Source organism: Canis lupus, chromosome 27, assembly GCF_048164855.1.
Source record: "Canis lupus baileyi chromosome 27, mCanLup2.hap1, whole genome shotgun sequence".
Lineage (NCBI taxonomy): Eukaryota > Metazoa > Chordata > Mammalia > Carnivora > Canidae > Canis > Canis lupus.
Genome location: NC_132864.1, coordinates 27,557,814 through 27,700,208, shown reverse-complemented (window position 1 = coordinate 27,700,208; position 142,395 = coordinate 27,557,814). Strand labels below are relative to the sequence as shown.

The 142,395-nt window shown below is 53.8% G+C and overlaps 1 long non-coding RNA gene across 1 annotated transcript; it reads left to right on the top strand.

Annotated features, from left to right (window-relative positions):
• The first annotated feature begins 64,274 nt into the window (after positions 1-64,274).
• On the top strand, positions 64,275-124,343 carry LOC140619001 (uncharacterized). The gene is made up of 5 exons (XR_012018975.1): positions 64,275-64,375; positions 87,376-87,499; positions 99,295-99,575; positions 100,894-101,054; positions 123,116-124,343. It is a non-coding gene; the product is annotated as an uncharacterized lncRNA (long non-coding RNA).
• The last annotated feature ends 18,052 nt before the right edge of the window (positions 124,344-142,395 follow it).

Here is a 142,395-nt window from a genome sequence, read left to right as displayed (position 1 = left end):
CTCAGCACATATTTGCTGAATCAAAGAAAAGAAAGCCTCTGGGAAAATTTACCTAAATTACAACTAATTTCACATTTATGTGTGTACTTGTAGACTGTGGAGGTTAAGCAGAGCCCTGCCTAAGAACTAGGCCCGTCTGAAGCTTCACGTGGCCCCGGGGAAGCAAGTTCCACTGCTATCTCCACTTAGCAGATGGAGAAACTGAGGCACACCCCCACCGGTCCTAGTGCATCAGGCCAGCCTGATTCCTTGTCCCTTGCCCCATCTATTGCCTGCTGCTGTCTCCAGGTTGTCCAGGTCCTACAGAGCCAGGAGCAGACAGGGAGTGGGCCGGCCCACTGGCCGAGACCGTATGACCACCGGGAGAACCTTCCTCGCTTGGGCAGCCCAAGCTTCCTTGGCCCTCGGCCCGAGTCACAAGGAGCTGAAAAGAGACCTTTGGGCGTCTATAATTAGGCCTTGTCTGGCGTCAGGGGTGACGGATTTTCTGTCTTGGCTAATGCTGGCTGAGTACTCACTACGTGGCAGGCACTGTGCTAAGCCTTTGACACCCTCGCTCTGACCCTCTGCTACGAGCCCCTGGCAGAAGCACTGGCCTCTGTGTTCTTCGGTGAGGAACTGAGGCCCAGGACGGCCCTTGCCTGAGGTCGTGCAGCTGAGCAGGGATTGCGGTAGGATTTGAACCCACACTTCTGCACCTGCAGTCCCCCAGAGGGTGACCACCAGGCATTGCCAGAGGAGGACAGAGCAAGCAGGAAAGAAGCATCCAGAGTGCTATTGGGCATTGACTGTTCTCGCAGGCTTTTCCCTCGGCCTGGAATACCCCTTGCCCAGACATGCAGTGCGTCTGGTTCCTTCCCCTTCATCAGGTTTCTGTGTATCTGTCACCTTCTCCAGGGTGCCTTCCCTGACCACGCCTGCTCCCAGTCTGTCCAGTTATTTTCTTCTTTGAACTGATTTCCAAATACAAAGGTCTTTTTTTTTTTTTAAGATTATTTATTCTTGAGAGCCACAGAGAGAGAGGCAGAGACACAGGCAGAGGGAGAAGCAGGCTCCCTGCGGGAAGCCCGATGCAGGACTCGATCCCAGGACCCCGGGATCACCCCTGAGCCGAGGGCAGAGGCTCAACCACTGAGCCACCCAGGCGACCAAGTGCAATGTCTTTACTCGCTTATTGGATGTCTACCTAGAAACGAAGTCCATGAGAGCAGACTGTTTCTCTTCTTCCCTGTGCTCTCAGGGGACCCATCCTGTCACATAGTAGGTGTCTTAGAGGTAGTCGTCAAGTGAGTGACTGAGGGTGTGGGCTCCTCAGGGATGAGAGGCCACCAGGAGGGATGGGCAGGTGAATGTCTGTGGGGACAGAGCCTTGGGCTGCCTGTGTGCCCAGAGTGGAGCCTCCTTCAGCTGTGGGGTGACAGGGAGCAGGATCTTGGGAGAGGGAGTCTGGGCCATGTGTAGCGGGATCCGAGGGCAGCCAGGTCCAGCTTGGGGACAGAGTGGCCTCTTGGTGCCCAGCTCACTCTGGCAACATTGGACACTGGGAGCTGCTAGCGAAAAGCAGTTTCCTGGGCCGAGGCCTGGGTGTCCTGATGAGGGGACTGGCTGTGGGGACCTGGAGGTGGGGCAGCTTGAGTGGTCCCCTAGGGGTAAGGAAAGGGGGGCGTTCGCTGTGCCTTAGCCAGTCTGTACCTTTTCCCAAGGCCTGGCAGCTCCATCTGTAGAGATTGCTGGAGGAATGAATGAGGGGGTGTCCTAGGCAGACTCTAAAGTCCGGGACACGAGATGGTGAGCATGTGCTTTTCAAGCATGAATGCATTTTATTCATATAACCTGTGAGTGTGGTCCTATCCTCAACCCCACTTCAACAGAGAAGGAAACTGAGGCACAGAGAGGCAAAGTGACTTCCCCAGAGTCACACAGCTAAAACTAGGATCTGAAGTGTGCCTGCTGGCTCTCTAGTGCATGCTTTTAACTCTCCACTCTGCTGCTTGCTTTGGGCTAAAATGCTCTGACTCCAGCCCTAAAGGGCAGGGGTTGGAGCTGTTTTCCACAGACGAATTCTTAACTTGGAAACTCAATATGCAAAATATGGAAGATGGGAGTTGTCTTGGTCAGAGTGGGAACTGGAGCCTCGGAGACCTCCAGGCTCAGCCCCAATCCACGCCCCCCCAACCCTTGCTAGGGTTCCAGCTCCAAATCCTGCCTTGTATCTGCTTCTCTTAAGGCTTCCCACGATCCTAAAAGCCACAGACACACCGAGGGGACCTTCAGATGCTATTACGTTGTTAGTGGTTTTCTTAGCCCCCAGAATCCTTACAAATAAAGCAGGTCTGGGTGAAGGGGGCTGTCCATGGGAGGCCCCCAGACACCTTCCCCTGCTTGGAGGTCTCTGAAGCCACAGTGGGCTCCCTTGAAGGTAAGACTGCTCAGAAATCCTACAGGATTCTGACATTCTAAGACACTCTAGCTCCCTAAGACAGTCTAACATTCCAAAGATTTATTTTTATTTATTTTTATATATTTTTAAAGATTTTATTTATTTATTCACAAGAGACCCTGGCATCGATCTCACTTAACAGACAGTGGTGTGGAGACCGGAGAGACCTGACAGCTTTCCCAAGGCCACCCAGCCAGAATGCAACCCTCTGAGCATAACTGCTGCCCTGCCCTGCTGCTCTCTCTTCCTCTGTCACCTGTCCCTCCTCTATCACATCCCTCAAATACCCCCAGCTTGGTCATAACTCTGAGCATTCGCACCAGCTATTCCCTTCTGCCGAGAATGCTCTTCCAGCCTCATGTCCCATGCTGCCTCTCAAGAGCCTTCTGGGATCCTTTATTCTTTTTCCTTCCCAGCACGCACTACATGTATAATTAACTAGTCCTCTGGGTCATGGTTTAGGTGTGTGAGTTCCACTGGGCAGAGCCTTGATTTTCATCTCTATGTCCTTATTCTTTTTTCAAAAAATATTTTTATTTATATATTCATGAGAGACACAGAGAGAGAGAGAGACAGAGACACAGGCAGAGGGAGAAGCAGGCTCCATGCAGGAAGCCCGATGTGGGACTCGATCCCGGGACTGCAGGATCAGGCCCTGAGTCAAAGGCAGATGCTCAACCACTGAGCCACCCAGGCATCCCTGTCCTTATTCTTTTTTAAAGATTTTATTTACTTGCTCATGATAGACACAGAGAGAGAGGCAGAGACACAGGCAGAGGGAGAAGCAGACTCACCACGGGGAGCCCGATGTGGAACTCAATCCCAGGACCCCGGGATTATGCCCTGAGCCGAAGGCAGATGCTCAACCATTGAGCCACTAAGGCGTCCCAAGATTTTTTTTTTAAATTGTGAGACAATTTATATAGTGTAAAATGCAAATATTGCATTGCCCCTCTAACCATCACTGGAACCAAGGTATGAAATGTTTGCAGCCCCTGATAGCTCCACAGGGTTCTTCTCGTGTCCTAACACTAATATTTCTAACCTTCCGAGATCCTTACTTTTTCTGAAGAAGCTGCTAAAGCAGGAGTTAGCAGATCGAGGCCTGTGGGCCAAATGCAACCCACTGCCTGTTTTTGTAAATCAAGCTTTAGTGAAATGCCCTTTTGTTGACATATTGTCCTTGGCTGCCACTTTATTTTTTCTAAAGCAGAACTTTCTTTGATGACAGACTACAGGAGGACGAGCCACATGTGGCTACTGAGCCCTTGAATTGTGGCCTGTTTGACAGAGTAACCGAGTTTTTAATTTTATCTAATGAAAATTAATTCACATTTAAACAGCCTCATGCAGTCCCTGTGCTAAAGGGTCCTAACACAGGGATTCTAAAAATTCCGGAGAGAGACTAACATTCTTAGGAGGGACTCAAATGTGTCCCCAGGTTGGGTCTCCCAGAAGTGACCCCACAATCTCAGGCCAGCAGCTTTAGGGTTAATTAAGAAGTAGCCTGGTATTTTCTCCAAAGATGTTTGTATTGATAGATTTTTGGATGATGCTCTAGCATTAAAAAAGAGAGAGAGAGAAAGAAAAAAAAAAGAAAAAGAAAAAAAATCAATGCTTGGCTGATTGTACCAGGAAGGGCAGTCGATTGGTAAAAAAGCTGGAGCTGCGTATTGGGAAATAGATTTTTCTGCCCTCCAGACATTAGCTTGAAATTCTTTGAAATGAGGGACCACAATCTGTGTCAGAAATGAAAGATTAAAGAGGTTAATATGCTGGGCCTCCCCTCCTCCTTTTTAATTTCCACGTCCCGGGTGCCCTTGGCCTCCTGAGGAAGGCACACGGGCTCCTGCCTCACTCCCCCTGTCTATGTCCCCTTCCCCCATTTCTCCAGCTACCGGGACTGGATGCACACAAGAGGGAGAGGTTGGCTGCCCTTTGTTCCTGGTGGTGGGGGCGGGGGGCGCTCAGGACCTCCAGATCTGGGGGCCTTCTCCCTCGGGGTGCTTTTCCACCACCTGGTGGCCAGGCCCTGGTCCCAATTCAGGCTCCTCACAGACCCGCGGGGTGTCTGGGCTGCAGGCAGCCCCAGTTGCAAGCTGTGGTGGTGGCCTGTGCTGAGGACAGCGCTCCCCCCTCTCCCCCGAATTCATGTCTTACGTATCTGTGTGCGTGATGTGCATATCTGCAAATGCGTGAACGTGGAGCCATAAGCTCGTATGTTCTAAAGAGGTATGTTATCCCCAGAAATCTACATTATATTCTTAAATCCTCGAGTGGGCTGTGTTTAGGCAAAGTCATTGATGATCTTTTCCTAGAATTTTGTACCAGTCCACTTAACGGGCTCTTTCCTTTCACAGTTGAGCATATAGCCGGCTGACTTTCCATCCAATAAGCAGTTAATGGGGTGAAAGATGTGGGGCGGGGGGCCGCAGAGCACTTCCTTTGGTGACCACTTCACTTTGCCATCCAGAGACAGGCAGCGCCAGCTCCGGCCGTCACCCTTCCGCTCTACTCGTCACCTGCCGCCGCAGAACCTCCCCGGGGGCTGAGTTCTCCCCAATCAACCAGTGGCTCCCCCATTTCACAGTGGCTGCATCAGCATCAGGTTGGTGGGGAAGGATCAGGCTGTGGGTGCCCGTAGAACCTTGGTCTCCTGGCTTCTGGCCGGTTGTGGGCTCCTGCCAGGAGGAAGCGTCTGTCCAGGGGATTGTCCCCACCGCAGGTGTCCCTCCTGAGCGTGTGGGTGTGAGATGAGAGAGGGGGAGATGAGCACCCCTCCGCGGGCTGGGCCAGGGCTCCTGGGGCTCCCTCGTGGTCCTGGTACCTTCTTCTTGGCAGTTTTCCTCCCACCGGTGCCTTTGCTGAATGCCGCGGTCTCCCTCCGGACTAGAAGCTCTGCGAAGGGCGGCCTGGCGCCTACTATAACTCTCTCGTGCCCCGTCTTGCTTGTTCATTGCCATTTCCCAAGCACGCAGTGAAGGGCAGGAGCGGGCCCTAGCTGTCATGCACGCAGTTACCCCAAAGGGTGAGAAGCACAAACTCAGCACTCATGGTGTGCCAGGCGCTGCTCTGAGCACTTCCCTGTACTAACCCCAGGAGGAAGTCAGTAGTGCAAGGAAGGCACCCTACACGGACCTCCTGTACCTCCCGAAGCCTCTGGAGGTGAGCTAAGCTCCCTGGAGAGCTGCCCTTGCTAAGCTCCCCGGGCCTGCTGTATCCCCAGGTGGAGCCAGTATGAAGTCATCCTGAGCAAATGGATGCAATTCTCCCTTGCTCTGCAGGGGTGAGAGCTGCCCCGCAGGCACCTCTCAGGAAAGCCCAGATCTCTGGGCTGCTTTTACCTGGAGCCAGCAGCCTGGAAGCTCTGTCTGTCTGTTCCCTAGGCTGCACATTTGGGTCCTGGAGCCCTTGCTTTGTGTCATTCCGGCAGCGTGGATGAAACAGGACAGGGAGCAGCTGACATCAGGTTTCCTGGACCAGCAGGACTTGGAATTTTATCAGGGACCTTCAAATGCAAGACATGTAAAAGATTGTTTTATTCATTCACTCCTTCCTTCCTTCATTCATTCACCCTTGTGGTGGAGACTGACCAGCTCTTCATTCAACCCATTTCCCTTTCTTCCAAGGCACACAAATAGACCGTATTCCTAGCCTCCTTGGCACTTCGGTGCACCTTATGTGACTGAATTCTGGCTAACAGGATGTGGGCAGAAGCAACATGAGCCATATTTAGGCCTGGCCCATAACCTCCTGGACCCCCAGTCCCTCGCTTTCTCTCTTTCTCCATCTACCAATTGAATGCAGGAGACTCTGGCATCCTAGAGGAGGGGAGAGCCATAAAATGGAAGGAGCCCGGGCCCTTGCAGGGGGCTGCCTACCGCTCAAGAACACCATGTGGCCTTTAGAAGAAGAGAACATAATCGCTGTGTCAGCCTCTGCACCAGGGGCTTGCCTGTTACAGCATCTAGTGCTATCCCAAAAAACATATCTTGGGGTGCCTGGGTGGCTCAGTCTGTTAAGCGTCTGCCTTCGGCTCAGGTCACGATCCCGGGTCCTGGGATCCAGCTCCGTATCAGGCTCCCTGCTCAGCGAGGAGTCTGCTTCTCCCTCTCCCTCCTCGTGTTCTCTCTCACTCTCTGAAATAAATAAAATCTTAAAAAATATATAAAATATAAAACACACATTTCATTCTGTAATGCTTACTGAGCATCTACTATATGCTGGGCACTGGGTTAAGCTCTGAGATTTAGCAGTGAACAAGCTTCCATTCAAGTTGGAGAGACAGAGGATAAACAAATGAGATTATTGTAACTGGTGGCAAGGACAATAAAAACAAATAGGTTAATGGTGGGGAGAGGGCTGGGGAGGGGAGACGAGTTCTTAAATGAGGTACTTAGGGAAAGTTTCCTAGAGAAGGGAATATAGCATCTGTCCTCAGACCCGAAGGCTGGCCATGCTAAGATCTGCAGAAGGGGCATTTCGGGCAGGGAGGGCAGCATGAGCAAAGGCCCTGAGGTGGGAAGAGAAACGAGGCCAGAGTGGCCTCAGGCAAGTGAGGAGTGGGAGGAGAGGGGTTTGGAGAGGAAGACTGGAGTCAGATCAACTGAACCTGGAGAGCACAGAAAGGAATTTGGTTGCTCACCAAGAGTATTTTAAATTCTTAAGAGCCGTGCATTGTGTTAAACACGGACCCTAGGGCAGCCTGGGTGGCCCAGCGGTTTAGCGCCGCCTTCGGCCCAGGGCATGATCTGGAGACCTGGGATCGAGTCCCATGTCGGGCTCCCTGCATGGAGCCTGCTTCTCCCTCTGCCTGTGTCTCTACCTCTCTGTCTCTCTGTTTCTCATGAATAAATAAATAAAATATTTTTAAAAAAGGACACTAAAATGATACCGTCCAATTCTCCTGCTGCTGAGATTCCAGGTAACTGACCGCCTGTCTCTGCCAAGCTGCCTTTGCTTGTCTGCCTCCAGTGACGGGGAGCTCATTACCCAACAAGGTAGGCCATTGTGTCTGTGCATAGCTCTGACAGTTCGATGCCCTTCCTTAAATTGCCTTCTGGGGACTTTCGCTTTCGCTCAGTGGCTCAGAGAGGAGATAAGGGAGTCACCCCCTTCTGTCTACTGTGTGCCAGGCATTGGGACCATAAAGAAGCATAAAACAGCCCTTCACTGGCAAATAGCTTATGGTCTTTTAGGAGAGGGGAGATGCTCAGATCTCCTAGAGCATATTATCCTATGCCGTAATATTAATCCACAACGCCAGGTTGCCCAAAGCATGGGGAAGGAAGGGAAAGTGGGAGGCATTCTCACTGGATAAACCAAGGAGGGCTCTGTGGAGGAAGGGTATTCTGGTCAGCGGAAGGGCAGAGAGACCCGGACGAGGGGTGGGCTGGGGTCTTCTCCCTCTGAGCAGCTGGGGGGCCTATGGCGTGGCGCAGGGTGAGCCCCAACTGTGTGTGGGAAGTGTGCTCTGAGGGTGGCGGAATGACACTTTGGGCTGTGAAGCGATGTCCCCTGCTTCCCCCATCCTTCCTCCACCTTAGGTGCCAGAGGGGGCTGTTCTGAATTTCTGCCTTAGGAGTGGTTGTCACAGCAAAAGAGGAATAAGCAGGCGTCAAGCTCGTGGGTTTTGGATCTCAAAGGTTTGTTTTATGGCACTTGGATCTGGCTTTTGAGCCTCAAAAGTTGAAGTCTCGAACGGCCCAGGGCACAACACTTGGACTATGATGGGCATCACGGGATACTGTACCAGCTGCAGATGTTGCTGCCCTGGAAGAGATGGCACAGGAAGAGGGGGTGAGAGGACAGTATCCCATGGGGGGTAGTGGGAACCCTGCCCAGCAGTGGGGAGGCTATTGGTGAGCAAAGACGGAGCTGGGTGATAAAAGCAGTGCCTAGCATCTCATAACTATCCTGTTACACGAGTCTGTGCGTCTGTTCCGACCCCCTGCTATCCTTGTGGCTGGCCAGAGTTTTCTCAGGTGAGTCCAGGGCCTCCTGGAGAACTCTCTCTTCCGCTGGCTTTGCTCAGTCACTCCCAGGGGAGAGGCTGCCTGAGAACAAAGTCAATCAAGTGGAAAGTTGACTGAAAGGCACGGGCAGCTTCTTGTTGACATTGTTAAGCTCCTGGATCCAGCCGTACCTGAAGTTGTCATTTCAAGAATTTTTTAAGTATGCGAGAGACCAGATGATGGTTCTATTTTGCCTGTTGCTTGAGCTGCTATGAGTTGGGGTTGTGTCACTCACAACCAGGGGTCCTGGTAACGCCACAGAGGGATTATCATGCATTGAGTCGGGCAGGATGTTTTCCCATTCGTTTCTCTTCAACCCTGTGAGCCAGGGAGCTCTCTGATTTTACAGACGAGGCAGCTGAAACTCAGAGGAGGCGCGGGATGAGCCCAGGCCTCATGGCACAGCAGTGGTGCGGTCACGGTTTGAACGTGGCTCCGTTCTATAACCCAGCTCGCCTCCCTGCCCGGGTGTGCTCCTCCTGTAGGCTGCCCTGCTGCTGATGCTGCAGCCACAAGATAGGGAAGGGGGGTGTCCGGGGTGTGCACAGAGTCACAGAAGCGAACCGTTAGGCAGGAGAGAGCCGCTGAGCGCATCTGGATGGGGGAGAGAAGCAGATGGCCCATCTGACGCCACCACGTCGTGTAAGTTTATGGCGGCGGCAGGTTCTCCTCCCTGCTGCGTTTATAGGGATGTCTTCAGGATTTCCTTTTTGATATATGAGAGAGGCTCGTTGGCTGGGGCCCCCTCCGTCAGAGTAAATCATGGCAAACCAGCGGCAAGTGTTTGCATGGGGCCCGCACCCCGTGCGTGCTTTGGGATAAATCTTCTAAGTAACGTGCTTACACGTGTGACCCCGGGGACCAAACAGCGTGAAAAGGTCAAGTACGGAGGGCACGGAGAAGCTTGTCCTTTGCTCCTGCTCTGGACCAGAGCACAGAGCGGGGAGAGGGTAGGAGGGCATACTGGTTTCTCAGGGCTGCTGTAACACACCAGTACCTCGAAGCCCGAGGCATAAAACAACAGAGATTTATTCTCTCGTCGTTCTGGAGGCTAGAAATCTGAAATCGAGGTGTCAGCCGGGCTATGCTCCTTCTGAAGGCTCTAGGGGAGAATCCTTCCTTGCTTCTTCCAGCTTCTGGTGGCTGCCAGCAATTCTTGGCGTTCCTTGGCTTGTAGACACATCCCTCCAAATCTGCCTCTGTGGTTACGAGGCAGGCATTCCCCTGGCGAGTCTCTGCCGTGGATCTCCCCTCCATTCCCTTCTAAAGACACCGGCCACCAAATAAGACACTGGCCCCCACTCTAACCAGAATCACCCCAACTTAACTGGGTGGCATCTGCAAAGACCTCATTTCCAGACAGAGTCACATGCCTAGATTCTTGATGGATATGAATTTGTGGGGGGGAGATACTCTTTAACCAACTATAGAGGGTGACAGGGCACTTCCTGTGTGAGGGAGGAGCTTGTCTAGAGTTGGGAGGGGCTTCAGAATGTGCACATGCCCCTTTGGGGGATTTCCTTAAGATAACAAATATCCTAGAAGCCTAGCTTCATCCTGACAAATAGTTAGGTCCCTCTGGGGCCCATGTAGGCTGAATGAAAGCATTCTTTATAACCCAGCGACTCCACTCCGGGGAACATCCTCAGTAGAAATGAGTCCTGTGGTCACTGGAAGATATGCACTAGAATGTTCACAGCAGAATTATTCATCTTGGCTGAAACTGGAAATTACCAAATGTCTGTCCTGATAGATTAAGAAAACAGCCACAATGCTTTGCAGTCTACCCCACGAAGAAGCAGAGTCTATTTTTTTTCCCCTTGAATCTGGGCAGCTCTTTAATTGGTGTGGCCAATCGAACATGGCCGAAGCGATGTATGCTAGATCTAAGACTTCCAGAGGTCTTGCACACTGCCCCCTGGCCCTCTTGGAAGTCTGCGGTCACCATGTGAAGAGCCCAGGCTGGCTGGCTGGAGGATGCGAGATAGGTGGGCTTTCCCAGCTGCTGTCTTCCTAGACCAGCCAGCCCCAGCCACAGATGCAGACACATGAGTGAGCCCAGCTGAGATTAGCCTAGCCCAGCCCAGAAGTACCACCTTGCAGATCCCAGCCCAAATCCACCAGCAGAAGCACGTGCTGAATAAATGGCTGTTGTTTTAAGGCACCAAGCTTCGGGGAGCTTTGTTACCCAGTGATAGCTCATTGATACATCATCAAGAGTAAAATGGTTACATGGGTACAGTCATGCATGGAATAATACCCAACAAGGGAGAAACCAATGGATTACCATAATACACAATGCGGATGAATCGTGGATGTCGGGTAAGCCTAGCACAGCAGAACATGTACTATGTGATTCCATTTCACGAAAAGTACAGAAGCAGGTGAAAGGGATCTATGGTGAGGTAAGTCAGGATAGTAGTTCCGCCTGGGGGACAGTGATTAGGAGGAGGTAGGAGAGGGGACTGCTGGGTGCTGGTTATACAGGTATGTCCACTTGGTGAACCTCTTTTGAGCTGTAGACTTACAATGTGTGCATTTGTGTGTGTGTGGGTTCTACTTTGGGAGAGAGGAGAAAAATGCCAGGTCTCTTGTTTCTTTTTTAAATGCCAGAGAGCCGATGGGATTGCATCTTATTGGAGGACACGTGCGCCGGGGGGAAAGCATGTATAGTCAAAACACACTTGAAAATTCCTTGGGAGGGGAGCCGGGGTGGCTCAGCAGTTTAGCGCCGTCTTCAGCCCAGGGCCTGATCCTGGAGACCTGGGATCAAGTCCCTCATCAGGCTCCCTGCATGGAGCCTGCTTCTCCCTCTGCCTGTGTCTCTGTGTCTCTGTCTCTCTCATGAATAATAAATAAATAATCAATAATAATAAATAAATAAATAAATAAATAAATAAATAAATAAATAAATAGAATTTCAAAAAAAGAAAGAAAATTCCTTGGGAAGCTGTCGGGTTGGGGCCAACTGCTATCTCAATAAACCCAGCACAGCCAGTTTTTCCTCCTGTGCTGGGACAGATCGCTATTTCTCCTGTCAGACTGCAGAAGAAGTAGGGATTTATGTTTAGGGGTCACACGCTATGACTCTCACAGGGAACCAGAGAGGGTGGGTGCTCACACCCAGGCAGATGTGTGGGACCAGAAGTGAGGTGCTCCGCTTGGGGCAGGCACCCATCGAAGCCGAAGGAGCTGGGGAATGTGCTCATGCCACGTAACCTCTCTTGTTTTGGTGGGGCAGGCGATGTGTTTAGTTAGGTTGACCTTGACCAATTTTAACTAAGTTCAGTTAAATTCACATATGATGGGAGGCCAGAATGCTAAGGGCTTAACTCTTGATTGACCAGTTGTTCTTCATCTGTGACTCCCCAACACCTCCTGAGCCGGCTGGGATGTCAGGGTTGTGTCATAAAACGTGAACTGTGATCCTAATGTGGTCCCAGACAGGTCACTTAATCTTTCTGGGCCTCAGTGTCCTCAGCTATAAATACATGATGAGAAGGGGGCAGTGGATTTGGACAAAACAGGTACCCCCTGCTAGCCTGGGGTTGTAAGCTGCCCTGTGGGAGAAAAAAAACACCCCAAGTCCCATCCTAAGGGCTGCCATAGACTTTCTGGGTGACCCCGGGCAGTGCTGGCTTCCCTGCTTTATCTCCCCATCTGTGCATTGACTGGCTTAGCTCCATGGTTTTCTATTTGCAGCCACTGGGCATAGGCAGGTGCTGGGGCTGTAGATTAGGCCTGTGGTCACCAGGTCCAGGAAGGAGGGATTGCTTGGAATAAAAGAGAGCAGCCATGCACAGTAGGATGGAAGCCGGAGGAACAGGCCATGTGCTTATGGCTTTAGGGTGGGGCTGGGATGGGGCAGCTTCTCCAGCAGGTTGGCTTTCTCCTTAGCCTCGACTCCTTTCTGAACTCGTAGAGTGTCCTGAACTGGGCTGGGGAGTGGGTGGTTCTGGCTGCTGCAGGTGGACCTGGAGGGTTGAGGGGTAGGGGTGGCGTGGGGCAGGGTAGGGAGTGATATACAGAGACACTGAGAAGCAAGAATGGAAGGGCCAGACGGAATGAGAGGGCCAGACAGGCACAGGGGCAAGAGCAAAAGCCACGAAAGGACGTCACGCACACTTCTAGGCATGCTACAGATATTTACTGAGCATCTACTAGGCGCCCGATGCTGTGCTTGAGGCAGAGAGAGGGGTGGAGAGAGGGGGGAACAGAAACAGAGATGAGAAGAGGTAGAAAGATAGAAAAAAACAAAGACAGAAAAAAACGAAGATAAGTTCCTTCACTCATTTCACGGGTGTTTATTGAGCACCTGCTGTGTCCGAGGCCGACTCGGGCAGAGAGGAGAGGCTGGTGGACTGAGTTTGTAGCTGGGCGATGCCTCCTGGGTGAGAGCAGGATGGGGGGAAGGTGTGCTGCCGGCAAAGCCCCCCAGCTCCTCCCGCAGATTGAGCCCCCAGCCTTCCCCGTCCCCCAGACCCTGTAGGGGCCCGAGCCTGGCGGCTCTCCAGAAGCGTCTGGGGCCCCTCAGAGAGACTGCAGAGTCCCGGACCCCGACTCGGGCCATCTGGCCGCGGGCCGGGGCCGGGGCCGGGGATTCAGCAGGCGCGGGAGCCCAGGTGGTGGACACGTGTCCCCGGGGGGCCTCCGCTGGGGCTCCCGCCGCTGTCACAGCCACACACGCCCTTCTGCAAACACACTCGGCCCGTGATTGATTCTCCGCCGTCCCCCCACAGCCCGGCGGGTCCGACTGAATGGCCGACGTGCTGCCCAAACACCCTGCTGGAACCACTTCCCTGCCCTCTGCCCCGGAAGTCGTTTGTTTGTTTTTAGACGCAGCCTTTATGTCCGGCTGAATGGCCAGCGGCCTCCTCGGGCCGCCCAGCCGAGCTGGAGGCAGGCGCTGGGGCTGCCGGGGCCGCGGTCCCTCTGGGAACCCCGGGGACGCCCCCGGGCCTCCTGCGGCAGGGACCGAGACGCACCTGGGCAGGTGTCCCCTGGGAAGACACGCGGGGGCAGCTCTGCAGAGGCCGTCTCGCCCTTCCCTTAACCCCTTGCTAAGCCCCTGAGCCAAGCTCCTGCAGTTCCAGCACCTTCGGGCCTGGTCCCTGTGAATGAATCCAAGGCAGCCTCTGTTGTGAAGAGGCCAGGCTCTCCAGTGCAACGTGGGCTCGAAACCCAGGCCTGCCCCCCCCCCCCCCCGAAGCCTCAGCTCCCTTATCTACTCAGTCGGGTGACTGGGAGGGCTCCCCACATCCTGGATGAGAGCGACAAGCCTGGCACCCGCCTGGCACGCACTAGGTGCTCAGAACCTCTTCCTCTCTCTGTCCCCCTGACTCCCATTTCTCTTGGTCTCGGCCACGTGGCCTCCCTCCCCACCTGGATCTGCCCTGTAGACAAGGGAGCACCCTGGACCCGGAGTCCAGAACCCTGGGTCCGGATTCTCACCTTGCCCTACTCTGCAAACACCTGCACCTCTCTGGTCCAGCCAGGTCACCTCAAAAGTTCCCTCTCATATTGGGTGTCCAGGCTGTGAGTTCCTGGGGACACTAGAACTTTCTGTGTGCTTTCTGTCTTGCTTGGGACACATAGTAGGTGCTCTGGGAACGAACAGGGAAATGAGGTAAGTGGTTCATTGGCGATATCTGGGCACCAGATTGTGCAGAATTGGTCGGAGGGCCCTGGTTGTCAGAAGGGGCTCATTCTCCTGGGCCAGCCCGGCCAGGCTGAGCTGGGGAGGAGAGGTTCTTGTACTTCTATTCATGGAAACCCCATCAGCCTCAGCCTTCTCACTTCTAGTGAGGCAAAAATGGGGATAGGGTGGGATTAGGGGGCCAGCTCTAGCTTCAGAGACCCCCAACCCTCTGTTGGGCTGGAGAGACACCTGGCCCTGCCCTTCCCTCCTTCCCCTCCCCTCCCCAGGGCCTCAGCCTGCTTTTTTCCTTCCTTCCTTTCCGCGTTTAGCAGTGTCCAGGAAGCAGGGCCCTGTACTCATCTGTTACTTCACCCACCCACCCACCCACCCACTTATCGCACAAGCACATCTGTGGACATGCCCTTAGGGTTTCTGAACCTGGTGAGGGTGACAGGAGGTCAGGTAGCAGGGATAATTCAGGGCATTGGGGGCTGTGATGGGGACTCACAGGGCCTGTGGGAGCCCACGGGAGGCTCCTAAATCAGCCTGGGGTATTGGCTGCCGGGGCAGGCTGCCTGGAGGAGGGGATGTTGAACAAAACACCTGCAGGAGTTAATGGGGAGGTGGTGAGGGGTGGAAGCGTTTTGAGTCAACAGAACGCACAGCATGTGCGAAGTTCTGAGAATGGCCCTGGAAGGAAACAAAGGCAGCTCGAAATGGCTGGAAATGGGGAGCCAGTAATAGTAAGGACGGCAGTAATCATCACCTTCCCCAGAGGTGTTTCTCACTGAGCCCTCCTAGCCATCCATCCCCATTTTACAGACAAGGGAACTGAGGCCCAGACAGGTGCAGACTGGCCCCAGGCCCCAGGCTGCCTGAGCGAGGCCTCCTCGCCAGGCCTGGGAGCCCGGCTCCAAAGGGGCAGGAGAGGCAGGGTTGACGGGCTTCCTCCCAGAGCTCCCCTGGGCTGGGCTGGGCTGGGCTGGAGGCCCCGGGAGGCCCCTCGGGTGGGGGCGGGGCGTGGGAAGGCTGTAAACTGGTTTGGGGCGGCAGGGCTTTCCTGTCGCTGCCGGTGGCCCCCGCCTTTGTCCTCATGTGTCACTGAGGAATGTGGCTAAGGTCTGGATAAAGGCATCTTTGTTTGAAGGCCTGGGGGGGAAGGGGGAGAGGGAGGCTGGAGAGAGGGAGGAACGTGGCCAGGAAAGGGTTACAGTCCCTCCCTCCTGGCTGGCCCCGCCTCAGGTCTGGGCAGGCAGCACCCTGGCCCTGTGGACACCCATGTCCTCTGCTTGGTTGGCTCTTAATGCACCTCCTGACCTTAGGTCCCTAGCTTCCCTTTCTGTGAGCCTCAGTCTCCACATCTGGGTAATGGGAATTATCTTCCAACCTCCATGGATAGTCTGGAGGCTCCAGCCAAAGAAGCCACGCGGTTGACTACATGGGTCAGGTCTATTGATGAATGAGAAAAAGGCAGTCCAGAGAGGTAAACGGACTTCCCCAAGGTCATGCGGCTTGACCTTGAAGGGGGCCGATGAAGTCAGGGGCCTGCCGAGGCTGGGTGAGCAGGGAGATGGGGACCTGTGTGCCTCTTGGAGGTGGCTGGGCTCCAGGTGGGGCCTTTGGCCTTGGTGAGGAGGAGTTACAGGGATCACTGGCATGAGCGCACTTGCTCAGGGAAGCCTCTTGAGGGTGGGCCCTGGATTTACCCTTGGCTGCCCCCACCCCTCCCCCACCCCCAGTGCCTGCACGAGGTGGGCAGTAAAGACCAGCGGTTCCAGCCACCGCCTCTGTGTGATCCCCCCCGCTGGTCCCGAGCTTCTCTGCGTCCTGGCTTCCTTCTCTGTGAAAGGGATCTAAGAGGAGCACGCACGTCCCAGGGTTGTGGGGAAAGTTGAAGGAAATAACGGGTACGGAATCGGCCCAGAACCTGGCACTGGTTAGGAGGATTAGCGGGACAATGGACATCTGCTTGATGGCTGCACAAAAGATTTTCCCAAGGTCACAGCGAGGGGAGCTTGGGGCAGCCCAGGGCTCCTCCTGGCTCTTCCTGCCCAGGAAGGAAGGGTGTGAGTCCTGGAGGAGCTGCCGTCCTGGGTGGGACAGTTGAATAGAGAAGTAGGTAGCCTGGGCGGCCAGCTCTGCCCTTTTGGGAGGAGGTGTCATGTGGGGCTGGAGCTCAGGGCCGTGGCTCCCCACCCCCTCCCCACGGTGACAGACTTGGACAGACAGATGGGACAGGGCTCAGCACGCTTAGTCATGGCCCAGATATAATCTTGTCCCCAGGGGCGGCTACCTCTGTCTTGCTCCCTCCCAGCAGCTGCAGCCGATCCCAGTAAATCCGAGAGCCTCTCTTTGCTCAGTGAGTGGGGCTGGGCTCACTCCCTTTGGATGCAAGAGGAAATGGAAGCCCAGAGAGGGGGAGTGGTTTACCCAAAGTCACACAGCAAGCAAGGGACACAATTAGCCCCTCACTCATCACTTGGTAAATATTTTTGGAGTGCTAAGGGCAGGGTAAGTCCTTTAAGGAGGGTGTTCCTGGAGGGAGGGCTGACTTGTTGCAAAGGTCTGGAGAGGTCCTGAGATGGTCGAGGGGGTGGGAGCTGGAACTGGTGTGTAGGGTCAAATCCAGGCTCTGCCACTTGCTGTGTGACCTGCTCTGTGCCTCCGTTTCTTCACCTGTAAATTGAAGATATTCATAGTGCTTATGTCATGGGGTGAATGTGAAGATGACCCCGAGATAAGCCATGTAGGATGCTATGCCTGGTGCATAGCAGGTGCTCACTAAACGGGAGCTGGTGAGAGGGTACAGAGAATGAAGGGCATCTGGACCTGGAGGAGCACGAGTCAGAGATGGGTAGGGAACATCTGGATCCCAGAGGGGGAGGTCTTCGGGGACCACAGAAGGAGTCACGTGGTCTGAGTTGCCATTGTGGGGGTGGGGTGGGGGGTAGCCTAGAGGCCTGTGGGTCGCAGAGGAGATGAGCCAGAGGAACAGTAAGTGGGGTGGGGTGGGGGGTGATGCCCGGTGCTGGGCCTCAGCAAGGAAGAGAAGGAGGTGGAAGGGAAGGACCCGGTGGGGCTTGTCTGGACATGGCAGGAGGAGGAGCCTCAGGTTCTGATGGAGGCCAGGAACGGTGGAGGGAAAGGGCGAATGGAGCCCTTGACCAGAGTGAGAAGCCCCTCCTGGGAGCCTCCTGGGCACCGGGAAGGGCTCCGTACAAAATAAAACCACACGCTTCCTTGTTCAAAAAGCAGGAATAGTGCCCATAAAGGTACACAAATATGAAACTTTTCTTTCCTTCTGCCCGTCTTGTCTGCTCACGTGATGCGTGCTATGCTCCAATGTCCCATCGGACCTCGCTTACATAACACGGGCTCAAAGATAAAAATTATTAATAATTTTAAAGGGCAAATAAAATAAAATAAAATAAAATAAAATAAAATAAGAATTTTAAGGGGCGCCTGGGTGGCTCAGTGGTTGAGTGTCGGCCTTCGGCTCAGGGTATGATCATGGGGTTTTGGATCGAGTCCCACGTTGGCCTCCCTGCATGGAGCCTGCTTCTCCCTCTGCCTATGTCTCTGCTTCTCTCTCTGTGTCTCTCATGAATAAATAAATAAATAAAATCTTTTTAAAAAAGTATTTTAAGACAGTAACAGAGAAATGTTAAAACCTATGTGGGGCCCAGCAGTCAGGAGCACTCCCCACAGGGCCCGTGTGACCATAGAGATCACTTATCCATAAATTGACCGGGACTGTGCCCATTTCTCAGATGGGAAAACAGAGGCTTCAAGGAATTAAATGCAGGGGACGAGCGCCCCAGAATTCTCACCTGTTCCCGAGCACCCTATATTTTCCCCCACCTGTGCCTTCTCACCTCTAATTTCTACTGACTGAACGAACTCCAGAGGAGTTCAACTTCATCGAGGCAACTTCACCGTAAAACACAGGAGCTGTTAACAGGGGTGCAAAGGGAGAGGCAGGCTGCCCTGGAGGAAGACCCAGCCTAGACCCTGCGGCATGACCCTGAACAGGCCACTCTGGGCCACGGTCTCGCTGCAGAGACTCTGCTGCCCACCTCTGTCCCTTCCTTTCCAAGGCTTGCCTACCTCCACCCACGTCCCTCTCAGTGTCTGAGGCTTGAGGCCCTCATAAAAAATAAAACCACAGTCCCCCCAATGTGCTTGCCGGCTTCTCAGACCTTATTTTTTTTGGCTGCTAAGGAGACTAATAAATGGCTTGCCACTTGACGTAATCATTAAGGGCTCCACTGAGCTGTGGGCAGTGTTTCCTCCCCTCCTTGGCCGGGCCTGGGGCGCCCAGCCATCGAGGGTGGCAGTGATGGATGGTGTCATCACGGGGCTTGCCCAGGGGGAGTGCGGGCGGTGGGCGGGCATGGCTCTCTCTCCTGCGGGCTCCTGAGCTATTCATTATGGGAAGGGGGAGTTGATGTGTGGGGCTGACGGCTGGCTTCCAGAAGGGGCACGAGCAGGACTTCCAAGGGGAGTGTGGACCAGGATGGATGTGGAAACCAGTGTTTGGGTGCAAGGAGTCCACTGACCAATGGCCGATAAACAGATGGAACACGAAGAGGGTAACCTCAGGAGTGTGTGATCCATAAACACACACTACGATGTCTTTTTTTGAAAGTTCAAGAATTATAACAAATTTTAAAAATATCCTTAAAAAATATAGCACAGGGATGGCAAAAATTTTCTCGATCTCTGAGACTGAGTCTCTCAGTCTCGTCCCTGTATCTATACCCCTGCAACGTGGCTTCTCAGTTCTTCCCATCAAAAGAGCGTCTGGTTCCCACTCCTTGAATCTGGGCTCAGTCACAGGACTGGTTTTGGCCAATAGGATGCAGCAGAGGTGCCGCGGTGCCGGTTGTGAGCCTGGGTCTCAAGGGGCCTCGTGGTGTCTGCTTGTGCTCTGAGAACTGTGCCGCCACCACGTGAACAAGCCTGGGCCGGTCCCCTGGGGGATGAGAGACCGCGTGGAGCAGAGACCAGCCCCAGACATACCATGGCACCCCATCAAGATCAGTAAAGCCACCCAAACGTTCATACTTGAGCCTGGCAGGAGACCTGCCCAGCTGACCTGGAGATGCAGGAGTGATCATAAGTGCTTGCTGTCTTAAGCCAGTGAGTTCTGGGGTGACTTGTCACACAGCTCTAACTAGCTGATGCAGATCATGAGACTCAATGTTGGTGACGGTGTGGGCAAATAGACTCCCCTCCCTCCTGTAGGACCAGCAGGAGGGCAGCTTGCTAAAATTGTGCATATCTGTGCAAGTCACTAAAAGATGAAAAGTGGTGTAAATGCAGTTTTGTGGGCCTGTTTCCTTATCTGGAAAATGGGGGTAGTCGTGCCCATCTCACAGAGGTATTGCAGAGATGCAGGGATGGCGTTATGGCACGACACTTAGCACTTTAATAATGCCCCCAAGATGACTGTCCTTCTTTTTTTTTAAATTTTTTTAAAATTTTTATTTATTTATGATAGTCACAGAGAGAGAGAGAGGCGCAGAGACACAGGCAGAGGGAGAAGCAGGCTCCATGCACCGGGAGCCCGATGTGGGATTCGATCCCGGGTCTCCAGGATCGCGCCCTGGGCCAAAGGCAGGCGCCAAACCGCTGCGCCACCCAGGGATCCCGACTGTCCCCCTTCTTATGAGCAGGGGGCAACGACACTCTGGGAAGCTTATTTGTGCTCTCGGCTTTGGGGGGATTAATTCCCTGAGAAATCCTAAAGCATTTGTTTCTTGTGGACAAAGATTTATCAACGAGGATGTCCGTGGCAGCCTTGTTACAGCAAGCAAATAACAACAAACAAAATGACCAACATTACAGCAACCAGTGTTGCTTATTTTGCTGCCTTTTTTAAAGATTGCTCATTGTTCACCAATTTTTCTTAATATCGCCCAAATAAGTTATGGCTATAGGCTGTTCTGTTACAGTTCAGCTGCAAAAATCAAGGTTTCGAGGGAACTTTACTGATATTAACATTTTCAGGCTGTTCCACGAAAGTAAAAATCAAGTCACAAAAATAGAATTCTAATGCGATCCCAATTCTTGCAAAAAAAAAATTCTTTTATCTCTCTTTCTAAAATCTGTGCAGAGAGAAACCTCTGGAGGAAATGAACCTCAAATATTGTCTTGGTCTCCTTCCCGGCCCCCCACCCCCTGCAGTGGGGCTAGGTGTCTCTCTCCCTCTCTCTCTTTGCCTTCTTCATATTAATGAATTTATTTTTTTTAAATTTTATTTATTCATGAGAGACACACACACACACACACACACAGAGAGAGAGAGAGAGAGAGAGAGAGAGAGGCAGAGACACAGGCAGAGGGAGAAGCAGGCTCCATGCAGGGAGCCCGACGTGGGACTGGATCCCGGATCTGGGGACCACGCCCTGAGCCAAAGGCAGACGCTCAACCACTGAGCCACCCAGGTGTCCCTAATGCATTGATTTTGAACCTATCTGATGCCAGGTGCCTTAGGAAATGCCTCTGTTTATTTGGGCATCTGTGAGTTCTCACAGTGAATCTTAGAGGTGGAGCCTAGAACTGTCCCTACTTCACAGATGCCACCAATAAGTGGGAGGGATGCCACGCGATTGTGAGTTTGGTGAGAGAATGAGTGAGCGAGACCGGAAGCTTGTGGCCAAGATGAGGAAAAGTCTGGAGGCCTCAAATAAGAAAGAGCGAAGGCCGGGTGTTAGTGTCCCCGTCCTGACCGGTCGCCATTCCCTCCGAGACTCCCCCACATGTCCCTCCTCCTTCCTCCACTTAGGACCGGAGTCCTTCCTGTCATCTGCTTGAGCTCCTCGCTGCGTTTTCCAGACCTGGAGGGACCCTGAGAAGTTATCTTCCCCTCCATTCTCAGGATTTTTTTTTAAAAGCAATCTTTTCACTCTGGCGAACAAAGAACTATTCATCGTGGAAAATTTGAAAAATGATAAAGGTATGAAACAGCAGAACAGCCCCCGCTCCTGCCCCACATTTCCACCATCAGCACAGTCAAGGTTGACACCTGGCTGTGGTTCCTGGTGGAGACTTGCCCTCGGTTTTCCCTATACGTGGTTGGCATCACACTGGCTATATAATCTTATAACCTGCTCGTTCTCTGTCATGTCAGTAAAGATCCTTGTAGACATAAACACGGCAGGTGGAATATTCCAAGTGTGGGCATCCCCAGTCGACGTAACCGGTCCCTGGGGTCTGAGGAATCCCACAATTTTGTAGGAAGCTACTCACTCTGACCCCAAATAGCTCTGTGATTAACTGCTTTATTTTTTAAAATTAATTAATTAATTTAAGAGAGAGAGAGAGAGCACGAGCAAGGACGAGGGGCAGAGGGAGAGGGAGAAGCAGACTCCCCGCTGAGCAGGGAGCCCAGTTCAGGGCTCGATCCCAGGACCCTGAGATCATGACTGCCTGAGCCACCCAGCTGCCCAATTAGTTGCTTTAGATATTGGGGCCCACCTACAATTTTGATCAAGAACAATCCTCTAAGAAGGTTCAGCGTATCATCTAGAGAGGAGGTGTGATCTGCTCAACGGCTGCCAGCAAATCAGGGAGGGGCAGACCCGGGACTGGGCCCCGGGCTGCCTGCCTTGTGCATTTATCGGACAGTCATTAGTGGGCACCATCTGTATGCCAGGAACTGTGCTCAGCCCCGAGGAATCAACGCCGAATCAGACAGACTTGGCCTCTGCTCTCTCGAAGCTTCCATTCTACGAGCGAGGCTGTAAAATCCTGGTCATCCAGTCAGGTGATCAGTTTGACTGGAGCGTTGGGAGCTGAAGGCAGGGTGGGGTGGGGAAGAGCCGAGCAGAGGGAGAGGTGGGGCCTAGGGTGGGCTGACCTCTGAGCTGAAGCTTAAGGATGGGAGAGATGAGAAGGCCAGAGGGGAGGCTGGCTTGGCATGAGCGAGGACAAGAGCAGGAGACGGGGCCAGAGAGTGGGCAGGGCCAGGGCACACAGTCTCAAAGCCCGTGGTAGGAGGCGAGCAGAGGGTTTTAAGCAGGGGAAGGACGTGACCGGATCCGTGTTCTAAAAGGTCACTGGCTGCCGTAGGGCTGTGGCTGGCGGTCTGCTGAGGCCCTGCAGGTCCGGCCTCCAGGTGCACGGCTCTGATGGGACCCTCTCCCACCCCTACCCCTCGGCATCCCTCCCAGGGGCCTGCACACTGGGTGGGTCCATCCGCCTGGCCACAGGCCAAGGCCCCCTTGCACCCATGGGGATCGGGGACCCCCTTCTCCCACTGCCGGGAGAAGGGAACAGCAAATCTCTTCCCTGGCCTGGCTAAAAGCCTGCCTGCCCTGCAGGGCCCGAGTGTCACCCCTGTTCTGGGCATCACGCGGGACTGGGCTGGCTGTATCCTGCTTCGCTCAGCCTCCCTGCAACCCTCTGACCTCAGTGTCATGACAGGAGGTGGCCTGATGACCGCAGCTCACTGGGCACCCTGTTGAGGTCAGAGCCTGAATTAAGAGTCCTCCTCTCAGCTCCATCAGCTTATACCTACCCCACATGCCTGGTCTCAACAGTCAGGCAGGGCCACAAAGTCGCCTGCCCAGGATCATAACAGCCAGCCCATCAGGGGCGCAGCGGGCCTGTAGGACAGCTCTCTGTAGACCCCACATGTCCCACCCTAGGCTCTGCTTCTCAGCCCCTGGGGGGATGCTTGCCATTGTTCAGAGGAAGGAGGGCGAGGAACAGTGTTCCCTCCAGCGGGAGCAACATATGCCAAGTCCTAGATGGGACAGTGTGTAAATATGTGGGTGGTTTTCGGTAACTGCTTTATTGAGGTATAATTCACGTACCATATCATTCACCCATCTGAAGTGTACAGTTCAGTGGTTTTTTTGGTATATTCAAGAATCGTGCAACCATGGCCATATTGAATTTTAGAACGTTTTCATCACCTCAAAAAAAGAAACGCTGTACACTTAGCACTTAGCCCCCAAACCCTTTGTCCCCCTACCCAGCCTCTTGGAACTTCCAAACGATAGATTTGCAAATTCTGGACATCTCATATAAATGAAGCCATACGATATGTGGGTCCTGTGACTGGCTTCTTTCATGTAACATAGTGTGTGAGATGCTTCCAAGCGGTGATGCGGATCAGTGCACTACGGCTTTTTATGGCTGAAAAATATTCCCTTGTATGGATAGACAACACTTTACTTACCATTCATTAGTTGATGGACATTTGGGTTGTTTTCACCTTTTGACTATCACGAATAACGCTGCCCTGAGCATTTTTGTATGTCCGTGTGTTCTCATTGCCTGTGGATATATCCCTAGGAGAGGAATTACTAGATCATATGGTAACTCTAGGTCTGACTTTTTATTATTTATTTATTTTTAAAGATTTTACTTATTTATTCATGAGAGAGAGAGAGAGAGAGGCAGAGACACAGGCAGAGGGAGAAGCAGGCTCCATGCAGGGAGCCTGATGTGGGACTTGATCCCAGAACCTCAGATTCATGCCCTTGGGCCAAAGGCAGGCGCTAAACCACTGAGCCACCCAGGCGTCTCTTGGTCTAACTTTCTAAGCAACTACCAGGTTATTTTCTGAAATAATTCAAAAGTTGTATGTGTGTGTGTGTGTGTGTGTGTGTGTGTGTGAGAGAGAGAGAGAGAGATTGAGAGAGAATCAGTGCATGGACACCTGCATTTGTACATGCGTGTTAGGTATGTGAGCACTTTTGTTAGGTCTCTGAGTTAAATTGCCCTGAAGTAGGAGCTATTTGTGATAGTTTTTGTTCTACTTATAGAGGTAGGTAGGTGGGCATTCCTGGCAGGGGGCTGGGTACAGGCAACAGCTGGGAGGTAGAAGCGAGAGAGGGGAGTTCTCTCTCCAGATAGTGCTGGAAAATGGCTAGGTCCCCTCCACTTCCACATTTGAGCCCACATGTCTTCCTTCCACCCTCCCAGCCAGGGCCACCAAACCCACAGCATCTCATGCAAATTGCATGCAAATCTCCTGCCTCCCATCAGCCCCGCGGCCCCCAGAGGAGTGGGAAATATTCTCGTTTGGGTCCTTCCCTTCATTAATTTCCGAGCCGTAGTACATTACTCATGGATAATTAAGAGTGAGCTATTAATACAACATTTAATATTCAAGTGCAGCGAAGAGGAGAGAACTGTAAGTCACAGAATCCTATTCGACAAGACATTGCAGTTTAGCAATGAGATTTTTTTTTTTCCTCCTTCCAGATGCTTAGGACTGCTTGCATCAAAATGTGGGCCTGAGAACTTCATTTATTGATAGAATATGAATAAGACCTTAAATCACCAGGAAATCCATTTGAAGAGCCCAGTGGAGATGGCCGGGTAGTAATTACACCCAGAAGTGTAACTGTCTCCATGGGGCATGTCCAGAGCCAGGAGATGGTCCAGCTGTCCCACGGCTGACGGGGGGATTGACGGCAAGCGGGCTGGGCAGGGGCAGAGACAAAGAAAGAACCGTGGAAATGTGACAGTGTCTGTCTACACCTGGGGCAAGGGATGAGACGGGGGTGTGGAGCAGTTGGATTCAGGCCACCCATAAGCCCTGCTCATCCTGGCTGGAGGCTAGGGCTGCTGGATTGGCCCAACTCCCTCCCCATGTAACCTTGAAAATAAAGATCCTCCTGTGTTTCGACCTCAGTGATTCCCTGGGCCTGCCATAGTAAAGGAGCTCAATAAGCATAGTTGAGCATCTTGAGGCCTCAGTTTCCAAAGCCATAAAATGGGCTCTCAGTGGAACAGTCTCTAAGAGCCAGTTGATGTTCATGGAGGGGGGAACAGCATGCGGCACATGAGAGTCATTTGAACGCCAGCAGCTGTCTGGCCACGTGGCATGTGTGGGTGCCAGACCTGGGTTGCGTCCTGGGCCAGCTGCTCACTAACTATGTGGCAAGTCCTGTCCCTCACGGGGGTTCCTCCTCCCCTTCTGTAGAGTGAGAATAAGTTGTCCTGAGGCCTGCTCAGTTAACGCACAGATGGGACCTCGCACGTCTCGAGCCCTCTGGTAGGTATGTGGCACCTGCCACTGGCAGAGAGTGGCTCTCTGGTTTTGGCAGTGGCTTTGCTGTGCTCTGATTGAGCAGCCCAGGGAGTCAGGGTGGGGGTTTCAGTGGAGCAGGGTGGGCCTGCAGGCAATGGGGTGGAGGTGGAAGAAAGCTGCTCTTTGCCAGGCATGAACTGGGTACTTCCACATGGATGGGTCTAACTCACACCCAACCTGCAGGAGCAACTCATTCCTCCATTTTACAGGTAGGGCCAAGGAGGCCCAGAGACATCGAGGAACCTTCCCAAAGCTGCTCAGCAGAGCCCAGTTCTGAGACTCTTGGATCTCCGTCTCCGAGGCCTGTGCCATGGGTCCTTGCCTGGGATTCAGGGGAGTGGTCGGTGGGTGGGTGTAACCAGCTGGGGCTCAGAGTCAGACAGACCTAAGTTCGAACTCCAACTTCACTCTGTATAATCACAGGAGTTATTTCTTATTTCACCACTCAGGCTCCTCATCTCGAGGTGGGAATAGCAGAATGAGAACCAACCTGTTGGCATTGTTCCGAGGGGCAAATGAAGTGATGCTCTCTGGGCCCGCAGGGATTGTACAACTCATCTCACCGGTGGGAATGATCTGGATACCCATTCACAGATCATAGAACTAAGGTTCATAGAGGCAAAGCGACCTTCAGGGTCATTAGAGAGCAAGATGCTGCTTGAACCCAGAGTTGTCTGAATCCAAAGTGAGCCTTACCACACCACAGTTAATATTAGATTAATATGATAATGACTGTGATATGAGTACTGATTTCTTCTCCTGCTGACCCCTGGGGAGGCTTCCTGTCTCCATCACCCTCAGAATTTGGTGGTGATAAGCTGCTGTGGTTTCTCAGGATGGGGGTCCTGGTGAGGCCAAACTTTGAGAGGCAGGAACACAGGTGGGCAGAGCAAGCCTCTCCCCAACCCCATCCTGGACCTACCCTCCCTGGCCTCATGTATTAAGAGGGATCTGTCACTGGTCCTCCTTTCTTGCCTATGACGGGCCAAACAAATGGGCTGTTCCCTGTTTGCTGGCCTGCCCAGGCCTCCTGGGCCTCTGCCAGCCTCTACTGCCCACCTCGCTGTTGCAGGAGGGTGAGGGTACATCTTGGCCCGTGGGGGTCTGACAGTGCTGCTGGCTGCAATTCATCAGGGTGCCTGACTCCCCGACCAGTGCTTCTGTGCTCTCAGATGGCTCACCTTGCAGAAAGTTGGGGGAAATTGATTTTCAAATGGGGTAATGAAGCCTGGCAATGTGGCAATGAAGATATAAATGGATGTCCTTTCTAGGGTGCCAGCAGGGAGAGTTTGGGTTCACATGTTAAAGGAAATGCTCCATGTGCAGGCTCACTGGAGGGATGGGATGGGAGTTGTTTCAGGGTCCTACCACAGGGGTCTTTGGCTCTTACTGGAAGGTAGAGAATTAAAATTAAATAACTTTTCTCTTCTTGATGGTGGCCATATTTGGTGACGGCTGCCATGATGAGGTGGCCAGATTTTGTGTTAGCTGATAGCTGTGACCTAATCATGGAATTATGAGGCTGAGCTAAATTTTGCAGTGGGCTAATAAAATTTCTAGATTTTCTGCTGAGATCCCCAGAGGTAAAGGGAACAGGAAAAAAAGAAAGAAAAAGAAAGAAAGAAAGAAAGAAAGAAAGAAAGAAAGAAAGAAAGCAAGCAAGCTTGTAGTTGGAAAGAGCTGGATGTGGTCCAGCTCCCCATTTTATAGAGGAGGAAATGGAAGCCCAGAGAGAGACCAGAGGGTGTCCAGGGCCATGCAGCGAGTCTGCGATGGCAGCCAGACTCGGGGAGGAAGCACGACCTTCCTCTGAACACAGTGAGTGGCAAGGTGTCATAGCCCAAGGGCACTCAGTTGGTAAAGGGCACAGTCGATCTGAGAGCAAATTGCCCTGGTCTCCTAGGCCTTCTGCTGAGGGGCAGCCTACATATTCTGTGAACTTTGGGACAGGCTCCTTCCTTAGTCTGGCTCTAGTGCTCAGCTTGGCCCTCTGTGCAGATACTTCAGGAAGGCTTGTTGAGTGAATGGAGAAATAAGAGAAGGATATTACATTCATTGTCTACCCATCCACCCACCCATCCACCCATCTGCCTGTGGAGTGAATGTTTGTGCCTCCTCCCTAATTCATACATCGAAGCCATGGCCCTCAGGTAGCTGTATTTGGAGGTGAGGACTCTAGAGGAATCATGAAGGTTCAATGAGGCAATAAAGGTGGGGCCCTGATCCGATAGGTTTAGTAGTCTTATAAGAAGAGACACCAGAGAGTTCTCCCCACCCCTATCCCTGTGCACATACAGAGGAATGGCCATGTAAGGACCAGCGAGAAGGCAGCCATCTATAAGCCGGGAAGAGAGGTCTCACCGGAAACAGAATTAGCTGGAACCTTGATCTTAGACTTCTAGCTTCCAGAACTGTGAGAAAATAAATTTCTGTTGTTTATACCATACAGTCTATGGTATTTTGTCTTGGCAGTCTGAGCTAATACACCTTCCATTTCCCTTTCCCATTCCTTCTTGCCTTTCTTCCTTTCTTCCTTCCTTCTTTCCTTCCCTCATTTCCCTCACCCATCCTTCCCTCATTTCATCTCCCATCCATCCATCCATCCATCCATCCATCCATCCATCCATCCATATATCATCCTTCCTCTCTTCCCTTCATCCCTTCTTCTTTTCCTTCCTTCTCTCTTTCCATTCATCTACCCATCCTTCCATCATTTCATCCATATATCCATTACGTATCTATCCATATGTTAGCCTTCCTCTCTTCTTCCCCTCCCTTCTTTTTTTCCTTCCTTCTCTCTTTCCATTCATCCACCCATCCTTCCATCCATTCATCCACCCATCCTTCCATCCATCCATCCATACATACATCCATCCATCTTATATCCATCCATATATCATCCATCCTTCCTTCCTTCCTTCCTTCCTTCCTTCCTTCCTTCCTTCCTTCCTTCCTTCCTTCCTTCCTTCTTTTCCTTCCTTTTCCTTTTCCTACCTTCTCTCCATCCACTCAGCCACCCATCCTCCTGCCCCATCCTTCCTTTGCCTACCCCTTGTCCATCCCATGCTGGTACTGCTGGATGCCCTGACACCCTCACCCCACTCTCTGCACCATAGCATTACCCAAACCATGTCAAAACCTGCCCCTGGGACCCTCAGCCCAGAGCCCTGATGGGACACCTCTGTATATTTTCTATCCATGGTGCCTTACCACAGGATTCTTTCTGACTCCTTTGTCACACAGGAAAACTTTGTGAAGTCAGAGCAAAATTACCCTTTAAATGTAATAAAAAAAAAAAAAGCCAACTAGCCATAAGTTTGTACCATGAGGGAATAAATAGAAAATTAACTTTATTTACACAAATAGGAATGATCAAACCCCAACAGCTGTCCAGGTATCAGGCTACAGAGTCTGGAGTATTCGAGGAGGACTTCCAGACGGGAGGCTGGCCTGGAGAAGCTAGGTACCTGGAGGAAGGCCCCTTCAGGGGAGCTCACCAAGAATTCCCAGCAGCCTGTCCCACATGCTCCACCTCAGCCCCGCCCAGGCTAGCTCCATGCAAATCACCCAGGAGCCTCATTTGTATACACACCAGCTCGTTTACACATCCCCCAGCTCTGGGTGCGGAGGTTGCCACAGGCTGGCTGACAGCAGCCCTTTTGTTTTCACCACCATTCAGGGAGCTGCTGCTTCATCCTTCGAATGGGGGGCAAAAAAGAAAGAAAGGGAGAAAAAAAGAAAAGAAAAGGGAGTGAACCCCTCAAGACAAAGAAACAGGCACCATCTGGGCAACAGGAAGAAAATGCTACTGTCTGGGGTTTGGGCCCTGGGGGAAGCAGGTGACTGGGACCAGGCCTTGGGAGTGGCTGGAGCAGAACATCTTAGACTTGCTGGCACTGGCTGGGGTCCCGTCTTGTACGTTGCTCTGGCATCTTGGGCTGTGCCTCTGTTTCCCCATCTGGGAAATGGCAGCCTCATAGTACCAGTGTGGAGGTTGCTGGCATCTAACAGCTTCCAGAGCTCTTGCTTGTGTATTTACTCCTGCTGTAGACCCCTGGTGGTGAAGGGACCTGGAAGGGCCCTCCCAGCCCTGCCATACCTGCCCCTTCCCCGCCATGTGCCTTGGTTTCCCTCAGTGGTAGGACCTTCAAGGACTGGTTCCCTCTGGTTCTCCCCTCCTCCCACCATTTAATAAATAGCAACAAAAGTCAACATATGTAGTGATGATAATAATAATATGAATATTAATCATGCATGTAAGCAAGATTCCCTTCCTGACCAAGCTCTGAACCTGAATTTCCTCATTTTATCCTAGTCCTAACTGCCCAATGGCCCAGATTTTACTGCCATGTTCATTTTACAGATGAGGACATGGAGGTGCAAACGGAGGCCTCAGGCTGTGGTTTCTGCAGGCAAAGCTTTCACCTCCTAGAGGACTTTGCTTGTGCTCCTCTTAGTCTCCTCCCCACAGGTCCCTGTGCACAGAGCAGCCACTGGACACTCCTGCAGTGCATGAGTGGGAGGTCATGGCATGCTGGCAGTGCCAAGGACCTAGGGCAAGAGTTGCCCTTTCTCAGCAAGTTAGACCTTGCCCAGGAGAGCCGTTGTTTAGGCATGGTGGGCCTGGGGTTTGGTGGGCTAGAAGCTGAAGTGTCTTACGGGTGGTGGAAGGACACAAATATTTAATCTTGCGCTTTGTCCCTGACTTCATGGGCCCTTCCATCCTTGATCCTGACCCTGTCTCTGAAACTACGTGCCCCTCATTTCTCACTATTCTTCTTGAGTCTTTCTCCTCTTCAAGTTCCTGTTTGAGTGAGTGTGGTGCAAAGGCCCTGTGGTCCGTGCATCTTATGGTCTTTCTTCCTTTTATTCTCACAATTTGATTGCATTATGTGTGTGTGCATGTGTGCATGCGCCCATCCCACTAACAGGAAGAATAGGCTTTATGCGTGTAGCTGTGAGTTCACATATGTGGGGCCCTTGTGTTTCCATGGGGTTTAAGAACATGGATTCTGCTGCCAGCCAGCCTGGGTTCAAATCTCAACTCTTCTAGCTGCCAGATGTGTGACTATAAGCAAGCCATTCAACCTCTTGGAGCCTCGATTGCCTTACCTGTAATGGGGATGGTAGTAGTTTTTAGCCTACTAAGTGGATGGATGGAATGAGTAACACATGCATAACTGTGAAGAATGGTATTTGGCCCAGGTTAAGCTCTCTTATAGGGGTCAGCTATGATAATGCTTGAGTGTGTGCATGTGTGTGTGTGTATGTGTGCGCACTGCAAGTTGGGTCCAGAATTTTTATCCAAGCTAGCACATATGTTGGGCTTATCACATGTGTGTATTCACACATGCCCGTGTGGGTGAATGTCTGTACACAACATATGCTGGCACACATGGGCACGCCTGCATTTTATGTACCTGTGTGTATTACATGTGACCTGTGTATTCATGACGGGTAGATGCAACCTGGTAGTCAAGAGACACTTGCAAGGTGTGGCTTGTGCTTGCTCTGAACACTTCATATCAATGTTCATTAACTCGATTAATACCTTAATTTGTGTGGAAGGGTTTGTAGGAAAATCGAGCTTGTTCTTTCTGTAGGAGGTAGTAGGATTTGCCTCAAGCCCTGTGAAAGAGGCTCTCCTCTCTCTCTCTCTCCTCTCTCTCTCTTGTTTCTCTCTTTCTTACCATCTTGGAATCAGGAAGGATGCCCCCCTTCCCCAGTCAGGAAGAGTAGCTCACATGACCAAGGCAGGCCCACGGAGCCCTGTGGGTGGGCTGGTAATGCTCCTGCTGTCTGCAAGGCTGGCTTCAGGAGCCGCTCTCTGGTCACACCTGGGAACGAACTCTCTCTGCAGTATTCTGGGGGCCTGGGGGGGTGTCCCAAACTCTTCTTTTGGCCCCAGTCCTACCCCCAAGTGTTTTCCCAAGGTTCACATTGCAGTTTTAAATTTAGCAACTTGCAAAGCCTTGTATAACCCTGGCTGTTTCATCTTTCCAACCCTGGCTCCTGCTTGGGATCTGGGGGCCTCTTAGAACCTTTTTTGGAAGGGATAGAATTGGAACCATCATGAGGGGGATCAGAGGGGGCAAGAGACCCTCAAGTCCTCATCAATCCCCCTGGGACACATCCCATTTCATAATCATTCCTCTCTGCCCGAGAGCCTTCAGTCTACCTGGTCATGTGCCTCTCTTTCGGTTGGAGGAAGCTGGCGCCAAGGCAGAAACACTTAGCTGGAGTCACACATGCGGGTTTGAGAGCTGGCTCGCCTCCGAGTCTCTATGCAAGTCGGAGACCCTTCTGCTCCATGGACCTCAGTTTCCCCTTTCTCCACCTATCCAATGGGCTTTTTGTTCCTCCCCTGGTCTTGAAGATGGTGCAAAGATGAGAGTGTGTCTGTGATCTGCAATTCACTGTCTTCTCTTGAATTTCCCTGGAAGCCTTAACTCCAGAAATGTTGGTGGGTTCATCTGCTGCTGGGAGGGGCATATGGAGTATGGACGGGTTGGGTGGGTGGCCCAGAGGTCTTAATTTTTGTTCCCTGGTAGCCTTGGGCATATAGAAGTTGCCATGCAAGTGGTGGTTGAAGGATGATACCTCCTAGGAGTGGTGATTTCTGGAATGTGACCCTCCCCCTCAAGGTCACACAGCCGGGCGAGGGCCAGCTGGTTGCTGGGAGGGCATGGACCCTGGTGGTGACACAGGCCACCATTGTGCAAGTACTGTTTGTGCCTGTCCAGGGGGAGGAGGGCGAGGGATTAGCACTCAGCCTGTCTGCTCCCTGGGAGGCCTGGCGAGGCGGTCATTGGGCCAGCTGGTCTCAGGGGAAGGCGGGGGGAGAACCTGACACCCCAGAACACTTGGCCCTGTCACTCCCAGGGGATTTGGTGAGCCGGTGGGTAACCTGGTCGGGTACACGCTGTGCTGGGTGACTGGGGGTGTGGGGGTTAGGGGAGTTGGTACATTCTTCTGAGTCCAGCACAGTGCCAGGCACATAGTAGGTCCTCCGTACATATTTTCGTATGAGTAAATGAACAGAAAAAGTCTCGATCTCCCCACCTAAAACCTCCACCAGTCTTCCCAGGCCAATATGTGTTCCCACCATGATCTCAAAACCTAGATCCAGAAGCCTGAGAGGCACCATTGCTTCCTTCCATCACCAAGACCCAACGATTCCACCTCCAATGTATCCAAACCCACCCTCTCCCCTCTCTCACCTTCACCATTGTCTCTCCCTCTGCCCCTCTCCTGCTCCCCCCAATTTCTTCTCCACCAGAAGCAGGGGCGGTCCTGGCTGAGTGTAAGTGGTCACATCAGTCCTCTGTTCAAAGCCTGTGGCTTTAAACGCAAATGCAGACTCTGCCTGCAAGGCCCTCCTTTTTTTACTCAGCCCCATTGCTCTCAGTTTTGCTCCTTAAATGGGCCAAGTTCAACCAGGTTCCCACTTCAGGCCTTTGCTTAGACTGTTCCTTCTTGATGTTCTCAGGGCTCATTTCTGCTTGTCTGGCAGGCCTCACCAGTATTTGTGATTTTATTCTTATGTCCTTATGTTCTTTCTAGTGGTCACTACCTTGATATCAGGTTATAGGGACATGTCTGGAACAAGATTGGGGTGACAAAGGTGGTGGATGCTTGGAATGATTTTGCGGGAGCAGAGACACCCTTCACTAGGATGGGCTGCTTGCCATGTAGTCATCTGTTAAACTAATTATTCCTCCTTCCTTTCTGTCCATCCATCCATCCATCCATCCATCTCCCCATCCATTCATTCATCCATCTGTCCATCCACCGGTTTGTCTACCCATCCACCACCTGTTTGTCCATTCATTTCTTCATCTGTCCATCCATCTATCCATCATCTATCCATCCATCTGTCCACCTGTCCACTTGTTCATCTATCCATTCACCATCCATCCACCTGTCCATCTGTCCACCCATCTACCTGTGTATCTGCCATCCACCCATCCCTCCATCCATCTATCCACCCACCTATCCACTTACCTGTACATCCATCTATCCATCCATCCATCCACCCATTTGTCCATCTGTCCACTTACCAACCCATCCACTGGTCCATCCATCTACCCATCCAGCCATCTATCCACTCATCCTTTCTTCTACCCATCCATCTACTCATTCACACAATTTTTTAAAAAGGATTTTACTTATTTCTTCATGAGAAACACACACACACACACACACACACACACACACACACACACACACAGGCAGAGACACAGGCAGAGGGAGAAGCAGGCTCCATGCAGGGAGCCTGAAGCGGGACTTGATCCCAGGTCTCTAGGATCACGCCCTGGGCTGAAGGTGGTGCTAAACCGCTGAACCACCCGGGCTGCCCTCATTCACACAATTTTTATTAAGCTTTTTATTTGACCTGGCCAAGTTATACAATCTTGCCGGGCTTCAATTCTCTTTTCTTCAGAATGGGATAAACATTCCCTCGCAGTGCGGCTGTGTGGCTCACACGAGATGATGTAGGCACGGTTCCGAAGGTGTGCCTGGCACAGAGGAGGGGCTTGGCCAACACCTCTCTCAGAAGCCCTGGCATCAGTACGGGGATCTGGGAAGCAGGCATGTACTCCTCATCTAGCTCTTGTGCTTGCAGAGCCTCTACCTCCTCTTCCCTAGCAGGTTAATTCCTCAAGGGCTCAGCCAAGTCACACCACACCCATGGAAGAGGAGGGAGGGAGGACCTACTGCCCAGGTGACCCTGGGGCAGGGGCCACCTATCCCCTTGCCCTGGCGAGGGACCATGGGGAGGGGGATTCACGAGGGGCCAGGCTGTGTGTGGTTGTGGGACCTCGGTCCTCTCTGGATCTCTGCTCATGTCCCCCTACCCCTGCCTCTCCTCTTTTCCCCCCTCCTCCTCCCCTCCTCCTCTTCCTTCCCTTTCCTCTCCCCAGCCCCAACCCCCGGGCTCTTGCTCTCTGTCAACATCAGCGGGAGAACCTGCTTCTGCAGTTTGGCCCTGGTTGTCTCAGAGACACACGATCACAGCCACGTTCTTAGACCCCAGGAGCAACCGACCGCATGTCCCATCTGAGCCGCAGAAGCCCTGAGGAACAGAGGACAGTGGCAGCAGAGAAGCCTAGAGTCGAGAATCCTGGGATCTAAGCACCCCAGAAGTCTGCAGCCAGGGCTCACGGGATCTGGGATAACAGAACACTGGGGGCAGAGGGCTTGGGAGTCAGGGGAGCACTGCTTGGGGCTGCCTACGCCAGTTGCCAGTACCCCACCCCGTGTTGCCAACACCTCTCTTTCACAAATATTTACTGAGCACTTACTATGTGCCAAGCACTGTTCTAGGCCACCTGGGGATAAATCCATAAGCTAAGCAGGCCAAAGTGTCCTGCCCGCTGGCCTTCACCCACGGAGGGGCCGTGACCACACAGAACCAGCCGGCCTGGCAGGTTAGGGGGTGCGCACTGGGCGTCTTGGCCGTAACTCGGCACCACCTGTATCATCTGCTTCCTATTTTTCTGGAAGTTGGCTCACTTCACACACACAAATACATTCTTTAAAGGAAGTTTGCTGCTGCTGAAAATAACAGGAAACCAACGTTAGCGGCATCCGACAGAAAGTGTCTTTAAACATGAGCATCGCGAAAATAAAAAGCCGTCATGTGACAGCTGACTCGATGATTTGAGATCCGCCTCTTCCTTGAGATCTCGGGGGTCTGCACCACCTTGGTTGTGAAGGGCAATTGGAGGCCACTGGAGCCACCGAAGACCAGAAGTCCGAGGACATAGAGAGGCTGGAAAATGAAAAGGTATTTTTTAAAACATTCTCTCCATGGACCATGGACACCGTCAGCCTGCCTCTGGGCCTCCAACTAGTGTGACATCAGGCATGTCATATAACCCTTCTGAGCCTCAGTTTCCCTATCTGGAAACAGGGGCATGATGGATGCACCTTCGTCCTGGGGCTGATGCGGGTGTTAATGGAAAGTAAGGGCTTCAGGTGACCTGAAGGCTTGGCGAGGTTGGTTAATTCCTCTGCCACGGCCCCGCCTCCTGGCACATCTGTACAGCTGTATCTGGCTGCTTGGAGGGGTATTCCCCGGGGATCCAGCACCTCCTCAGCCCCCCCAGGACCCTCACGCCTTTGCCTTCTCCTGATCAGCCTGACCGCTCTGGGCCGAGCCCTCCGGGCCAGCGGCTCCGGGGCAATTTATGGGCCTGCCGTTCCCTCCTCCCTGATTCCCCCTGGCAGCGCGGCTCTAACCACCCCCAACCCCCGCACCGGCTGTATTTCATACCCAGAGAGATTTAGGGCCCCACCATCCTCCTGTAGGGAAATCGGGCCAAGGGGAATTCTAATGTGGTTTTATCAGCTATATCACACTCACTTTGCTCGTTGGGGGACGTGCAGGTGCCGTTGGACAAGTGCTCGGAGCAGGTGATAAACTCTCTACATCTTCAATCCTTGGGAGAAGGGGCTGTGGGCCATGTAGACCCCCGGGACGCCCGCAGTTCAGATAGTTTGGAACACCCGAGTCTGGAGCTTCCAAAGGGTCCTGGGGCTTACCCAGGTGTGACCGGTGTGGTTCATTCATTCGTTCCCTCTCCTCCCCACTCCCTCCCTCACTGAAGCATTGAACCTGTGCGTGCCCTGAACCCCGCACTAGGGATGCAGTTATGAACTGAACACGGTGCCTGCCCTCTGGGGGCTCACACTCCCAAATGCAGCAAGCTTTGTCTCGAGAGACTTGGGGTGCCCTGAGAGCCCCAAGGAGGAACATGGCCCAAATGGAGAAGGCCAGGAAGGCTTCCCAGTGGAGGCAGTGGTGGGGAGCATCCAAGCTGAGTTATGGGAGGACGAGGAGGAGCCTTCCAGTGTGGGGGGCAAGGAGCTGGGGAAAGAGGGGGAAGGGAAGGTGTGGGGGGAACAGCATGTGCAAAAAGCTCAGAGTGGGGAGATGGAGGGGGCCTCTGAAGAAGCAGCTGGAGCACAGGGCGAGTGGGGGTGGGGTGGGGATGATGCTAGGGAGCAGGAGGCAAGGCCTCTGGCTGAGGCAAAGACTGTGTCCTGAGGGCCATGGGTTAGGAGAGGGGTCTGGAGGGGCCAGGGAAGGCCACAGGGACATGGCCAAGGGACATTGCTGTAGGGTGCAGGAGAGATGGGGACCGGGAACGGGGGGGAGTGAGTGCATTGTATTGCTCAGGCTACCCTGACTCAGAGATGGCGAATCTCTTTGTATACCGGACAGACAGACGTCCTGTGGCCCTCAGGGACCCCATCCCCTGTCTTCTTTCCCCAGATGCCCTTGGTCACAGCTTCCCCTTCCAGCTCTGGGAGGAGGTGTCAGGTGCATGGGAGGATGGGGCCATGGGGTGGGGCGGTGGGCCTTGGGGAGTGCAGCGGTGACAGAGGGGGAGGCCACCCCTCTGGGGTCCCCAGGGACTCTGCGGTATGTCCTTTATTTCTCTCCACAGCAATGCTAATTCGCTCCCTCTTGCATCTTTTCCTTTTCCCCTCCCCCCTCCCCTTCCCTCCCTTCCTCTTCCCCGTCCTCCCCTTCTGTGCGATGCTCCAGGTCCTCTTCTAGGCCACTGAGGGTCCAGCACAGAACCGATCAGGCCCAGGTTCCTGACCTTATGGCGCTTACATTCTAATAGAAAGAAGACCCATGATGCACAAAACAGGTCAGAGCATAGAATATGTCAGATAATGATCAAAATGAAGCAGAGAAGACCGGAAGCGGGCACGGGGGTGGTCAGTCCCCCAGGAGAATCCCTCTCCCAAGCTGGGTCTCTCGTTCCCAGGCCTGCCCTTCCCCGTGGCTACCAGCTACCGACTTAGGTAACCACCAATGGTATACGGCGTGGCCCGGCGTGTTTCAAAACTTTCTGTAAATGCAAGCATCCCCCATGTATACCCCATGATCACGTTTTTGGCTCGACGTCCTCGTTTGAGACTGATCCTTGTTGATACGTGACGCTCCAGTTGACACACTGTCACCGTGATAGACTATTCCGCAGTATGAATGTGTCACTACTCATTGAATCATCCTCCCGTTGATGGACATTTAGGTTGTTTCCAATTTTTTTTCTTTCTCTTTTACCACCCAAGCTGTAGGAACTTTCTTGTACCCGTCGACACCCTCGGCCTCGGTGTTCTTTTAGGAAAGAAAACCACCTGGTGACAGAAAGCCAATAGTACCTGTCAAACCTCTCAGCGGGCCCCACGATGACGAGGATGACGAGGATAACAGACAACTCCCAGGTCCTGAATGTTTCCTTCATCCAAGTCTGCCGCAAGCCCCTTAGCCTACAGCCTCCTGTCCACCCCCACGCCCCACGAGGTGGACCCTGGCATTGATCTCACGTAACAGACAGTGGTATGGAGACCAGAGAGACCTGACAGCTTTCCCAAGGCCACCCAGCCAGAATGCAAACCCTCTGAGCCAACTGCTGCCCTGCCCTGCTGCTCCCTCTTCCTCTGTCACCCGTCCCTCCTCTATCACATCCCTCAAATACCCCCAGCTTGGTCATAACTCTGAGCATTCGCACCGCTATTCCCTTCTGCCGAGAATGCTCTTCCAGCCTCATGTCCCATGCTGCCTCTCAAGAGCCTTCTGGGATCCTTTATTCTTTTTCCTTCCCAGCACGCAGTACATGTATAATTAACTAGTCCTCTGGGTCATGGTTTAGGTGTGTGAGTTCCACTGGGCAGAGCCTTGATTTTCATCTCTATGTCCTTATTCCTTTTTAAAGATTTTATTTACTTATTCATGAGAGACACACAGAGAGAGGCAGAGACACAGGCAGAGGGAGAAGCAGGCTCCCTGTAGGGAGCCCGATGTGGGACTTGATCTCAGGACCCCAGGATCATGACCTGGGCCAAAGGCAGACACTGCACCACTGAGCCACCCAGGTGTCCCCCATCTCTATGTCCTTAGCACCCAGCAATGGCGTCAAGTAATGCTGGGACTGAGCACTTACTCCGCACCGGCCCTGGGCAGAGTGCCTTACATTTGATCTTCACAATTATCTCTTGAAGTGGGGACATGGTCTTCATGTCACAGGCAAGGAGGAGGAGCAGGAGGCAGTGGCTTAGAGGCATTAACCAGTGTGGAGTGGCTTGCCCAGGGTCACACATCAAGGACAAGCAGAGGTAGGATTTGAAACCAGGTCTGCCTGGTTAACATCACCATGGCCTTCACTTGTCTCCTTGGACACTTGAGCATCACAGAATTCACACATATACCGCCTTCATTTCACCTAGGGGGAGACTGAGGCCCAGAGAGGGACCACGACTTGCCCAGGGTCACACAGAGTTGGCAGCAAGCATGGTCCAGCCCCGGTCATCTCCTGAACCCCTAGGCTCCTGGCCACACCGGCCCAGACTGCATCACCCCATTGGAATGAGGGTGACATGTGTCACACGTCTCCTTCCACACTGGGGGCCGGTGGCCAGGGACACGGCCAGGAAGGGAAAGCTCGGTGGTGGAGCATGAGAGGCACGGAGCAGAGATGTGTCTGTCACTCTGGCCGGATGCTAAAGGCAGCTCCATTATTCAGGTCATCAGGCTGAGCCACCGGGTGGGGGAGGGAGGGCCTGCCGCAGCCGGGATGGTCAGCTGGCTGGGCTGCAGGGGGCCGCTGGGCCCCGGGAGCTGTCACCGCTGACGGATGGATGGGGGCAGCTTCCAGTCGCCGGCCGTCCCCGCCACGAGCCCCGTGGCCATCGCTGTGGCCTCCCACGCTGGCCTCCCGCCCAGCGCCTCGCTTTGAACGTCCACAAGGCCTTTTGTTCCCGCAGCAGGGGCTGGGCGGGCAGCATTGAGGGGCCTCTTTCAGAGGAAGGAGCTGCCTGCTGAGGCTTCCCCCTGCCCCCAACCCCCACTGCGTTCCTCTAATTACCTGTGGGCAGGAGGGCCAGCTGAGGGGCCAGCTACTTAGGAAGCTGCTTGGAAGGGGGGTGGGTGGTGGTGGCGGCTGGAGAAACCTCGAGTTCCAGCCTCCAGATCCCAGATGGGAAGCCGGGGCCCAGAGAGGGCAACAGCCTTGCCTGGGGTCACACAGCGAGTGAGAGGGAGGGCTTGGGCTGGACCCAGGAGCGTAGGTAAGAGGAGGGAGGAAGACAGCACGCGCGTGTCTCAAACACCAGCCGTGTGCCAGGCACTTGACACTCACGGTCTTCTTGAATCAGACAGACCGGTGTCAGCTTACCCTCACCTGCCAGATCTGGGGCCTCGGGCGTGTTAACTCCCTTCTCTGAGCTCCGGTGCTCATCATCTATGAGACGCACTTATTTATTGAGCACCTTCTATATTCAGGACCACGAGGAGTCATAAATTAGACACAGTCTCTAACCTCGTGGGGCTCCCTGCCAAGGGAGGGGGACAGGTGAGTTAGTAGAAAGCCCAGCACACAAGGAAAGTGGGGTGGTGGGAGGGCAGAGGGGGCAGGAGGACCTCAGGGGGACCCCTACCCAGCCTGGAGTCCGGGAGGGCTCCACGGAGGGCACTGGTCTGGAGGATTTTATCCAGAAAGCACTGCGGGGCCATGCATGGGTTCCGAGGGTTCGGTGATATCTCCCCAGGTCCAAGGGGCTGGGGCAAAGGCAGGGGGTGGTGTCAGACCTCCTGGGAAGGTCCAGGTGAGAGGGGACTAGAGCCTGGCCCCAGACCCCACGTCTTCCCACAGGCTGGGCTCTGAGCCAGAGGCCTGTGGACTCCTAGTACTGGCCCAGTTTGTCAGTTCCTCAAAAAGCTTAGACTTACCCTTGCCCTATGACCCAGCATTTCCACTCCTGGGTGTCCGCCCAAAGGGGTTGTAAACAGAGAGTTGGGGGGATACTCGTACACCCGGTTCACAGCCGGGCCATTCACAACAACCATTGGGTGGAAAGAGCCCAGCTGCCCATCACAGGTGAGCAGAGAAAAAAAATGTGCTCTAGCATACAACGGAATATTATTCAGCCTTAAAAAGGAATGAAATACTGACCCACGTCACGACGTGGACGAGCCTTAAAAACATCATACTAAGTGACAGCAGACACAGAAGGACCAATGCTGTGATTCCACTTATTCACAACGTCTACAGAAGAGGCAAGTTCATAGACAGAAAGGAGAGTAGAGGTTCCCCGGGGCTGGGTGGGGAGCGGGGACGGGGAGTCATTGCTTCATGGGTACAGGGTTTCTGTCTGGGGGGATGAAGAAGTCTTGAAAACAGAGAAACCTTTGGGTTCCCAACACTACGGTATTATAAATATCACACCCGAATTGTCCAATGAAAATGTTTAAGACAGCAGGATTTATGTTGTGTATATTTTACCACAACGAAAAAATTAATTGTATACCAAAACCCACTGAATTTATACTTTAAGTGAGTATATTGGGAAGCCCCTGGGTGGGTTAAAATGCCTGCCTTTGGCTCAGGTCATGATCCCAGGTCCTGGGATCAAGCCCCACATCATCAGGGACCCTGCTCAGCTCGGAGTCTGTTTCTCCCTCTGCCTCTGAAGCGCTCTCTCTCTCCCCCTTTCTCAAATAAATAAATAAATCTTTAAAAAAGTGAGTATATCTGTGGCATATGAGTTCTATCTCAATAAAGCTGTTAAAAACAAAACGGTGGGAGCTATGTTGGGGCTCCTTGGATTTTCAGTAAAATGGAAAGAAGGAGAAATCACCTTTGCGGAGAAAGAGGCCAGTTTGGCAAATGACGGCGGGCTGTCGCTGATCCCTCCCTGGGGGTGTACATTTTCCCCCAAAGGCTGTCCAGAGATTCCGGTCCCATTCTTCACTGACTTGCTGTGTGTGCTTTGGCAAGTCACACAACCTCTCTGGGCCTCGGTGTCCTCATCCATACGTGAACTCCGTCTGCAGAAGGCTGGCTGTGTGCTGTGAATTGTCTCATCCAGTCCTTACCGCGTTGGAGAGGACACAGGGGCCCAAGGAGGGGGAGCCTTGCCCGGGTCTCCCTTTGAACCTGGTCTGCGGCTGGCCCAGGTCGGCCTCGGTTCTCTTGCCCCTTGGTCCCAGCACTCCCGGGCCAGCCCCCCTTCCTCCCCTCCGTGTCCGTGCAGAGCTGGTCACGGATTTGGTTCCTTCTGCAAATGATCTCCATGTGTCGGGGATTGGGTTTCCCCTTGTCTGGCCCTGTCCCTCTTGGGACCCAAGGCCCCCCACGGTCTGCTGCGGCCCAGGTGGGGCCTCCCGAGCAGCTCCATTGCTCATTCTGACCCAGGAGGGGGCCCGGGCGGGACGGGGCCTGGGCATCTGGTTTAACGATCAGAGCAGGGGCTTGTTTCGGTTTCAGTGACCCGTGGAGCCCCCGGGAGGGGGAGAGAGAGCAGACCGGCAAACGGGGTGCAGTGAGGCAGCGGGGGCGACGGGAGACCCGGAACTGAGCAAACAAATCCTGGAACGGTAGGCAGAGCAAACACACTTGCACGCACGCACGTGCACGCACACGCACACACACACACATGCATGCATGGAGGAGAAAGACCCTTTAGGCGTCCCTATTTGCAGACCTTCATGCATCCTTTCATCTAACCATTTAAATGGCTGCTATTCTCCATGCACGTTCCATTCGGCCCTGCTTCTGGGCCTTTGCCTGGCGGTTCCTGCACCTGAACCCCCTTCCGGGCCATTCCTGTGGTTGCCAAAGCCCTGGCTTCTTGAGCCCCTCCCTGTCCCCATCCCCTGACCCCCCAACACTGGCAGGGCCCTGGGCTTCCCCAGACCCGTGGGCCAGGGAAGGGCGGTGACGGCCCCTCTGCTGGGCCGCTGTGCGAGGGCTCTGTGGTCTTGGGCAGGCCCCTTCCCCCATGTCCCCTGCCCCCCTGCCCCTCCGTTTCTGGTGCCACACCTGTAAAAAGGCAACTCCACACCTCCGCCTCACTGGATTTTCATGAAAGCCCTGCTGTGATCATGCTCATTTTGAGGATGACTAAAAGAGAGTTCCAGAGAGGTGTAGTCGTTAGCCCAGGGTCACCCAGCTGGTTAGAAGGGTTAAGCTCCAGCGCCTGGGTTTTCGTGGCTTCCCTTGTTAAGGACGGCCAGCCCGGGAGTCAGAGAGGCCTCAGACATTGCTGCCAGCCCCTCAGCGCTCCTCTGCTCCCCCTTCAGTTCTGTCCCTGCCCCGTGGGAGGGGCCCGGGCATCTCTCAGCCCCTCTGGGCCTCCGCCTCCTCCTCTGGGGGCACGGAAGCCTATTCCTGCTTGCTTGGCCCGACCCTCCATGCTGGGAGGTAGAGTGGATGGGAAGAGGGGCTCCCACTTCTCAGAAGGGCAAACTGAGGCTCAGAGAGGCCAGTGGTCTTTCCAAGGAGCCAGAGCCAGGCCAGGGTAGGGCGGGATTTTGAACCCAGGCTTTCGGCTTCGCTTCTCAACCCCAGACCGTCTTCTGCCTCTACCTGGTAGGTGTAAGCCAATCCCCATGGCGGGTGTGCATCTTGCTAAGCCCCTCACTGATCCTGACCTCGGGAGTCCCAGTCAGAGCAGGCAATAGGGAGGGGCTGGGGACGTGGTCTGGGGAGAATAATGTTCTCTGGGGACTCGAGGCTCCCTGGGCCCTTCTGCGGCACCTCCAAGTGGGGTGGTGGCTTTAGTTCATCTATCAGGTGGGCAGATGGGCGTACTATGAGGATGCAAATGAATTAGTAGTAAAATGTGTCCAGTGCTTAGGACCAGACCATGCAAACGTTGGTGATGTACTAACATCACCAGTCATCAGCTGGGCCTGGCATTTGTTCGGTGCTGAGGCTGCCTTTCTAGCAAAAATCTAGTTCGTTGTCATGAGGACTTGGGTTGGGTTAGGCCATGACACTTGGCCTTGGCCTCTCCAGAGCTCAGTGTCTGCATCTGAGAAATGGGGACCAGGCTCCTAGCTTCATCATTCTCAGGCAATCCAAGCCTCAAGCTACTGGGAGTCACCAGATGACAGGTCTGATGTGGCCCACCCAGGCTCCTCCACCCCATCCCTGGCTGCCAAGCCCCAGCCCAGGACCCAGGAGAGAACCAACTTCTCCCGGGTGGGTGATGTGTGGCGAGTGGTATTAGGTTTCAGTGCCTGATTTCTCCTCCTGCAGGGCTGGCTGGGGCCAGTCTGCCCCTCTCCCCAGATTGAAAATACCCATGCAAATCCCCCTTGTAAAACAGCCAGCCTCCTCCCGTTGGGCCTCTGGGGGACACGCAGAGGCGAAAATGTCAGCAGGAGCCTGTTCCTGCCGCCACCTGGTTCTGCCCAGCCCCTTGGGGCTCAGTACTCCTGGCATGGGGGGGGATTCCGAAATGACAGCTGGCAGGTGGGTGCCAGTCGGAGCCACCTCCGACCTCCGGGAGGGGCTGGGAGATGGGGTTTAGAACACAGATTCCCTGCCCTGACCCTGAGAGGCAGAGTTAGCGGCCAGATGGGAGGGCCTGGAAATCTGCTCTTTACAAAGCTCCCAGGTGACTCTGCTGCCAGCTAGCCTGGGCTGTCCACCTGCCACCACTCCTGACACTGAGGTGTGCTTGTTTATTCACACCTGTCTCTCTTGCAGCAGCATCCAGGCCTCTGAAGGCAGGGCTGGGTCTGAGTGACGGCTGCCCACCTGAGTAGATGCTGGGTGGGATGAACGAAGGAACAAATGAATGGACGAATGAATGGATGGCCACTGGAGAATTCTGGACTTTCTCACACCTGACCGCAGGGACAATTTTGGGGCTGATTTTCCTTTTACTATGAACTCAGTTTAAAGCCACGAGGAAGTGTTTTCTAGATTGTCTGGGATCCCCTCCTCCAGGCAGTCTTCCCTCATGCCTTCCCCACCTGCTCTGCCCCGTGACCTCACCCATCTCATGTCATCCCTTATTTGTCTCCTCACCCCCCCGCCCCCCACCCTGGCGCCCACCCCAGGCCTGGCATGGAGTATGTGACTAGTAACTGCTGAATGACCAAACAGATAGATGAATAAAGATCCATGTGATCAAATCCCTCCCAGCCTCTGCCTCCCAATAGTGGGAGGTCTTGGAGAAGCGCCCCTCTTCTTGCTGTGCTCCCTCTCTGTTGCTTCATGCCAGTCCTGTTGAATGTGTTGGGATTCTTGATACTTTTTCCAGCTCCCTGTCCTCTGCATGTGCTGTTCCTTCTATTTGAAACTCCTTCCCCTCTAGCACATTCCTTCTCCTCCTCCCTGTCTCTGCTTCAGGGCTCCAGCTGTCACTGGGGCATTCCCTGATCGTCCCCCCAGGAGCCCCAGGCTCTGACTGAAGCTGCTCTCTGTGCATTCAAAATGTGAGTTCCTTGGGGACAGAGGCCACGTCTGCTTCATCTCTGTCTTCAGCTCCTGAGTGAGCTGGGAATGTTTGTTGAATGAATGCATGATCTTGTTGGAAAAATACAACTGTAGCTTCTTTTGACTAGTTATTTATGTATTTTGAGAGAGAGAGAGAGAGAGAGAGAGAGAATCTCAAGCAGATACCCTGCTGAGCATGGAGCCCACTGCAGGGCTCGATTTCATGACCCTGAGATCATGACCAGAGCCGAAACCAAGAGCCAGGCACTTAACCAACTGAGCCACCCAGGGGTCTCTGTAGCTTCTTTTAATGTTGGTTTTAAACCCCAGCATGGCTGGGGGACCTGAGCCAGGGCCCCATGGAGGTAGGTGAGTCATGAAGGTTGCAGGTACCGCTCTGGGGAAGGGCCTTTGAAGGGCCCTGCGTCCTGGAAACTGGTCAGCCTGGGACCAGAGGCCATTTGTTCTCCAAGCATGGGCTCCTCAGTGTAAGGCTGCGCTGACACCCCCAGGGGGCTGAGCTGCCCATCCATCCCGGAGCTCAGAGAGGGGCAAAACCAGCCTGAGGTCACATGGCCGGGGGTGCAGAAGCAGAGGGCAAGCCTGCTGCAAGTAGCCCCAAAACCACGCTGGAGAGAAAGGGTCCTGGCTCCCACCTCCCCTCAGGAGGAGGAAGGGGAAGCCGCACCTGGGAAAATCCTTGGTAACTTTACGGACCTGTGTGATTGTCAGGGGCTGCTGTCATGACGCTGAGACGCCCCCACTTCCAGGAATGGCCTGGCCCATCCTTCTGAGTGATGGTCATGATGGCGATGACGGTGTATTAATTAACTGAGAACGCAGGAGTGTCCGGCCTGGTGCTGAGTGCTGAGGGGACAGAGAACAAGAATAACACGCTGACCACGGTCACGGAGCGATTGCAATGTGTCCCATGCTCTCCTAAGCCTACCTCCTATACTAACTCATCCAACCTTCTTGATAACCCATTTTACAGATGAGGCAACTGGAGCCCAGAGCAGCTAAGGGAGGCTAACGACATCACAGAGCTGGGAGGGGGTAGAGGCAGGATTTGACTCAGGACCTCTATGCCCCTGACCATGACATGAGCCATGTGGTCAGCCCTGGTCCCTGCCTCCAGGGAGCCGGGCCCGTTCCCACTGATCTCTGAAGCTCCTGCTGTTCCTGGCTCTTTGATCCCAATGTGAAAGATGCGTGCCTTTCTGTCTTCTCTCACTCATTCAATCAACAAACACTTGTTGAGCACCTCCTAGGAGCCACCTTCTCTGCGCTGGAATACAGCTAAGTGTGGGGTAGAGCTAAGCTCACCCCATCCAGGGGACGGGACTTCCCAGCTTGGCTACACTCTGGTGTGTGCTCTGAAGGGCAAGCCCAGGGACGTGTGAGACTCACCTTGTTTTGTTTTGCTTTTTCTGCCATTTCCAGAGCAAGTGAGGTGTCCATGGAGGCTGGAAGGGGGAACAGGAGTCAGGCGGGAACCAGCAAATGTGCAGAGGCAAGGAGGAGGGGAGATACTCCAGGGGCCTGACGTTCTGGTTCATCCCACTGGCGGGCCTTCACTCAGCCTGTCCCTCCTCCGGCTCTGGCTCCCAGCTTGCCCAGCAGGCCGTAGCTCAGACACTGTCCCCTCCAGGAAGCTGTGGCCTTGTCTCCTTGGCTGGGCTGGTGGCCTCCTCTAGGCTCTGACTGGTCCCCTGCCACCCAGATTGCTCCCTGGAAGCAGGGCCGGGTTTGGGCACCACACTGGTCCCTGTCACTACAGTGTGGCGGGAGTGCTTGGTGAGTGTTGAGTAAAGGAAGGAGTGAGGAAAACCACTGCCTGACTTCTCTTTGCTGAGGGTGAAATCTGTGACGCTGGCGCCCAGGAGACTCATGGGGACAGTCCCTTCTGCCCCTGGTGGCACCACCCCAGAAGTTTACCCAGACCCCAGCCGATGACCCCACAGGGATGCACGGGGTGGGGTGGGGACACTGGATCCCGTCTTCCCAGGGGAGGAGGGAGCTTCCGCCAGCCTGGGTGAGGCTTCCCCAGAGGGCCAACTGCTTTTGATCTGATTTTTGTTCTCAGGTGTTTGGAAATGTCTGTCAGTACACACCTATAAGGATCTGTGGAGACACACACAGACGTGGCCACAGGCGCAGGTACACACAGACATACACGCACAGGACCACATACACATACCTGCACATGGACAGACACAGAGGAGGATGTGCACATAGACTCGTTTGGACACACACACATGGATATGCACAGAGACTCTCATAGACACAGGCAGATATGCACACAGATTCACACAGACACACAGATATGCACACAGACTCTCATGGATGCACACACGGATATGCACACAGACTTACATGAACACAAGCACATGGATATGCACACACTCTCATGGATGCACACACGGATATGCACGCAGATTCACACAGACACACAGATATGCACACAGACTCTCATGGATGCACACATGGATATGCACGCAGATTCACACAGACACACAGATATGCACACAGACTCATGGATGCAGACACAGATATGTGCACAGACTCACACGGACACATACACATGGATATGCGCACAGACTCTCATGGATGCACACACGGATATGCATACAGACTCTCACGGACACACATGGATATGCACAGAGACTCACATGAACACACACAGATATGCACAGAGACTCTCATGGATGCACACGGATATGCACACAGACTCTCACAGATATGCACACCGACTCACACATGGGGACACATGTGGCTCTGCCCTGAGGCAGGGGGGCCACCACCGGGTACCCCTGGCCTCTGGTTCTGCCCTGTGGGTCTCGCGCTCTCCCCCACATGGAGGGCAGGGAATCAGGCTAACAGCAGCTACATGGCCAGCAAGGTTAGCATGAGAATTACATGTGCAGACGTGGTGAAGACCTCAGCTTCCTGCTGCACTCCCCCGGAGGCACGCAGGGCATGGGCCCACCTCTGCCGCCCCGAAGGGCCTCACGCTCAGAAAGGCCGGTGTGTGGCTTCCTGCTCTCCCGTCGCTACCTCCAAATTCTTAGTCACTTCTGAACAAGGCACCTCGCAGTGTCATCGTGCCCCGGGTCCTGCAAATAAAGCTGCTGGCGCTGGGTGTGTCTCCGGGGTCTGCGACCTGCAAGCACCAAGTGGTGGTGGTGGGGGGGCTCCACCTGAACCAGACTCACGCTGGGGTTTTCTGGAAGGCAATGAGGCCAAGCAGGAAGGGTGCGGGACTCCAGGCTCAAAGGCGAGGCTCCGACAGCCAGGGGCCCAGAATTTGCTGACTGGTTTACTGCAAGCACCAAGGGTGCGTGAGGACAGGAGCAAAGAAGGTGGGGATCTAGGCACTCCCGAGATCCAGGCCCACCTTTACCACTGCCTGGGCCTCAGTTGTCCCCATCTCTGCAGTGGGCACTGACCACAGACCCGTCTGAATGTGGGGGCCCTGTCCCGGCTCTGCCCAGCCCGCTCCTCCACCCAGGAGCTCGGCCTGATGATGTCTACGCGGCGAATCTGGCCCCGGAGGCGTCCGGAGATCAGCTGCTGGCCGGCCGAGGGGGAGGGGGCCTTATCTGGCTTGGAGCAGGTGGAGGGCCCGAGCACTCAGGGCCTGCCGGCTGCCTGGTTTGTATTTTTAACACCCGGCTCTCGGGCGGTGACAAGGTGTCTGCTAAGTGAGGTAATAGGCAATTGAGTGGGTTCCGCTTTGCCGAGGGCCCTCATAAATCACGTCTGTCAGGGGCCCGTGTCACGGTCCAGGGCAGCGGCCGCGCGTCGGCAATTAGCCAGCCTGCGCCCGGTGGCTGGCCCGCAGCCCACTGGCCCGGCACCGTGGCCTTGGCAGGGCCCGAGGGGGGCTTCGGGCCCCCACCCCCTTTCTCTGCCCTCCCGGCCCACCCTGGCTCGGCCTTGGACGGACAAGGAGGGGCTGACCGGGTGCAGGAGCGGACCCCAGGGTGGCAGCTGCCTCGCCGCTCGGGAAGCCTCCCGGTGAACTCAGCAAATGTCTTCCTCTCTCTGGGCCTCGGTTTCCTCGTCTGTAAAGTGGGTGAGATCATTCTTTGCTTTTTTTTTTTTTTTAAGAGTCCATTTATTTATTCATGAGAGACACACAGATAGAGGCAGAGACACGGGCAGAGGGAGAAGCAGGCTCCCTGCAGGGATCCTGATACGGGACTCGATCCTGGGACTCCAGGATCACGCCCTGGGCCAAAGGCAGACGCTCAACCACTGAACCACTCAGGTGTCCCTGGGTGAGAAAAATCTTGCTTGGGGACTAATGGGTGGAAGAGGCAAGGGTTGTCATCGTTACTATGATGACAATAACAAACACTTGGATGCTTGCTCTGCACCAGGCACTACTCCTCTCACATCCCCTTCCCTGATTCTAAAGCTTCCTTTTTTGGCGGAGACAGTGGGGGCTTCATAGTGGCTCAGCTAGCATTCAGGGCAGCTGCTAAGGCGGTGCTGTGTGCCCGTAAATCATCAAAAATCCTGCGAGGTAGATAAGCCCCTTCTGCAGATGGGACAAGTGAGGCACTGCTAGATTAGTAACACCGCTGCATGATGCGAGGCGAGTCTCAAAGCCGGGCAGTCTGGCTTCCCAGTCCACACACCTCTCCTGTGTGGTTCAGGCGGACGACGGCGCAACCTGAAGCCTTGGGAGGGAGTGAGCTCTCCATCTGGCAAGGAGCGTAAGCAGTGGCTGGGCAGGCCTCTCCCTGGTTACTGGGGGAAGAGGGGAATCGTCTATTGGGCAGAGTGGGATGGACACTCTGGGAGATGTAAGCTGTTCGGGACCGGGTTGCTGACAGGGAAACCAGGACCAGGGAGGGAAGGGCACTTGCCCAAAGTCACACAGCCAGTGGTAGCGGGTGTAAGACTTAAAGCCTGTGAGAATCTTGGGTTGGGTTCAATGTGGTTCCACAAACATTGTTGCCCTGGGCACCTGGCGTATAAAATGAAACCCCAAAGGGCACTAGCCCCATAAGAAACCTGTTTTTTTTTTAAAAAGATTTTATTTATTTATTCATTAGAGACACAGAGAGACAGAGAGAGAGAGAGAGAGAGACGCAGAGACACAGGCAGAGGGAGAAGCAGGCTCCATGCAGGGAGCCCAATGCGGGACTCAATCCTGGGACTCCAGGATCATGCCCTGGGCCAAAGGCAGGTGCTAAACCACTAAGCCACCCAGGGATCCCAAAACCTGTTTCTTTCTGTCCACAAGGCAGCCTTCTCCCTAAGGCCTGCCTTTGATCCACTCCAGCATCGTTACTTGGCACCTGAGCCCCGACCCCAGCCTCACTCTGCTCATCTGTAAAATGGGCTCTTGTCAGTAGCTGCCCCACAGGCTGTGAGGATACCAGGGGGTGCATGGTGAGGGCTTAGGCTAAGGGGTCTATCTCGGGGGGGATGTCACTATAGGTGATGGGTGTTTTATTCTTGTTACCTCATTTTTTCCAAATTTGCATTTTACCAGGACTGGGCTGGAAAGCTCCGGTAGCAGGTGGCCAAGGCCTGAGGCCCACACAGGGTGGGTGCTTCTGGGCCTGGAGTCTCCAGGGTGGGAGGTGGAGCCCTGAGGTCCCTTCTTAGATATGTACCCTCACCTAGAGGGAGGACAAAATGCCACACTATGACACACACTCACACGCACTCCCTCACATGAGCTCAGAAACACAGATCCTACTTACTACCAGTAGTTCCCAACACCTGCTGTGTGCCCCACATGGGGAAACAGAGTAATCCAGACCCAGAGAAATCCCTGCCCTCAGACAATGTACCCCTGAACCCCACCCCCTTGCACGCACAGCCTGATACACACACACACATAACACGGGTGCACCCACACAGGGGAGGCCCCGGTTAGCTCCTCAAATCTCTCCTCCGCTACCCTCCCCTTGTCCCAAATCTTCCTGCCCTGCTTTCCCGGAAAGTAGGGTGGGGGACTCAGGCAGCATTGATGGCCCCAAACAAAGCTGAGTGGGGATCCTGCCCCCACCCAGGCCTCCTGAGGGCCTGCAGATGGGAATCCCGTGGCTGCCACCACTCCCCTCCCTGCCCCCCTGTGCCCCACCCCTCCCGCCAGCCTGACCAACCTTTGTGATGGGGAAGGGAGCAGGGGAGGCCCCAGGAGAAGATTCTTCAAAGAAAACCTCTGGCCCCGCCTGTGCCCTCCTGCATTCAGAGCCTCTGGAGTGGCTCCCCAGTGGGCCCGGTCAGAATAGGGGCCGGAGGGGGCATCCGGGTGGTTTAAAGAGATGAAAGATGCTTCTGTCAGGGGGGCACTTGGACCCCAGTAGGGCAGTGTTTCCTGAATATTTCTGCCTCTTTCTGGGGACAACAGACACCAAGTGCAGCCTCCAGGCTCATCTGGGGCCCATCAGGTGCACAGGCCCCTGTCCCACCGGCGGCCCTGGTTGGGGGTGGGGGCAGCGGGCCCCGGAGACTGGAGACCGCCATCTGCGTGGCCGTCTTGGCTGCCTTGCCTCCCTGGGGGTCACCAGGGGCCGGGATCGATGCCGGGCCCAGCTGCCCAGCGGCGCCCCATTACGAGCCGGGCCTGGCCTGGCTCTAATTGATTACACTGGGGCGTCTGCGCGGGCCCAGGTGGCAGGGCCTGGGCAGCCTCTCGCTCCCTCAAGGCACGGTCCGGCTGGGGACAGGGGAATGGGAAAGAAAGGAGCCACGGGGCGAGGGCGTCTGTGAGCCCCAATTAAGCCACGAGTGGCGCGGCCCAGGCTGCTCCTAATTTGGTTTGGGATAATGAGCTGGGGAAATTGGCTCCTGTCTGACTGGAGTGTAAGCCCCATCTGGGCTGGGCCCTGGGAATAGCCTCTTCAATCCCTGGCCTGGGGATCGGGGAGCAGGGGCTGGAGCAGGCTCCTGTGGTGGGCACATCTCTCTAGTGTGCAAACACTTTCTCCTTTGTGTTCTCAACAGCATCTGTTGGTGGGGGTGGAGGGAGGGAGGGAGGGAGGGGGCACCATCATGGCCCCATTTTACAGACGGGACAAACTGAGACCCAGAAAGGGAAAACGAGGGAGTCTCCATTGACACTCACTCGGATCTAAGCCTTGGACCCGTATCTTCTCATTCAAGTGCTTCTTGTTTTTCCTGAGGATTTTGTTTTGTTTTGTTTTGGCTTTTAGGGTTGCCAGGTTTAACAAATAAAAGCATAGGATGCCCAGATTTTAGTTTCAGATCAACAATGACCAAAATTTAGTCCAAGTATATCCTGTGCAGTATTGGGGACATACTTATGTTAAAAAATGATTTATTCTGTATTTTATCTGGCAACATTATCCACCATTCTTAAGAGCCTTGGCAGGGTCTGGGGGTAGCAGAAACAAACTCTGGAGCCAGGGGGACTTGGTTCCAGCTGGTTTGGGACTCTCTTCCCATGAGGTTGAAGGGGGCAAAATAACACTCCCCCACATTACCTCCCAAAGACGCTGTGTCCTACCCCCTGGGAGCTGTAATATGTCACCTTACATGGCAAGAGAACTTTGAAGTTAGGGCTTTTGAGGTTGGGAGATTACCCCGGATTACTTGGGTGGACCCAACGTGAGCACGAAGCTCCTTCTAAGAGGAAGGTGGGAAGGTCAGTGAGTCAGGGAAGTCGTCTTGACCGAGGCAGAGGTCGGAGTGACGCACTTCGGAGAGGCAGCAAGGAGCCTTGAGCCAAGGAATGCAGGTGGCCTCTAGAAGCTGGAAAAGACAAGGAAACGGATTCTCTTCTAGAGCTTCCAGAAGAACCGTGGTCCTGCTGACACCTTGATTTTAGCCCTAGAAGACTCGTTCTGGAATAATGACCTCCAGAACGATAATAAATTTGTGTTGTTTGCAGCCACTGAATTGTGGCGACGTGTCATAGCAGCAATGGGAAACAGATACAGGAGCCTTCGGTGAGTTGCTTAAGGTCTCTGCGCCTCTGTTTTGTCGTCTGTAAAATGGGGATGGTCCTCTTTTCCACGCAGGGTTGATGTGAGGCTCACTCAGGGCGGAGCAGCCAGATGGTCCGCTTGGCTGTGTTTATCGTAGAGCCTCAGTGGGATTCTGCGGGCCCAGCTGCGGCCTCCTTCCCCCAGCACCAGGCCTGCAGTGTCTTCAGATGACCTGGGGGGAGCTGAGAAGCAGCCCTGACTTTCTGGGGCTTGAGCTGGGCCCTGACTCCAGAGGATAGGGCTCACTGCACCTCCCAAAGCTGCTCTTCAGGGACCAAGCAGCATGGGTCTTGCATTCCCCCTGCCGTTTCTCAGCTGGGTGACTTTGGGTAAGTGAGTCACCATTCTGGGCCTCAGGACACTGTCCCCTCCCCGGGCCTTTCAGAGCATGAAGTCACAGGCACTCAGTGAGCACTGGTTCCCATGGATTCCAGCTCGTTCCCATTTGGCAGGTGAGAAAAGTAAGGTCACAGGGGACTTGCTGAAGACTGCACAGTGTGCAGTGGCCAGACTGCTGCAGCCCCCTCTGTGCTGGGATGACCTGGCACTCTCCTCTGGTCGGGGACTCTGTAGGTATTTTAAATCCCTGGGATGTCAGGAGGAAAAAGACAGAGCACGTCCTCTATTAGACTGAAGGAGACAGCTCTGAGATGTGCTTCTGATTCTGTGTGTGCAATGACCTGTGTGTGGGCACCCAGGTGACCGTGCGCCCTGCCAAGTGGTCCCCTGAGATGGGGCTCTCATTCTGATGAGGAATGGGTTTGCTCATGTCATACCTGACATCTTCTTTGGAGTGAATTCTGAGCCAGAACATGGGCCAGCCATGCTCCAGCCTCGCCAAGGCTAGACCTTCCTCCTCCCTGGCCAGCCTCTCTTCTTTCCCTGCTGGATTTGATCAGAGTCCTCCTGGGATCTTGGGGATGCAACCCCAGAAGCCTTCCCTCACCCCTGGAACACCCAGTAGGCCTGCGGTAGGTGTTAGGATCCTGATCCATGGAAAGTGAAACAAAGGCTGAAGGAACCTGCCCAGACCACTCGGCTATAAGGTGTTGGGTTGCGAAGGGGACTCAGGACTTCTGGGCGGCCCCCAAACCTGCTCTCCCCTCACCAGGAGGAAGAAAAGGTTTAGCGATTGTGAGGCCTTTGATGCCATGCTGCCTGAGTTCAAATCTCAGTCCTTTTTGCGCCAGCTGTGTGACCTCAGAGAAGTCACCTCACCTCTTTGAGGCTCAGTTTCCTCATCTGCAAAATGGGATGGATAATAACAGTTGTCCCCACTTACGAGGACTGTCAGGTTAAATGAGTGAATAGGAGCGAAGCACTCAGAGTGGGACCTGACACATAAGAAAACCCACTTCAAGCACTGACATCCTTATATTTATTTTATGGTGAGAGACTTAGACTGCTGGCCGGACAAGGCTGGCTGTTCCACGGCGCACGGGACGTGGGATTAACTGACACCAAACCCCGGGGAGAAACGGATTCCTTTTTGAAATTCCCATTTGGTCTGCTGAGTCACCGTGGAGGGGAGCATCTCGGTCAGGCGCCCCTCTGGCTCTCACACCTCCCCCCCACCTGCTCATCTTCCTTTTTAACCCAAAGGGGCCAGGCAGCAGGCCAGAGATGCGGCAGGCAAAAGCGGCTGCTTTAGGACTCAGCAACACATTTTTCACGGGGTGCATTTTCACACTTTTATTTTGTGACAGCTGAGGCTGCTTTCCCGTTTATGAGGCTGATACCAAATGTCCTTTGGAAACAAACTGGCCTGTTGGAAATGGTCATGAAGAAGGGACCATGCCCTCAAGTTTTCCCGTCCCTGTGCCGGCGATGGCTGGGCCTCTGCACCTGCCTCCTGTGTGATCCAATCAGAAGCCTGGACGGGGATCTGTCGAGGACGTTTTAAAGAGTGGGATGCAGAATCTTTCCTTGTGTAACTTTTGCCTTTCTGAGCCTTGGTCACTATGTAGAGAAGACACAGGTGGTCCAGTTATGGGCTGACCACATTTTTTGAAAATGTTGTGTGTTCCAGAAACAGCGGAATGACTTTGAATGTCCAAGGAGTCTAGAAACACTAAGAAACTCCTTACCTTTCTCCTTTTTAGTTTAAACATTTTTTATTTGAGAGAGAGAGAGAGAGAGAGAGAGAGAGAACATGACAAGTGTGGGGAGGGGGAAAGAGAGAAGGAGAAGCAGATTCCCCACTGAGCAGGGAGCCTGATGTGGGGCTCGATCCCAGGACTCCAGGATCATGGCCTGAGCCAAAGGCAGAGGCTTAATCAACGGAGCCACCCAGGCGCCCCTCTCATTTTTAGTCTAACTAAACACAGTCCCATGGTGCCCTCTCCTTTCCTGCCACCTGAAGTCCACGTTGGTATAATTTCTTGTGGAGGGCGATTCGGAAGTAGACGTTCAACGTGCTATATATAAATATGTATTTATTTATCTCTCTGCTCATCTGCTTCATTCTTAGGGCTCCATTTTTAAGAAAATAAGTTATTACAATATCACATGAAGATTCAGCTATAAAAGGATATTCATCTCATCAAACATTTAGAAACAACCTACCTGCCCAGCCATAGGGGATTGGTTAAACGGATCATGTGGCATGCCCATAGTGGAATATCATACAGCCAGCTTGTTAACAGGTTGTAGCAGACGAATGGCAGCTCCACCAAGGGTAGGGTTCTTGTTCATCTTTTGGGTTTTTTGCTGCTGTGATCCCCAGGATCTAGGACAGTGCCTGGCATAGAGGAGGTGCTCAATAAACATTTGTTGGAGAATGCGTGAAGGAACAAATGCTTAACATGGAAAGGTCATCTTCCTATTGTCAAGATCATCTGTGTTATCCCCTTTTTGTGTAGACGTGCACCATGCCTGTGTGGAGGAAGGGTCTAAAGGGAATAAGAAGACGAGTGTGGTGACTTTGAGACTTGCTGATTTTAGGTGGTTTTCCCTTTATGATTTTTCGGTGATTAGTATTTTCTTAAAATTTATTCAATTACTGAGGGTGCTTGGGTGGCTCAGTTGATTAAGTGTCTAACTCTTGATTTCGGTTCAGGTCATGATCTTGGGGTCATGAGATGGAGCCTCGAGTCAGGCTCCTCACTCAATAGGGAGTCTGCTTGAGATTCTCTCTCTCCCTCTCCTTCTGCCCCTCCCCCTTGCTCGCACACGCTCTCTCTCCCTCTCCCTCAAAAATAAATACATCTTTAGAAAAATTTATTCAATTACTGTATTCTTTTTGAAACTGAGAAATCACACACGGGGTATGCTCCTCCAATCCTTTTGATGAAAAGATCTCTAGCACGTAGGTTCAAAAGTGTCTAATGGGAAGAGCACACAACTTCCCAAACTCTCAGATCTCAGCTCCCGAGAGCACGCAATTCCAAATCCCAGGGGCCAAGGGTCCCTGCAGTCGGGCCTTGGGTTTATGCTCCAACAGCCAGTTCAAAGCTCCATGACCAAGATGTCAAATCTGGAATTTTAACCAATGACAAAGCAAGAGATTTTCTCATGTTTTGATCTGGAAATCCTGGGCTTTGGGTACGAAAGTGTCTGGCCACCCTCGGCCACCTCAGTCTGGATCAAACATCCAGGATCCAAATGGATGGGGCTGGCCTGGGCTGCACAGCTGGGATCAGCTGCCTACCTTTGGTTCCTCAAAGTCAGTGCAAAGTTCCCTGATTAATTGAGGGTCCATCAGGAAAATACTCAGGGCAGGGGCAGGGGTTGGGTAGGGAGGTTAAACATGATAAAGGCTGAGTGCTTTATAAACAAGCAAACAATGCTGGTAAAGGAATTTCAGACACCAGAGCATAGAAGGGAGGGGAGGTGGGAGGTCTGGGGGTTGGCCGAGGCAGGGAGGGAAGGACCCCCTGCCTCTACTCCATTTGAAGGAGGCTTTCTTCATTTGTGGGTAACTCAGCTAGGAATTGTTAAGAACAAGAAAACTTCCTGTCGTTGTCTTTTTATTCTTTGCTTTCTCTGGACATTTAACTCCTGCCTTGGGACTTAAATATACTAAGGTCAAAATTGCAGTGGTGTCTCATCAAACGCATGATCAACTGGACTGTGGGCCCCACCAGGGGGCCTTCGGAGGAAGTCCTCTAGGGCCATTTGGAGGCGACATGCTGATGCCAGAAACCAGGCCCTGTTTCTTACCGGACGGGGCCCCAGGAAACCTCCCAGGCATCTCTGTGCCCTTACCCTGGCCTCTCCACGAGTCTCTGTATTGACCCCCAGCGAGCCTGTGGGTCCTTGCTCACAGAGGGTGCCAACATTGTCACAGTGCAGAGGTTTGCATTGAGGCTGGGGTGTCCTGTCAGGATGGCAGGGGTATGACGGGTTGGAGGGAGGCTGGAGCTCACCTCCGTGTGTGTGGCGGGTTGCCGGGAGGCCCAAAGGAAGAACCATGGGTGTGCCCAGCTAACCCCATGGGCCTGGTGCTGCCGGCCGCTCCTGGGGACACCAGGTTATTCCTCCTGGCACCCCCTAGCCGTTCTTGGAATCTCAGGCCCACTGAGGATCCTGGGTTCAGCAAACATGTTTGGTACGAGGACCATCTCTCCAGGATTCATGTGGGAACCCCTGGGCCCCTTCCTTTCCGGAGCGGGGTCCCCTTCCTCCCCACCAAGGTTGGGGCAGGAGGCAGAACCCAAACTTGCCTGTGCTGGGGAGCCTGTGTTCTTGCCTTCCTCTCTCTTTCCATTCTACCTGCTTTGGTCCTACAGATGCCAAGGCTTTTAGTTTTTCTTCTTAGTCATGGCTCCATTGGTTCAGGCAAATTCTTCCAGAACCCCTGAGCTAAGATGGATGAGAAGAGCTGCCCTGGCTGGGGAGGGGTGAGGGCCTGTAATCCCCTGCTCCCCTGTCTCCCATCCATACCCCACAGGGCTACTTGTAGGGGCTTCACAGAACCCCCAGGGTTCCACAGAGGACAGTTTGAAAACCACCAGTGGGAAGTCGAGCTCCTTCCTTGGGGATTCAGAGCTGGGCTTAATGCCAGCACTGCCCTGGCCTTGCTGTGCGGACCAGTGGTCTCGGTTTCCTGCTTTTACCTCAGTGCTCAGAGGAGCCAAGGTGAAAAATAAGCCCCTCCTTTGACAGTGAGGAAAATGAGAGGCCCAGAGAGGGCACTCCACTCGGCCCAGGGTGCACAGCTTTGTCCAGAGGCAGAAAACACCCCGGGTTGAAATGTCAAGACCGCTCTCAGAATTGAGGGGAGTCCTCATCTTGTTGCACGCATCTTCCCTCCGGGCTGCCATCCTAAACCCAGCGGGATGGGCTCAGGCCAGATGAGCACACACCAGCCCCACTCCCCCGAAGCCCCAAGGCTGGCTTTCCCATCTAAAGGCATGGCCCTCTCAGGGTATTTATTTTATTTCTGTAGAAGTGGGAAGCAGCTCTCCAGGGCCCTGCCAATGACACGTCTGCTCGGAATGTCTTCCTTGATATTTCAGGATTAAGACAGTAAATTCCTTCTCTGGGGTGTAATGTTATAAACACTGGGCTGTTGGGGCGGGAGGTGGGGATGGAACAGCCACTCGGCCCCCAACCTCAAGTCTGTGGCTGAGGTGGGGACCGGGGAAGGAGCTGAGGCCTCAAGATGACCCCCACTCCAGATTTGCCGGGGGCCTCCTCCTCCTCCCCCCTGGGGTTGGAAGTAGGAGGCAGGTTTTATTTCCTGGGACAGTGAAGGCTTGGGAGCCCACATCCGATGGGCGATGGGTGGTGAGTGGCTTTTCCTCTCTGATCCGAGGCTGCCTCATTTCTAAAACAGGAGTAATGGCCAAGCGCGCAGCACCAGGCCAGGCACATAGTAGGTGCTCAGTGCATCACAGCTACAATAATTACTGGTTTATTCTTACGGCCGTTATTGTGAAGTTATTATGAAGCATAGTTGAGTGGGACGCACCTGCCGCCCCTGCAACGTCGTGGAGGAATTGGGGAAAGAGGTGAGGATTAGCAGTCTGAGTGAAGAGTGCTTGGGATCAGGGATGGGCGGGTCAGGTGAAGAACCAGAGAGGGAAGAAGGGGTGCTCCAGGCAGAGGGCTCAGCGTGGGCAAGGACTTGGCAGGGTGGCGCATCACTGCTTCTTGGAGAGTGGAAAGAATTTCGACAAGGCTGAGACACCATGCGTGGGGGGTAATGGCCAAGCAAGACTGGGGCATCCTCAGGGACCCCATCACACCACATCCCATGAGCCATGGCAAAGGAGTGTGCAGTCTTCCAGAAGGTTTGCATGGTAAGCACGGGGAGGTACACTTTATGCCAAAGGACAATTGGCATATAGGCAATTGTCAACAGCAGGCTTACTGGCATGGGTTGCTCTTGGGGAACATAGGGCTGGGGTGAGGGCCAGTGACAGTGTGTGCTCACGTGGGGCTTTCCAGCAGCTTCTATGCTTAGGGGTGTAGGAGGCCAAGGGCAGAGCCTGAAGAATCAGGTCAGGGGATGTGGTTATCGTTAAGCCGAGAGCAGAGCGTGGCTCCTCATTCCTGGTGAGGTGCCAGTTAAGTTGCTATAATCGGCAGCAGTTGTGAAAAGGATCTGCAGGCTCCGCTGAACTTGGGGAAGTGGGGATCCAGCTCAGCCAGGCGACCAGGAGCAGGGTTCCTGAGGCTGGGCAGGTGAGAGGCCTGGAGCCAGGCTGCGGGGCCCTAGGCCCGCTCCGCTGGGTCCTAGAGAGGGGAGTGTGGGTTTGGACCCGAAGGGGTGGGGACCTGGCCTGGGAAAGCCACATGGAGCCCCCAGTCCAGGGCCTGAGTGTAAGGGCCCCCATGTATGCCAGGGATTTTACTTTGCAAAATGCCTCCTGAATTCTCTGGCGTAGTGTGTGTGTGGGGTGGGGTGGGGGGGTGAGGTGGGGGTAGTTCTGAAGCCAGAGGTTCATGTTCAAATCCCTCTGCCCCTCGAGAGCTAGCTAATCTCAAAGTTCTCTTATCCTCTGGGTATGTTTTCTCATCTCTGAAATGGGTTTGTCACACTCCGACCACCTGCTATTATTGGCAAGGGCACAGGATAGCCGTGCAAAATGCCCTCAGGGCTGGTGTTCACAGTAGGTGCCCGGGGAATAACTCCGTGTGGTAAAATGATGACACTGATTCTAAGGTGTGGTCTGCTCTGTGCCTGGCCCGGGAAGCGGTGGCTCTGAGGCCAAGACGCAGCAGCTAACGTGGGGAATCCATTGATGGATTAATTGCACCAATATTCAGGGGCCCTAGGTTTACTGGAAATACAGGTTGTTCAGAGCTCTGGCCCCAGTGAGGAGCCAGGGCCCTCTTCCCCTGCTGTGTCCAAGGCTCCACACTGCTGATGGCCCACTGTCCCCTCCCCTCCTCCTCCTGTCTGCCCTGGGTTCTGTTTACTCTCTCACTCCTCTTCAGGCTCCTCTGTGAGCTCTTCTTCTTCTTGTCTCATAGACTGGAGCTCTCCGAGCTCAGCACAGACGCTCTTCTTACTCCCCCTCACCTGCTTCATTTCTCACTCCCCACTTCCTCTTCCCACGTCAGCTTTTCCAAGGGGGCAGGCTTTTCCTGACTCAGGACCTTTGCATCTGCTGTCCACTCTGGGCTTGATGTCCATTTTCTACCAACACCTCCTCAACCTCCATTTCCATTCCAGGCTCATTCAATCATCCATCCACCCATCCACCCATGAGATTTTGTCATTATAATGGAAGCTCCACCATGCAGGAACTTTGTCCTGCGTGTCACCCTGGCCCCAGTCCCTGGAGCAGGACTGGCGGATGGTAGATTGCAACCACACTTGCTCTGTGAGTGAATGAACAGTGAGCCTCACGGGGGAGGCACCCTCACTCCCTGGTGAGAGGAGGCCCAAGAGGAGGCCAATCTCCCTGACTAAGCTCTGGATTACGTGCAGGAGAGTTGGAAAAGTTCCCAAAGGATCATCCAGCGCATCCATCTCACCCTCATGTAGCAGATGAGGAAGCTGAGGCCCCAAGCGACACAACGGCTTGCCCGGAGCCTGGGGCAGGCCCCGGCTTAGGGAACGGGGCTCTTGCCTCTTGTCCAGGAGACCGGCGGGGTCCAGGCGCCCCCGAGGCATTCCGGCAGCCGTGAGCCGTGTCGTATTTCTGTCATGTTACATAATGGGGGGCAGGTAATAACCACTCAGTCTCTGCCGTCTCGGCGCATAATAGGTAGGAAAATGAATTCAAATGTCATTCGCTACAATAAAAGAAAGTATTCTTAGTGCTGGCGGTGTTCAGCGGGGCTGAGGCGAGGGCGAAGCGCATTCTCAATGAATCACCTGCTACCGCGGGAGCGAGGGGATCTCAATTATTCCCTGGCAACGTCAGCCCGATGAAGTGTAATCACTGAGGTTATTTTTATAAGTGAGGCTGGTGAATAGGCGTGTGCGGGTGCAAAGGCGAGGAGGCCAGACGTGTGCGTGCGGGTGCCTGGGGCAGGGACACTTGTGTATGGGTGTGTGCGGGTGGACCCCTGGGAGAGGGTTAGCGGCTTGAGCAGGCGCACATATGTGTGCACGTGTACGTGTGTGGCACTCGTGGATCTGGGCATTCTGTGTGACTTGCCCACCCCCTGGAGAGTCAGCCCCGTGAGGACAGGATGCCTTGGGGGTGTCATTCACCCATGACGAGGTTTCCCTGCTGCCCGGACTGGTGCCCGGCACACACAGGTGCTTCATAATGTCTGCTAAATGTGTAAACAAATCACCAAGCCCCTTGGTTCTTCCTCCAATAAAACCTTCAGATCTGACTGCTTTTCTGGACCTGGGTCAGACCCACTGTTGTGACCCTTACAGTGCATGGTCTGAGCTACAGCCCTGGGGGGGGGGGGGTCTTCTTAAAATTCAAATTGGACCAGGCCAGTCTCCTGATTAAAAAAGCAAAAACAACCCAGTGGCTCCCCACCGCACCCAGAACAAACCCCTAAATCCTCCCCAGGACATAAAAGATCCTTTAATGTGGTTCTTTAATTCTTCCATGGGGGAGGGGGTGGTCTTTTCCTGCCTCAGGGCCTTTGCATCTGCCGTCCCCTCTGTTCTCAGCATCGCCTGCTTAATACGGTGCCTCTCCCGAGGGGCCTCCTTGGCCCACCCTGATCTCCGTTCCCCCCCACCTCCATCCCTCAGTTTTTCTCTAGCACAACTTTGGGTCCTCAGGACATTTCTCACCCTCCATGAGGATCTCATGTATCAGTTTCCCCAACAGACTCCAGAAAGTTCTGGAGGGCAGGCAGGGCCATGTCTGCTTGATCACGCAGAGCCTTGCAAGTCCCCCACCACCCCCGGGCGCGTGGTGGCTGGCCCCTAAATAGCAGCCAGTGACTGCGGACGAGCACGTGTGGAGCGTCCTCCTGGGGACGGCGAGGTCTGAAAGCTCCCGACGCACCAAGCTGGGAAAAACACAGCTTCCCCAGCGGCCATCCCTCCTTCCGGATGTGGGCCACACCCTGCTGCCCCATTTCGCACTTGCCCTGTGCTTAAAGACATTCACCTCTCATTTCATCGGGAAGCCTTCTTTCATTGCTTTGAATTGAAAACTTACCACAAAGGAGAAGTAACTGCTGAATTAGAAACGCAAGCGTCAGGTGCCCGGGTGCCTCAGCTGTCAAGCATCTGCCTTCAGCCCAGGTCGTGATCCCGGGGTCCTGGGATCGAGTCCGGCATCCGGCTCCCTGCGAGGAGCCTGCTTCTCCCTCTGCTTCTCTCTGTGTCTCTCATGAATAAATAAATAAAATCTTTAAAAAAAGAAAAAAAGAAATGCAAGTGTCTTTCTGGTCCAGCTGGCTGCAGGCTCGCCCCAAGGCTCCGAGGCTCAGGACAGTGGCTCCCTCTCTGCTGGAGGGGGAGATGCAGCAGCACCCAGGAGACGCCCCCTCCTTGCCGGATCAGGGGCGCTGGAAGGCAACCAGGACGACTTGTGTCACCCTGGCGTTCAGCGGCTTTTGTCTCGTGGCCTGTGCGTGGCCCCCAGCCCGCTCTGTAGCACCTGCTTTCCTGCCCAGGACTTTCCGATCCTGCAGAAAGACCTAAGCACTTTTTCAGTCTCTCCCCCTCCCCCTCGGCTCCCCCCCCCCCCCCCCCCCGACTCCCCAGCGACCTGTGTCACACTCCAGGGGCAAGTCTGGGTCCGGAGCGCCGCACTGGGGGCCACGGGCTTCTGCTTGCAGGGCCTCGGTTTTCTCTCCTGGCAAATGGGGAGCCTGGCATGACCGCCCGGCTCTCGGGCAGCAGTGAGGATGAACCGGGGCCCCGGAGGGCGGGCCCCCGTGCTCAGGGGGGACGAGGTCTTGGCTCCGGTCTTTCCTGTGTTTCCAGCTGCTTCCTGGGACAGTTTGGAATTTGTATTTTTCGGTCTTTGTCTGCAAGGGAGAAGCATGGGCCTCTTTACATAATTTTCATTCCGTGAGGCCGGAAAGGGGGTCTGCGCAGGTGTTTTCGGGAGGGAGCTGGGGGCCCCGGGGCGGCCGTCATTGGCAGGAGGCCAGACGTCCTTGCTCCTCAGGACCGCGGGTAAGGAGCGCGGGAGCATGACCGAGTGCCTGCTTATTGGGGCACCAGCTGCCACCTCCTCCCCACCCACTGACTCCTTCAAACGACCCACAGGGAGGGGCTGCTGCGACCCTTCTTATAGACTCGGAAACAGGCTCAGAGAGGCAACGCACTTGCCTAAGGTCACAGCTGGAAGTGGCAGAGGCAGGATCTGAACCCAGATTTGTAACCTGAACCACTGTCTCCCTGTCTTCTTTTCAAGATTTTTTAAAAAAGATTTTATTTATTTATTCATGAGAGACACAGGGAGTGTGAGGCAGAGACACAGGCTGAGGGAGAAGCAGGCTCCTTGTAGGGAGCCCCATGTGGGACTCGATCCTGGGAATCTGGGATCATTCCCTGAGCTGAAGGCAGACGCTCAGCCACTGAGCCACCCAGTGGCCCCTTTAGCCTTCTTTTCAGACAACAACAAAGCCGCACATGGAAATAATAATACCCCTTCCACTGGAGAAGCTCCCCCTGGCCCACAGAAGGCTTTGGGGACATAGAGGAGGCCCAGAGAGACAGGAGGTGACTCGTCAAGGGTGACGTAGCATCTCTGACCCCCCCCATCCTCCTGTCCCTCAGTAGCTGGCTCTGTCACCGCCCTGTCATCCCTCTGCCTTTTCCTGCAGACTGTCGCCCAGCACAGGCAGCAGGGTGGAAATTCCTCAGCACCCGGGGATTTGGGGGGCACTCCCCACCCTACGGTGTCGAGAGCCCCGTGACTGTGAGGCAGCCTGTGGTGGGGAAGTCACCGCTCTGATCCTGTCTCTCAAGTGACTTTGCTCTGGGGGAGGCGGGGGCAGGAGACTTCACGAGGAAATCCGGGGTGTCCCCCGCGGCTCCGGATGCCACTGGGCCGCTCTGGGCAATGGCCACTCCGGCCTTCAGAACCCTGGCTTCTCCGCCTTCAGGGATGAAAACCTGTGCTCTCAGCCCGGCCGGGCTCCCGTCCTGCTTCGTCCGTCCGTCTGTCCATCTGCACCTCTGCTCTCTCCACTGACCCTGCCAGTCCCTCCGTGTCTCTCCTCCTCTCACTTCCCCTGTCCCTTCCCCTGTCTCCGTCTCTTTGCTTCACTTCCATTTGGCTTCAGATCCTGTGTGTGTGACCCCCGAAGGACAGATTTAGGAAAACAGATGTAAAAGGACCCAAACTATAGCTACACAGATGACCTGTGGGGTTTGGTTTCGGTTTTTTATTTTAACTTTTTTGGATGGGATTGGGAGGCGGACTCAAGGGGGAACAAAAAACCATAACAAACAAGATAAATATTGTATGAATTGAGTAAAAGATGAGAAAAAGGAATGTCTCTAGACAATGAAAAAGAACTACAGACAAATTGAAATTCAGCTCCCTCTTCCTTGTCAAACCAGTTCGGAGCCCAGTTCCTTCCTGAGAAGTAGGAGACAAGACCTCTCTCTCCTGCCTCAGTGCACCCCCTGCCCTCCCCGGTGGACAGGAGGCGAGATGCTCAGGAGAAGGTGGGCGTGGGGAGTCGGGGGGCAGGGGGCGGGGGGGCGGGTAGGGGGCCTCCTCCTTGCGCTGCACCTGCCCCAGAACAGGTGCTCCCGGGAGGTTTCAGCTGTGCGGTCTTGGGGGGGTTGCTTGCCCCGTCCGAGCCTTCACGTCCTCATGTACAAAATCAGGACAGATTCAGAGTCCTGGCCGTGTCCCCAGGACTGTCTCCCTCCTGACTCTGGAACCTGCTAGCGGTGGAGGTAGAGGGGAGGGGATAGATGGTGTTCACAGGAGCCAAGCCGGGGAGGGGGCCAGGCGGGGCGGCAGGGCAGCTGCTGAATCACCCCCCACCCCCCACCCAGAGGCGGCGTGGGGACCTGACAGGCAGCCCCGGGCACCTGTCTCCACGCCTCAGTCCTGGATTCAGATTCCCACCCCAGCACTGAGTCTCGCATCCGAGGCCCTGCCCCTGGCCGTATCTCCTCTTGGCTGGTCTTCCAAGCCCGCCCCTTGGCTGGCCCGCCTGCCTCCTTCCTGTAGCCGTTGGGGAACATTCCACCCACCACTGCTGCCCCGAGGCTTCAACAGTCTCCAGGGAGCCTTCGCTGGCTCTTCAACCCCAATCGAGGTCCCCCCCGCCCCACCTTCCATCTCTCACCATTGCTCTTCTGCTAGGAAGAAGCTCCCTGGAAGGGGCTGGAACCCAGGTCCCACTGATGGGCTAGTCTCCTGAGGTTCGTGCCACCCCAATGCCCCCTGAGGTTGGCAGGGGAGTCACTGACCCGGCCCCTGCCACAGTGTTCTAGGTGATCTGTGTCCCAGGGTCAGAGAGACCAAGCAGCTGGCTTAAGGCCATGCAGCATAGCTGGGGGTCCTGGCTAGATCCCGGCAGGCCCCCACCCCTGGGGCCGGGACTGAGATGGCTGAGACTGTGCCCGAGGACCCCGTGCTCTGTCCCCTCCAGACGACCCACGCTGGGATGCGGGAGGCACGGGTGACGCCGGCTGGGGCGTCCAGGCCGCTTGCTGTGGGCCTGCGCAGTGGACCAGCAGGGCTCGGGAAGCTCATCAATAATAGATCTGGCCGCAGCTGACGGCCCCCGCGGCGGGCGCCCGTAAATCAGCCTGACCGCGGTGACCACGCCGGCCAGCGCCTCGTGACCAGAGCACAGCCCCAGGGAGTCACCCGGGCTGCCAGACCGGCGTTCCCAGGTTCCTGGCCCAGGGCAGGGGCGCACTGGGCTCCGCTCGCCCAGTCTCCGCCTCTTCTGGCTCTCGCTGGGCCCGGGCCCCTCCGTCCCTCCCCACTGTCACCCTGGTCCACAGGGACTGCCCCAAGCCCGGTCTGCTCTCTGCACCCGGCACCTCCACGTCCACGCAAGACTCTTCCCTTGCCACCCGGGTCCACCTCCTAGATCGTTACATCCCCTCTAAGCTCAGAGTGTAAACTCTCTAGCGAGTTCCTGGGTGCCTCAGTTTCTCCCTCTATGAAATGAAGATAATACAAGTGCGCCCCACATCGGGCTCATGGGCTAATGCATGTTAGGCCTCACAGTGCCCAGAACCTGTAAAACCCCAGAAATGGGAGCTCTGCCCCCTTTGCCAGCCCATCTGTGGCCACACTCAGCACTTGCCACACATGCACACCCCTCTACAACAGTGCTCTGATTTTCCTATTCAAGCCCATGTCTTCACACGCCCACATGCCAGCTTTGTCATGAACACATTCACATATGCATCTTGCACATACGTGTCTACATGTGTTAGACCCACCATGCATTCTGGTTAACTATGCAAGTCAGGCTGGGGAGAAGGTGCACCCGACTGAGGAAGTAGCACGTGCAAAGGTCCTGTGGTGGGAGGGCACAGGTAAGCTCAGGGACTGAAAGAGGCAATTGTGCCTGCTGTGGCCACATTCCTGTTTGCTCCCAAGGGACCTTAGATAACAGGCCATCGTGTAACCTGACACAGGGGGGCTCGATCTCTTGCACAGTCTTGCCAAGCCAATGCTTCTCAGGTCGGGGTCTTCCAGCTTGCCTCCATCCTGCCGTTAACCACAAACATTTACTTTCTCTTAGTTCGGCCCCTCCTCCCCTGCCTCACAGAGGGTCTCAGGCCTCAGTGGCCAAGCCTAGGGAGCTCAGTTTTGGTGAGAGTCGAGCTCAGGGAGAGTGCGCCAGGAGGGAGGAGGCTGGCCATAAATTCCCAGTGAGTTGCCGCTGGCAGCTCTCCGCCTGCTCTCAGAGGCCATAAAATTTTACTGGAGCAAGAGCTGCTGCCCAGGAGGGCAGCCACGCAGGATTAGAGGGCTGCCGGCCCTCGGGGCCCCCCTCACCTGCCGGGCTGCGCAACCCCGGGGCTCATCCATCGGGCCTGCTTTCCTCAGAGGCTCAGGACGGCCCGCCACCTGCCCAGAGCAGAACATTTTACAGTTTGGGAAGTAATTTGCACCAGCCCTTCAGGGAATCTTCCAGGCCTCCCAGGGGGCTGGCAGGCCGGAGTCACCGTGATGCTCATTCGACAAATGAAACAGGCTCAGAGGGGGTGACTGTCCCGGCCAAGGCTGCCCAGCGGAGTCAGGTGACTTGCATCGAGGATGCTTGAGTCCCATGAGCAAAGAGTATTCTTTCCCCTGGATTTCTCCTTTTTTATTCACCCACTCATCTGTTCACTTGTCCACCCTTTTCTTCTTTCCAACTATCCGTCTATCCATTCTCCCACCCACCCATCCATCTATCCGTCCGTCTGTACATCCGTCAGCCTCTCCGTCAGTTGGTCTGTCCACCCAACAAATGTTTGCGAAGCAGAGAGTATATGCAAGGTACAGAGCTCAACAAAGCACAGCCCCGCCCCCAAGGAGACAGACGGCTGCTGATGTCCCTGGGGAAGGTCAGCGCCCACCCCCCGGCACCCGCTGTGGGCAGAGCAGAGCTGGGTGCTGGCGACAACGGGGCGCCCGTCATCTGAGCTTGCTCTCAAGCTCCCTTCTGTGGGCCAGAAACCGCGAGGAGTGTCTTCCCAGCCACGCCACGCGTTTGGAGCACGCACCTACTGCGCGCAGGGCCTCCCGGGGTTGACCTAATTCGTGGCCGTCTTAGTGTCCTTAGTCTGCTGCTTTGAGCCTTCTCAGCAATCGGGACCCCCGGGACCCGAGCCGGCGGCATGGGGCAGTTAAAGGCTGTCGGGGGAGCCGGGGGGGGGTGTTGCGCAGGGGCGCTGTGCCAAGGTGGCCGAGGAGCAGAGGCCTCTGGGAAAGGCCTGCGGTGGGCACCGGCCGGGTTCAGCCCGGCTGAGGCCCGTACAGGAAACATCTTGGCCTGGCAAACAGGATGGTCGTTTGCCGTCTGAGCCTCGGGCGCCGTGGTGCCGGGGCAGAAAGGCCCAGAATAGTTCCTGCCCTCCCCCTGCCCCCTGCCCCCTGCCCCCTGCCAGGCCCCTGCCTGCTGTTCAGCGGCCTCCGACCCCTCGCAGGTGCCCGCAGATGGGAACCTCCACCAGCAAGCCTGCTTCCTCCGGGCTTCCCACGGGCCCTAGCCTGCAGAAGGGAAAAGCAGAGGTTCAGGGAGGGGAAGTGGGTACCTGTGGGATCCCAGCAGTGTGCAGGGGGGTGCTCAGTCAAAGAGCTTCCAGCTCCAGGCCCGGGGTGCCTTCAGGATCGGGGGTCGGGGAAGAAGGAGCCGCCTTTGGGGGTTTTCTCACCTCCTGGCCAAGCTGCCATCTGAGTGGATCTAGATCCCCCCTTTCCTGGGGCTCCTGGCCCTCATCTCTGCACCCTGCTCCCCCAGGGCACGGTTCCCAGAGCTCTAACCTCTGGGAGCAGACTCTTTCAACGTCCTTCAAAGGCTCCTCCTAAGGGCAGGTGGCTCTTAAGAGAGATTTCTGGAATGGAGCGCGGTGACACAAAGGGTATGGGGGTGTGGTGACCCTGCATCTGACAAGCTCTGAGTCTAAGCCATCCTAAAAGCTCCCCCATCCCTCCCTCACTGCCCTTCCCGCCCACATCCCTCCCCACAGAGTGTCCATGCAGGGGTGCATGGCAAGCTCTGTCCGGGCTTGAGAGGTGGGGCACACTGACCGCCACCCCAGACGGCCCCTGGGGTGCCAGGAGCCCAACCCTGCCTTGCTGTGTAATCTTGGGCAGAGCACACACCCTCTCTGGGCCTCCTCACTGCACTGGAAAGGACATCAGTTGGGAATCTCTCTTCTTGCTCTTGAATTTTCTAATTTGATGATATTAAGATTCCTTCAGCCTCAGGTTTCTGAGAGTCTGTGATTCTCAGACTCAGCCTTTCCAGAATTTTCTCGACCACTTTGTGTCTGTCTTGTGCACCAGCGATTGTTCTGGGAAGCCCTGCAGGGTCAGCTAAGGCTCCAGCCCAGCTGTGGTCCTCCCAGGTCATACCTCAGAGGTGTTCCTCCCCTTGGGCTTTGCCTCTGCCCCCTCATAATTACTGGCGCTGTAGCTTGTTGGTCAGCTTGAGCAAATCACTTCACCTTCCTGGACCTGTTCCCTCATCTAACAAATGGAGATCAGGGTGCCCACGTCTCGACGTTCATGTCTGCTGGGGGAGTGGTGGTGGCTGCTGAGGGTGAGGGGGATTGGGCCCTAGTGTAGACTCTGCCTCCAGGGCTACTATTTTGGTGGGGGGACCAGGCATCAATTAGGGACAGGACTGTCCTGGGAGCCCAGCGAGGGGCCTGAGGGCCCCAGAGGCACCTTGGCCCCCGGGGCCCAGCCTCAAAGGCCCATGCAGGCGTGAAAGGCTGAGCTTCTGTGCCTCCGACGCCACGAAGCGGGGCGTGAAATCCGGGCGCACGCGGTGCAGCAGAGCAAGGGCTGGGCGGACGCAGGCCATCCTTTGATGTGCTTTTGGGGTGTGTAATTAACTGTAACTGAAATATTATTTGATCTTTTATGTGGAAAATCAAATTGTGTTGTGTCAGACGTGAATAAATACACACCGGTTGGTTTCTGCGGCGGCTCCTCCCCAGCCTTCTCCTCCCTCTGCCCGCTCCACCCCCTGCGCCATGGTGGAAACATAATTCTCGCCTTTTAAACTTTTTCCCTTTGTCTGGTTGTGAAAGGCCCCATTGTCCTGGGGCAGGGGCGGGAGGCGGGGAGGGGTCCCCCGAGCAGGCGGAGGGGCTGGGGCTCGGGGGCTCAGCATCGGGAGCTCCCTGTCTCCAGTCTCCCACACTGGGTGGCTGGGAGCACAGCGTTTCAGGGGTCGGAGCCTCAGTCTCCCCATCTGGGGTCCCCTCAAGGAGGGCCCCACGGAGTGGGGGCAGGGGAGCCTCACTTTGTAAGTGATGGGCCCTGAAAGTGGGATTTGAGACGCTGGCAGTTGCTTTGACGCAAGGGGGACGGTGTCTCTGGAGACTCAGTAGGTGATCCGAGTTCTGATCGGTTCCTCGGGTGAAGCCAGGGGAGGGTGCTGGGGGCGGGCGGAAACATAGTCCAGTGGTTAGGGACCGACTTTGGAGCCAGCCAGGCCTGGGTTCAAGTGGTGCCGCTGCTATTTACCAACTGTGTGACCTCCCCGAGACTTTGTTCCCCCACCTGGAAAGTGAGGCTGCTCCCTCCCTGGGTTGGAGAGCACCTAACCTGCGCATGTTCTGTTCCTCCTGCCTAGGACTCCCTTCCCTGCCTCTCGTCCTAGTCGACACCTCTCCATGTGCCAGGGCTCAGCTTGGACGTCACTTATTCTTACAAGGGACCTTGGCTGGCACCTCTGGGCTTGCCTTCCTGAAGGGTCCCTGGTCCCCTCCCTCTGCTTTCTCCAATTCTCTCCCACAATCCCCCCCACCCTCATCCTATGCCTGCACGGACCTGTTCTATGGCCACCTTACCCTCAGCACTGTGAGCAGAGGACGCTCCCCAGAGATGCCTCTTAGCTTTTTGGCAGCGTCCCAGCACCTGGAACAGCATGAGGCACAGAGTGGGAGCTCAGGAAGTGGTAGCTGCCATTATAGCTGCAAACTCCGGCTCCGACGGGAACCTCCCCCTGTGCTCATCAACCCCAGTCCCTACAGGGAAATCTGGTGCTGGGAGTGGGAGCAGGAATCAGAGATGGCCAAGTGAAAACACTGGGAGCTGGGCCCGGGCCAAATCAAACATCCGGGAATTAAAAAAATAAACAAAAAAAGAGAAGCCACAATTATTGTCTGAACCGGTAATATTTACCTGACTGGGAGACAATATAATTTTGAGGAGTGAGCCGTCCAGCTTCTAGCTGGTCTGCCTCTGGGGGTGGGGGTGGGGGTGTTTACGTGGGTGGAGGGCTTCTTGCTTCTCCAGGCAGAAAGGCAGAGAAAGAGCCAGGAGAGGATCCCCGACTCTGAGACTCTCGCTGTAGAGCTGGGGAAACTGAGGCCTGCCAGGGGACAGCTTCCAAAGATGACACAGAGGGAGAGAGAGCCCAAAGTGGTTTCCATGTCCTGACGCCTAAACCAGTGCTGCTTCCTCCAAGAATGACAATAAAAGCATTTGTCAAGCATATACTAGATGCTGGGTCCTGGGCCAAAGGTTTTCCATGCAGGTACTTTTCCCTCCCTGTTTTATAGGGCTCACATTTTAGTTTTCATGAGCCCCTTTCTCCATTAAAAAATACTGAAAATTAGGGATGCCTGGGTGGCTCAGCGGTTTAGCGCCTGCCTTCGGCCCAGGGCATGATCCTGGGGTCCTGGGATCGGGTCCTGCATCGGGCTCCCTGCATGGAGCCTGTTTCTCCCTCTGCCTGTGTCTCCGTCTCTCTCTCTCTATGTCTCTCATGAATAAATAAATAAATAAATAAATAAATAAATAAATAAATAAATAAAATCTTTAAAAAATAAAAAAAATCCTAAAAATTATATTTTATGACTATGTTGGTAGAACAATGAAAATATTGATTTCATATGTTAAGCCACTGTGTTCAAAAGTTCTTTTTTTGCCCTTCTGATTTTATTTTAATTTAATTTAATTTAATTTAATTTTATTAAAGATTTTATTTATTTACTCATGAGACACACACACACACACACACACACACACAGAGAGAGAGAGAGAGAGAGAGAGAGAGGCAGAGACATAGGCAGAGGGAAAAGCAGGCTCCATGCAAGGAGCCCAACGCGGGACTTGATCCCGGGTCCCCAGGATCATACCCTGAGTTGAAGGCGGCGCTAAACCACTGAGCCACCCGGGCTGCCCTCCCTTCTGGTTTTAAAATAAACTAAAACACATTCAAAGCCCCTAATGTTATCTCGGGTCCTAGGCTCCGTGACTGCCGTGGCTTGATGGTTAAATTGATTCTGTACAGAGGGGAAACTGAGGCACAGGGCGACGTTGAGGCTCAAAGAAGTAAGGCCCCTAGCTCAGACACATAACCTGTTAACAAAAGGAGCTGGAAAAACCAAGGTTCATTTTGGGGTGGGTGACTTACCACCAAGAAAGGGGCCATCCCCCTGCGCCCCCAGGACTTGCCCCCTGCAAAGCCTCTAGCTGAACCCCATGTTCTCCTGGGTCTGGGCTGTCGCTGTGCTGGCTGGTGTCCAGCATCTGGAAGGCCTGTGGTGCCCTACAAGGCGACACATTCCCAATGTCCCTCCCTTTCTTGATTTCTACAGTTTCAGGACTTCCTGCCCTGGGTGTTCAATGGAGTCCTGGGCCAAAAGCCATTGCTGGAACTCGTAGATTATTCCCTCCCTGCCTTGGTCACTGCAGGTCGGGACTTCCCAAGGGCTGGACCACCGGCCCCAGGCCGGAAGAGATGCTGCTGTCTGTTGGCACAAAGGACATTGAACAGTGAGAAAGTGGCTTCTTGCTGGTGTTCCTTCAACCTGCTGGTAATACCAGGGAGAAAGTCTTGGTTGGGTGTTAATGTGTCGGCAATACTCGTCCCTAAGACTGATTTCTCTCCCTTTGTAAAGCCTCGGGAAATGGAGAAGGCAACCACGTCTGTCTCTAAGTTAGCTGCACTGCTTTTTCATCGTTTTGAGGGTTCCTTTTTATCGATGGCATCTTATACGGGGTTCCCATTTAAGACGGAATAGAAAGTTTCTTTTTTTAAAGATTTAATTTATTTATTCACGAGAGGCACAGAGAGAGAGGCAGAGGGAGAGACACAGGCAGAGGGAGAAGCAGGCTCCACGCAGGGAGCCGACGTGGGACTCGATCCTGGGTCTCCAGGATCAGGCCCTGGGCTGGAGGCGGCGCTAAACCACTGAGCCACCCAGGGATCCCCTAGAACGTTTCTTTTACAAATAAGTTTAAGTAAAAGATAGAGGTCAGTTTAGAGGAAAATACTAAGTAGATCGGCACAGAAATCGTGCTGGAGGTGCATAAAACCAGTGAAGTCTGGAAAAGCTGCTGGAGGCCACAAAGGCCCCCTTGTCAGTTTGACTTCGGGCTCAGAGAGGGCCAGTGACTTGCCCAAGGTCACACAGCAAGCGTGTGGCGTGTAGAAAGGCCTCAAACTCAGGTCCTTGTGCGTGCAAAACCTATGCTTTTATTTCAGGAATTGTTCACTTTTTGGAATGGGGTGGGGTGGAGGTCAGGGCCCTGTTGGTGGCCGGTTCCTCAAAAGAGCTTGTGAATCATGAAGGCATGATTTCGCCAAAATTTTCAGCGGCTTTGCCATTTAGTCTCAGAACTTCCGCACACACTCTGCCACCTGTCCTTGTCACCCCCTGCCTTGTATGTATGATGACAGCTGCTTTCCCTGGCTGGGACTCTGTTCTGCTCCTGATCACGTTCCTCGTGTCCAGTCCTTTCTCTAAGGGTCACCATGGGGTGCAGAAGGGGCCACAGAGGTCGGCGGGACACATGTCCCCATCTGCGTCCACGTGGCCCCAGAGAGCAGAGCAGGGAGCCAGGCCTCCCTCAGTGGAACCAAGCTGGTTCTCAGTGCCAGAGCTGTTCCGCCGGCGGGGCTGCCTGGCTAGAGAGTGATCTCTCCGTCGCTGGAAGCATGCAGGCAGAGGCCGGGGTCGGAATTCTCACCCTAGGAATAAAACAGCCTCTAAGCTCCTCTTCTTTACCAGACATGGTCCCAGCGTGTCCGCGGGGCTGGTGAATGCCGTCTGGGCACCTGGGGCCAGACGGGGCGGACTGGGGACCCGACTCCGCCAAGCCCCACCTCCCCCCCTTCTTGGCTTCCCTCAGCTTGCTAGCGCCCATCCCCGCCTCGTTATTGCCGTTCTAGGTATCAGCTGCCGTGTTAACAAATACCCCATAACTTAACTGGCTTAAAACGGCAGCCACCGTTCACCTGGCTCTTGAATCTGTCACCCGGCTCGGGCTCAGCAGAAGGGACTCCTCGCTGCTCCGGGTGCCATCAGCTGCCATGGTCTGAGCGGGGTCTTCTTTTCCCCTTCATGGTCCACGAGCCGCTTGGTCCCCCTCCCCGCGTGGAAGCTGGTTCCAAGTCTCCGCACGGAGCACGGGGGATGTGCGTGATGTTACCCAGCCCGCGTGGAAGGAACACGGCCACCTTCAGCCGCCCTCTGTTGCTCTGGCCATCACAAAGGTCAGCCTCGTTTTACAGAAGTGGAGATGGAGGCTCCACCTCTCAAGTGTGAGGGACAGGGGACACGGCGGTGACCGTCCTTGGAAAATATATAATCCGTTGCCTTAACTCTGCTTGCTTCTCTGTTTGCTGTCCCGTGACCACAGGGACCTGGTGTCACTCGCTGCCACATCTTCAGCTTCTGGACGGTGCCTGGCAAACAGTAGGTGCTCGATATGTGCTTGTCGGATACAAAAATGGAGAGAGGATGCAAAACAGAGGCAGAGTGCCTGGTCGGTGGCTGGCGGAGGGGCGGCTGACGGCCCGCGGGACCCGGAGGCAGGGAGCCCGCCCCGGGGGAGGCCGGAGCGGGCCAGCCTGTGGGGTCTGCGGCCCATGAGCTGCGTGGGGCACCGGCCCGGGGCGGGGTCCAGGCAGGCGGAGGCCGCGTCCACTCGGCAGCCTCCCTCCGCTGGCAATTTCCCTAACGGCCGGGGCCGCACAGCCAAGAGTAATGAAACAGAGGAATGTGGGTGACATTTTTCTAAAGAGGAAAAATGTAGACTTTCAAGTCAAACTGAAAGACTTATCGGGTTCGCAGCGAGGCTAGAGCTCACGTTTGCGAACCGGCTGCTAGATTGAGGGGCACAGCCGAGTCCCGGGGATGCTCGCTCCCCGCCGGGCCGTGCCTGCCGACACTGTTTTGACTGGATCCTGGCACCGATTTTACTCCGGCTCGTCCGAAACGGAGATGGGCTGTGTCTGGGGATGGCGGCCGGGAGGCTGCGCAGGGCTCTTCGCTGATTGGGGACGGGGCAGGTGGCCGGGCTGGGCACCCGCTGGCACCCGGCGGCTGGGCGACGGAATTGACCACAACACCCAGTGCGATTCGCCCATCGAGAAAGTTCTCTTTCCCTCTCTCCACACGCCCTGTCTTGTTTCCGACACCCCCTCCCTGCCCAGCAGCCCCTCGAGGCTCAGAGAGCTCCAGGGCCTCATCCAGGGTGACACCAGGGAACTCGTCCCGAGGCCCCACACAGTCCCTGGTCTCCTGGTTGTCAGGCCACCGCGTCCGGAATTGGACCTTCTGGTTAGTGGAGGACTCTGGTTAGGTGCGGGGTGTCCTGGTCAGTCCTCTGGGTTTGTTTGTTTATTTATTTATTTATTTAAAATATTTTTATTTATTTATTCAGGAGAGACACAGAGAGAGAGAGAGATAGAGAGAGAGAGAGAGAGAGAGAGAGGCAGAGACACAGGTAGAGGGAGAAGCAGGTTCCATGCAGGGAGCCCAACATGAGACTCTATCCTGGGTCTCCAGGATCATGCCCTGGGCTGAAGGCAGGTGCTCAACCGCTGAGCCACCCAGGCTGCCCGTCCTCTGGGTTTAGATGCTGGCTTCCAGAGGCTTCTTCCAACACCCCTGAGCCCCTTTCCTGTCATGTGTGTCCATCCATTCTGTAGAGCTCCGTTTACTGGGCCATCGGACCAGTGTGGCTGTCGGCACCTTCGTTCCTGTCCCGGAGCATCTGCTGTGTTTAGGCTGAGATCTTGAACTCGATGTGCCCCAGACTGAACCCGACATCCCCTCCTCTTCCCTCCTTGCTCTCCCCTGGGGTGGCTTCTCTCATAAACCGGAGGAACACCTCTGTCTTTCTAGGAGGTGCCCTCGAGTCCCCTCTCCCAGGAATCCCCAGGCACGACTGTCCCCGAGGCCTTGAGCATCTCAGGTCTGTCTGCCTCTCGCCTCCCACACTGCCACCACCCTAGTGGGTCAAGACTGCCAAGCACCCCCCACCCCCACCAGTCCACCCCAGTCTGTTCTCCCCTTTGCAACTCAGCCACCCCACAGCAGCCAGAGCCTCCTCTAAGATGCAGCTCACCCCCTGCCTCAAATCTAGCTTCTCAAGAGTCTATGGGGTCTGGACACCCTGCCCACCTGCCTGCCACCCCAGTCTTGCCACCTGTCCAAGCCCCACGTGCACGACCAGATCACCTGCAATTTTGCACATGTTCTTTCTCTTCTCCCTCATACCTCAGTGTGCACATGCTGCCCTTTCTACCTGGAAAGCCACAATGTATTCAAATGGTCTGCTTCTCCCTCCTGTCCTGCCCTGGGCGGTGAGCTCCTTGGAGACAGGCCTGGACTTTACCCATTTGGGTTCCCTGGTACCCTTCATGTGCCTTAGCTCATCACAGGGGCTGGATGCACGTTCATTGTATGACTAAGTGACTCCAGCCTGTTGGTTGACCACATCTTCTGAAGAGGTGGTCCAAAGCACTGGGGGTTACCCAGACACGTGGTGGGTCCCAGGGGCCTGGACATTCAGCCCATGGTGTCATGGGATCCAGCTGGGCAGAGATGGCCTTAGGAGCTAAAGGTAAAGTGAGGCTCAGCATTTGGGAGCTGGGAGCCTATGGTTGTCCAGAGAAGGGACTCAGGTCAAGATGTTTTGGGTCTTGTCTGGGGGACAGGGAAGGGAAGGTCCAATGGCCTGAACAAAGGCCTGGAGGCCTGGAAAGGAAATTGTCACGGAGGAGGGAGACGGCCAACAATGAGGCTTGTCTGAAGCCAAGACTGGTGCAGTATCAGAAAGTCAGGCAGTTAAGCTTCTGACTTGATGTCGGCTCAGGTTGTGATCTCAGGGTCCTGGGATCGAGCCCTGTGTCAGGCTCTGTGCTCAGCAGAGGGGGAGTCTGCTTGGGATTCTCTCTTTCCCTCTCCTTCTGCAACTCCCCCGGCTCATGCTCTCTCTTTCTCTCTCTCAAATAAAATAAAATTTCAGTGCCTATAGAAACCTCAAACCCAAGCCTCCATTCATGGGTGGGGAAATGGAGGCCAGGGGCAGGGGGCCTTGCTTCTGACAGAACCAGGGGGCCTTGCTTCCGACAGAACCAGAACTGAAAGCTGACTCTGAGTCGAGTTTCCCTGGTTCGGGAACACACCCCGAGGAGGAAAATGGGAGGTACTTGGCCTACAGAGAAGCCCTTGGGGCCATGGAGGGAAACGGCACTCCTCAGGCCTGTTCAGATCACCTCAATGTTACTTGAAGGGTGTGGGGGTCACAGAGGCACAGACTACAATTTCCTTGGAGGAAATGACCTGCCGTCTGGGGTGGCAGGGGCATGTCTGGGGAGACTGGCTGGTAGACCAAGGGGAGGGAAGGGAGGTGCACCTTGCCATGTCTGGGTCGCTTCTGCCACCAGCTGCCCCTGTCCTCTGGGCCGGCCTCGCCGTCCGCAGCCAGCGGGGGACAGGAGCTCGCCAGCTTGGGAAAGCCCTCGCCTTCCCATCCTGTTCCAGTCCCGTCCAGAGGGGCTGGCTGGGGGCTGTTGCCTGGTGCCTCCATCAGCTCTGCCCCCGCCCCTCATATACTCACAGTAACAATAAGTCTTAAACACTACCACTGGCGGTTGTGCATGGCCCGCCTGACTTCGCTTAATCCTCAGGAGTTAGGAATTCTTCCCAGTTCACAGAGGAGGAAAGTGAGATTCGGTTGGCTGGATTCAAACCCAGATCCGCTGGCTTCAAAGCTCTGAGGTAGTAGACTGAGTGTTATGGACAGGCTCAGGCCCGGTGTCCTACTGCAGGGGATTGTCGGGAGCTGGCTGGCCCCGGTCCCCACTGCGGTGTGTCTGGGCTTCCTATTCTGGGGTCGAAGAATGTTGACAGGACACAGTATCTGCCACCAGATGCTTGGCCTACAGGGAAAGACGCCCGGCTCTGTGATGCACCTTGTGGAACCTCCCCGATGCCTTCCCAGAGCCCCCAACCCCCCAATGTGCACCAAGGCGGGTTGTTCTTTCCCTCCCTCCCAGCTCTGGCTCATGATGTTCGCAGGGCGTTTGCGTGATGTACGCCCCTCTCGATAGATTCGCAACTCGCAAAGACGGACATGGCACCCCTAAAGCAATGCCTGGGCCCCATAGGTCCTTCGTTAGTTCTGACTTAATATTGTAAGATAAACACGCACACACACAGAAACATGCCAAAGTAAGCCAGGATATGTACGAGGGGTTTCGAGCAGGGCAGTGCCTTTTTTTTTTTTTTTTAAGATTTTATTTATTTATTCATGACGGACAGAGAGAGAGAGAGAGAGAGAGAAAGAGAGAGGCAGAGACACAGGCAGAGGGAGAAGCAGGCTCCCCGTGGAGAGCCCAATGCTGGACTTGGTCCCAGGACTTCTGGGATCACGCCCTGAGCCAAAGGCAGACGCTCAACCGCTGAGCCACCCAGGTGTCCCAGGACAGTGCTTTGAAAGGATTATTATTTTATGTATTTTACACGAGTGAGCCATGTTCATGATAAAAATACTAGAACATCAAGATAAGGATTAAAAATAAAATCCCTCTCACCAGTAGCCGCTATTACTATTTTGGTAAATGAATCTTCATACTTTTTCAAGCTATATGCAGGGATGTTGCATTGACTCATTCCAGCGGGCACCATGCATACGGTATTCTTGAGTGATTACAGTTGTCTAGTGCACAGCCTGGGCCACTGTGTATGGCAACCCGGAGTATGTGTATGTCAGTGCATGTTAATTTTTTATAGCAATGATGCCAAACTACATATACTGTTTGAAAAATTGCATTTACTACCGAAAGAATACTGTTATCATCTTTTGTGTTAATCAATATCTCATTTTTAAATGTCTTTAAGATAATTTAGGCTATCAGGTTATTTTCAATGTTTTCCACTTAGTGATACTATCCCATATTATGATGAACATGCTTCTGGGTCTTTGCGCATTTAAGTTCTTGGGATAAATTCTAGGAATTCTGAGCGAGAGGATATCTGGTGTTTAAGGCTTTTGATGCAAACTGCCAAGTTTTTCTCTCGGAGTGCTGTAGCGATGCGCTGTTCCACCAATAATGCAGGAAAGAAAAAGGCCAGTATAAATCTGATACGACAGTAAGAGGAGGAGAAGGAGAGGATATGATGGAGTACTTGGTTTGCCAGGAGCCTGCAGAGAGAGATTTCTCTTTAGCAGGTTGAAGGAAGAACAGTCTGTCAGTAAGGGCTCAGCCTCGTGGCCTGTACTGTTGAAGCCGCAGCTTTACAGCTCGGGTTCGGGCTCTGCCCTGAATCTCTATTTGACTTTGAGCAAGTCGTTTACCCCTCTGCAGTTTCTCTCCTATAAACAAGCAAGATTAGGCTAAATTTGGAACAGAACATAGATCACCTTGTGATTGATTGGTAATGCCTGCCTCAGAAGAGATTGCCCAGCCCTCCTGCCTTGGCAGGGAAGAGTTCTGTGATCACTTAATAATGCCTGCCACAGGCATGGGAAGTGGGGTGATGGAGCCTTTGCCATGTATTTGCTGTTTCAGGACTAGACACCCTTAGAGGCTACTGAAACTCCGAATAGGTAGGGAATTTCCCCCAATACCTCGTTTTTCAGAAATGTCTAGACTTTGAGTCATGCTTCATCGAGTTAGCCAAGTGCTCCTACTCTGGTCTGTAGTGTTCTGGGTGTATTGCAACGGAGCTGAGAGGCAAACGACATCTAATTTCTGTCTCTCGACCCTAATCTGCATCTCATGACATTGTCTTCAGCCTGTAGAGGGAGGATTGGGGATTTCCTGCAATTTCAGTATTCCATTCAGTTTTTATCATTTTAAGGTTCATGCGTTTCTAATTGTTATGAATACCATGGCAAAATTAATAGTTCTATGGTTGGTTTATTACATTTAGTAAAATTATGTGCATGCAGTGTTTGCCAAGAGAAGACGCGGCAGGCTCCTTAATCATGTAAAGATGATAATTTAGTTGTTACACTTGTTGAAATGATGGGATTAATTTTTAAAAAGTTTGCAAACTGGAGGAGAAATGTAAAACATTAATTTAGTTAGACAAGCAAGCCGACAACTGACAAATCCTTTCAGCCAAACCTGGTAATGGAGATGCTATGGACCCCGCAGGGAAGAGACTCATCAAGGAGGCTTTGGCTCTCTCGGGGAATTGGGAGTGTGAGGATGGAGTGTGCTGTGTGACTTTTGGGGAACCACTTTCCCTCTCTGGGCCTTTATTTTTCTTCTATAGAATGGGACCAGAGGTATGGTTTCCATATAATGTCCTGCAGAGTCCTAGGGCTTCAGAAAATGTCTTGGGAGCTTAAAAAAGGCAGATGGGATGAGATTTCAGCAGAATGGGCGTCAGTTTTGGGGAGTCTGTCTAGATTCCATTTTTGAGTGCTGGCACCCTGATTGTCCCTTGGGGAATCTCTCTCCCACCACTCTTATTAGTTCCATGTAGTCCTTTTTTTTTTTTATAAAGATTTTATTTATTTGTTTGAGAGAGAGAGAGAGAGAGAGACGGAGACAGAGATAGCGAGAGAGCATGAGTGGGGAGAAGAGGGAGACGCAGTTTCCTCACTGAGCAGAGGGCCCAAAAGGCAGATGGGATGAGAGCCCAACACTGGGCTCCATCCCAGGACCCTGGGATCATGACCTGAGGTGAAGGCAGACCCTTAACCCAGGCACCCCTGGTCCATGTATTTCTGGAAGAGTTAACCCACCTCCTGGTTCCAGAGGGTAGCTCTGACCCAGATTGGCCAGCAAACTGCCTCGACTATAGTGATGGGTTTGGAGCAATCACGTGACTTCTATGTGTCCAGTCAGAGCCACTGAACCTATTATCCTGGCATTTTCGTTAGAACTATTTAGAATGAGTGTCTCATAACTTTGGGGTGGCTGAGCCAGGACAATGAGAGACTAGAGCTTTGAGGGCCATCTTGGTCATGATTTGGGAAGAGTTTGTTTGAGAACAAAGCTGATGCAAAGGAAAGTAGAACCAAAATACAAAACAGGGACACCTGGGTGGCTCAGAGGTTAAGTGTCTACATCTGACTCAGGGCATGATCCTGGAATCCAGGGATCAAGTCCCACATCGGGCTCTCTGCGTGAAGCCTGCTTCTTCTCGCTCTGCCTATGTCTTTGCCTCTCTCTCTCTCTGTGTCTCTCGCGAATAAATAAATAAAATCTTCAACAACAAAAAAAAAAAAAACCAGATTCCCAATGTCAGCTTTCCAACTCCTGGATCCAGCCAGACCTGATGCCTTGGACTTTTAAGTTATAGGAACCTATGAGCTTATGTATTCCTTTTTTTTTTTTTCCTTCAGCAATTATAAGTTGAGTTACTGTAACTTAGAAGCCTAAAGGGTCCTGACTCACGTGGACTCTCATCCCACTTCAACTCAGGGGACCTCCATCTATCCATTTTATACTTTGGAATTCCACTTTAAAATTTTGTTTGAACAAAGAATCCCGTTACTAAAAAGTAAGATTGAGACTAGAGGATTCATAGAGATCATTCTACCTGTGACCCCCTGGGTGACACTGCAGGTGTGTGTGCCCACTACTGTATGAACTAGGTGTGGAAGGAGGAGGAAGGAGGCTGCTCTCATCAGTTTCACTGAGAAGGAACCATGTGACTTGGGTCTTGAAGGATCAATAGGAGTTCTCCAGAGGGAAGGAGGAAGCGAATGGAATTCCACATGGAGGGAACAGCATGTGCAGATGGCCTGGAGGTTGAGGACTAGAAGGTACTGGGGGAGGCTGGACAATCTGATGTGGCTCAGGTCAGGGATCATGGGTGGAGAGAGCATGGAGACTTGATGAAATGAAACAGAAAAGCAGGTACAGGCCCACTGGGCAGGGCCTCAAATTTTGGCATGAGGATTTGGACTGTGGCTAGCGGGCAGTGGGCAGCCATGGCAAGTCCTTGAGCAGGAGAGAGGCAGGCCCCTTTGGGAGCTGGTTGCTGGGAACGGGACAGACTATGGAGGGGAAATCGGTCTCTCCGGGTGGCTCTGCCTGAGACTTCTGGTCCTCCTGTCAGCTCCGGAGGGATCCCAGGTCCCCACAGCCTGCATACCAGAGCTGGCTGGGCCTCACCATTCCCAGCCCTGGAATCTGAGCATGCTTTTGAGGAAGGGGGCCTGGGAGGCTGCTTGGTGGAAACTGGGAGGGTGGGGAAGGACTTTTCAACTCTTCTGGCTCCTTTTAGCCGGGTGTGATTTACAGGGATGTTGTGCTGGTTCCCAGGGGAAACCAACCTTTTCCCACTACCCTGGGGACTTTGTTGGAATCTAAGGATATTATGGAAATTCTTACAAGTTTTCAGGGGCTACTTTCTTTTCCCTTGACGGCCTCCTCCCTCCAGTCGGCCATATGAGCCGCGTTACATTATAACGTCGGAGGCTATTCTCTCTCCCTGGATCACCCTGCCCTGCCTTTCCTTGCCCCAGGGTAACGGTGACCCTAACAACAGCGGAAGAACCAGCAGCCACAGCAGACAGGAACGTGGATTGCATGCCTACTACGTGCCGGCACAGCACTAAATGCTTTACATGCACTTGCTCACAAAATTCTCTCACCAGCCTGATGAATCTAAGACTTTTAACCAAAGCAAGCCAGAGAGATGAAGAACTTGCTTAACTAAGGCCTAGAGCTGGGAAGAGGAGGAGGTGGGATTTGAACCCAGGGCTGCCTGAGATGGGACAGGTCTTGGATTTGGGGAGGCTTGGCTGAGAGTTTGAGGAATCTGGGTGTAGGGAAGAGCAAGAGAAAGGGAAGGTTGAATCAGGGGTGTAAGAGAAGGGGAAGGGGAGCAGAGGGACATGAGTCACGTCTCGGCAGCCCTGATTGGGACAGCTTGAAGAGAGGAAGCAGAAGGATTTGCAAAATGAATGTCTACGAGGCTCCAGGCACAAAGCAAAAGGAGACAAAGGACATGGGGCCACCCTTAGGATGAAAGGGAGCAGGTGACTCACTGTGGGTGAGAGATGGGATGCAGAAAGCTGGGGCTTCTGGAAGCCCCAGTCTGGGAGGAGGCGCAGGGCCTGGTGCCTGACACCCGGGGCTTCTCAAGGAGCAGGGCAGGCTGTTGGCCGCTTAACTTTCTGGGCCTTCAGAGCCATATCATCAACCAGGAAGGGGCAAGGGGGTTACAAGTGTCCAGGTGCCTTTTACAAGCTCACCTTGACCACAGTGCAGCTTTCAACGCAGAGAAGCCACAGGCAGGGAGATTGGATCGTTGGGCAAAATAACCACATTTAAAAAATACAGCAACATGCATGGCACCGTGGGTGATGTCGTCTGGGCACCAGGCAAGGCCAAACGTCTTCCACCTTCAACCCTGTTCGTGTGTCTGCATGACTGAGCATCTGAGCTCCCTGGGTGGCACTGTCCAAACCTCCAGGTCTTATTTGAGCAGCTCTCTGGGCTTGGGAGGTGGGGTGTGTGTGGCAAACTGATCACCCTCACCCCAATGGGCACAGACGGGCAGAGCAACCCTACTACCCTACCAGCTGTACTGTGACTCCAGTGTCAGCATTAGCTCCATTTTACAGATGAGAAAACAGGCTCAGAGGGGACTGGTTGGCATCTGGATATGGGTCGGCCTCTAGAGCTTGCCCCCGTGCTTTTCCCAGGGTCGAGCCTCCTGCCCCCTCGTTTCTCAGGGGTGGGTATTTGGCTGGTTCAGAAGGAACCCCCCACCCTGTCCCCACTGCCACCCCTGCCCTTGATGGGTCCCCACCCTGGGTGCAGCTTGAGGTTACTGTAGCTGATGCTGCCAGGTGACCTGGTTGGCTTTTGTGCCCAGACCCAGCCTCTTGCCCAGGGGGCTCCTAGAAGCTGCATGCTACAGGTAAGATGGGGAGAGGGGCACAGAAGGAAGAGGGGAAAGAGTGGGGAAGGCTTAATTCAAAGGGAGAGCAAATGGAATGCCATTCATGAAAGACAGAAAATAATACTAATACTAATACTAATACTAATAATAATAAGGGACACCTAGGTGGCTCAGTCAGTTAAGCTTCTGCCTTGGCTCAGGTCATAATCTTAATGTCCTGGGATGGAGCCCCAGGTCGGGCTCCCTGCTCAGTGGGGAGTCTGCTTCTCCCTTTCCCCCTGCCCCTTGCCCCCTCTCTGTCTCTCTCTGTCTCAAATAAATACATAAAATATTAAAAAAAAAAAGAAACAGTAAGAACAAGAATAGTAGTAATAGCCAGGCCCTCTTGATGAGCACTGTCCACAGATTATCTTACTGAATTTGGACGGCAGCTCTAGGAGGCAGGTATTCTCATGCCTCCATTTTACGATGGGGGGACACAGAAGTTTCGGGAGCTGCTGAGAAGGGCCGGGGATTCTGGCCCTGCTTGAGTGGGTTTAGGAGCACGTCGGGGCAGGGGCATGGCCAACATGACCTTTCGGGCTGTCCTGTCTGCAGAGCCACCGTGCAACGCTGGACAGTGTCGGCCCAGAGCCGACCAGGCTGCCCAACAGCGGCACGTCGCCCCTCCTTCCCTGAGCCATCTGTGGGTTCCAGGGAGGAAGCATCCACTGAGACTAGCAGAGTGGCCAGCGGGTCTCCTCTCCACGGTGGGGCTTTCCCTCCTGATCTGAGCTGGGAGCAGCAGGAACAGCAATCACAGGACAGGGAACAGCGGCTGTGCGGAGCCAGGCCCTTGCTGCTTTATCTCATCCAATCCCGTCGCATCTCCGCCAAGTGTGACCAATATTCCCATTTTGCAGAAAAAAGAGACTAAGGCTCCGAGAGGTCACGTGACCCGCCCAAAGCTGCACAGCAGGGGGCAGCCAGGCTGGGCCGGGCCCCCAGGTCTCTCCCTCCTTCCTCGTCCTGAGGTTGGCTGCAGACTCACGTCCGTCACCTGCGCTCCAGCGTCCGCCCCTCAGGACTGCCAAGCGGGACTCGCGCTCGGGCCTGACACCTACGGTGGAGAGAGCTACCCTCTCGGGCCGTACTCCCATCATACGTCCTCCCCTAGCCTGGCCTGAGTCAAATTCATGTGATTTATGCTGAAACAAGCCACTATGTGTGTTTAATCCTGGGGCTGTGATGACCGCAGCTTTGGCCTGATTTATGGGGCTGTCGGGTTTTTTATATGAAAATCACTACCTGAGAATATTCGTCCTCCTAGTATTGACGGAGTCGGACCATTTGCTTGAGAGGCGCTGAGAGAAAAAGGGAGTCCCGTCTTAGCCTCTGGGAGTTGGGCTGCAGATCGCCGGGGGGAACTGCAGGAGATGCACATGTGGGGAGATCCACACCCTCTGGGAACGCACGCACACGGGCACGTAGCCCCCACAGCACGTGTTCATGCCCATACACTGTGTACATGTGATAGGCGTGCCCACATGCAGACACACGCGTGAGGGAATATATGCTTGTGCTTACACTCAGCCACAGTGCACGCCCACACTGGTGTGCGTGCATACATATGCTATGGCCATGCCCACACATACACATGTGCATGCACACACATGCACAGGGATGCACCCAGTCACGCTCACACGGGACCATGCATTTACCCAGGCTTAGTGCATCTGTGTGTTTGTGCAAACACACATAGACCCAAACATACTCAGATGCTCATCCATGTGTGTCCACACTGCAGGCATGCCCACAAGCACACTCATGGAGGTTCAGGCATATATTTCACACCACCCAATTACATATCCACACTCATATATTTGGATAATTTCATGTCCTGCACACTACCCTGGTCCAGGCCTGAAGGCACAGAGAGGGACTGGGTGAGGAGACCTGGGTTCAAGTCCTGGCTCTTTCCCTTCCCAACTGTGGTTTTGGGAAGATAGATATGACTCTCCATGTCTCAGTTTCTCCATCTGTCCAAAGGGGGCATGGAAGCCAGCTCAGAATGCTGGATAATTAAGGGAGGCAACATCGTTAGAGAGCATGATGCATAGTGGGGCTCAGGAAGTGATGATTCTTTGAACGAGTGACTGGACCCTCAGGAGCCATGACTCTGGGTAGGGTAGTTGCTTCCCAGCTTTGGTGTTCAGGCCTGACTAGGTCCTCCGTCTGTGTTCCGTACGCACTTCCCATTCCAGCTGTCTGGAACTACTTATAGTTCCCTGAGCCCACAGACCTCCGGAGCCTCTAGGGTTTTACCAATGATAACCCCAGGGCTTGGAATGCCCTTCCCTTACATCTCTCCAGAAAACTCCTACACATTCTGCAAAGCCCAGCCTCGGAGTCATCGCCTCCAGGAGGTCCTCCATGAATACATTGCCCTCTATGCACTCGCACAGGTACCTCTTTCTTTGCCTGTCTCCGGGTCAAGCTCCAGCGCCTGATATGTAGCAATTACTGGCCCAGTGACACTCTTTAATAAGAGATTAGCTCATGAATCCACTCCCAGGACTGTTTTTTTCACATCACTGAAGTAGGGGCCTAACAATAACATTAAGGGCTGGTGCTGGCTGCTAGGCCCTGTGCTAAACACCATACCCTCACTGTCAAACTCCTGTCCCATTTTACGGATAAGCCAGGTGAGGCACAGAGAGATAACTAGCAGGCCCAAGAGGCCTGATGGGGAGGAGCTGAGCTTGATATCTGGTGGACTCCAGCATTCGAGCCTTAGCCACCTGCCATGGAGGATGAGTTGATGATTGACTGACCGGCTGACCAGCTGACTGACTGGCTGACTGACTGAATGAATGAATGAATGTCAGCCCAAAGGAAGGAATGAATCAAGAGACAAATAGGCAGATGCAGAAACCAATGGCTGCTTTACTTCCTCCTCATGGGTCACCGTCAACAAGCCCCCTCAATGCCACCAACCCCAAGGCAGCGACCAGGGCACCTGGTCGGGAGGCCCTAGCGGCCCTGGGCAGCTTTGATTTTTGGACAGACCCCCCTCTCTCCCCCAGCTTGTGCTTCCTGCTTTGTCTAGATGCCAATGGACGTTGGGCCGTGGCTGTCTGCAGGATATGGACTCTGGGTCCTGAGCCCCGGCTGGCACACGTGCCCAGGGCCAGCCCGGCGCCACCCCAGTGCCCAGCCCTGCTGCGGCTGATAGACAGGAATCCATCCAGGGCCAGCTGCACCCCCCTTGGCCGCTGCCTGCAGCGGGAGGGAAGTAGGTCAGCTGGAGCCTCTCACCTGACACGCGGGCCCATCATTCACAAGGGGAAGGCGTCAGGGGTGCATTTCGACTACACAGTCATAAGCTCTGGGATTCGGGTCCGTGAGTGCCGTCCTGACAGATAAATTGGTTGGAATTCAATCGTCTGTGACAGGCGGGCCAATGTCCCCGACTGCTTTCCGCCTGGGACTGCGTGGCTCCCGGGAGGGAGAGTCGGGAGGCCTGCGAGAGTCGGGCTTCTGGTCGGGGACCTGCCGGGGTCCCTGGAGGCCGGTGCATGCCTTCCTGGGGTGGGCGAGCAGGGCTGTGCCCAGGGACTCTGCCACTTGGCCACTTGGTTCCTGCTTGCTGTGTGACCTCAGGCAAATCTTTTTCCCTCTCTGGGCCTCGGGTCCTCCTATTTTAAAATGTGAGGATCCATTATCTTTCCTTCCTTCCTTCCTTCCTTCCTTCCTTCCTTCCTTCCTTCCTTCCTTCCTTCCTTCCTTTCTTCCTTCCTTCCCCCACCCCTCCCTCCATTCATTCCTCCCCTAGGTGCTAAGAGGATGTTAAGACTTATAAGGGGTCTAGTCCTCAAGGCATTCATTCATTCATTCATTCATTCATTCATTCATTCACTCCACAGATATTTATTCAGGACCCGCTCTGTGCCTGGAGCTGGTAAACAGCATGGGAGCTGGGAAGACAGGTCCTCATCCTCCTGGAGCTGCTGAGTCAGGGGGAGACATGAGTCAAGTCAGCCCACAACCGTGAGTACAAATTATGCTGGATATACTATAAAGTCAAGACAGAGGAAAAGAGAAGCAGGGGTCCCACCTGGAGAAGGTGCTCAGGGAAGCACCAGAGAAGGGGAAGGAAGGCTGAGTGCATGATCTGGGAGGTTGGAAGGCTGAATGGCCGTGGGTGTCTGGGGCGAAGAGCATTCGAGGAGGAGGGGAGCCCCGTGCAGAGGCTGGACGCCAAAGAGGGTGCTGTGGCTGTTCCCGGATTTCTTGGGGACCAGGGAACCTCTTTTTCTGCATCCTCTGCTCCCTTAGCCTGTCCCCTGTTGGCCTGGACCTTGGCCCACCTGAGAAGAGTCTATACTTCAGTACAGTGGAGATACATCCATTTTCCTTGGCTTCTTCATTGCGCTGACTCTCCCCCTGTCATCCCCTAGAAAATGACAAATATCTCAGGAAGCAAAACAAATATCACAGGGAACAGAAGGTAGGCAGGCATAGGACAGGGTGCAGGTTGGACAAACAGCCTGGGGAAAGCCTCTGGGGACCGCCAGGGCTGGGAGGTGAGGAGGCTGGGAGCCAGGGTCCGCCTGTGGCTGGGTGATTCACCCACCGGGGGCTCAGTTTCTGCATCTGTGGCTGGGGAGAACCTGCTGATTGCGTGGTGCCTTTCACCTCCAGTAATTTTCCATTGCTGAGCGGGGTTGAAAGGTGCCTGGCACATCTGACTTCTAGAAGCAGCAAAGGGAAGGACTTTGAGCCCAGCCTCAGCGTCTCACAAGCCCTGGTCTGAATTGCGGCTCTGCCTCCATCGGGCTGATTGACTGGGCTGCTCCTCCAGCCCAGGCTGACCTCGGAGGCTCTGTTTGCCTCATCCGTGAAATAGGCACGGTCTGCCAGCCATGACGGGTCCTTGTAAGGTTCAGCACAAGGACATAGCATTTGTCAAAGGGCGGTTTGCATTTCGCCAGTGAGGGGGACAGGAGCATGGTTTCTATTTCTCCTGTTTATGTATTTGTTTTAATATCTATTGGACTTACATCTAATGAGTACATCCTACCTGTGGTTCCATGGGTGTTATTGCTGCAGATGACACTCAGGTTGGAAAAAATCAGTCAATTAAAAAAAAAAAAGACAAATAAATAGTTGGGGGGGGTATTTAAATGTATTTAAATGGGGCAGAAGTGTGTTAGGTTCTGAGGGTGCTCACGTGGAGCCCTCAGCATCAGGCAGGGGCTTAGCAAGGTGGTCCATGGCTGCTAGATTATGAGGAGGAGGAGGAGGAGGAGGAGGAGGAGGAGGAGAAGGATTTTTCTGGTTGAGAGGTGACCGTCTCCTGTGTCACGGGGAAATGCCGGCTGCTTTGGTTAGATGGCTGTGTGGCCTCAGGCAAGGCCCTCCCCCTCTCTGGGCTGGCCCTCACCCAGTCGGAGATCTCAGTGGACAGCGATGCCCTACAATGGCCTATGACTCCCGGCCTGCCAGCTTTGCAGAGGCTCTGAATGACAAGGCCTCCTCCAGGCCACCTCTGTCTCCAGGTGCTCAGGGAAACCTCTGGTGTAAATAGCAGGGCACAGCACAACAACAGGAGCATCTGATTAAAGCCTGGCAGGGCCCCGCCTCTGCTTTCCAGCCAGAGGTGACACAGTAGTGCTTCTGCCAAACCCAGGTGATTTATGTACCTGCCCCAAAGGTCACGATGCTCGCACTTTTTCAGCCTGGGAGGCAGGGAGGTCAGGAAAGCACTGGCAGAGGGTGTTTAATGAGGCAAGTAAATATTAGGTGAGCAGTGGTGATGGCCACAGGCTGGGGGCTGGGTGGACGGCTTCTCCCAGCTGGGAAGCACGAGGGGTCCTGACCATGTCTGTACCTGCAGTGGCTGCATCAACTCCTGGCGCCCCACTCCAGAGCACCTGTCTGAGCAAAGAACCCGTCTGAGATGGGAGAGTCTAACCCTCAAATGGCTTTGCCTGAGCCAAACTCATGCCTTGTCCTTCTGCTCCAAGGGACAGTCTTCAGTGGAAAGAAAGGAGTCTAGGCCTAAGGGTCAGAGTCTTGGATTCAAGTCCTGTCTCACTAACTATGTGGTAATTGGGCCACTCTGAACCTCGGTTTTCTTCTCTGTAAATGGGAATAAATCAAATGCAGCTGAGAGTCTAGGAGGGAAGCCAGCTTTGGACGGAGGTGATTGCATTTGGTAAGAACAACCCCAAGGCTGGGGGAAGCAGACGAGTCAGCTGGCAAAGCCCACAGCTTGCCTGGTAAACAGCGGGTGCTCAGTGGTGTCAGCTCATGTCTGGTCTTGAGGCTTGAGAAATAGGTCTCAAGGATCCTCAAAAAGAGGCCCCGATGTGATAGATCAGCAAGAAAGGGCATCCCGGGTAGAGGGAAGAGCTCATGCCAGGGCCTGGAGGTGGGCGGATGCTGTGCTTGGTTAGGGAACCAGGCCCTGTCCGGGGCGCAGGAGCAGTGGGGCAGCGGTGCAGGCAGGGCACCCCGTGAGACCAGAGAGCGGAGGTGGGGTGGCACAGTTGCGGAGAGGGGGGTGGCAGCAGGAGGAGGCATGATCAGATTAGTTCCCCTTCTCTTCAACTTTTCAAATTCCTTCATACACTCCCCATGTATGTAATTTTATGAACCTGCGTAAGTGTCATGTCGCCTCTGTGTTTCTCTAGTGCTGACAGCTTTATTTCCTTTTTTTTCTTTATCCTGGTTTTCCTCCCCTCCCCAACCCGCCCCCCCCCCCACCCCCGACCACCTGCCTGACAAGGTCACCCAAGTTAACAACCTGGTCTTAATTCCTTTACAATTGTCATAGCCGTCCCTGTGCTCACATCGTCCTAACCAGACACACACAAATACCCATGTGAAGTTTCCTGATTGATGTTCCTTTTACAGCAAGGGGATCCTATTGTGCGCACTTTGCTCTACCTGGCTTTTCCCACTCAAAACGTCTCCTGTAATCTCTTGAGCCGACTGGGATATAGTCTGGTTCCCTCTCGTCAAGGGCTCTGTGATATTCTGGGGCACGGACACACCCCCGTGCTCACTGTTTCCTGTCTGAGAGCATTTGTGTGGTTTTGCCTTGCTGATTTTTTGCCATCACGAGTGATGCTGCAGGAAACGTTCTGAGGCACGTGGCCTTAGAGAGCTGCGTGTTATTTCTGTGGGAGAGACTCCCGTGGGGGGGAGGGCAGATTCGCAGGGCCCTACGGTGGATTTTACATTCTCAGAGATGGAATACAATCACTTTTCTCAAAGGCTGTAACATGTTACATCTGTGGCAGTGATGACCACAAGGGCATTTTCTCCCCCGTCTAGTGGGGCGGGGTCATTGTTCCTAGACTAATGGGGGTCAGGGATTTGGGTTTTCCAAGGGTCTCTCCAGGTCCACAGGGAGGAATAGGTTAGAGGTGAGAAGTACTGATTCAGATGATTATTTAATTGATACCTGCCAGGTTGTGAAGTCTATGAGTGCAAGGTCTGGTCTATTTGTAGTCCTGGATCCTCCAGTAGTAGAGTATACAGAGGAGGTTCTCAGCGAACATAGGTTGAATGAGAGGAGAGATGGGTGGATGATGGGTGGATGTGTAGATAGATTGATGGATAGATGGATGGATGGATAGATGGGTGGGTGGGTAGAAGGACAGATGGATGGATAGATAAATGGATGGATAGATAGACGGTTATATGGGTACAATGATTTATGGATGGACAGAGGGATGGATGGGTAGATGGATGAACAGATGGATGAATGAGTGGATGTATGGATGTATGGATGGGTAGATGGGTGGATGGATGGTTGGATAGATAGGTGAATGAATGGATGTATGGATGGGTAGATGGGTGGATGGATGGTTGGATAGATGGGTGGATGGATGGATGGGTGGATGGGTGGATGGGTGGTTGGATGAGTGGATGGATGGATGAACTCTGACAGCAAGCCATGTCTTTTTGAGAGATTCCATTTCCCCCAGTCTTGTGTGTGGACAAACAAAACAATTAGGGATTATCAGCTCCACCCCTCACACTGAGGACATGGCAGCAGGACAGGCCATTGGCAGGGAGAGGTAAAAAGATTCTGAAAGGAGAACCGATGAGCAGCTGTGGAGAGTACAGAATGATCTGGTTCACCTTGCCCTGCTGGTGCTGCTTTGAGACTCGAGGGTACAGCATCAAGCATCTCTATCCCCAACACCTCCCCTGCCCAGATACTATGCCCTGCAGCAAAGGGAGGGCTGTTGAGGGTTAGAGAAAAGGCTCCTGGTGGGGGGGACCCAGCTGTGGAATGAGGAGCAAGAGAGATGCCTATTTTCAAGATTTAATAAGAGTAACGGATATTTATTTACTGTGCACTTCTGTGTGCAAGGAACTGTGCCTTGTATACATCTCACCTCCACAGCAACCCCATGGGTGGCTGCTCTTTCTGTAGCTGTGTCATAGATGAGGAAATGGGGGCTCAGGGGCGTTGGGTCACACAGCAAGGAAGTGAGGAGCTGACCAAGCCTTGGCCACTGATTTTCTGTACTGCTTTTTGCTACTTCTTGAAAGCGGGCCCAGCAGTGTCCCATCTCTGCAGGAGCAAGCCCAGACTCCTCCCCTTCACATTCTGGCCTCCACTTACCTACTTGGCAGTCCCAAGTAACCTTTCCTCAAGACCCAGGCAGCTGTGGCCTCTCCCTGCCTCCTCTGCCCTGCAGGGTAATATGGCAGGTGTGGGGCGGGCTGAAATGTGGCCGTGGACAGAGAACACCCGTGTTCTAGTTTGGCCTCTGCCATTCCCTAGCCTCACTGTCCCCATCTACAAACTGGGGTGATATCTGCCCTTGAAAGGATGCTATAGGGAAGTGCAAGGCTGCTGTGTTCTTACGAGGGATATTGTCATCTCTGACCTGAGCCACCCTGTCAGGCTCTCGGGGTCACCCCTGTGGTGGCTCACAGGGGGCAAATATGAGACCATGGCTTCTCACTTCACTCCCAGCCTCCCAGACCATGCACTCAGCCTTCCTTGCTGCCACCTGCTTCTATCATCCTGACCTCTGAGACCTTGTCTCCTGCTTTTGAGTTTTTTTTTCTTTTTTTAAAAAACATTTTATTTATTTATTCATGAGAGACACAGGCAGAGGGAGAAGCAGGCCCCATGCAGGGAGCTCCATGTGGGACTCCATCCTAGGGCTCCAGGATCACGCCCTGGGCCAGAGGCAGGCACTTAACTGCTGAGCCACCCAGGGATCCCTGCTTTTGAGTTTTTGTCATAGTCTTACCTTGAACTCAACACCCGTGCATCCCTTCTCTGACTGCCGCCGGCTGTCCTGGGTAAATCCTCTGCCAAACCAGTCTAGTCTGAGAACTTTGGCTTCAACACCTAGGGAGGAATGCTTTCTTGCATGCTCACCAGAGCTTCATTCATTCGTTCACTCAGGTGTTCAGTCATATGCTAAATAAATACCTGTCGATGGTCTACTATGTGCCAGGCGCTGTGCTGGGAACAAGGGGCATAGCAAGAAAAGCGCTCACAGAATTCTCATGGAATTTATATATATCAACCAAGGCCTGACAAAAACTTACTAAATGAGGTCTGTGCATTTTTCAGCCTTAGTTCTGTGTAGTCCAAGGGATGGATGAATGAGTAGGGGTTGAGTAAGTTCAATATTAAACAGATTTTTCTGTACCTGAAATGGGGAGTGAGCTCCCTGTCATTGGAGGTGTGCAAGCAAATCCTAGACAACTCCTTGATATGCTCTGGCACCAGTGAGAGGGTTGGGCTACGGGACTTTTAAAGCCCTCCCAGCCCTGGGTGTCTATGGCTAGGGGCTGGACCCTGGCCAGCATCCCCTCCCACTGAATTGCCCCAAGCCTCATGGCTTTGAGCCCATTTGCGCACAGGCTCCCAGCGTCACACTGGCTTCTGGCTCCTCCAACCTGTTGGGTTTTGCCAGGAGCCTCCTGCCCCCCCTGCCATCCTCGGGCAAGGAAGGGCCCCACTCGGCCTGCCTCCTCTGGGCCCTGTCCTGTTTATGAGGCTGTTGTCCGGGGTTGCTGGGGCAACGCTGGATCCGTGCCCCGCTCGGAGCCCACCGACTCTGGGGCCTTTCCACGCTCTTTGGACACAGCAGCTGCTCCTGCCTCCTGCCTGGGCGGGTCCCTTGGGTGGAAACCCAGCGACGTGTGTGTGTGTGTGTGTGTGTGTGTGTGTGTGTGTGTGTGTGAGCACCCTGAGCTCACACGACTCTGGGTTTTCTCATCTCGCTCCAGCCAGGGGACCTTCTTCCCACTGTGCTGGGTGCAGTAAGAACCCAGGCTCTACTGCTGGGCTCTGTGGGTTTGATTTCTACCCCCACCGGCAGCTGCCTTAACCTCCCCTTGGCGATGCTCCACCCCAGAGCGTCTGGACCCTCTCTGCGTCCATGTGAATTATGACAAAGCTTTTGCCTGAGAGAAATTGGCCAGGCTCGGTGACGAGGAAGTCCTGTCTGGATGGGGGAACAGAGCCCACCGTGCCCATCTCGACATTTCCACCCGAGTGGGCTGCTCCTTGATTCCTGGCAGGAGGCTGGGTGTCCATGCTGACCAATGGGCCCGATTATTCCTTGAGACCCCCCCCCCCACACACACACACACATCACCGTCATTTCTCTGCTGCCCAACACCTGACCCTGTGCCTGAAGTGAGCCTGGCGTCCAAGAGGCCTTGTCCTTCTAAAGCCTCTCCGTCTCCTGGCCCCTGTGGGACCCGGCGCCTCCCCACCCATCCTCAGCAGGATGGAGATTTGCAAAGGGTCCTGAGTGGGGAGACGGGGGACCTGAGTACCACTTCACTTTACTACAGACCCACCGTTTAGCTTGACGTAGGTCACATCCCTTCTGGGCACCTTAGTGCCCTGTCCAAGGTATGGGTTAGGGCACGTCAGCGAGCCGAGAGAACCGTTTTTCTTTTTTTCCTCATTTATTTGCAACAACTTTCTTCTTCCAAATGAGACCTTAGGTGGAACAGTATGAACAAGAGAGGGGCAGACCAGGACACAGCAGGGATCTAGAATAATCTTCCTCAGAGAGAAAGGCGGAGATGGGGGCTGGGAGGGAAAGAGGAGGAACCGGCAAGTTTGGAGTCGCTGTCCCAGACCCCTCGGCCTGTGGAAGCCCGGCCTGCCTGGTCCCCTCCCCTCGGGCTCCTGTCCTCTGGGTAGAGCCAGCTGCGTCCTGGGCTCTGCGGAGGTGAACGCCTTTGCCTCTGAACGGGGCCTTCCCGGAGACCGTTCGCGGAGAGCCCAGGACAGGGGGCTGGGGGGGGCTGGGGACCACTGGCGGAGGCGTGAACAGCTCCTTCCCAGCACTGAGCAGCACGTTTTGTTTATATTGGGAGGGTTTCTGACTTCACAGCGAGAGTATTTTGGGAGAGACTGTCTCTTCTACATCTGGATTGGGGCAGGGACCAGCTGTTGCTCCTGTGTCTATGTTCACGCTGTTGTCACACGTAGGGACAGGCTGCCAAGTGCTGGGATGGGGGCTGTTGCTGGAACAATTCTCTCCCTCCCACTGCTCCCTGGGAGTCCCTGGGTCTCTCTAGAAGGCTCTGGCATGGGCGGCAAGAACCAGGGGCTCAGGCCCGAGGGCCTGGGTTTGGATGCCAGCCCTTGCTCTCTCACTGCAGAGCCCAGGGTGAACGCTGTCCCCTGGGGAGCCCCAGGTCCTCGTCTGGAAGATCTGGGTGACTAGCAGGGTCCACCTAGCATGGAGTGGGGGGTGGGGGTGAAATGAGACCGTGCCCCTGGGGCATTCAGGGGCCAGCAGAGGTGCGAGCCTTGTCTCCGCAGCACCTGGGGGTTCTGCACACCGTGACAGAACCAGGAAACGTAGGCAGGGACAGGCCCCTTGGGACACTAGCCAGTGGATTTAGCTCTAGGTCATCCTTCCCTGATACACACACACTCTCAGACACACATGACGTGGACACACATCCATGTCGAGATGGACACAGACGCAGATGCATTCACATATGCTAGCGCGTGAGCGTGCCACCGGCCCTAGCACATGGACACACACACACATGCACACACATACACATACACATGGTCAATTCAGTCCAATGAGAGTATCTGTTGCCGGTCATACTAGGCAGCGCTTCCCAACTCCGAGAAAGGCAGATGAGAAAATAGGCCCCATAGAACTGTCGTGGGGGTTACGTAAGAGAAAATATGTAGAGGGCCTGAATGTCTAGTCTAAGGGGGGAAGCAGATGCTTCCTAAAGCCCCAAACAAAGCACATGAAACAAAACCATTCTGATCGGGGGAAGGGCTGCAGTGGAATTAACTGCAGGTGTGGTGGGAAAGGGGGTTATCAGAAGATGGGGGGTCAGGGAGACACCCTGTCCCTGTACAAGACCATATTGAAATCATGAGAAGGTGCTGGTTGGTCATGCATTGGAAGATCTCAGGACAGAATGTTCTGGAAGAGGGAACCTGGGGGGCAGAGGTCATGAGGAATGGGGAGAGGGTGGGACAGAGTGGATGACGCGGAGGGACACTTGAGAGTGACGAAGTAGTACATCCGGGGTCTTGCGGCTGTGGTAGGGAGTTCAGATCGTCCTCTATGTGTGATGGGAGCCACTGGGGGTTGTGAGCATAGAAACTTCTCAGAGATTCTTCAAGGACTTCTTTCTCCATCCACCTGTGTGACCTCCTGCACACACATGTGCAATGTTATACATCCGGGCACGCACACAGGACCCTCTCGGTGGCCCACACCTGGCGGTGCCCCTTGGGCATGTGCGTGCATGGTGTGTGCTGCAGCCAACAGGCGTGGGGGCTCTCAGGCACACCACACACGGTGCACATGGGCATACCCACACACAGCACCCCCACTCCCCCTCAGGCATTTTGACTTAGCAGAAGTGGCCAGAAGGTGACTAACTCTCAGCCTGCCTCAGTGAGGGTGGTGTGGTGAGGATGTGGCCCCAGGGGTTTCCTGATTTCAGAGACAGGCCCCTGGACTTTGTTGTTTCTGTGAAGGGCGTTGCTTTTGGGGAGATGGAGGGCAGGGTGATGGAGAGAGCCACACTGGGCCTACCTTCCACCCTTGAGCCTCAGTTTGTCATCGGTAGAGCCAACAGGGAGACTTGGCACCACTACAGGCCACCACACTCAGAGGACGGGCTCTGGAACCGTGTGCAGATCTGAGCTGGGCTGAACAGGGAGTCCGCGTCTGACAACAGGCTGGATGCTGCCTTCATGCTGCTGCGGGTGATGTGCACACCCCACACGCTGAACCCTGCAAGTTAGTAAGGTTATCTCCATCTTACAGATGGGGAAACTGAGACTAGGTCTCATGGCCAAAGCCAAAGTGCTGGGAAGTTGGAGCCGAGTCCAACGTCAAGTCTGCTTTGTGATTTGTGGGAACCCTCCCTGGGCCCCCATGTGCAGTGGTCATGCTCACCTTCCTCACACTCAGCCATCCTCCTTCAACTCTGAGCACCCTGTAAGTGAGAAGCGGAGCCCTTCAAATGGCAGGATCCAGAGTCTTAAGAAAAGAATTAGAACCCAGGACCTTTTGGAGAGGAGCACGCCCCACAGTGTTTCTAATCAGGTTCAGCCCCAGGAGACTCCCGTTGTCCTGGGATGAAGCCCTCGCAGGGGGGTGAGCTGTAAGCCTAGGCTGTGGGGGCTGTGCCAGCCTCTTGGATGGCCAGGTCCTCCAGCGGGGATGATGTGGGGAGCGCAGAGGACACAGTCACCAAGGCTCAATCTCCTCCACAGCTGTGAACAGGGGAAGCGCCCTCACTCCAGATGGCTGTGGGGTAGAGCCCGAGTGCCGGGGCCGCTCAGACCTGGGTTCGCATCCTGGCTCGGCCTTGTCCTGGGCCTCTGTCCCTTTCCTGAGCTCTCCCAGCTGTCACACGGGGATGAGAAAGAACACCTGCTCCGATGCAGGGCTTTGCCCTGCCGTCTCGCTCTCTCTGACATCTCCTGTGTCTGCAATCAAATAAGTGCTCAATAAACATCCGCTTGAAAGTAGGACCCATAGAGCTGTCATGGGGATTACTACATAAGAGAAATTATGTAGAGGGCCTGGCCCACAATAGCGGCTTAATAAACATTCACTGCGGTGTTGGTGTAACGTGCTTGGAACAGCGTTCCGGAGGATGATGACAGTACAAGTAATGGTAATATGGAATTGTGCTAAGAGTTAGCCTAGGATTGAAGTTCTGTGGTAATAGTGTAACTCACTCATTGCACGGGGTATCTGTCATCGGCCAGAGTCATGTCCAACATTTTACAAGCCTCGTTCCCATGAATCCTTCCCTCGCAGCCTGGGGGAAGGAGGGGTGCTTTTCCCCTTCCCGTTTTACTGCGGGGCCAACAGAGGCTCAGATACGCCAGGACTTGCTCCTCATTTTGAAGCTAGGAAAGGGAGGAGCCGGGACTTGAACTGGGTTCCTCTGTGGAATCTGCAGGGCTGTTTCTCCAAACTTGGTCCTTCCTGGGCCATCTCAATTTTTTTTTTAAGATTTAATTTATTTATTCATGAGAGATACAGAGAGAGAGGCAGAGACACAGGCAGAGGGAGAAGCGGGCTCCCCGCAGGGACTCGATCCCAAGACCCCGGGATCATGCCTTGAGCCAAAGGCAGATGCTCAACCTCTGAGCCACCCAGGTGCCTCCATCTCAATGGTTCTTGCCCCATTATCTACCCAAGGTTACTCTCCAAATCAACCTTACATTGATTCACTCAAAAAAAAAAATCTTAGCCTCAGCCTTAGCAACAATATCCAAGACATCCCAGGCTAGAACTGGTGATATTTTTAAAACATATTAAAATAAATATTAGATAATTACTATATATATGTGCATATATATATTTTTTAAATTAAAAAAAAATTTTTAACCACCATCTTTTGGCCACTGGGATGTTTGAAACTCACTGGGGGACTCACTGGTCCAGTTCAACCATCTTATTTTATGAGAGGGCCCAGAGAGGTTCAGTGATTTGCCCAAGGCCACACAGCAAGCAGAGCTCGGGCCTCCTGACTCGCAGGCCTGGGGCCATCCTCTCTCTCGCAAACAACTGTGTGTATCAGGAGAGCACAGCTCCCCCAGGCATGGGCCCAGCCTAACTCTGGAACCAAAGAAGGCTGAGCTTCACAGATACCATTTGTCTTTATCTTCAGAGACATCTTTTCAGGCATGCCTTCTTGCTCTCACTTTATTTTATATTTATTTATTTATCTTTACTTATTTGAGAGAGAGTGAGAGTGAACGGGTGAGCATAGGAGAGGGGAGGGTCAGAGGGAGAAGCAGACTTCCTGTTGAGTGGGGAGCCTGATGCAGGACTCGATCCTGGGACTCTGGGATCATGACCTGAGCTGAAGGCAGATGCTTTGCCCATGGAACCACCCAGGAGCCCCTCTTGTTCTCATTTTGAACTGTGAAGCTCGGGAGCACCTGGCTGCCTCAGTCGGTGGAACATGTGACTCTTGATCTCAGAATTGTGAGTTCAAGCCACAGTTGGGTATGAAACCCCCTTAAAAACAAACAAACAAACAAACAAACAAGCAAACAAAATCTGAGGCTCACAGAGGTAAAGCAACTCTCTAGAGAACACACAGCAAGTAAGAAGCAAAGCCGGGATTTGAACCCCGGATCCAGGCATTGTGCCACAGAGACTGTGGCTGAGGATAGAGTCCCCAGTAGAGGGGACGCTGCCGCCCCAGGTGAGCATGTGGCCGACACAGGCCAGCTGGGCGCCTTTGGTTTTGGGACCGACCAACCTCGTCTGCTTCCCAGCCGGCAACAGACGCCGCCTGCACCTTCCTGCTTTCTCTTACAGGTTTAGGTCACAGAGGCCTTTGCTGCAGCTGACGGGCTACATATTTTTAACTCGGAGAAGAACGTCCCAGCCCTTCGGAGCTTCCCGCCAGCAGCCCCTCGTTGGGACCAGGAACGCAGCTTGCTTCCTGCCGTCGGTAGTCTCGCCTCCACCCCCACCCCAGCCCCAGCAGCTCCGACTTCTCAAGTCGAGACGGCGAAAGGTCTTGGGAATTTTCATAAAACTCTCAAATCTGGCTGCGAGCCAAAGGGAAACAGCTCGGAGAGAGGCTGACGCTGTCGGTAAGATGATAGAAATATGGCATTCCTGCGGCGGGCGATGGCGGGCCCTCCTGGGGGCCGTGGGCCGGGCCCTGGTGGCCAGAGACGCGACGGGCAGGACGACACCCAGGAGTCACCAGGCTCGGCTGTGGGTCTGGGGCCGCCCGTCGTCCTGCCCATCTTTACAGGTTCAGAGAGGGGTGGCGACTGGCCTGAGGTCACACAGCTGAGGAGTGGTGGAGCTGGGATTTGAGCCCAGTCTTTAGCACTGTAGCACCATTATGCACACCTAGACAGCCACGTGCCACATGCCTACACACACACACGCACACACACACACACAGAGCAACGCATTCACACACACGCCCCATGTGTACGCATACGGACACAACCCGTGCACACACACAAGCCCAACAGACTCACCAATGGTCACGCAAATGCACGCACACATGCACACATATGGTCACACAGATGTGCACACATGCACGGACTCACACACACGTTCCGAAGCCCCGAAACTATAGTGCTCACCTGGCTCCCTGGAGCAGGGCCAGGACTGTGTCCCTCAGACCCCAGGAGCATCGGCTTCCTTCCGCCCCTCCCTCCCGCCCTCCCCCAGATGTTTGCTGTGGCTCCCGCCCGCCAGCCAGATGTGCTCAGCGCCCCAGGATGTCTCCGAGATCCACAGGCTGAGGGGGCTGCCAGATTGCCCCCAGATGTCTCCATGACACCACCTCCAGCCCCAGGCAGAGAGGAGCCAGATGCTCAGAAGGGACCCGTCGCTCCACCAGGGTCACAGGCTCTCCTCGAGCAGGAGAAGCAGGCCGGGGAGGGGGGATGTGGGGGCTGAGTAGGAGCCCTAAGGCTTGACGTCCGGCTTGGAGCCACCGTGAGACACGGGGCTGACCCTCTGCCTTCTCTGAGCCTGGTTTCCACGCCTGGGCAGTGGTCAGCAAGGCCAGACGGGGACTTTGACACTTAGAATTCAAGCGATCGCTCAGTTTTCCCTCTGCAGGTGGAAAACAGATCCCACTGCGAGCCAGTGGCAACACTGGGCTCAGACTCCGGCTCCTACAAATCGTGACCGGGTAACTTTCTATTTAACTGAACCGGCTGCTTCAGCGGCAACGCGGAATAGAACACGGGAATGAAAAGAGTGTTGTTTTCCCGCTGGCGGGCCTGTTCTTACATTTCCGTGTTGCCCTAAGACATTTTTCTCAGGGATCACTGAACAGCAAGAAGGCATTTCTCCCTGAAGCATCCAAACGACCCCAAACTAATGCCCTTGACATAACACTTGCCTCTCCCCAACCCGGAGCTTTGCTCTGTTTCACCTCAGGCTCCTGATTCAGTTTTGGGATTTCGGAAGTTGGGGATCACGGTGACAACGTAAGCATCACAGTGCCGGGGATGGACATGATTGTTTGCCAGGTGTGTGGTTCGTCCTTTCCTCCCAAGGGGATGCAGCATCAGGAGGACGGGCTTCTGAGGGAGCCAGAGGTGAGTTCAAATCCCTGTCAAGCCTCTTAGCAGCTGGGTGACCTTGGGCACTTTGCCTGGTCTCTGTGGATCTCAGTTTTCTCATCCGTAAGATGAGGATACCCGCACTGCATAGGGCTTTAAAGGCACCTGTGTGGTGCTCAGCGGGGCTGGCACAGGAAGCTGCTGGTGGTGTCAGTGGCCTTGGACGTTAAGCCCGTTTTCCAGAGAGACAAAGGGACATGCCCGAAGCAGCCCGGCTTCTGCAGGCGAGTGGCCAGGTCAGAGCCCAGGGCAGCCCGACCCACAGCCCGCTGGGTGAGGTGTGATGTCATCGTTCTGGATCTTCCCTCTGGACCAGACCTTAGGTTCTCTGCAGCGCTGTCCGGGCCTTCCCTAATTTACCTTCCCAGACGAAAACCTCTGTAACCCGCCCCTATGCCACCCGCTCAGGCTCGGATCTATAAAAAGCTGACTGGGGCTGTTATTTTGAGGGCTGTCACTGTGTTTCCCTCCAAGGGTCCCTGCTGGAATTGACCTCCGGTTCTCACGGCTGGCGGCAGAGCTCGGTGCCGGCTTTCAAGAGCAAGGGACAGACAGTGGGTGTCAGCGACAGTTAAGGTCCGAGGCTAAATTTACACTCCAAGGAGGGCTGGCCCTTCCTTCTTGGCTGCCACCCCTGCCCCTTCCTCTCCTCCCTCTTCCAGCAGCCGGTACACCTACTGTGTGCTCCCCAGGGCCCCCCAGGTAATCCTTTCACAGCCGAGCTCAGAGAGGGACAGTGCTTTTCCCAAGGCCACACAGCGCAAGAGTGACTGGTTCTCCCAGACTCGCAGCCCCGACTCTCTCTCTCTCTCTGGTTGCCTCGCTTGTGCGGCCTCTTCCCTTCTCACCAGGCTCTCCCTCCTCTTCCCTGTCTCCTGGCTTCCCCGCCTTTCCTCCTTTCTTCCGGTCCCTTCTCCAGAAGGCTTCCCACTCCACCTGGTTTTCCTGTCGTGATCATCATAATCCTGAAAACACATCAGGACAGAGGAGCGACACTTAGCAGCATGTGTGAGCTTTCCCTCTATCCCACCCCGTGAGCTAAGTCCATCCCGTGTGTAGCATCCTCCGACAACTCTAGGAGGTGGGCACGTTGTTGTGCTGTCTCCCGGCAAAGACAAGGGTGCCCAGGGCAGGAAGCCACCTGCCATGGTCACACATGAAGCTAGGGCTAGGGCTGAGTCTGCATTTAGGTCTCACTGACTGACCCCAGAGACCTCATACTTCATCTGCACGCTGTGTTAGATGCTTGTGTGCGCACATGCACACACACACAATTTTATTATTTTTAAAAAAATTTAAAAGATTTTTAAAATTTATTTGACACAGAGATAGAGCCCAAGTGGTGGAGGGGGGGTGGGGGACAGAGGGAGAGGGAGAAGCCAGCTCCCTGCTGAGCAGGGAGCCTGGTAAGGGGTTTGATTCCAGGACCCTGGAATCATGACCTGAGCTGAAGGCAGACGCTTAACTGACTAAGCCACCCGGGTGTCCCCACAGAAAGAATTTTAAAAATTGAGGTTTAACTTACAAATTGTCAAGTGAACAAAGTTTAAGTGAGAGCTTAATGCCTTTGTACATACGCACACTGCCCAACATGAAACACCCTGAGAAGTTCCCTGGGCCAGAGTCCACCACCTTGACCCCAAACTGTGGCCTTAGCCATGCCTGGGCCGGAATCCCTATGGTGACACCTCCAATGTGTTGCTTCGCATTTCTGAGCCTCAGTTTCTCAATCTGTTAAATGGAGTCACTATGCCCGCTCTCTCATGGGGCAGAGAAGATGAGGCCCCGTGCTGGTTTACACACGCCTGCAGAAAAGTGGGGTTAAGTGTCACTATTATTAATATGCCAGAGCCTCGCCCTGGCCCCCCTGACACCCCCACTCCCAGCCCTCCCGGAGGCTGATGTTGTCCATCGGACCCCCAGCCCCCCTCTAAGTCCTGACCCCCCTCAGCCCAAGAAGACCCATGGAGCCAGGCCTGCTTCTCCAGGGGAATGGGGCACCGCGGGCCGTGACCCCGGCCGCTTGCCTGACCCCTAGACCGCAGCCTGCAAGAGGCCAACCCCCCCACCCCCAGGCCCCCCCTTGCTCGATGAGGCTGCGGCCACCCGCACCCATTCATGTATTTTGTATTATAAAATGACTGCCGTCACCATGGCAACATAAAAGGAGCCGATCTCATTACTGAGGCCCGGACACATTATTTTCTCCAAGGAATTTCTTCTTTTCATTATTTCCCTCCAAAGGTCAGTTATCCTCTCAGGCAGGGCGGGGGGCGGTGGGGGGGGGTCTGCGAAAGGTGAGCCGGATTCATAGCAGAATTCCCTTGGCGGAATTTACAATCATGTTGTCTTTTTCCCCTGCTCTAACACCGGTGGAGAGATTTTCTTGCAGCCAAGCGGTTCTCTTTAACCCCTGCAGCCCTGGTGTGCAGGCCACGCAGGCAGCAGAGTGGGCCGTCCCTCCTGGGCTGCCCCGGGACTCTGCGGCCCTCTCTGGGCCTCCTCCACTTGGCTACCAGAAGCCATGTCCTGAGGCCAGGGGACTCTGGGCTTTGTCCCATTTGCCGCGGAGGATGTGGGGGCAGGGTGCATAAACACAAACTGCCTTTTCTTGGTCCCCGCCCCTCGCTAGCGAAAACACCCCTTCCGAAGTCAGGACCAGCACCGATAACCCTGATTCCTGGTGCTCTCTGGATTGCATGTGGCATAGCTACTGCGAATACCCTCCTGGCGTCAGACAGGGCTCCGTTCAAATCCTGACTGTGCCACTCTCAGGTTGTGTGAGCTTGGGGCAAGTGGCTCCATCTCTCTGAGCCTCGTCTGTAAGGCAAGCCTAATACGGGTCTCTAACTCAGTTGTGGGGTGAGGACGGATAGGGGTATGTATGTAAATCGCTGAGCAGAGTACCTGGCGCCCAGAAAACAATAACTATTAGTTATTATTTATCTCGAGGTGTATTTATCTATGTGCCAGTTACTGCATGTATCAACCCTCGATTGCTCTGTAACAAATTACCCCAAGATTTAGTAGCTTGAAGCAAGAGTGATTGTATATTGTCCCTCATTGTTTCCGTGGGTCGAGGATTTGGGAGCAGCCGAGTTGAGTGGCTCTGGTTCTGGATTTCTCTTAGTGTTGCATTCAGATACGGGGTGGGGGGGGGGGCGGAGGGAGGCTGTAGTCATCCGAAGACTTGACCCCGACTGGAAGATCTAATTCCAAGGTGGCCTACTCATGGGCTGGTTTGGTCAAGAGCCTCAGTTCCCCTGGGTCTCCACGTGGGTCTATCTTGGGGCTGCTTGAGCACCCTCCAGCATGGTGGCTGGCTTCCTCCCCAGTGAGTGACCCAAGAGTGCAAAGAGGGGAGCACCAGTGGATTTATGACCTAGCTTTGGAAGTCCTGCCCCGTCTTGGCCACCATCTTCCGCTGGTCACACAGGCCCTCTGTGATTCAGTGTGGGAGGAGACTCTACAGAGGCACGCACAGCAGAAGCCGAGGAGGATGCGAGGAGGATGCGAGGCCAGCTCGGAGGCTGGCTACCACGTGGCACCACCTCCTTCACCGAGACGATCTCATTCAATCCTCACAGGGAAGGGTTGAGAACAGTTCCCATTTTACAAAAGAAAAAGTTGAGGTGGCGAGAAGGAAAGTGGCTTGCCCAAGGCTCAGGGGCCATCGGGTCTGATTCCAGGCCCAGGCTCTCCGCCCAGTCTGCTTCCCACGGGCCCGGCGCCTCTCTGGGTCGGATCCTGCTGGTCTGAAGGGAAGGAAGTCTGCCGGGAGGAGAGAGCTTCGGGCGGCCCGAGGCTGCATCACAGCTGCTCGGGGCAGAGCGGTGCACAGATACTCAACAAGTGAAGCCAGTCAAAACACTCCCCCCGACGAAGCCAGTGGAATCAGTGTGTTTGTAAAACTGACGGCGTTTTTGTTGACAGGCAAATGTCTATATTACATGGCAACAAATGGCTGGAAGATGCAAAAACACAGTCAATCATCAGGGATTTTTTTTTCCCTCCTCTTTAAAAAAGAAAATCTCTCCCACCACCAAACAGGATGAGTGATGTTTGCATCGTGTTTGCCAATCTCTCTCCCTGATCTAGCAAGTTCCTGGGGCGCAGCGCGGACGCTCGGGGGCAGCCCAAGTCCATTAGCACCAAACGGGGAGGGATTGTCAGGGTCTGTTCAGGAAGTAGAGAACTTCTGTCCTGGAGGTGAAGGGCTGGCCCGGGGGGTCCCGGGGCTCAAGGGACGCGCGCCCGCCAGGCCTGGGGTGGGGGGGTGTCAGAACGCCAGATCGGTTGGCGGTGGCTTATGCTGGCTCACTTTGGCTCCGAGTTTCTCGCTGACTCTGAGGCTGGAGCATTTCTCAAACCCCGATGTACCTGGACCCTGCAATAGCTGGTGAGAATGCAGATCCCCCGGCTCCAGCCCCGGAGACTCTGATTCAGCAGAGTCATGCACCTTTACTACCTGTTCACCACTTCCCGGAGATGCCGATGCAGGTGTTTCTGGGGCCGCTCCGAAAAACGCGCGGTGTGGAGGGAAGACTCCGTGCTCCCGTTGCCTCCGCTCGGCACGCTCCCGGCCACACTCCCGCATCCAACTGGGCTGTGTCTCCAGCAAGTCACCTCCGACTCCCTCTTTCGTAGGACAGATCACCCTTGCAGGGATCCTGCGTCTACCCCTCTCATTTTTTTTTTTTTTCTGGCCAAGTCTGAGAGCCGTGCAGAGGATATCTGATGCTCCAGGCTTCTGTCTGATACCATTCTTTCACATTTAGAAGCCATCAGTTCATTCATTCATTTGACGAGTTTTCTTGAGCATCTATTATGTGATGGGCACTGGGGATACAGCAGTGACTGAGAAGCATGCGGTCATCTGTGTCTCCAGGGAATTTGTAGTCCTCTAGCACGGATGGATTCAACAAGGCAAGAGACAAAGGAAAAACAAAACAAAACAAAACACCTCTAAGTGTCCTCAAGGAAATAAACAAGGTGGTTATATGGAGAATGAAGGGGCACCTACTTTACACTGGATGGCGGGTCAGGGAAGATCTCTCTGAAGGTAGGACTATTGGTTTGAGATTCAAAGATGAGAGAAAGCTGGTTGCATGAATAGCGGAAGAAGGTCAATCCAAGTGGAGAGAATAGCATGCACAAAGGTCCTGGGGCGGGCAAGAGTTAGGCCAGTGTGGCTGGAGTGGAGTGGGCAAGGGCAGACGGCATGTGATAGTCAGGGGCTTGACCACATACAGGCTACTGCAGAGCTTGGATTGTATTCTGAGTCTGGTGGGAAGCCTTTACAGGGTGTTACGGTGGGAACTTACAGAGCTCACGGACCATTCTTTGGGCCAGATCTCTATCCTTTGGCAAGTAAAGAGTGATCATTTTACCTATTTCCTGGGAAACTTCTGGTAAATATCTCTGTTATTACTGATATGACTCAGGCTTTTGATGCCACCTCCTCCAGGAAACCCTCCTTGCTTCCACTCTGGCAGTTTTAGATGTACCTCCCCCTGAGCATTCACGACACATACATAAATACACCACAATACAGTAATACATTCTCAGAATTGTGGTCAATGCCCATTTTGCTGGATGGCAGGCTCCCGAGGGCTCAGCCTCATTTTACCTCTGTGTCTCCTCAGGAGCTTCCTGGATCCCAGCTTGACCTCAGTGCCCCCTTACGGGAAGTAAGGAAAAACTGTTTTTGTCAAGGTCGGTTGCTGTGATGCTCATAAGCTGCTTACCACAGCGTCCTTGGTACGTAGTGACATCAATAGGTGTTGGCCGTGCTTCCTGGGGACAGACCCTGCCACCCCCAGTGTCCCCACCACCTCACCCCAGACAGAAATTCGGCTCATCAAGCCCCGGGCATTGCCCAGGGATGTGTTTAGGTTTGCTATCTGGCTGTTCTTTCAATGTCTTGGATTTAATGTTGGTGGGAGACACTCACGCGGACACTCACACTTTGAAGACGTGCATGGAGATTTGTGGCATCCTGACCCTTTGGTGTGAAACAGCTGGAAGGAGCTGGGGAAGAGGCTGGGGCTGGGAAGCTAGTGACTTCTGGGGCTTGGCTCTCTGGTTCAAAGTAGAGGACGTTTCTCCTGGAGGACATGGGGGCTGCAGGACATTTAGCCCTGGATGTGATGTCTGGAGCTTGGGTCCCTCTGTAACCATCCACCCGTCCACCCATCCATCTATCCCTCCATCCATTTCATAAATGAGCCCCAAGCACTGATTGTGTCTGGCACCCGGGACCCAGCGGTGGCACAACAGACGCCATCCCTGTCCTCACAGAGCTGACGTTCCATGCAGGATGGAAAAGAAGCCAATGTGCTGTGAGCACCTACTACACGCTGGAGATTCCTCCTACGTGATTTTCATGCTCACAACCAGCCAAGGTTGGTTTTGCTGCCGCATTTTCCAGATACCAACATGTGAGGCTCAGAGGCGAAGTCAACTGCCCAAGCTCACCAGCTCTGGGTTGGTCTCACTGGACTTTAGACTCGGCCCATGTGATTCTCCTGCGACCCGTACCTGTCTGTGGAAGGGACAGTCCAACGTGGAGGCTGTCATTCTTCCACCCCTGTGGTGACCTGATTTCTGATCTGAGCCTCCTCGAGGACAGGACCTGTGTCTTCTCCATCCTGGTTCATCCCCACGGATCCCACATGTTGTCTAAATAGCAGCAAGGCCAGAGCATAGGGGTGTCAAACAGAACCAATTCCAGCATCTACACCCTTTTGGGCACCGATTGAACCACCTCTCCGGGAAGCCTGCCCTGATTGCCCCAGTCACGGGGACCTCATTTTCCCCTCTTTGATCCCAAAGAGCCCAGACGGTGGCATCATCTGTACCACTTTCTTCCTCCTCTTCCCCTCCCTCCTCCTCCTCCTCTAATATTAATCAAATATTAATCAGTCTTATACTTAATTGAAATGTGCAGCAGTGGAGGGTATAGTCTCTGCATTAGGAGACTCTGGGCTTGGACCCCAGCTCTGTCACCAGATAGATGGCCTTAAGCATGTCCTTTTACTGCGCTGAGCTCCAGTTTCTTCAGTCTCTAATAGCAGAGGGTTATCCTAAGGATTCAGTACAGACACAATGTTGATCGTTCTTCCATCGTAACTATTAATGAGGAGAGTTGGGGAGACTTTAGAGTCCGCCCCTCCTAGTAGAGCTTCTGAGGACTTGATACGAACAGAGGAAGAGCTGTGAATAGTGGCCGAACTCCTTATTTTATTTACCATCAGAGGAACTTGGCAAGAACGCATATCGCATATTTGCCGTGGAAAGGGACCGAGGCCATGTGAGACGTGTGTCCCAACCTTCTCTCCTGAGCCCCGGGACTCCGTGACACTCTGCAACTTGGGGCACCGACCTCAGGGTCCTAAGAACTTTTGGGTGGATCTTGTTACCACCCCTCTGGCCTTCGTGCTCCTGCCGGTCCACGTGTCTGAGAGGCCCCATGCGTTAGACAGATGTATCAATAATCCAGGTACATCTTCCAGGTAAGTTTTTGGTTTTTAATGGATGTTGAGCATTTGTTCTCATTAAGGACCCGGGAAACGTGAGCTCCGGTGCTGGAGCGTTCAGCTTCCACAAAACGCCGTGAGCGCTAAAATTTGCTTCTTTTTGATTCAGTCTCTTGCTAGCTTGAAGGACTGGATTTTATAACAGGTCAATTTCAGACCATTTGATATTGATATATGAAGATCCTTAGGGATTATTGAATGCATTTTTCATCCAGCTGCGATAGTATCATATAAGGAAAATGGGATTGACTGTTAAGTACAAATTGAAAAAGACATGGTCATTTAAGATAACTCCTTATCTGTATACAAGGAAATAGTATCAGGGAAATAGACCACCAGTTGACAGAAATAAATTTCACCTTGGGTTCCTCCTCCACACGCCTCCTCAACTGCTGTTCATACTTGCCTGGGATTATTCAATTATTCTGAGAGCCCTTTCTTGGGGCCCCTGTTAGGGGATGCGTCTGCAGGGAGAAGAAAATTCTCTGCTGCTTTATTCTGGAAGGAAGGATTGAGTAGGAGGAGCTGGGACCATTAATGGGGGAACTTTTGGGGAGTTTGGAATGGGGCAGCTCCAGCCTGGAAATGGCAGGTGTCCCTCGCAGAGCCCCCGACAGCTGGTTAAGAGCAGGTGAAGATCTGAGAACAATAGTTTGCATCCACCAGGCTCACTCACGTGACCTCGGCTGCACATGCTCCCACCGCTGGAGTGGTCCTAGCCAGGCAGGCCTCCTGTCCAGGTGATATCCAGCCCTGCTGAGGGGCCTGTGGCCTGGGTGACAGGCTGGAGATTTCCATTCTCATGCAGTAGACCACTCTTCATGCCCGCATCTCTTTGACATGATACAGTTCACGTGATCTTTTGGGAGCAACATATTTGTCCACCCATTTCGGTCAAGGAGGTAGACTAACTAGTTGAAGCCAACACAGGTCCTGCCTGGCTCCAAGGCCTGTACTCTTCTTGACTTTAACATGAGCAGTGTGGGTTTGAAGGCCACTCAGAAAACTCTCCAGATTCCCAAATATCCTCTTCACTGGTTGGCAGAGCAGTTGGGAATGTGTGTCCAGTCGCCCAGAGAGGCACAGCATGTACATCTGTTTCTGCTCCGTGCAGCCTTCCCTTCTCCAATGCCTGGGACAGAGGGTAGAGGAAAGAGGCTGCTTCTCCTTCCTGCTCAGGTAAATCCACCTGTAGGGAGGTCAGCTGGGGTATGTGTGCTGTGCTTGCACCCTCCCAGCCTGTGGACTCCTGTGGAGGACAAGTCTTGGGACAGGTGTCTGCCTTGGTCCTCAGTGAGCAGGGGTCATGTCCCAGCCTAGCTCTCTACCCACCTCTGTGTGAAATCAGAATTTCCCTCTGATTCCACAGAGAAAAGGGCTTTCATAGCCCCAAAGCAAGATGGGCGATCTGGGGCTTAAAAGTGATGGCCCCCTCTAAGGCACCCTGAGGACCTAGTATGTGCCAGATGAGCCTTGCCCAGGAGACTCTGAGAAAGGTGTGATGAAAGTGGGACCAGTCCCTTCACAGGCATGATTTTGTTAGAACTCACAGCAAGCTAAGCATCGTCACCTCCATTTTATAATTGAAGAAACTGAGGCTCAGAGATAGGAAGTAATTTGAACCAATCACACAGATAAGTTAGTGGGGGGAGATAAGAATTTGAATCTGTGTTTGTTCAACTCCAAAAGATTTTATTTATCCATTCATCCATCCATCCATCCACCCATCTGTGTGTCCATCCATCCATCCATCCATCCATCCATCCATCCATTCATCCATCCATTTGTGTGTCCATCCATTCATCCATGTGTCCATCTATCCATTCATTCATCCACCCATCCATATGTCCATCCATCCATTCATCCATCCATCCATGTGTCCATCCGTCCATCCATCCACGTGTCCATCCATCCGTCCATCCATTTAACTATCCATCTGTCCTTCCTCCTTTCCTCTTTTCCTTACTCCCGTATAACTTCCTTTCCTTCCTTCCTTCCTTCCTTCCTTCCTTCCTTCCTTCCTTCCTTCCTTCCTTCCTTCCTTTCTTCCTTCCTTTTCTCCTTCTTTTCTTCTTTCTCCCTTGCTGTCCCTCCCTCTCTCCTTCCTTCCCATCCATCCATCCATCCATCCATCCATCCATCCAATGTAATCAAGCATGTGCCAGACAATAACCATTCTTATAATGAATGATGCCCTAGGGGTCAATGAGTGATGCCCCAGAACTGTTCCCAAGGCCACCATGTCTGGAGTCTGACCATCAGTCATCATGATTGACCACTTGGATCATGTTGAATGCCATAGTTTAAGCTTGCCAGGAGGAGGCAGGAAGCAACAAGTTAGGGGTTTCTCTTACTCAGCAGGGGGACTCAATTTGGACATCAGAGCCTTTACAGGGAAGATGGTGTATGTGGGAAGTGGGGTGGGGAGTTGCTGGCATACGGAGTTCATTTTCCCCAGGAACCCACAGGTAAATCCTCTCCATGTCCTGTAATTCCAGCCCAGCAGTCAATACATGTGGGGCCCTGAGTCGATTCTTTCCAAGACCCATTGAATCACAGCACTTGATTCTCTTGTTCTAATAAAATGCAGCCTCCCTCATGGACTAGACTAAATGAACAAGTCCATAGAGATTTTTAGGTTCTCTCTCTCTGCCTTTTCACTCAGGCAGGGTCTGAACTACTGGCTGGTAGAGTGACATGCTCTCTGGAGGCTGCATGTATCCCTGGCAGGAGCTGCTACAGGCTTGATGGTTCCGAGGGCTCTGGGTCCAAGTCTTGCCAGTGGCACTGGGGCAAGGCTCCGTCAGTCTTGGATCAGAAATAAAAACCTTGTTCCTAATCCTTCTAAGCAGGGACTTAGTTTCCCTCAAGCAGAATAGCTAAGGGATATTCCATGCTTCTGTAGGCCCCCAAAGCATGGTGCTTGCATTCCAGAAATTCACAATCTAGAGGGGAGGATGGATGTGCGGGCAGCTGTGATTCATAACCATGTGGTGCAAGAGTATTAAAAGAAGCAATACTGGATTAGTTTCTTGTTGCTGCTGTAACAAAGTACCATGGACCTGATGGCTTAAGACACAGAAATTGATTGTCTCCCAGTTCTGGAGGCCAGAAGTCCAAAATCAAAGTGTCACTCAGAACGTGCTCCCTCCGAGGGCTCTAAGGGTGGATCCCTCCTTGCCTCTTCTAGCTTCTGGTGGCTCTGGGTGTTTCCTAGCTGTGGCCATGTCGCTCTAATTCCCACCTCTGTCTTCATGTGGCTTTGGCCTCACGAAAGGTTTTTTGTCCTAGGCCTAGTATTAGATGCTTTATGTTCTTTGTCCCCATGGATCAGCAAAGACACCTGTGGGGTGGTGGTGTGGTGCCCATTACACAGAGGAGAAGAGTGAGGCCCAATCTACAGCAGAGCCTCCACTGTAGTGTCCCAGAACCTCATGGCAGCAGCCCACAGCCTGGGGTTGAGGATGAGGAGGAAGTGCCTCATGTGCATTGGAAGGCCTGCTTGGAAAGACTCACACTTGGTACCATTGGGTGGGGTTGTCTCCAGGGAGGAATCAAAGATGAGCTCCGGGTGGACGGTGTAACCTGAGTGACCATCTTCATGTTACAGATGGGGAAACTGAGGCATTCGGAGGGGAAGTGACATGGTGCCAGCTTTTGCTGCTCCTCCTGCCTAGACTCTTCCTTGTCTGGGTACCTGCCCGGTCATCTTCCTCACCTCCTGTCTGATTCTGCCAACTTTCTCAGCACCGCTTCCTCTGACCGCCTTCTTTTTAATTGCTACCCCCAGCCCCAGTGCTGCCCAGTGTCCTTCCCTGCTTTATTTTGCTCAATTGCACCTTTCACCGACTGCCATATAACTTACTTATGCATTGTCTGCCTCCTCCAACCAGAATATAAACTTGGTGGAAGCAGAAAGATTTATTATCTTTTTTGCTCACTGCTCAATATCCAGCACCAGCTTGGCATCTAGTAGGACCTCAATAAATCTTCTTTCCATCTATGACAAAAATAAGTTTTTGGATTTTATTTTTTTAAGATTATTTATTTATTCATGAGAGACAGAGAGAGAGAGAGAGAGGGCAGAGACACAGGCAGAGGGAGAAGCAGGCTCCATGCAGGGAGCCCGATGTGGGATCTGATTCCGGGACTCCAGGATCAGGCCCTGGGCTGAAGGCGGTGCTAAACCGCTGAGCCACCTGGGCTGCTCTCACCCATGGATTTTACTTATAATCAAGAGGCCACATAGGAGAGTGGTTAGGGGGACAGGCTTAGGGTCAAGTAGACATTAGTCAAATTCCAGCTGTGCCATGTATCAGCCAGGCGTCCTGGGCAAATGACTCAAATTCTCTGTGCCTTGGTGTTCTCATCTGTGCAATGGGGATGCTAGCTGTGCCTGCCTCGTGAGGATGTGCTGAGGACTGATGAGCTGCCTCCTTCAGAGGGCACTTAACATGTGGGGAATACATTAGGTGCTCAATCAATGCTAGACTTTAATATTGCCGATGAATCAGAGATCCTTGGAATTTCAGTGAAGAGCTTGGAAGATCACCTGCTCTGACTTCCTCTCGCAAATGGGGAAACTGAGGCATATTCCATAGCCTAGGAGGGCGGGTGCTTTGCTCTTCCCTCTCAGTTAAGAGTCTGGGCCTCTGGGGATTCTTGTAGCCTGTGGGATGGAGTTGAAGCTCCCAGCAGGCCTCTGCCACAGAGAGAGGGGTGGAGAACTCTGTCCTGGGCTGTGAGGGGTGAACACACCCTGGATTGGGCAGGTGGCCTTCCCCCCAGGAGGGATGCTTGGGCAAAGGCTGACCTGGTGCTCTCCGAATGACCTGAGGCCTGGGTGGTAGGGCTCAAGTGTCCAGGGAGGCCACCGGCGTCCAGTATATCAACAGAGGGAATGTAATACAAGGATCTCTTCCCCGGGGCCAGGGCTGCCTGACGGGAGCCACGCAGGAGGTGCAGCGGCCTTCACCCCTGCTTCGGCCTCCGGTCTCCCACCAGCCCCTCCCCCTGGCTGGCCCTGTTGAGGGCGAGGCAGCTGGAGAACCAGGGCCGGTCTGTATGGTGCAGAGCAGGCTGGGGAAACGCAGGGAGGTGGCGGGAGGATTCCACCCCGCACCAGCATCCCTGGACTGTGACCGCTTGGGGATATCCCTGGCTGCTGTTGTGACTGTCCTCGGGACACCTGGGAGGTCCGGGCTGCCAGCAGCAGCAGGGCTGGACAAGAGGCTGGTGGCTGGGAGCTGTTAGAGGCTGGGGAGGCCTTGTGTGCGTGAATGATACCTCACATGCTCTGGGCCCTACAGCCTCCCCAGGGAGGTTGCAGGGATGTTTGCCCTGTCCTGTCTGTGCCCTCCTGGGAGTCCTCCCACTGCAGACAGCGATCCTTTAGAAGTGTTTGAGAGCTTGGCCACTGCCCACCCCCCCCCAAACCCATGTGGTTCCTCCTCCCTGCCTTGAGAAGGAGAGCCGGACTCCTCACTCCTGGCAACCCTCGCCTCTCAGGACCCATTAGGTCCCTTTGACCCATCTGACCTCAGGTCCTGCATTGCTGCGCTCACCGCACCCCCATCCCGACATTGGTCTCTACCCCACAAACCTACTGAGTTTGTCTGCATCTCAGGGCCTTTGTGCATGCCATCCCCCCCTTTGTGCATGCACTCCCCCACCCCTAACGTCCTTCCTCAGACCTTCACAAGACTGTGTCCTGCTCAAACTTCCCCTTTTCAGAGAGTAGGCCCTCCCCTGCACCCCACCAGTCCTGCTCTGTCACCTTGTTTTACTGCAAAATATTCTCCTTTATGTGTTTCCTCGTTTAACATTCAACCTCACCCCTGGAGAGGGAGCTGGGGTCCTTCTGGCATCTGGAAGAGCATCCCGCATGGAAGTGCTCAGTGAGTACCGATGACATGACTGAGTGCCTTCTCACTTGCTGACACAGGTCAAAGAAGGAGAAGGGCCATGGGACACTCAGCGGCGCAGTGAGCCCACAGCAGAGTCCCGTGGAGGAGACCGGCGCCCCAGTCCCAGCATGTTGGGCGCTGCTCCTCCTGCCCCTGTTCTGAGGGGTCCCACACCCTGCCAGCCTCAGCACAGCCCCCTTGAGTAGTGGGGCTGGACTAGGGTGGGAAGGGTCTGACTTTATGGGCCTGTGGTAGGGGGACAGAGCACGGCAGTAGGCACCCAGGTAGACAGACACCGCAGTACGTGGCCGCGGTGTGGCCAGGGCGTGGTCCAGCTGCTAGGGGGGGCGGAGACAGAGTCCAGCCCTCCCGGACTTTGCTGCGGCCCCTGCCCCGGGCCTGGTGTGTCTTGCCCACCCCCTCCCTGCCTGGAACCCTCACAGGGTCCAGGGGATGACTCAGCACAACAGCCAAGGGACAAAAAGGGTCTCACCTTTTGGAGCCCACATAGATAAAGTCTGGAAACCCAAGGCTGGCTTGGCCCCCAGTGACACCTCCCAGGATCTGCAGATTCCGGGACAGGAGATCCCCGAGGGGTCCTACAGCCCCTGGGTTTCCAAACTGTGGGTGCCCCTGGGAGACAGAGAAGAAGCTGCTGGCCATGACCCCAGTTCAACAAGAGCACCCCCAAATCCACCTGGCACACATCTCGGGCTGCACAACGTTCTATTTGTCAAATGGGCTCTGCGGTTTTAATTTTTATTTTTTTAATCAGGCTTTTTATTTGGAGATACTTACAGATTCGTATGTCGTTGAATGAAAGAATTTAGAGAGATCCCACAGAGCTTCCCCCACTTTCCCCCAGTGATGACCCCGAGACGAGATTCAATATTAACATACGACATGTAATGACCCAGAAACTGGCATGGACACGGTCAACATCAGGAGCATCTCCATCAGCACAGGGACCCTCCCACTGGCCTTTCATAGCCTCACCCACTTCCGCTCGCCCCAGTTTCTCCTTGACCCTTGACACCTGTCCCCCATCCTCCCCCACTCATCTACACTTCTTTAATTTCATCCCTTGGACAGTCGTATGTAAATGGAATCATACAGTATGGAACTTCCTGGGACTTGCTCTTCTGACTCCACACAGTTCCCTAAAGAGTCATCCAGGTGGTGCGGATCCATAGCTTGCTCCTTGCCCCTGCTGTGTAGTATTCTGTGGGATGGATGAGCCACACTGTGTGGATCCACTCACCTGTGGAAGGACATCTGGGCGGTTTCCAGTTTGGGGCTGTTACCAATAAAGCTGCTGTGAACATTCACGTACAGGTTTTTGTGAGAACATAAGTCTTCATTTCTCCGAGTCAAATGCCCAGGAGTGTGATTACTGGGTTGTACGGTAGAGTGTTTACTTTTTGAAGAAATTGCCAGCCTGTTTTTCCCATTTTATATTCCCACTGGCATTGTATGAATGATCTAGTTCCTCCTCGCCCTCATCAGCAATTGGTTGTGTCACTATTTTTAATTGTAGCCCTTCTGGTAGGTGAGCGGCACTGTCTCATTGCAGTTTTCACCGGCGTCCCACTGATGGCTAGTGATCCCCTGCTCCGTGCTTAATGACAGTGGCTTTGTATCACCGGCCCATTTCACAGATGAAAGAAGCTGAGGCCCGTGGGTTGAAACAGGTTTGTTCAGCTACAGCTGGATCCCTGCTCTTGGTCACAAGCTCTTCTGAGAAAAGGGAGGCAAAGAAGCTCTTTAAAAATGATGCTTTTTTATGAAAGTGTGGAAGGCATGATTTTGATACCCTGACAGGTGTATGCTTTCTGTGATACGTCTTGCCTGTTTGGAGAGCTGGCTTCAAGGTGTCTATGAGCGATGCGTTGTCACAGCAGAACTTTGCAGCACGGCCATCAGACCATGGGACACACCCTCTTTACGGACCTGGGGCTCCTGTAAGTAAGCTGCCCTGAGTACAACAACAGCAAGGTCCAGCCAGCAAGGGGGCCACAGGATGCTGACTCCCCGAAGGGACAAAGTAGACACACCCCCAGGCTACCGCAGAATCCTTAATCCCGCCAGGCCAAGCCCAAGGGTCAGAGTTCAAGGCCCCCTCTCCACCCGCCAGGGCCTCAGCCCAGCTCCCTCACCCTCTGCTTCCTACCTTGCAACTATCTGCTCCTCACAAAACCTCTCTTCCCCTCCTCGGCTTTCCAGATCTCTTCGTGTGTCTTATTTTATCTTATTTTATTTTTGGAGAAAGCTGCATCGAGGAGACCCGGGAGGAGGAGGGAAACACAGCATCTGCGAAGGAAGGGCGGCTGCAAAGACAACACGCAAAAATTTTTTTTTTTAAAGCGTGGTAATAAATGCTATTCAAAAAAAAAAAAAAAAAGAATGAAAGAAAGAAAGAAAAGAAAAGAAAAAAAAAGAGAAAAAGAAAAACCCACCCCACAATCTCTGAAAAACACAGCCCATTGAAATGACAAGCCGAAAATCATTTGCTAAGCGCGAAACGGGTCCCTTTGTCACCCAATTCTTCTGTTGACAGTTACCTTTCAATCCCACAATTGTGCAGAAAGGGCTGATTTTTATTCAATGTTCTATTCACTCTGCGTATTAATGAAAAGGGGGGAGGAAAAAAAAAACTTGTAAGAATGGTGTTTAGGAGGCTGATAGACAAGCCGTCTGGATTCCCCAGCCGAGCCCTCTTATCAGTGGCCCACAGTGGGGCTGGCGCGGCCGCCTCGTCCCGGCTCAACTTGGCGCACCCACCTGGTCTCTCGGCCCTGCCATTGAAACCCTGGGGTTGATTGATTGATTGATTGATTATTATTATTATTATTTTTACCAAAAGGCTTGATGATCTCGTCTCCTTACCAGGAAAGGGGACAGACACAGGTCATGACTTAACCCCTAATTCATGCACGCGCGCACACATTAACGCAGCACCTGCTGTGTATCAGCAAACCGGGGGTTTTGCTTCTGTTGGGGGTCAGGTGTCCGAAACATCGGCATGAGCCCCGCTGGCTCCGGGGAGACTGTGTGCCCCAAATCATTTTCTCTAGGTATCCCCAAGGTGGAGGGGCCTCGGCACCATACGGGCCCATTTTCATACTCGTGTTTTGGCATCTCAGCAAGGAGCCTGTCCTGGGTGTCACACTCCCGCTCCTGGTGTGTGCCGGGATGTCGGAGGCTGGACAAAGTGACACCCCCGTCCCCCACCGCCTGGGGTCGGTTCTGTTCAGAGGCAGTGTGGGATCATGTCTGTGCTGAAGGTGGGGCCCCGTCAGGGCCTCCAGTCTCTCCTCTGCCACTCACTGCCTCTGGGGGTGGGGGTTGGGGCACATCCATTTGTCTCTCTGAGCCTCAGGCTCGTGGACTGTCACGTGGAGACAGTGGCATCACTGTAGTGGAGTGGCCCTCGGAGGATGTCACAGGCTGAGTATTGAAGCCCTGACCTCCAATGTGATGGGATTGGGGGCTTTGGGGAGGTCATTAGGGTCATGAAGGCAGGGCTATGGTCTGATGGGATTAGTGCCTTTCCAGAAGAGACACCAGGGACCCCTCTACCCCCTGCCACGTGAGGACGCCGCGAGAAGGCTGCCACGTGCAGGAGCAGGAAGGGGGCTCTCACCAGAGCCGGACCCCGCTGGCACCTGCTCCCCGACTTCCAGACTCCAGAATTGTGGGAAGGGAAAAGGCTGCTGTTTAAACCCCCAGTCCATGGTGTTCTGAGATGGCAGCGTGAGCAGACTAAGACAGAGGGAAAAAGGGAGCTTCTACGAGCCCAGGTCCCTGGCCCACCTTTCCCTCCCCCCTTCCCTCCCTCCTGCTCTTCCTTTCCTTGTTTCCTTTCATGGATTCCAGAATTCCAAGAGGGGTTCTGTGCTGGAACGGGGTGGAGGGAGGGCTCAGGAAAGCAGAGAAGAGCTGTGTTTGTGACAACGAGACCCACTGCCTGGCTGGGTGGTGAGCTCCCCGGCATGGCGGGGCCGTTAGCAGAAGCCAGATGACAACCTGGTGCGGTCGTTGTGGTGAGGTGGGGGTGCACCGTACGGTTTGGGGGGGACCTGTACCTGCCTGCCGGGCTTACTTGCCAAGCCTGTTTGTCTTCCACCCGCCACACCCAGGTAGCTTCATTTTGCCTCTAGCACCAAGGCACACCCATGGGCCATTCTAGAATCCTCTTCTTCCCTCCACCTCACACCCAGTCCTGGAGTCGTCCTGACAACTCTACCGTCAGAGCATCCCGAGCCTCTGTCACCCTCCCACGTGGCACCTGCAGTGGCCCTTTCTCTGGGCTCCCTGCTTCTCCCGTGGCCCCTCTTAGCAGGGGGAAGCCATGAACCCATTTGTAGGATCTCCCCAGGTCTGCTCAGAACTCCCCAAGGGCTCCCTTCATGAGGCCCTCTTCCCCCAGCCCCTGCTGCAGCGTGTCCCCCCTGTTTGCTCTGCTCAGCCACCCCAGGACTTTGGTCGCCCCGCAGATAGGCCAGCAGGGTTCCCTGGGAGCCGGCTGTTCCCTCTGCCTGGGAGACCCTGCCCCCAGGAACTCACAGGGCTACTCCTCTCCACCCAGCTTCCTGCCATAGCACCACTTCCTCCGAGAGGCCTTCCCTGACCTTCCCTGTCCTTCGACCTCAGCTCGACCCGACCCCTCCCTCAGCTTTATTTTTCTCCTCACCACACGTTCCCACTTTCTATGGTATCATGTACTTGTTCGATTAGTCACTGAGTGCCTCCCACGCTGGCCTGAGAGCTCCTGAGAGTAGGAGCTGGCTACTCCCCCTGGCTCAGGTGATGTCCTCAGGTGCATAAAGGGAGTCGCACACGGCCTCTGGGCCTGTAGAGGGATGCTCCCTGGGCCTTATCCTAAGGCTTGTCTCTACTGCCCTCCTGACTCAGAATCGTGGGGTTATCATAGTCCCCCTTCTTGCTGAAATCAGCACGTGCTGGGCGGCGATGACCTGTGACACCCGCCTCTCATCCTGATCATGCATTTGGCCACTCAATAAACATTTATTGTCACCTGCCAGGTAATGTGCAAATGTTGGGGACCCAGCCACGAAAAAGATGGGCACGGAGCTGACATTTTTAATGGGGAGACTGAGGTGGGAAAAAGTGAATTAATATAAGTGATGCCAGGAACTATGAAGGAATAGGGGGCAGGGTAAGGGGTCGTGGGTGGTGTCCTTGTGGGGGGGCCGTCAGGGAGGACTTCTGGGAGCTGGCAAGGGCAATGAAGGCCTCAGTGACATGCTGCACTGTCAGGGGACAGGTGGGGGCACTGGTGAGGCCAGGCTTTGCAGGTCTGAGGCACTTGAAAGAGCCTCAGATAGGTTCTAAGGAAAGGACTTAGCGGGTCTGAGTGTGTGCCTAGGGAACGGTGAGCGGATGAAGAAATGAGCGACTTGAATGAGTTGGGAAGTGAGCATCCTCTACACCGTGGCCCACGGGGCTCCATTGTCCTGCCCCCTTTTATTCACTGCTCCTCAAACTGCCCCACGGCAGGTGATCCTCCCTGAAAGACAGCACCCCTACACTCTTAGACTCTCTGCCGTATCCTGGGGCCTCGCCCACCCACCACAGAGTTTGGCCACAGTGGTGCACAACCTCGGGGAGCCAAGCAGGGGAACCCTCCCCAGATACAATGAGGTGCGCACCCTCCGGCCTCCTTGGGAGGCAGCAATAATCGGGACAGGCGTCTGTATTTCAGGTTCCACAAGGCCCCCCTCCTCCACTGTGATCGCTGACACCGCGGATTTTAATATATTCTCACTGGCGGAGCTATTTGCATTCAGACGCAATTGTGAAGCAAGACCCTGGCTCCTCAGAGCGGGCCCCCGGGATCAGGATTGGGATGAGGAGGAGGAGGATCTGCTACGTTCTTAGGCTGGGGGCTGGGGGTCAGGGGCCTTTGAGGCTGGGCAGAGTGGTCCGGGATAGGCTGAGCCCCATACCTACGGGGTACCAGAGCACCCGCCCTCCCTGCCCAGGCCCAGCTGCCACGGCTCTGGCTTGTTTTGTTCCTTCTGGGGGTAGAAATGGGGTCAGGCAGTGTTCTCTACTATGTGTCAGGCACTGTGCTTGTCTCTGGGTCTTGGTCCTTGAGACCTTACATGGGGGCCCCAGACAAGAATGAGTCAATTAAGTAAACAAGATAATAACACACTGGGATGAATGCAGCAAGGGAAACCAAATGGGCGGAGACACATTCCTTGGGGTGTTTTTTTTCTAGATTGAGTGGTCAGGGAAGGTGAAGTGGATGGATTGCACAAATGTGCCCAGCCTTTCACACCTCCCTGTCGCCACGGCCCCTTGCAATGGGCCTTCCAAGCTCACCCCGTCAAGAGGTAGACACTATTTCCCTTCCACTTCTTGGATCTGTGACCGACTTTGGACAATAGGATGTGATGTAGGTGATGCAGGGCCAGCTCCTGCCCCGAGTCTCAAGAGACCTTGCAGACTTCTGCTACCACCTTGGGAATATAAGCCCAGGCTTGCCTGCTGGAGGACAAGAGACACGCGGAACAGGGATGAGCATCACAGTCAAGGCCAAGCTGGACCAGCCAGCACCCAGCTGCTCTGCCAGTGGGCCTCACATGCAGAAGTCAGTAGAACTGTGGGCTTGTGAGCTAGACAAATGCCTATGCCTTGGGCCATGAAGTTTTGAGATGCTTTGTTACGCAGCGGTAGCTAACTGATACAGCAGGTCAGTGTGATCAGGTGACATGTCATCAGAGACCCAAAGGATGAGAACAATTGTAGTGGTGAGGAAGCTGCAGGAGGAGGATTCTAGGAGGCGGGTACAGCTAGCACAAAGGCCCTGAGGTGGGAGATGTGGAGGCTTATTTCAAGGACAGAAAGGAGGCTGACATGGCAAATAAAGAGAGGAGAAGGGGATATGGGGGAGAGACAGGGCTGGGGCTTAGGCACAGGGGCCGCCATAGGTCCTCCTGGTGTTTGAAGAGCAGCAGTCATGGATCCTAGGAGTCTAGAGGCAGGAGCATGAACTGGATGGCTGGTGTGGCTGCTTGTTTTAATAACATGGACGGTAAGAGGCAGGAGTAGGAGAAGGGGTGGCATTTCATAGGAGTGTGGACGTGGCCTGAGGGGGCTTTGAGAACAGGTGTCCATTGTGTGTGTGTGCAGAAGAGGGGAAGGCGCAAGGAGACACACAGGAATGGGCCGCCACAGAGGCTGGGTTTGAAGCGCCAGAGCCCATACAGAAGGACTTGCTTCTAGCCGCCATCTCCACTGCAGGGGACGGTGGGGGACTGCGGGAGACGGCAGGGGTGGGGAGCACCTTTTAGCTCATTGCCTTTCTACGCTGAGAATAGTTCCTTCTGGCATTGGTTTGGGCTTTTCCTTTGCTGGGGTGATTTCTCCCGGTTGTCTCCTGCCCTACAATTGAGTGCCGGGAGCTTGGAAAATGGGTTGGGGGTGCCACGGGGAATGAAAGGGAAGGTGTAAGAGGAAGAGGGACTGCCCCGGGAAGCAGGTGCCTTCTCTGCCTCACATCACATGACCCTACCCCCATCTAGTTGCAGGACAGCTCCAGGCACTACAGCAACACCTCACCTGAGCCCCGACATCGCTCCCTCCTCTGCCTGGCACCGTGGGATGCCATCAATAAGTGCATCGTGGATAAGTGTCTCAGCCTCCCACCCTTTGGAGGGATAGTCCTGAGCTGTATTTCAGCACAGGACGGAGCCCCAGGTGCTGTTTCCCCAGCAGGACAGAGCCCCAGGTGCCCACACAGTAATCCCCAGCATCACCCCCTCTCCTGGTTGTCCCTTCTTTCCTCTCATTCTCTGCTCCCTTGTCACTCTTTCGCAGGACCCTCTCCCCATTGTCCACCTGCTTTCTTGGGAACTGGGACGGATCAGGTGGGGGCTTACCTGGAATACCCAGAGGGGCATCCTCCTGAAGCTGCAGGAGGTGTCCAATTGAGGGCTGGGCATAAGCCGCCGACCCAGGGTGGCTGTGACACTCGTTCCTCCACATGGCTCCTGTTCTGAGAACACTGATGGAGGAAGGAGCCCACAGGGGGGAGGAGGCTGACGACTCCGGGTCATCGCACTTTACAGTATATAAAGCCTTTTCCCTGCCATCGGTCCTTTGCAGGTCACAACAACCTGGGGACATCAGCCAAGAAGGCACAGTGCTCCCCATCTACAGATGAGGGCAAAGGGACGCAGAGAGGGGCAGTGGGGGTGCTCAGGGCTGTGTGGAAAAATGCCCGGGGCTGCATATGTCCTTTTGCAGAAGCTTTCTGCAAATGTAAGCAAATACTTCAAAAAATTATCCATGTGCTGCTTTTCACACGAATTCCACCTCCACCATACACAACCCATCTTTTTCACGTGTTCAGTTTATACGGCTGCATCGTATTCCTCGGTGTGGCTATCCCACCATTCTTTCATCTAATCTCCTACCAGTGGCTCTCTAGAGTGTTCCCCGTGGTTTTCCCTCATTGCTTAAAGACTTCATTGAATAACCTAATACATCTATCTGCATCTAGGGGGGACATTCTACAGCATAAATTCCTAAATCTGAAAATGTCCATTTATTTTATTGACAGACTTTATCACCAGAAGAACATGACAGCGGCCTGGCTGACTCTTCATCATTTTTAAGATGTGACGACAGTCACCTCCTCCAGGAAGCCTTCTCAGACTTTCCGGCCGTGTCAGGAGCCTTGTCTGGACCCCTGCCTCTGCGCTGGGCATGTGGCATGCTGTATGACACTGGTCTATTTCTTCTCTGTCCCCGTCTTCAGACTGGGAGCTCCCTGAGACCAACCTCTGTGATTAAACCAGTCTTCGGGCCTATTCAGGCTTCAGCGCAGGGCTCGGGGCTGAGTAAATACCAATCCCCTTTGCGCATGCCTCCCAGAGCTGGGGCCTCCAGGGCGGGCAGCCTCTACTTCCACCTTGCCCCCTTGCCCTGGGGATAAGGCCCAGGCGTGGCCTCTGCTCCCAACACCTGCAGGCCACTCCGTGCAGGCCCTGAGCCCCTTCTCCCAGCCGCTGGGGCCTCCGCTCTCTCCCTTGAACAAATAATAATTGTTAGAAAAAGGCCTGTGGATAAATTATTATCGTGACCCTCATTCCAGTGCAGAAAACTTTTGCTAGCTGCCAAGCGAAAAGTCAAAATTTGCATTTAAATAGAAAACGTTAGGCGAGCTGAACAGGGAGACCAGTGCCCCCAGAGGCCTCTGGGGGTGGGTGGGGGGAGGCCGTCAGTGCTCCCCGCCCCGGAACCCCACTTGGGGCAGGGGGGACCGTCGGAGCCTGAGGCCAACTGGTCTTTTCTGTGGTCTGTGCCCCCTCGGGGTTCTGCAGTGTCCGGCCCCGCCGGGGCTGTGCGAGGGCTCGGTGGTCCACACGTGCACCTCTCAGATGCCCTCCCTTCAACTCCCTTTGAACCTCAGTCTCCCTTCCAGGGCCCACAGTGAGCAGATAATCACAAACATTCAGGGCGGGAGGAGACTTCACGGATTGCGTCAAGGAGAACGTTTAGAGCGCAGTTTCTGAGCTACACAGACAAGGCAGCTGGGGACTTGGCTACTTGCTAAGTCACTTAGCCTCTCTGAGCCTCAGTTTCCCTGTTTATAAAGGGCAGGTAAGAAACCTTCATAGCTGCATGTTATTATATAATCAATAGAATTTGGGATCCCTGGGTGGCTCAGCGGTTTGGCGCCTGCCTTTGACCCAGGGCGTGATCCTGGAGTCCCGGGATCGAGTCCCACATCAGGCTCCCTGCATGGAGCCTGCTTCTCCCTCTGCCTGTGTCTCTGCCTCTCTCTCTCTCAGTCTGTGTCTCTCATGAATAAATAAAATAAAATTTAAAAAAAATAGAATTTACTGTAATTAAGAACTGTGGTTGTTTCTGTTGGAATGCTGGAATTCTACTGTGGCATCCTTGGCAAGTGCTTGGATTCCTCCCATGACGGGATGCTCACTTCCAAACAGATCAGTCTGTTCCCTCTATTTTTTTTTAATATTTTATTTATTTATTCTGAGAGACACAGGGAGAGAGGCAGAGACATAGAGGGAGAAGCGGGTTCCCTAAGGGGAGCTCGATTCAGGACTCGATCCCAGAACTCTGGGATCATGCCCTGAGCCGAAGGCAGATGCTCAACCGCTGTGCCACCCAGGTGCCTCCAGACCAGTCTGTTCCATTTGGCACTGGCTTCTCCTTTCCCAAGACCATCCCTGGAATTGTGGGAAGATGTAGGTGCTGCCTTGGCATATTCTCTGACCCTCTTTTCTGGGGACACCCGAAACATCTCTTTACCTGAGGGTCTGCTCAAATACCCAAGAAGGTCACTCCTCTGGGCCACCAGGAAACTGAAAGCAACTTCTCAATCCAGAAAGAAAAGAAATAAATCAATTAAAGCTGATGTGCAGTGAGTAGCCTAGACTCAGAGGGACTAGACCCTGAGTCTCATTTCTACCTGGGTTGTCTGACCCTCAGTTGCCTCCCTGAAGAACGCAGAGGCTGGCACCGATCTCAGGTGGCTGTCTTGAGGATGGCCTGACCTCAGGCAAGTCCAGGGCTCAGCACGGTGGAGTGCATCAGTTGGCACTCATGAAAAGCTCATGACAGCTTGCAGGCCCTCTGAGTATGATTTGCATCAGGCAGGGGACCCTTGGGTGGCTCAGTGGTTGAGCATCTGCCTTCAGTCCAGGGAGTCCTGGAGTCCCAGAATCGAGTCCTGCATCGGGCTCTCTGCATGGAGCCTGCTTTTCCCTCTGTCTCTGCCCCTCTCTCCTCTGTCTTTCATGAATAAATAAATAAAATCTTTTAAAAAAGAAATTGGGGCAGCCCTGGTGGCTCAGAGGTTTAGAACTGCCTTCAGCCCAGGGCGTGCTCCTGGAGACCCGGGATCGAGTCTCACATCCGGCTCTTTGCATGGAGCCTGCTTCTCCCTCTGCCTGTGTCTCTGCCTCTCTCTCTCTCTCTCTGTGTGCGTGTATATGTCTCATGAATAAATAAATAAAATATTTTTAAAAATAAAAAAATAAATTAAAAAAATGCATCAGGCAGGAGTAAGGACTCACTTCAGCAGTTCTATCTTGGGCTCCCAGTCTGTGCCTGGCCTACAGCCTTCTCTCTAAAATGTGATTGAAGCATCTCGGAGAGGACCAGAACTCCTGTCTACGTTGCAACCACGGCAACCATGCTGCCTGGCACAGAGTAGGTGCCTCACACATGTTTGTGTCCAGAGGAATGAGTAAATATATAACTGCTTTGTCCTCTGTCCCTAGGACGGAGCCTGGCACATAGTAGGTGTTCAATAGACCCTTGGTTGGCTGGAAGAGGGAAGCAAGAAGTGCCCAGAGTTCTGTCCAGCAGTGTCAGAAGAGGCATTTGGCCCTGCGTGGGTCCCACATGGGACTTGCCTCAGCTGACATACACCAGCTGCCCCCCTGTGCTCGCTCTGTTGCAGGGAAGAGTGGAGACCTCTGTACTTAAGGACTCATGATGCTCGGGGAGAAACCAGGCCCGTTGGGAGGACTTGCACCTGACAAGAGTGCAAGAGTGTCCCAGCTGGAGGATACTTAAGATTGGGTGGAGCAGGAGGGCTGAGGGCTGAATCATGGACATCTTCCTGGAGGAGGGGCCCTCTGAGCTGGGCCTGGGCAGGCTGCGGTTTATCACCTACTCTAGGGGCCCCAGGTTTATGAGATCAGCCCATTTCAAACCCCAGCGACCCAGCCAAATAGGTGTTCTTATCTTTATTTTGCAGGGAAAACTGATGGTCAGACAGGTCAAGAACCGGCCCAGGACCTCACAGCATCAAACATATCTACTGGATTTTAAAGCTTGCCCTTCAAATGAAAAAAAAAATGTGTATACAGTACTGTCTGTATGTGGTTAAGATTAAAATAGTAAAACATGTAACATACGCAGTATTCAGCAATACAGTTAAGAGTCAGCTAATCATGTCGCAGGTAAGCTGTCCCTGTGGAGCGGCGCCGGGAAGAAGCAGGTGTGGGGCAGGGAGTTGTCGCTTTGGCTATGAAGCATTTTAGTACCATTGGATTTTGTAAAGCCTATGCGTTTGTGTTCCTTTTACAGCAAATAAAAGATTAATTGAAAAAGGGACAATGGCCTATATAGTTCACTCTGCAAACCATCTTCCAGGTCCCTGGGGGGAGGCAAGCCCACAGCAGCTGGCACCGCACGCCGGTCGTAGGGCTTCCCCCAGCGGGGCGGCCCGTGAGCTGCAGAGTGGCTGCCACTGGAGATAGGGTGCTTATTTCTGCACGTTGGCAGGAAGTAGCCAGGTTGGGGCCTGGCATATGGGTGAGTGCTCCCTGAGCGTCCCCCAGCCCCAAACTGTGGGCCCTCCACCCCTGCATGTGGTGGGAGTCCCTGAGCACAGAGGCCTGGCCTCCCTGACTCTCCGTTCCGGTGGCCCAGCTCCTGGCTGGGCACGGTGACCTTCCCCCAAGGCTGGCTGACCAGGCACACCTGGGCCTGCCCTCCAGGGGCCCCCATTCGAGTTCAGGGTGACAGATGATTACCCAGATCAACTCCCCAAATGACGGATGGTGACCAATCCAGTCCTCTGAAGAAGCCTGCTTGGTGGCAGGGACAGCTTCACCAAGAAGTGGTGTTTGAGCTGAGCTCTGAGGGCTGGAAGGATGCTGGGGTGACTGCACAGTTGGAGTGTGGGGATGTGGGGAAGCAGGGAGGAGTGAGGCAACAAGAAGGGGAGGTGGGGGAGGGAGGTGGGAATGTAGGGAGGGTGAGGAAGGATAGAGGAAGGAAGGCCTGTGGGAGGTCATCTCAGGAGGATGGGGTGGAGCCCAGGGCGGCACTCCAGCCAGGAGCTCTGGGGGCCAGGGTCCCCTTTCTGGGCAAGCCGCAGCACCCCCAGGGGCGGGACAGGCCTTGGGAGAGGCACATAAACCAGCTAAGTCCCACGGAAAGGTTAACGAGGGCCCTGCTGTCTCTCAGTAAAGTCACTTCACACATTTACAATGTACCAGTCAAACCAATTAGCTGTGAAAGTGTTGTAGGGGCCGCATTTTATTGGATTCTGGTCAACTCAGAATTGGTTAAATAATGTCTGCAAGGAAACATGAAAGGACCGCACGTGGGGTGGGATGGGATGGGGGGTGGCTCTGGGCGGTCCTGCATGACAGACAGGAATATGGGCGGACACGGGGCTGCAGGAGGCGTCGCTAACATTGTGCCAGGAGGTCTCTGCCCAGAGATCTGGGAGTGTCCTGGTGATCTTTCTGCCCAAGGTGGGTTTCAAGACTACCCCATCACTGGAATCACCTGGGGAGCTTTTTGAAAAAATACAGGCCTGATGGCCCGGACCCACCCCAGTGGCATCCCTTGGAAGATGGGAGCAGGGCATGGCTTCTTTTTCCAAGACCTTTCCCTGGGGTATTCTGATGTGCAGGTAGCAGGAAGGAAAGACCCTGTTCTATGCCAGTGGGCTCAACTGGGGGTGGCAACTGGGGGTGGGTGGGATGTCGCCCTCCCAGGGGACATGTGGTGATGTCTGCAGACACTTTTGGTTGTTATAACTGGAGGGGGCAGCTACTGGCCCCTAGTGGATAGAGGTCTGGGATGCTACTGGACATTCTATAATGTACAGGGCAGGCCCTACTACAAAGAGTCATCCAGCCCCAAATGTCAGTGGTGCCCAGGTTAAGGAATCCTGTTCTAGTCTATTAGACTGTCCATTTGACAGCCAAGCAAACTGAGGCCCAGACTGGCCGATGGGCACTGTCTGGGGTCATGCAGGGAGTGTTTGGTGTCAGACAAGCAGGACTCATGAACTTCTGTCCCTAGGCTGTGTGCCTGGCACTGTGCTAGGCTCTGTGGGTTTAGAGATCAGTCTGATTCCAGAGGCCAGTTGATCCAGTTGAATTTTGGGGACACAGCTGAACCCAGGCTGAGGTTTTTCTGAGGGTCTGGGGACCGTATGACCTCTCAAAGTTACTCCTTTCCCTGCTGAAACCCCCAGACAGATCTCACCTCTTTAGCAGATGGGTTCTCAGAAACCCTCTTGGTTGGAGGTCTCAGCCCCACGCGACTGGTCTCGGATCACCAGGGGTCTGTCCATTTGTCCATTCGTCCATCCCACGGCGGGAATCGGAGCTGTGTGCAGGGGCCGGGGGACCCAGCTAATTGCAGCTCAGGGAAGGCCAAGTGGAGATTAGCCCACAGCAAGGAGCAATGGGAGGCCAGCGTCTGGGGCCAGGATGGTACCTGATTAGTTAAATTGCCAGCACCTGCTTGCTTTTATTGCAAACATAAACACGGCCGCGCCGACGATCGCCAGCGAGCCTAATGCTTTCCGTATTTGTCACATCTGCAAGGTCCGGGGTCGGGCAGCAGGGAGGCCTAGGCCTGGGCAGTCCGGGGAGGCAGAGGGCCTTGGGTGAAAAGACGTTGCCTTGGACCCTGGGGGAGGGAATTTGCACTTGACCAGGCCTCCTCGGCGGCAGGCCCTGCACAAAGCCGTCTGGCCCTCAAAGCCTTCCTGTGAAATATTATTATTTTTCTTATCGAGACCTGGAACAGCGGAGCAATGCGCCCAAGTGACCCAGCCCAGGAGGCGCCCAGCGTGGAATTGGAATCCAGGTCTTTCTGCCTCCAAAGCCTCCGCTCCTTTTTGCTACCTAGGTGGAGGGAGCTCCCAGGGGGTTCCTACGGAGATTTCTCAAACCGTGCATCGCAGTGTCAAGCAACTGGCTGGCGAGCTCACGTGCGCTCAGGAAGGGAAAACACGGTTTCCGACGCTCCGGACAATCTGCGAGGTGACCACAGGCTCCCTATCTCCTCCTCCTGGGCCTCAGTGTCTATGTCTGTAGGGTGGTCATCAGGTCCCCCCACTCTGCTCCCAAACCCCAGGAGAAAGAGGCCGGGAGGGTGGGGGGTTGGCCCTTGAATGTGTCCGAGGTCAAGTCCAGCACTGGCTGAACTCATCCACTGAGACTCCTCGAAGGCCCATTAAACAGCATCGCGCTGCCCCGTCACATGGGCGCAAGCCGCGGCCTGGGGGGACCCTGCCACGCGGGGCGGCATTCACTCCGCCGTCACCCGGCAATTGGCCCATAAGACAAACGGTCTAGGAAACCATTTCAAATTAACTCTGTCTCCATTACAGGCACTTTTATGAAGATAAACTATTTGCGGGATGTTTACAGGAGGGAGCCCTTCGGTGCCGCCAGAAGGTCAGAGGGAAAGTCAGCGGGCCCGTGCGATTGTCATTCGAGAGCCGTGGCACTTCTCCTGCTTTCAGAGCATTCAAATGTGTGTCTCTCCCCCTCGGTGACAGATGCTTCAAACCTGTGACACGCTTTGTCAGAATTTCATTTGTCCGAGCAGCTCTAGCCTTCTCGGCAGATGCTGGTGATAGGGGACGCAGTGCATTTAAATCCCCTTCTGTGGTTTTTGGAAATGAAGGGGGTGGCGTGGGGCGGGGGCCGGGGGCGAGGGGTTCCTTCTCAAGCACCGCATTTCACCTCAAAGGGGAAAAAGCAAAAATTGTGCCCTAGAGCCCTGGAGAAGAGCAATTTTTTTTTTTCTTTTAGAGACATTTATTTATTTATTTTATTTCATTCTATTTTTTTTTACTTACAAATTTATTTTTTATTGGTGTCCAATTTGCCAACATATAGAATAACACCCAGTGCTCATCCCGACAAGTGCCCCTCTCAGTGCCCGTCACCCAGTCACCCCCACCCCCCGCCTGCCTCCCCTTCCACCACCCCAGTTCGTTTCCCAGAGTTAAGATTCTTTCATGTTCTGTCCCAAGAAGGGCAAATCTATATTCATTCCCCCCATCATTCATTCGTTCATCCCCTTGTTTATTCGTTCAGTGGTTTATTCAATAATGTGCGTTGTCTCTTATTCATTCCCCTGAATTGCTTTGGGTTTTCCCCTGGAAAACTTCTTGTGGGTTCTTATGTATGTTAGAGCCTCAGTTTCTGCCCCTGGGAAATGGGATGATGAGAGTCCAGAGCCTTACTAGGACGAACTGGGGTCATTAGAATGAAGCAGTTGGTTTACTCCCTGGCCCGGGGCAAATGCCCACAGGATGGGGCTGGTACTGTAGGGGCGGTGGTGGACGATATTCTGTCCTGCAGAGGTTAGGTCGCTGCTCATGGTCACTTGGTCACTTGGCCTGAGAGTGAGCCTTGGGGTGGGGTCTGGACCCAGAACCTGCGTTCCTTCCCTCGGCCCTGCTCTTCTGCTAAATGTCAGCACATGTGTTGCCTGGGCCTGTGGATCCAGCCCTGGGCCACCAGCCTGTGGTTGAGTGGTGTGGGCTGAGCACAGATCCAAACTCTGATTCTTCTGTCCTCGCTTGGCCTTGTCTAGGGTGGGGCCGCCTTCTCTGGGAACCCCAACACCCAGTAGGGGCTGCCAGTGGTGCTCATTGCCATCTTTTTCGATAGGCGACACCAGACAAAGACCCTCCTAGGCCTGAAGGACCATTGTTCTCTTCAACCTCAGGTAGGCCTTTCTCTTCTCTCTGGGCCTTGGCTTTCTCGTCTGCAGAATGGGCATGCAGGGGGTTTCTGAGCCCTCTTTGGGCTCTGAAACGATGTGGGTTTTTTTTCAGAAGAGAGGATAAGTTCACTACCACTTAAGGACCCCCTTTTTGGAATACTCTGGGGGCCTTGGCCACACACACTTGACATTAACCAATGCTCAGAAACCCTCCCACCCCTACCTTTCTGCCCCAAAGGATCCACGGAGCCCTGAGTACTTGGGGGTCCCTATGCTCGCCTCTGAGGAGCTCTCAGAACCTGTAGGTTCCCCCCAGATCTCTTCTTTTCCTCCCCCAAACTAGTCACTGGCCAATACCAAAGAGGCTTCCTTCCTTCCTTTGGGTTTCTCTGAGGAAGGCAAATACCTCCATTTCTCCTGCACCAAACTCCTTCTCTTAGCCCAGGGCGCCCTATCAGGCTGGACCACCTCCCCTCTGCCGTGGGTAACATCACTCACATGATCTGGGCACAGGGTGAGGATACTCATGCATCCGGACAGGCCACAGGAAATACAGCGCAGGGCAGCGGGTGGGATGTGCCAGGCAGGCAGAGGGGGAGACGTTTTCCCCATTGGTTAGAAGGCGGGTTTCCCCCGGCTTTTCCAGAGCCTAGCTGTTCACTCAGAGAGAGCCCAGAAAGGTAGAGAATTCGTAGGGTAGTCTCGGCAATGACAAGGTCGATGGCTAAAGGAAAGAAAAGAACATTCCAATCCGTACATTTAGGAGGCTGGGGAAGGGAAGGAGAGATCAAATTAGAGTCTAAGAGTTCGGAGCCTGAGCAGGTCTCTGAGGCCCCCGGGAAAGGTTGTGGGATCCAGATGTGGCGGGGGGAGGGGAGCAGGGCAGGGGGGCGGGGGAGGCCTGTTCACAATTAGCCTTGATTTTGTGTGATGACGTTGAAATTGTGGGCAAACATGAAAGCAGAGTTGTGAGGACATGTCTGTCCGAGCAGCCCCGGGATTAATTCGACGTGAAGGACACAGGCTGAGGGCTGGCACCACATGGAAGCATTTTGTGTGGGTTTTGATGTCTTGCCAGCTGAAGGGGGCTCCGCCGCTCAGGCTGGAGGGGTCCCCCGCCCCCACCCCAGCCCCCGCGTGACTGGCTGACTCTGGACGAGAGGTTAAGTCGCGAGCACCAGAAGTTTCTGCCTCCCGCAGGATTGCCCTCTGGCCCACCCAGAACTGAAGCCAGCGCGGCGGGCCCGCATGTCCGCACAAAGCCAGGCGTCGGGGGCACCTTGCCAGCCCCGAAGGCAGTGGTGGGCGGGGGGTGCTGTGGCGGGGGAGAGCCTGCGAGCTATTTTCAATATTTCTGATATTACAGGGGCTGGGCTAACCCACATGCTGGGGCTTTGGCAGCCGACGGTTTTGTAATGGGGCTCTGCTGGAAGGGGCCTTGGTTGGGGATCTTGGAAGTTTGTGAGGACACTTGGGGCCGGGAGGGCATGTGGGGAGCCCAGGCTCGCCTACCAAGGGCTCTGGCTCCGAAGGAGCCTCTGTTGAGCCAAATCCAGGAAGAAACATCACTTTAACATCTCCAGGCCGTGGTAGATGTTGGAACTGGAGAGAGAGTTGTGGCTCCAGGGACAGTGCGAGGTGCTGTCCTTTACTGGAGGAGGTGCCCTTGGGCAAAGGAGCCCACCTCCACCGAGGCTCAGTTTCTCCATCAGTAAAATGGGGGGAATATTCGGCCCTCCTTCGGAGGATAGTTGTGGGAATCGGATCCCCGGATGTTCATAAAATATTAGCATCTAATCACTATCCAATAAACAGCTCTCATGCTTTCCAGCTTCATGGGAGACAGTAGAGCACTCTGATACAGCTGATATGATTATCAGCATTATCGTCGACGTTCCATTTGTTAGTATTCCTAAACAGTTTTGTCGAAGACACAGGGTGCTATAGAGCATGTCCATTGCTGAAATCAGGACAAGGACCCCTTTCCGTCAACTGAGGCAGTGGCCCAGCTTTAGTCACCAGCCCTGCTGTTCGTGGCCCCAGGGCCCCATCACGTGCCGGTGGGCCGGCTGCCAGGCATCTAAAGCCGTCTGGCAGCCCAGAGCCCCACCGGTGGGAGTGGAAGAGCGTATTTCACGCAGTCCCGGTGACCCTTGGAGGTCCTTGGGGAGACAGGAAGGAAGGGGCTCTGTTTTGGTGGGGGAGGAGTCAAGGGAGACTCTTTGGGGGGGCAGGGAGGAGTTGATGAAATTTCAGGATGTATGGGGGTCAGCTTCCAGCCGGCTTGTCTACGTTAGAGAAAAGTGATCGCCACCCAAACACGCTTCTTAATGAAGCACAGCCTGTGCTTACAAGCCTTTCCCTTCCTGTCTTTTCCCTCTAGGAGGAAATTCTAAATCCTGAACACAAATGGCTACAGAATTATATTTACATTTATTTATATTTTCTATTCACACATATTTAGGGAGCTGGAAGCAGGGGGGGCAGGAGTCGGGAAGAGACAGGTTTATTCTAAATGGAAGGGATATTTCATCACTGAGCCTCTGCCCATGTGGTCAGAGCAGGTGAAGAGGGGTGAATAGTGGCTGACTTTCCCTTATTTGGTGTTTGGACTTTCTTTTTTTAAAAGATTTTATTCATTTATTCATGAGAGACACACAGAGAGAGGTAGAGACACAGGCAGAGGGAGAAGTAGACTCCCTGCAAGGACGCTGATGTGGGACTTGATCCTACGACCCTGGGATCACACCCCAAGCCAAAGGCAGATGCTGAACCACTGAGCCACTCAGGCATCCCAGTGTTTGGGTTTCCAATCAACACAAAACCAAGTCTGCCCTTCTGAGTAGTAGAATTAAATTGCTCAAAGCAGTAATTATGACAAGATTTTCAAAGGAGATACAGGTGGGAAGAGAAGGATGGGAAGGTGAATGTCATATGGTTGTAGGTGAGGTTTGGTCCAGCCAGGCTGGGGCACAGGGTCCAGGCGTGAGGCCTATGGGGCTCACTGCCCAACAAGTCCAATGCTGAAGCATGCTTACTCCAGCTTTGCCATGGAGGAAGAAGACCCAAGGGAGAAAACCAGCAAGGTCTACACCCATGTGGGTAAATCAGAGAAGGGATGGGAAGCAACACAGTTCACCTATTTGCATACAGGATGAGGCCCTGGTGCTTCCAAGAGGAACGGAAATGGACAATCAGGTTGGTTTCCAGTTTGGAGCTCTCTTGACCGTGGCCGCTGTGAGCATGCGTGTGCACATCTCCTGGAACACATGGGCCAGGATTCTTCTTGGGTTTATCTCTAGGAGCGGAATTGTTGGGTCAGGGGCTGAGTGCATCTTCGGCTCGGGGCCACATTGTGGCAAAATCTTTCCCAGGCAGTACACAGGCAGTAGACCACACGATGTCCCAGGAGGGCCCGAACTGGACCATGGTAACAGCCACCGTACAGAGCTGCTGACAACACTTGCAAACATTCTTTACCCTGGTTAACTCTTTTAGCTCACGTGACATAGGCATGAGTTATAACTCCATTAAAACAGCCAGGGATGAAGTGACTCAAGTTCACACAGCGTGCCAAGTTCAGGTCTGTGATCTTCCCAGTCATGATAAAATTCATTGCTTGTTTAGTTTTTCCTCTGGACCAGGCATGTCTTAAACATTTCCCATGTATTAACTCAGCTTAATCCTTATAATAATCCTATGGGGTTGGTACTCATTCCTAGCTGTGGGACTGCAGGCAAGTCACAGCCGCTCTCTGGGCCTCAATAACCTCATCTGTAAAATGGGGCTAGAATCTCATTGAGGCCCAGCCCCACTCATTGTATTGATGGAGAAATAGAGGTATGGATGGAGCAGTTAAAGTAACTTGCCCAGGATCACCCAGCCAGAGATAGCCAGTGCTAGGATTTGGACCCACGTGGCCCCCTTGCCATCTTGTTTGCCCAATTCTCCATTCGAGGGGTATCCTACACTCCTGATGCACAACTTAAGGGGACCCTTCTTTTTCATTTTGCACTAGGCTTTGCAAATTAGGTAGCCAGAGAGCACCACGCAGCTTGGCTGGGCAGTGGGAGGTGCCAGCCCTCACTGGGCCTGCACTAGGTGCCTGGTGGGCACTCAGAGCCTGGAGTCCAGTCCCCTGCCCTGCAGAGCCCGCGGGGATGTGTGGAGCCCACAGAAGGCTCAATCCTATTATGCTATTAGCTTGGGCGTTCTGGGGTTGCGCTCTGCGTCTACTTGACAAAACACAGCCTGCGAGCAGAGCCCTGATCTCTTTAACCAGGCGGAATGGAGCTAGCACTTCAAGTGGCTTCTCCGTTATTACTGGCTTAGCACTGCCGAAGAACCAACAGCAATAAATACGCCACCAATTTGCTCTCTGAATGTTCTTATTTGCAGCACGCCATGCAGAAAAAATATTAACAAAAAACAAACTCCTCGCTCATAACAGGCTGACGAGGGCCTCTTTAGAGTGGCAATGTTTGCCTCCATCTCCTCTCCTTTTCTCTTGCTTTCTAAAGAAGCTATAATCTGAGTTAAGCAGCTGCTGGTAACACTCCCCTGGGGCACTGAGCTAAGAGAGGCGGTTGGCTTGGACGAAGATGGGCCCAGGAGGAGGACAACAGGTTGGGGAGCTCCCCCTCAGGAAGGCCAGAGCCAAGAGGAATGGGGGAAGCCTGTCAGCTGAATGGGCAGAGCTGGGGCCCAGAGAATTGATCTCACAGATCCCGGGGTCCTGGATACCAGGAGAGCCACTACCTCTCTCTGGGCCTCAGTTTCCACATCTGTCAAATGGGTCGATTCGTTGACCTCTTCTAGCTCCAACACTATATTTGACAACCTATTGTTCATTCTTTATGATCTTCTGGGTCCCGATCTAGCAAGGATTTGAGGGGATGGGTACTGTTTCTGTAGTTCTGGGATCACCAAGGTCCTCATGAAGATCCAGGCGTACAGAAGGATGAAATTATAATAAGAATAAGAATAATAGCAGCTAACCCCGCCTGTGCTGCCAGGGCCAGCTTCACTGGCATGTGACTCATGCTGTCACACAGAGCGCTGTGCTGAGATCACGCTCTGCTGTCACAGACTTGAAATGCAAAAGTTTCGAACAAGAGATCATGCCTTTTCACTTTGCACTGGGCTTTGCACGTTGTGTAGCCAGACCTGGGTATAAGCAATTAATAGAGAAGACTCAAATGAGGTTCAAATCCTGCCTCAGCCTCTTCTGAGCTGTGGGACTACAGGCAAGTCACAGCCCCACTCCGGGCCTCAATGTGGGACTACAGGCAAGTCACAGCCCCTCTCTGGGCCTCATCTGTAAAATGGGGCTAGAATCTCAATGAGGCCCAGCCCCATGCTGAGCTCCCTGGGAAAGCTTGAAACCGGAGAGGCTTATTCCTGCCTGTTGAGCACCCACCCTAGCCAGGCCACTTGGCCAACCTCTTCACATACATGTTGCAGACCAGGAAAGTGAGGCAGAAGGTGGCATAGGCAGAGGTTGCTCTTACAGCTGAAAAAGCCCCAAATGTTAAAAAAGGTTTTGAGGTAAACCTGAGATGATTTAGCTTGGGTGAGCCAGGACTTACCCCTGATGTGTGCGACTCTAACCATGAGGCTATACTCCCTCCCTTCTGATTCAACTTTGAATTACACAACCCCTCAAATACACAAAAGCCAAGAGATTAGTATAGAGAACCCCCAGCGCCAATCTCAATACCTATCAACTCACTGTTGATTGTGTTCACCTTGTCTCCGCCACCCAAACTGGAGCATCTGGAAATGAATTGGCTCTGAGGACAAACATACTGGTTATCACAGTCCGTGCCTCTGTGCCTACGGAGGTTGGCATTTCATGACTCTTCCACTCAAGGAGCTGACACCTGGGACAATCTGACATTCAGAGAATGCACGTGGAAACCCTGTGGCCAGAGCAGGCTTTTTCCCAGGCTGAATCAGGCATTGTGTCTGACACACACGGGGTGCCTAACAGAGCCTTTTCCATCGCTGAGCGATGGAAAACAGAGCACGTCCCACCCGCAGGAGCCTGAGATCATGGTTGGGAAGCAGAGAGCAGCCACCTTCACTTCCCAGCAGAGGGTGGCTGCACTGGTTCTTGAGATGACCTCGAGCCTTCCCCCTTATGAATTCTCTTAGGGTAATGACATTAGATCCCATTTCCAAGCCAGTTCTAGGAAGAGCATGTGCTCAGATTCAAGCACATCGGAGCTCCCAGGACGGTCTTAAAACTCCCTTTCCCCCTTGTATTTCCAGCCCCCGATAGTTTTCTTTTTATCTTAATATTCCTTGATGAAATTATGGGATGGGAATTGGTCTGTAAACGAGCCTAGTTAGGAACTATGGATATGGAAGACAATGGCCATAATAGTTGTCTTTTGCTGGGTGATAAGTTACCATTAGTTTAGTGGCTTAACCCAACATATATTTTATGATCTCACAGTTTCTGTGGGTCAGGAGTCCAGATCTGACTGAGCCAGGTCCTCTGCTGCGGTCTCATAAGGCTGCCATCAAAGTGTCAACTGGGGCTGTGGTCTCATCCGAGGCTTCACTGGGGAGGGATCTAAAGTCACTTAGGCTGTTGGCAGGATTCAGTTCCTTGTGGTTGTAGGACTGAGGGCTTCTGTTTTTTGGTGGCTTTTGGTCAGAGGCCACCTTCAACTCTGAGAAACCTCCCACATTCCCTTGCCATATTAGCTTCCCAACATGGTAGCCTACACCACGGTAGCTTCCTTCTTCAAAGCCCATCAGTGAGCTAGGGACTCCTGCAAGATGGACGTTATGATCTGGTGTAGTAATCATGGGCATCCCATCAACCCTGCCATGGGTTAGAGGCAAGTCATAAGTTCCCCTCACACTCAGGAGGAGGGGGGTTATTCAAGAGCACAAACATCAGGAGGTGAGGAATGGGGGGCCATCCTGAGACTTTCTGCCACAGTGACTCATCTACCCATCCATCCATCCATCCATCCATCCATCCATCCATCCATTCATCCATCCATCCATTCATCCAGTCATTCAACTAGTATTTATTGATAACTTGTGCTGTACCAGGCCTGGAAGCTAAAATAGTGAGTGAGACAGACACAGTTCCTGTTACAGGGATACTTCTATAAAAGCACTTGAACAATGCGCCAGGAGGTTAGTCAGGATTCCTGGGGTGAGGGTGGGCAAGGGCAAACCTAATCAGACCCTGTTGTGAGTCTTCTAACTTGGTTTAAACTTTCTGCCTCGCCACCCCCTCCACCTAGGCCCATATGTCCAATGGAGTATGTGCCATGAAGCCCTTCCAGTGGTAACATGGTGGGGGGTGGTCAATCATCATGGTGAGCACCTACTGAGTGTTTTTATATGATGTGCCACACACTAGCTATGTTGCCCTGACTCACTCTCATCACAGCCCGTGTGCAGGGATTTAAGCCTGTGGTGACCCTGTTCTACTCTCCCTGAGAGAATGTATGCAGATGGAAAAAGTCAAAGGCTCTGTTAGACACCCCGTGTGTGTCAAGAAGAGGCGAGTGGAGAAGGGCTGAGGAAAAGAGGAGTTTGTGACAGAGATGTGATCTCTGGGGCCTGACTTTGGTCTCTGGTGTAAATGGCTCTTTATGCCAGCGTATTCATCTATGAAATGAAGGGGATGCTGGTGCTTAGCTCAAGGATCGATGGGATGGTGGACCCTGTCGATGACTGTAAAGTCTCAGTGCTGTGTTGGGAAGAGTGACAGCTGCTTAGTGAATGGCGGCTTCCATTGTGAAGCACCTACTATGTGCCACCCTGTGTAGGAACGGTCCCCGTTAAGCCCATGACAGGTGAAGGGTCTGAGATGAGACAATGCAGGTTGTGCAATGAAGAGTGCTCAACAGTCCGGCTTATGAGCTTACCTGGGATGGCTCTGTGGTGGCAGCTGGGGAATGTTCATGGTGTTTGACTCCTCAAAATCCTCTCCTCTGTGGGGATCCTGCTCCTGACACCTGAGCCAGACCTCCTTTATGAATGGAGCCTTCTCCAACTCAAGTGGCTGCTCAGAACAAAGGGCTCCAGTCTTCCTAGAGGCTTGCCATCCTCTTCCTGGGATGAGAACTATCCATGGCTCCCCAGTGCCCTCGAGACAAGTACCAACTCCTGCCTGGCCAAAGCCCCACATGGACCAGCTCCTCTGGTCTCTGCAGCCTTGTCCTCCACCTCTACCCCTCTGGCTCTCTCTGCTCCAGAACCCTGAGCATCCCTCCCACAGCTTGGGACCCCTGCCTCCAGCTCTTCACATACCCTTCCCTCCTCCCTTTCCCTAGCTGGCTCTGGTTAACCCTTAAGCGATGCTTCCACAAGGAAACCTCACTTGACCCGTGCATTTGATCTTGTGCTTTACGTTCCAAAACCTTCTTCCACACTTCTTCTTTGCAGCATGTTGCAAACTTGGACTTAACTTCGATGGTCATTTGAGATAACTTGTTTGCTGTTTGCCATTGAGCTTCGAGATGTTACACGGGCCTGTTAGTCACAGCATGTCCAGTAAGTGTGCAGCCGGCATCTGTGACTGAGGGGTATGGCATAACTAGTGTCCAAAAACTACCCCAGTTTTTCCCACATGGCAGCCCATGTCAAAATGCTCTCAATCTCAGGATAGAAGGCATCTCAGCCCATCTCCTTATCTGCAGATGGGGAAATTGAGGCACAGAGCCAGAAGGTGATACACAAGCTTGGGAGTCAGGCACACAGGCTCCTACCCTTCCACATCTTTTAATCATGACCCACGCCTTAAAATATCATTTAAATGAAGAAATTCATTTCTCCCTAATTATACAACTACCATGGGATCATAATAAAAATTTTGGAAAAAATACAAAAGCTTAATCTAAAAAATATCTGAATTGAAACATTCTCGCAGCCTACAGCTTAAACCTGCCAGCCCAGAAGTCCCTGAGCCAGATTCAGCAGCCCCGACCAACGGAGGCTCTTTGTTTGCCTCAAAGGGAAAACTCCTGTCACTTCCCTCACAAGGACAGGTGCTCTACATGTTGAAATCCTCCCCACCAGTACTTTTTGTAGGTCGATTTCTCTGCCCAGATGAGAGCTCACTGACAGCAAGTCTCCTTGCGGGTACAATGCACATTCTGTCCCTGTTCGACCCTCTCAGGGCCTAGGACAGAGACTGGCACACAGCAGGTGCTCAACAGGTATCTTTTAGGCCTTTGAAGGAATGTCAGGGGAGCAGACATGCAATCGGGGAAGACTTTTGCAAGGACCCGGCTTTTGACCTGGACCTTGGGGGAGCTTCCTTGGGGCAGGGGGTGGTGTGTGAGCCTCCTGGCAGCTTCTGGGCAGGGGTGGGTCTGAATCTCAGCAGTCACCGGGTACCTCCCTACCCCGAATAAGTGCACGTGTGCTTTCTCCCTGAGGCTGTGGCAGGTGCTTGTTGGGGGCTGCTGGATTCCAGCTCACTGCTGCAGTGGCCAGCTCAGGTTCTGTGCCGTGCTGGTGTGTAGAAGGAGAATGAGCATCAGTTTTGGAGTCAGGGCAACCTAGGTGTGAATTTTACTTTTGCTCACTCGGGTTGCACTGTTGTCCATTCACGGGCATGATACCTGTGCAGAGGCACGAGTTTCCCTGTGCAAGAGCACCCTGCACCTGTATAGGGCTCCACTCTTGCCGTCTTGCAATTCTTGAGAATTTCTGAACAAGGGGACCTGTATTCCATCTTGCACGGGGCCACCCAAATCCTGTAGGAGGTTCTATGGCCATGAGACCTTGGGTGAGTCATTCGACCTCCTGGGATTTAGCTCCTGATTCAAGAAGGGAGATGATTGCTTCAATGCACAGTGTGGCGACAGCAATGAGAATCTCATGCACGTAACTGATTACTACAGTTTGCACCTACTGAGCACAGGCCTGCTCCTGGCACTGTGCCAAGTGCTAAGAACTGGGAGCTCTCACTGTCACAGTCATCCCTCACGGCAGGGACTATTGTCGGGTCCATTTTATCGATGAGGAGGCTGAGGCTGAGAGTAGCCAAGTCTCCTGCAGGAGGTCAGTGGAGCCAGGAATGCAGCACAGCTGGGGTAGGGGGTCCCTCTGGCTGCCCACAGGGCTCTCGGAGCACAGTAGGTGCACGCCCGCCCTCCCTGCACTCAGATGTCTCCCAAGAACTTTCCTGCCACCGGGCTGTCTCTCCTCTTTCCTTTCTGAGCCTGGAGCACGAAAGCCTCCAATTTCCAAAAGCCATTGAGAGAACAAACTGTCTCTAAGGAGGAAGGCTTTGTGTTTCTCCATCCTCTTTCCCAGCGCCACTCTCCCAACCAGCCCCCCAAAGGCGAGGGGCCAGGACCTGAAGGGTTTCAGCTGCTCTGGTGAGGCCACAGGGGTGCGATGGGGGCGGGCACTCCCCCCGGAGCCTCCCTCTCTGAAAGGAACACCTGGGGCAGGTGTTGGTGGCCGGGGCCCTGAGATTCGAGGGTGCGGCAAGGTGCCCCTGCCCACCTCACCGACCCCCAAGTCCCTCAGCTGCCAGTAAGTTGTCTGTGACATTGCACAGGGCACTCCCCTCCTGGGGCCTCAGTTTCAGCGGAGGCATAGGTGTCGGCTGGCACACTTCGGTGTGAAGAGCCAAGCCCGCACACAAACCATGCTACCAATAAATCAATATTTGCACGAGTGGCCCTGTGCCTGTACTGGCTCGCCCCCCTCAGCCTGGAATGTTCTCCCCACCACCGAGTAACCCAAAGGCTAGTTCCCCCACTTGCTTCATGTCTCTGCTCAAACGTCACCTCCTCCAGACCTCCCTCCACCACCCTATCTAAAATCAGCCTGCTTTACCCTCCCTGGCATGCTGTCCCTTAGCTCTACTCTGCTTCTCTCTCTCTCTTTTTAAATATAGCATTTATCACTTCCTAACTTCTGATATTTTATAAAAAAAAAAAACATATTGGAATGTAATTGTAATGAGCGTTTAGAAAAGTGTCTGCCCCTTCAGCATTGCTCGGTGCGCTTTGGCAAACCAGACACGCCCCTCTAACCAGCATCTAGATGAAGAAACGAACCCTCAGCTCCCTCTTCACATGCTCTTCCTGCCAAACCGTAGGTACTGTTTCCTTATGTGTCATCTGTATTGTTTGCTTTCATCCTGTTTCCTGCCCCCGCTCCCCCCTCCGCCCCACTGTCAGCTTCCAGATGGTTTGTGTGTCCTCGGCAATTGAAACAGAGCCTGGTCCCACACTTTGATGAGATGGCTACTATTACTGCCCCCAGTTTATGGATGGGAAAAACCAAGGCCAAGAGAAGTGAAGTCAGGAGTGGCATGCGAAATATGAGGTGCTGCAATCACCTTGCAATCAGGGTATGACTAGAAGTGTGACCCCC